Source organism: Phasianus colchicus, chromosome 29, assembly GCF_987193195.1.
Source record: "Phasianus colchicus chromosome 29, bPhaCol1.hap1.1, whole genome shotgun sequence".
NCBI lineage: Eukaryota > Metazoa > Chordata > Aves > Galliformes > Phasianidae > Phasianus > Phasianus colchicus.
The window spans coordinates 941,804-1,082,871 of record NC_143464.1 but is presented as its reverse complement, the minus strand read 5'-3'; the positions used below and the strand labels follow the sequence as shown (position 1 = coordinate 1,082,871).

Here is a 141,068-nt window from a genome sequence, read left to right as displayed (position 1 = left end):
TTAACTCTGCTAGAGGCCAAAGTGAGCCTAACCAAATGAGTGGCAAAAGAATGTTTGTGATTACCATTGTGACTGGCCCAGAGGCTCTGTGCATCCCTGCTACAGGTTGCCTTGGGAAAGAGCACTTCAAGGAGCCAAAAAGGGTACTGGTGGGCTTTCAGTACAGCTGCCTTGGAGATGGAGGACATTAAACAGCTGTATAGCTTGTCTGGTCTCTCAGAGGACGCTTCTGTTGCAGGATTGCTAAGAGCAGAACGGCAGCAGGTGCCGATCGCTACTGAAATGGCATGTTGACGTCAATATTGCATCAACAGGGACTCCCTGTTTCTCATTCATCATCTGATTCACCACCTGCAGAATCAAGGAGTAATCAGCAAGATTCACTCACCCATTTGGTCCTCTAGACTCACTAATGTGCTATTTGGCCCAAAAGTCTAATGGGGAGTAGAGGCTGAGAGGACTGTCATGGCCAGAATGAAGTCACACCACTGCTAAGCACTGCTGCGCCAGGCATGCTAGAACTTCAGTATGAACTGGAGTCAAAGGTAACCAAGTGATATGTCACAACTGACAATGGCAGTGCATTTTTCTCCACCCGTCTGTCAGCAGAGTGCAGGCCATATTTGGCTTTTACTTGGAGGGGCAATATGGGACAGTATTTGGGCATGTGTGTTATACTCAGCCACCCTGAACATGGCTAGGCAATGAAGGGTGTACATGAGACAGAGACCATTTTACCCCCCGGGGAGCTGGGAAGTACAGCTTGGGCTGAAGAGAGAGAGAGACTTAATTCTCCCTATGGCACATGAATCCATTTTCTCAGCTCAGTATTTCTGGATGATGTTTTGCACAAAAATGAGTAGAGAAGAGGTTCAATTGACTCCACATAGGTATCTTTCACTTCACTTAGAGAGATTTCCCACCAGAAGAACATCTCCAGATCCAGAATGAGGTACCTCAATCAACTCATCAGAGTAATTTTCTTCTGCTTGGGCACCTGTGATCCCTGCCTGTCACTGCCCAGGTGTCCTGTCTGTGTTGGGACGAGGGAGGGTGCCTTTTCTACTTCAGTTTGTCTCTGACAGGAGCAATGACACTGCTGGGAAGGAAGGTGTTCTCCCACTCAGAGGAAAGGAACATCAAGGACTCCTTCAGTATTTTTCCACGTATCATCCTGTGGAGCCCTAGGGACATCTGCAGGGAGCCCACAGGGATGGAGAAAGGGATCCCTTGTGCCTCTGCTGCTGAGCTGGGCTGGGCTTCTGGGACACAGGGAGCTCATACAGCTGCTGGTACAGGAGCAGCTTCTCTGCACAGTGCAGGACTCCAAAGACATGGCCTGTAGGTGACAATTAGGAGAGAAGGGAGAGAAATGCAACACACTGTGTAGAAGGGAGAAGGCTGAGTTCATGGAAGGATCAACGCTTGCAGACCTTAACACAGTAAGTCTACATTGGCAGGGCAAAGTACACAAGACCATCCAATCGCTCTTGGTCTTGTTAGACAAATGTATTAGTCAGGAGGCACTCCATGCTTCTTTATTGCAGAGCAGGACCTGCTCCAGCTGAGGGCTTCCGTGCTGCAGCATCAGAGCACAGCCCTGAGGGCTGCGTGTCCCAGGACGGCTGCAGGCTGTGCAGCCGGGGCTGCAGCCGGGTGCCCAGGGCTGTCCTGCAGAGCAGGTCCCTGCTGTGCCCCAGGGGCTGCGTGCAGGCTCAGCACTCAGCACTCAGCACTCAGCACTCAGCACTCAGCACTCAGCACTCAGCACTCAGCACTCAGCACTCAGCACTCAGCACTCAGCACTCAGCCTGCCCGGGGAGCTGCCCAGGGCGCTGCGGGGAGACGTGTGGGTGGAAGGAGCCCCCCAGCAGGGCAAGGCAGGGGCCTTCTGCTGCCACAGCTGTTGCCTAGGATGGGGCATCACTGTTCCATAGCACCCCAGAGTAGTAAAGAGGGTATTTTGCAAGAGGGGAGACAAAGCAGGGATTTTCCTTTTATATTATAGTGCTTTTATATTACTTTTAGATTCATTTTATACAAAAAGGATTGGAGGCTGAAATCTAAAAGGGGTTTTCTACTTTGAACGCAGCTCTGAGACTCCCGAATTCTTATCAATCATTTGTTTTGTGTACAGTCACACTGAATGCCCTTTCAGTCTGTCCTTCTCCAGAGGATGGAACCAGCTGAAATAAATGTCTTTTTCTGCAGACTTGAATAATGCTCTTATCCTGCAAACAGGCAGCTTTCTCAAACAATAATTTTATAATAACAGCACAGAGGCTGGGGTTGGGGGCTCTAAGAGCAGTTGGAGTAAAGATATGAGGCATAGAAAGAGCTCCTACGATGATAATATTCAGGGAATGGGATATGAATAGAAAATGAAAGAAGTAAGAGCTCCTTAAGCCTCTGCTTCTTACAGGATGCGGAAGATCATGAAGTTAAGCTCAAGTTATGGATTTAAATGAGCACTTTCTGCAGGAGAAAGAATAAGCATGGTCTTGACTCGTCATTATCTTCTGTACTCTGCACAGGACTCCATGCCCAGGAACTGCAGATGCCCAACAGCAGCTCCATCAGCGAGTTCCTCCTGCTGGCGTTGGCAGACACGCGGCAGCTGCAGCTCCTGCACTTCTGGCTCTTGCTGGGCATCTACCTGGCTGCCCTCCTGGGCAACGGCCTCATCAGCACAGCCGTAGCCTGCCACCACCGCCTGCACACCCCCATGTACTTCTTCCTCCTCAACCTCGCCCTCCTCGACCTGGGCTGCATCTCCACCACTCTCCCCAAAGCCATGGCCAATGCCCTCTGGGACACCAGGCACATCTCCTATGCTGGATGTGTTGCCCAGACCTTCCTGTTTGTCTTTCTGATATCGGCAGAGTATTCTCTTCTCACCATCATGTCCTATGACCGCTACGTTGCCATCTGCAAGCCCCTGCACTACGGGACCTTGATGGACAGCAGAGCTTGTGCCACCATGGCAGCAGCTGCCTGGGGCACTGGGGTTCTCTATTCCCTGCTGCACACTGCCAACACATTTTCACTGCCTCTTTGTCATGGCAATGCTGTGGATCAGTTCTTCTGTGAAATCCCACAGATCCTCAAGCTCTCCTGTTCAAAACTGGGTCTTGTTAGGGAAATTAGGTTTCTTGTGGCTAGTAGTGTTCTTTGTTTTGGCTGTTTTGCTTTCATTCTGTTCTCCTATGTGCAGATCTTCAGGGCCGTGCTGAGGATGCCCTCTGAGCATGGACGGCATAAAGTCTTCTCCTCGTGCCTCCCTCACCTGGCTGTGGTCTCCCTGTTTCTCAGCACTGCCATGGTTGCCTACCTGAAACCCCATTCCATTTCTTCCTCACCTCTGGATCTGTTGGTGTCACTTCTGTACTCAGTGTTGCCTCCAGTTTTGAACCCCCTCATCTACAGCATGAGGAACACGGAGCTCAAGGATGCTCTGTGGAAACTAATGGTCAAATGTGTTTTGAAAGCAATGAACTGCCCAACTTCTTCTGTACGTGACTTGTAATTCAGATTTTAACATAATCACGCTGTTCTCTTTTGGTTTGAGCATTCATTTCTTAAGTGTTATTTATTGAATGTTTTATTCTGTGTTTTATGTATTCCAAACTTTTTCACTGAAACTTCATTACACCTATCCATTTCTATCCGGCTTGTACCTATGCAGTGTAACCCAGACACACTGTACAAGAGGAACCAGGCTCTCTGTGAATCTTATCAGAGCAAAGGGAATGCAATGACTTTGTCTGTCTTTCTTCCTGTGAGACATTTCTGGAGTTGCTGGGGTCAGCTGTTCTCAGCACCCCATAATCCAGCATGAAGCATTCGGCTGTTAATCCAACTGTGCGGTGACTGCAGCCTGCAATAGCTGACGGGCCATCCCTTGGCGCCTGGCTGGGGTCTGTGCTTCCAGGATCACATCTGTCAGTGCCTGCTGACTGTGGGATCCTCTTTGCCGAAGCACCTGGTAGGGCCTATAGAGGAAGAAGGAGGTTTGTGTAAGAGATTGTGATGGCTCTTCTGCGTGTGTACACACCTCAATAGCAGGAGGGACGTGACTTGGTCGTGTCTACTTGAGAAGCTGGCACGTGCCTTGGAAGATGATGGTGAGGTTCCTTCTTCTCAATGGCTGACCGGCCACAAGAAAGCTGATTTGTGGCATATCCATGAGGAAGTGATTTCCAACATGATGGAGTTGACCTTGGTAGTAGAAATGTGGAAGGGGGGACGGGGGGGAAACTCCCTCAAAGTGCAGCTTGAAAGCTCGAGACTGGGCATGGGGAAGAAGAAATGTCACTGGAAGGGTGATGATGTGGGGCCATGCTGAGGGACCACTCAGCATGGCTTTGTGTTTCAAAGGAAGTTCCGAGAGGCTTGAGATACATCAGTGAAATGATCGCAATGCAGTGAAATGATCTCTCCACCCAGAGCGGGGTGGGAGAAGAGGTGGGCGTCTGCAGATCACAGGGAAATAGGGGCTGGGCTGGAACAGCATTGGAAATCCTGCAGAGGAGAAGGCAGTGGGTGCTGGTGAGGATGGAGGGCTCCAACAGCAATAACGTCTTTGTTCCCTTGGCTATGGTTTGTGAGGAGATTTATTATGCTCGTGGTGATGGGGCCTCACTGCTTCCTTGTATCCCTGTGCAGAGGCTGGTTGGTGTCACACTGTTGTCATTCTCGTGGCGCAGAATTCTGCCCCACCCCAGCCGTTCTACTCACACTTCACTCCGTGTTTGTCTCACACATTTCTTGTGGTTTATTCACACTTCACTCCTGGCTAACTCACAGATTTTTCAAGGAATCACTCGCTCTTTGCACAAGGTTTGCAGACTGTTTACTCTGCATTTGCTCTTACATTACTCCAGGTGTACTCAAACCTTACTTTGGGTTTTACTCACCGTTTACTCCATGTTTACTAACACTGTACTAAGTATTTTCTCACACTTCACTTGGGGCTACCTTGCACTTTACTCCGGGTTTACTCGCACTTTACTCCAGGTTTACTCACACTTCTTTTTTGAGTGTCTTTGACTCATTCTAACTCTGGGATTTACTCACACATTGCACCGGGTTTGCACACTTTGTTTACTCTTACTCTTCTCCAGGTGGACTCACACCTTACTCTGGGTTTTACTCACATTTTACTTCCCATTTACTAACACTTTACTCCTCGTTTTCCCTCACTGATCTTGGGCTTACCTCACACTTTACTCTGGGTTTACTCACTCTTCTATTTTGAGTGTTTGACTCACACTTTACTCAAGGTTTACTCAACCTCTTCTTCAACTTTACTCACACTTTACTCTGGGTTTACTCACACTTTTCAGTGGGTTTCACTGACACCCTACTCCAGGTGTGTACGCTCTCTCTTCCGGGCCTATCCACACTTTACTCTGGGTATTTCTCACACTTGACTTATGGCTTACTCACAGTTTTCTACCTGTTATACTCACACTTTGCACCAGGTTTGCACAGTCTTTATTCTGGTTTTACTGTTATTCTACTCCGGGTGGACTCACACCTTTCTCTGGCATTTACTCACACTTTGTCCCATGTTTGCTAACACTTTATTCAGGGTTTTCTTACACTTGATTTGGGGTAAGCTCACACTTTACTCCAAGCTTTCTCACACTTTACTCCGGGTTTACTCACAGTTCCTTTTTAGTGTGTTTTTGACTCACACTTTTCTCAAGGTTTACTCCAACTTTTCTTCATCTTTACTCACTCTTTACTCTGGCTTTACTCACACTTTGGGTTTTACTGACACCCTACTCTGGGTGTGTACACTCTCTCTTCTGAGCCTACCCACATTTTTCTCCAGGTGTCGCTCACACTTTACTCTGTGTTTACTCACACTTTACTCCTGGTTTACTCCCCGTTTTCTAATGGTTTTACTTAAACTTTGCACAAGGCTTGCACACTCTTTTCTCTGGCTTCACTCTTATTCTAGTCTACCAGAGTCAGGTGTGAGTCAAACACACTGAACAAAGTAGTGTGAGGTAACCCCAAGTAAAGTGTACAAAAACCCAGAGTGAAGAGTCAGTAAACGTGGAGTAAATTGTGGGTAAGACAGAGAGGAAGGTGTGAGTCCATTGGGAGTAGAATCAGAGTAAACCCAGAGTAAAGAGTGTGGAAGTCTGGCGCAAAGTGTGAATAAAACGAGTAGAAAAGTGTGAGCATACTCGGAGTCAAGTGTGAGTGACACCCGGAGTAAAGTGTAGGTAGGCCCAGAAGAGAGAGCGTACACACCCGGAGTAGGGTGTCAGTAAAACCCGGAGGACAGAGTGAGTAACCCAGAGTAAAGAGTGAATGAAGTTGAAGACTAGTTGGAGTAAACTTTGAGTAAAGTGTGAGTCAAACACACTAAAAAAGGAAGTGTGAGTAAACCTGGAGTCAAGTGCGAGTAAACTTGGAGTAAAATGTGAGGTAAGTTCAAGTAAAGAGTGAGAAGACCTGAAGGAAAGTGATGATAAACACGGAGTAATGTGTGAATACAACCCTGGGTAAGGTGTGAGTCCACCCGGAGAAGAGTAAGAGTAATCCCAGAGTAAAGAATGAGCAAGCTTGGTGCAAAGTGTGAGTAAAACAGAAAAATGTGAGTACACCGAGAGTAAAGTATGAGTAAACTCGGAATAAAGTGTGAGGAAAGTTGACTAAAAGTGTGAGTAAAACTTGAGTAAAGTGTGACTCCAACACACTCAAGAAAGAACTGTGAGTAAGCCCAGAGTAAAGTGCAAGTAAACTTGGAGTAAAATTTGAGGTAAGCCCAAGTGAGGATAAACAGAGTAAGGTTTTAGTAAATGTGCAGTAAAGTGTGAGTAAAACCCAGAGTAAGGTGTGAGTCCAACCGAAGTAGAGACAGAGTAATCTCAGAGTACAGAGTGTGCAAGCCCCGTGCAAAGGGTGAGTAAACTCAAAGTAAAGTGAGAGAAACACCCAGAGTAAAGTGTGGGTAGGCCCGGAAGAGGGAGTTTACACAGCCGAAATATTTCACTCTCACAGAGTTAAATAGCTCAATCTATGCCTGAGACAGGGGGTAGTAGGCCCTTGGTCCTCCCCCAGCCCCACAAAATTGGAAGGGAAAGGGAAAAGGGACAGGGAGATGGGAGCTGGGCTCAAGGAAGGAAAAAAACAGTGGCAGTGATCTATGGAGGAAAATTTACCTTACTAACTGTGATATCGGAATGCAAGATAACAATATAATACAATCTAATTGAAGCTGAGACTAATAAATAAGATAGGAGAGAGAGAGTTCCTGAGACCGAGTCAAAGCTGGAAAGCTTGGAACAGCTAGGAAAGCACCCTCCAGCACCCACTGCCAGGCAGTAAGAGACCGCCCCACCCAGAAAGGTCAGATCCCATGACTTCTGTGATGTATAGGGATAGGTACCTGGAATTGGAGCATTAACACTTCCGCTCCCAGTGCACTACATGATGGTATGATATGGAATACTGAAAACCAAAAAACATAAAACTATGACATTCCACCCCTTGCTCTACATCACTATATCATATATATATATATATATATACTACATATATATACATGTATACAAACAAACAAAAATGATTAAAATGCATTACACACACGTCTATATACATACACATAGAATTACTGTCTGTACTCCCCCAGCATCAAGTTTCCTTGTGGTACACATTGAACATCCCCATTTTCCGGCATTACCCACCAAGTGGACCCAGGTCCCTGGGCAAAAACAGTACCGCAGAGAGGTTTGCCCTTTCCAGAAGCTGGAAGAATCCAAACTGCTTTTCCCAACATGCTCTTTACATGTACAACAGGGACTTTATCTCTCTCTACGGTGTGTAGGGAGCTGGATTGGGTAGGACCATCACGATTGATAGATCCTCTGGTATTGACTAACCAGGTGGCTTCTGCTAAATGGTTCTCCCAGTGCTTAAATGTTCTGCCACCCGTTGCTTTCAGCAGAGTTTTTAACAACCCATTGTAGCGTTCAATTTTACCAGAAGCTGCTGCATGATGGGGTTATGATAAATCCACTCAATGCCATGATCTTTGGCCCAAGTACTTACAAGAGAATTTTTGAAATGAGTCCCATTATCTGACTCAATTCTTTCTGGGGTGCCATGTCGCCACAGGACGTGTTTCTCAAGACCCAATAAGGTGTTTCGGGCGGTAGCATGGGGTACTGCATATGTTTCAAGCCACCCAGTGGTCGCCTCCACCATGGTAAGCACATACCACTTACTACTGTGGGATCGTGGCAAGGTGATAGAATCAACCTGCCATGCCTCCCCATCTTTAGTCATTTGCCATCGCCCTTCCCCCCAGAGAGTTTTTATCCTCTTGGCTTGTTTAATTGTGGCACATGTATCACAGTCATGGATAACCTGTGCAATAGCGTCTATTGTTAAGTCCACCCCTCGGTCTCTAGCCCACTTATATGTTGCATCTCACCCGTGATGGCCTGAGGTCTCATGGGCCCACCGAGCTAGAAATAATTCACCCTTGTTTTCTGCCAGTCCAGGTCTATTGGAGCCACCTCAATTTCGGCAGCTCGGTCTAACTGATGGTTATTTTGCTGTTCTTCTGTACCCCGACTCTTGGGCACATGAGCATCCACATGGTGCACCTTTACAACCATAGTCTTTATTTGGGCAGCAATATCTGAGCACATTTCAGCAGGGCAAATAGGTTTACCCCTCCACTGCCAGTTATTGTGCTCCTACTGCTGTAACCACCCCCATGGAGCATTTGCCACCATCCATGAGTCAGTGTGAAGATAAGGCATTGGCCACCTCTCCCATTCAGCAACATCTATGGCCAGCTGCACAGCCTTTACCTCTGCAAATTGGCTTGATTCTCCTTTCCCTTCAGTGGCCTCTGCAACTTGTCGTGTGGGGCTCCACACAGCAGCTTTCCATCTGCGATGCTTTCCCACAATACGACACGATCCATCAGTGAACAGGGCATATTTCTTTTCATTTTCTGGTATTTCATTGTATGGTGATTCCTCTTTAGCACACAATACTTCTTCTGCTCGTGACGTTCCAAACATTTTTATGTTCAGACCAGTCCATGATCATCTCTAGGATTCCTGAATGGCTGAGTTTTCTCATCTGCACTCTGTTTTGCACATCTGCATTGTGTAATCAGCGCAGTCAGCTTACTCCAAGTGGCATCAGTATCATGATGGATGGAGGGAACCTTTCCCTTGAACATCCAGTTCAACACTGGCAGTCGAGGTGCCAGAGGAGCTGTGGTTCAGTACTGATTACTTCAGAAGGAGCCTGAACTCCCTCATACGCAGCTAAGATCTCCTTCTCAGTTGGAGTGTAGCACTTTTCTGACCCCTTGTATGCTTGACTCCAGAATCCCAGGAGTCAGCTTCGGGTCTCTCCTGAGGCTCTTTCCCACAGACTCCAAGTAGAACTTATCTCCTGTTTAATCTGTTCAAAAGCCTGCTGCTGCTCAGGACCCCATGCAAAATTATTCTTCTTCGGAGTCACCTGCTACAGGGGGCTTACAGTGAGGCTACAGTCTGGAACATGCATTCTCCAAAAACCCACTACACCCAGAAAAGTCTGTGTCTCTTTCTTAGACATGGGCGGAATCATGGAGATTTTGTTGATCACATCTGTCGGGATGTGACGATCTCCTTCTTGCCACTTTATATCTAGGAACTGAATTTCCTGGGCAGGTCCTGAAAGGTGAGAAGGGCCCCATAAGTGAACATAAAAATGTAAGAAAGCTTCACAGTGACTGAAAACAAGGGGGGGGGAGGGTGGGGGGGGGAAGGGACAATAGTTAGAGATCATTTATAGAAGTAAGAATGTAGAGCTTGTTAGAAAAATAAGGGATGGCAGACACTGGGTCTGGCATGTGCACCCAGTGTACACGCACCGCTGAATAAACCAGACCTGCTTTGTAATCTTACTTGGGTTATAGAGTTTGATTCCAAACATCACAGTGACCAGTGTCATATTCTCCTCAGTCCTGCTGGTAAGGAGGAGAGCCCTGGGGACTGGACAGGTTCTGGCTGTCAGCAGTTGTTTGTGCAGCGGTTATCAGCAACAGGCTTTTATTTTATGGGAACAGGAGACTCAGTACACAGGGAGAAGAAATGCCCAGCATCAGTGCAGGAGGGGAATTGATTGAATGAGAGTTCCCTGCAGCTTTGTCAGAAGGAACTTGGGCTCCTTGTGGACAACAAGCTCACCATGAGCTAGCAATGTGCTGTTTCTGCAAAGGAGGTTGAAAGCTGCTGGGCAGCAGTAGGACTAGCATAGCCAGCAGATCAAGGGAGGGGATCGTTCCTCTCTGTTCAGCACTGCTAACATCACTCACTCACCAGTACACACGGAGCACTGGCTTAGGGAAGCTGGACCAACAAAGATCTTCAAAAAGTGGACTGGGTTCACCTTCCTAACAGGTGAGGCTATGAGAGCAGGGCATGTCCAGCCTGGAGATGAGAAGCTCCAAGGAGACATACCTTGACAGTGTATATAAACATCTGACGGGAGGCCAGAAGAAGTGGGAGCCAGGCTCTTCTCAGTGATGCCTAGCAAAAGGACAAGGGGCAAATGGATCCAGATGAAACACATAACATTTCATCCAAGTCCAGGGAAGAATTTATTTACTGGGGGCTGCTGATCACTGGAACCGGCTGCCCAGAGAATTTCCTTCCCTGAAATCAAAATCAAAACCAAAAGATGTAACCAAAAGATGTGTAGACACACTCCTGGAAATTCAAGTCAAATCTACAGCCCTATGTCCAGATGGAGGCCTGTGACGAATGTTGTCCTTGGGACAGGTGATCTGTAACATCTTTATGAATGGCATAGACAGTGGGATCAAGTGTTCCCTTAGCAAGTTTGGTGATCACACCAAGCTGAAGGGTGCAATTGACACAGCAGAAGGAAGGGACACCATTCAGAGAGAGCTGGTTGGATTTGAGAAGGTGGCCCACATGAACCTAATAAGATTCAACAAGGTCAAGCACAATGCACTGCACTTGGGTCAGGGCAATCTCAGATATTTCTACAGAGTGGGAGAAGATCTCGTAGAGAGCAGCCCTGCAGAGAAGGTCTTGGGAATCCTGATGAGTGAAAAGCTGGACTTGAGTCAGCAATGTGCAGCCCAGAAGGTCAACTGTGTTCTAGGCTGCATCAGATAGGAGTGCCCAGCAGTGGAGGGAGGGAATTGTCCCCCTCTACTCTGCCCTTGTAATGCCCCAGCTGGAGTAGTGCATCCAGCTCTGAGGTCCCCAGCACAAGAAGGATGTGGAACTGTTGGAGTGAGTCCAGAGCAGCACCACCAGAGAGCTGGAGCACCTCTCATATGAAGAAAGGTTGAGGTCAGTCTGGAGAGAGCTCTAGAGAAGCCTTTTCAATAATTAAAGAGAGCTTATGAACAGGAGAGAGACCGACTTTTTGCCTAGGAAGAACGTGATACAAAATGGGGCAACATTTTAAACCAAGAGACAAGACATTTGGATTACACAATAGCAGGAACGTAGTTACTCAGGGAGTGGGAAGGCACTGGTACAGAGAAAGAGGGCAATCTGGAGGTCCTCAAGGCCAGGCTGGATTCAGCCCTGGGCAACCTGATCTAGTGGGAGGCAACCCTTCTCTTGATGGGTACTTAGGAAGGAATTGTTAAGGCCCCTTTCCACCCAAGACATTCTATGGTTTTATAATACCAGAATAAATGCCACCAAGAAAGGAGCTCTTGGTTCAGCACTCAATCACTTCCAGATCACCTAGGACTCTCAGCCTGTGTCCTTCAGTCTGTGGAGAGCTCCAGCAAATAATAATAAAAAAAGAGCAACTCTGCAACCACAGGACTGCCACTGTGAGATGCAACAGGGCTGCTGTGAAATGACATGAGACCCGAGGGCTACCAGGAGTGTAGAGGTACAGCATGGGTACAGGAGTGTAGGAAAGCATGGGAGTGGAAAGAGCAGCACTCAAAAGACCACCTCCTGCCCTGCCCATCGCCATGGCCCCAGCAAAGAAGCAGCCCCAGCTCAGTGGGCACAGATAGCGGGAGACAACCAGGCAGTGAGGAGCATCGCCCAGGGACACCAGGGCTGCTGCTCCATTTGGCAGCTGGGCTTCTGGTCCCTGAAATCCTCCTGCATAACAACTTTGTTCCACCAGGTCCAGAGCAGAAGGAGAGAAATGGCTGCTGGAAGAAATGAACTTCTTCTGGCTCAGTTATAGTGTTTATCTACAGAGGAACCCTACTTCTGTAGGTACATGAGATGACTGGGTCAAAATAAACAGCTAACAAGTAGGAGGCTTAAATTCAAAATGCAAGTTTTAAGAAATAGCAACAAAGAAAAATAACAAAATATTGTTCTAATAGTTTCTGAGCTACTGTGGGATTCTTCTAAGAGTCCGCAAAGCGTCCTTGAGCTCCTGATTCCTCATGCTGTAGATGAAGGGATTCACAGTGGGAGGTATCACTGAGTACAGAAATGAAACCATCAGGTCAAGGGATTGGGAGGAAATAGAAGAGGGCTTCAGGTAGGCAACCATGCCAGTGCTTACAAACAAGGTGATAACAGCCAGGTGAGGGAGGCACGTGGAGAAGGCTTTGTGCCGTCCCTGCTCAGAGGGCATCCTCAGCACAGCCCTGAAGATCTGTGCATATGACACAACAATAAAAACAAAACATCCAAGGACTACAGAAAAACTAAAAGCAATAATCCCAGTTTCCCTGAGGATGTCTGATTCTGAGCAGGAGAGCTTGAGAATCTGGGCAATTTCACAGAAGAACTGATCCACAGCATTTCCTTGGCAGAGAGGCAGAGAAAATGTATTGGCAGTGTGCAGCAGGGAATAGAGAACCCCAGTGCCCCAGGCAGCTGCTGCCATGGTGGCACAAGCTCTGCTGTCCATCAAGGTCCCGTAGTGCAGGGGCTTGCAGATGGCAACGTAGCGGTCATAGGACATGATGGTGAGAATGCAATACTCTGCTGAAAACAAAAACAAAAAGAAAAAGACCTGTGCAGCACATCCAGCATAGGAGATGTGCCTGGTGCCCCAGAGGGCATTGGCCATGGCTTTGGGGAGAGTGGTGGAGATGCAGCCCAGGTCGAGGAGGGCGAGGTTGAGGAGGAAGAAGTACATGGGGGTGTGCAGGCGGTGGTGGCAGGCTACGGCTGTGCTGATGAGGCCGTTGCCCAGGAGGGCAGCCAGGTAGATGCCCAGCAAGAGCCAGAAGTGCAGGAGCTGCAGCTGCCGCGTGTCTGCCAATGCCAGCAGGAGGAACTCGCTGATGGAGCTGCTGTTGGGCATCTGCAGTTCCTGGGCATGGAGTCCTGTGCACAGTGCAAAAGATAATGAGGATACAAGACCATTCGCAGGGATTCTTCCCTCAACAATCTATAAATGTTTTTCTTTCACTTCGGAAAATGTTTGTTTAACTCCCTAACTTGAATTTATTTTCATGAGCTTCACAATCCATTAGGAAGGAGAAGTTGAAGGAGCTCCTACTTTCCTCTCATTTCCTAATCATATCCCAGCCTCCTGGATATTTTCCTCCTATGAACAATTTACATGACTCATATTTTTACCCTGTTTGCACTCAGAGTCCCCATCCCAACATCTGTGCACAGCAAATTCTGATAAAGATGCCTGTTTACAGGATAAGTGCATTATTCATGTCTACAAGTTCCTTTCCTTCAAGAAAGGTGAAGAAAGGTGAAGCTGAAACTACTTTCCATGTGACAGTTTCCCAAGGGAAAAAAAAAAAAAAAAAAGATAATAGTATGATTCAGGAGTCTAAGAGATGTTTTCAAAGTTGACAGCCCCTTTTAGATTTCAGCCTCCAATTCTTTTCCCTTCCTTAAGAACAAAGAAAAGGAAATGGAAAATCCCTGCCTTGTCGCTCCTCTTGCAAAGAATCTTAGAAAACACTTTGGGGTTCAGTGTAGCTGCAATCCCCCTGCTCAGGCAGCAGCTGTGGCAGCAGAAGGCACATGCCCTGCCCTGCTGTGCAGGGGGGCTCCTTCCCCCCACACGTCTCCCTGCAGTGCCCTGGGCAGCTCCCCGGGCAGGCTGAGTGCTGAGTGCTGAGTGCTGAGTGCTGAGAGCTGAGTGCTGAGTGCTGAGTGCTGAGTGCTGAGCCTGGCAGGCGGCAGAGTCCCTGCCCCGGCACACAGCCCCTGGGGCACAGCAGGGACCTGCTCTGCAGGACAGCCCTGGGCACCCGGCTGCAGCCCCGGCTGCACAGCCTGCAGCCGTCCTGGGACACGCAGCCCTCAGGGCTGTGCTCTGATGCAGCAACAGGAAAGCCCTTGGCTGGAGTAGATCTTTTTCAATGATAAGGAAACAGAGTGTTTTGCAATGCAGCCTGTTTTGCAATGGGATGTCCCAAATTTAGTGATCCCTGCAGTAAAAGCCACTACACTGCCTGCAATGAGAAACTCACCTTGTCAAGGGCTGTGAGAAATGCTCCTCCAGTGAGCTCTCAGACAGCTAAGATGCCACACTGCCTGTAAGCTCTCTTCCTTCTTCTCTCTGTCACTTGCAGATCATGCCTCCAGCCCTGCAGTGTGTTGCACAGGAGCTGCTCCTGGGCACAGCTGCCTCCCTGCTGTGCTGCCCACTTGTAGGAGCTCCCTGTGACCCAGGAGCCCATCCCAGCTCAGCAGCAGAGGATGTCATTTCTATCCTCCCTGCTGATCTCTGCTGAGATGTCCCTGGGTCTCCATGGCCAACTGCTCCTGAAAAACAGCATCATAACTGTACTTTCAAATCTGCTGAATTAACCACCAGATGTCCACTGGACACTAACCAATACCAGACATACGGATAGCCATACAAGAGTGTGTCAGCGGAAATAGAAAGGACACACAGACAACAACAGGGAAGGGTGGACTTCCTCTGGGCAGGGCAGTGGTCCAGCTGAAGCAGTGCAGGCATCTCATCCCTAGATGGAAACCCTGCAGCTGAAATGGGATTCTGCTCCCCACGGACCAACAGGAGCTGGGATACCTCTGGTTGAGTTCAGGCATGCACAAGGAGTTGCCTGCATGTGAGCTCCTGCTCTGAGTCCTTGGTCCTTCAGCAGGGAGTCAGTTGCTCACACACAGACCCTGGGTGATGACCAAGGTGCCTGGGGTGCTCCTGGATGTGTGCTAGTGCTTGGGAAGTGTGTGGGAAATCCCTGAGACAGACACCTCCTTCCTGAGCATCAGCTGAGAGCCAGAGAGGGGATGGAGATATACTTGGCCATCTTGTACGACAACAGACCCCTTTGTTTAGGGCACCTGAGTGTGCCTTTTTTATTTGTCTCCAAACCACATGGAGCATGCAGTTATGCAGCTGGCGAAAGGGATGAGCTCTCAAAAGAAGAGGCAGATCTTCCTCTGTTCTCCATCTGCTGCCTGTTCTGGAGCTCAAGGCACTACAGAGCTGACACACATCTTTGTTCTTCATCTGATGAAACCTCAGTTTTCTATGGGCTCTCATGTGACTGGCCTCAGAAGTCATGGCAGTGTCCTGGGCTGTCCTGCACACTCACATGCAGCTGCAAATGCAGCACAGAGCCTTTAGGAAAGCCATGCCCTCAGAGTGTCTGTGCTGCTTGGACAACTCCAAGCCTCACAATGGGTCCGATGCCTGTGTGCCACCTTCTGAACACAAATACCATAGATGCGCTCCTCAGCCATGCTAAACCTAATGATGTTTCCCAATTGGCATGTGTTTTGCACTGTTGAAAACACCCAAATATGATGAGGCGGAAATTTTTGTGCAGTTTCAGGCTTGAGCTCTTGTTTGGACCACAGAGCCATATAATTATATGGCTTCCACAACTGGACTGCAGCACAAGGGGGATACAGAGTCTTTACAGTGGATGGGTGAGGAGACAAGGAAGGACGACTGCCCTCTGTGAGAGTGCACTGAGCTCTTCCTGGGGATGGCAGAGCAGGTCAGAGCGAATGGAAATGGCAAAGAGAGGAACCACAGAATCACAGAATTACCAAGGTTGGATAAGACCTTCTAGATCATCCAGTCCAACCATCATCTATCACCAACAGTTCTCACCAAACCGTGTCTCTCAACACAACATCCAAACGTTCCTTGAACACCTCCAGGGTTGGTGACTCCACCACCTCCCTGGGCAGCCCATTCCAGTGCCTGACCACTATTTCTGAATAGTACTATTTCCTAACGTCAGGCCTAAATCTCCCCTGGCACTGCTTGAAGCCATTCCCTCTAGTCCTATCACCAGTTACACGAGAGAAGAGGCCTTAGCCGAGCTCACTAGAACTTCCCTTCAGGTAGTTATAGAGAGCAATAATGACTCCCCTGAGCCTCCTCTTCTCCAGACTGAACAATCCCAGCTCCTTCAGCCTCTCCTCATCAGGCCTGTGCTCCAGACCCCTCACCCGCTTTGTCGATGAGGTCATCGAGCCCAACCCAGGACGTGCCGTGCCATGGAAGTCCCTCACCTGCTCCCCAGCAGCACAGGCTCAGGGCCCAGCAGGGTGACACAGCACAGATCTGGTGACAGGTCACAGCTATGGGTTTAGCCGTGGATTTGATGATGCTGAATTAACAGTTGGATGACCTGAGAGGTCATTTCTTACCTCAATGATGCCATGATGCCATGATGGGGAGATCACTGCAGGGGGAGATCACAGCCTGAGAACTCAGACCTCATACATTTTACTTGTTCAGTGTTGTGCTGTTACAAAAGCCTGAGTATTTCTTTGTAGATGTCCTCAAACCAGCCAAGGGGTTTTCCTGAGGAGAACCTTTCACGTGGAATTGCTATCAAGTGTCATCCACCTGCTTTGTGTTTATCACAAAAACAGCCCGTTCCTCAACTCGGTCAATATTCCTCAGTGATGGCAGCACGGGCAGTTCATTGGTTCTTTCCAAAAGAACTCCAGAGCAGGAATAATGCCACGCTGTATTTAAATATAGTGAATAAGGCAGCACTGCTAAGCTCTGACAAAGATTGTGCAGAGCAGAATCAGCCCAAAGGAAGCTCTTCCAGCTGGCTGCTCTCTGGGCAATTTCCAAAGCAAACACTGAACTGCTGTTTTCAGAGAGGACCCACAACAGCTCTCTTATTTATGGGAAATGCCCCGTGAAGCTGTGACCAGCTGGCTGTTCTGTCGGATGGAGCACTTCACATTGGCTTATCATGTTTCCTTGAAGAATCCTTGAGCTGTTTGCAGTTCTAAGCCATTTATCAGTGCTCTATTATTTCCTTCCTTTCATCTGGATAAAACAAGCTTCACTTACAGCCGTGACAGGAGGCTGTATCATGATGACACAAAGCCCATAGGACACCTTTGTTCTGCTGAAGCTGAGGCACACAGCCCAGTGACTTCAGAACTTAATGCCAATTTTCACCCCCAGCCTTGGATTCCCTGCCTGGGTGTCCTCATGACAATCTCTCCTCATGGACAGAGGCAGCACTACTGCCATGTCAGACATGCGGCACAGATTTCTGGATGAAACGTGGGGACTTCTGAGGCTGGCTATTTAAGAGAGCAGAAAATACATGACACATCTCCTGACGTGACCTTAGGGGTCTCGGCCCTCCTAAATGATTCCATGATTCGATAATTCTATGGTACTGTGATTCTGTGGTTCTGTGCTTCCATGACTCATTGATTCTATGAGTCTGTGACTTCTGTGGTTCAGGTATTCCGTGATTCTGAGATTCCATGATTCTAAAAGTCATGGTCTTCAGGTTTGGTAAGGAGGAAACGTGTCTGCCATAGCCTGTTATTCACTCCTGACCTCCTGCATGACCACAAAGGCACTGAGTGGACACTGCCAGCCTCCCTGTGCTTATGTGTCCCCATCACCCACCTGTCCCCACAGACTTCCAGGTCTGTGTCACAACCAGCTCCCATTTGGCCGCATGTCCCCATATCCCCATATCTTCATGATTTCCCCATATTGTCATGATATTCTCATGTTCCAATGATGCCCCCATATCTCCATGATGCTCCCATATCTTCGTGTCCCCATATCCCTATGTCTCCTTGCTTTCCAAATATCTCCCTAATTTCCTCACTGCCCACATCCCAGTTGCCCTCTCACCTTCCCCAAATGCTATATCCCCAGTTCCCCAAACTATCAGCCCAACAACTTGCATCACAGGACTCAAGAGAAGTCAGGGATGAATCCTTGGATAAAGCCTTGATATGGGGACGGTGGTCCTGGGGACAGAAAGGCTGGGGTGTGCTAGGTGCTGGTATCTGGGAGCTTTGGGCTCAATGCCATGGGGATCCCAGCACTCAATGTTCTTCCTCTGATCCCTGGTTGCCTCCTGTGCCCCGGGGCTGGGGCAGGGGATGGCTGCATGCCAGGTCAGTCTGTGCCAACGGAGCCTGCCAAACCCAGGGAACCTTGGGGGTTGTGGGAGGGACAGTGGGAGGATAAATGCAGCCCTTGCCTCCTGCAGCCTCACCCAGCTCCCAGAGCACAGAGGAAGATGAAGGCAGCTGCGCTCAGCCTCGTGATGCTCCTTGCTGCCCTGTGCTGCACAGTGGAAGCTCAGGCGAAGCATCCATGGGGGATGTGGGCTGGGGCTGGAGGGGATTGGCCATGGGAGTCCCTGATGCCAAGGTCTCTCTCACTCCCTCTCCTACTCCTCTCCCCACAGCCACTTGTGCAAGCACCGGAAGTTGTTGTGGTGAGTGCCCGGGCAGCCACACAGATTGTGTCCAAGGGTTGCCCTGCAGGGAGCTCCGCAGGGACAGGTGGAGTCTGCCCCTGCCTGGCAGAGGCCACCCCTCAACTTGGAACATCCAAATTCCTTCCATTTGCACTCTAGTCCCCTTTTCATTGGGTCCCCAAATGCCTTCTCTTGGGGGCTCCAAATGCCCTCTCTTTGGGTCCCCATATCCCATCCTTTTGGCACCAACAAATCTCCTTCCTTTGGCATCCCAATTCTCATCTGTTTAGGTCCCCAGTCCCCTCTCTTTCATTTTCCCCCATTTACCACTCTTTGAGATCCTCATTCCTCTTCATTTGGTACTCCCAAGTCTCATCTCTTTGTCATCCCTATTCCCCTTGCTTTGGGCCCCCCAAGCTCCTGTCCTGTCCCTATGTCCTACCCCAACCCTGGGTTTCTCCATGGGCAGAAGTGCAGGCAGACCTTGACAGCCAGAAGCGTGGGGGCAGCCCTAGGGCCAAACAGGGGGCTTGGGTGGGGACACCCAATCTCACAGTTCCCTCATGGCTGCCCCTTGGCTCTTCTTCCCCAGGAACCACCACCTGTCGTCGTTGACATTCCTGGTCCTGTAAGTTGAGGGGTGACCCTGGGATAAGAACGGGGGTGCGATGTGTTGCTGTCCCCTCTGTTTTCCTGGGACTTGGAGACACCCCTGGGCCCCAAGGCCTCCGTTTGGCTCCCTCCTGCGGTGGGCGATCAATGGGCAGGGGAAGGAGGCAATGGAGGGCAGTTGGGGCTGAGCAGACTACAGGACCTTGCTTTGGACACGGTGTTCTAGAACCCACAATGGGTCCCTGTGCCTTCAGGGCCTCTCACTGTGTCCCATTTTCCTTTGTGTTCCCAGTGTGTTCCAGCATTTCCCATTGTCCCTCGGTGTGTCCCTATACCTCCTTTCTCCCCAGGTCGTGCTCAGCAGAGCAGAGGAGAATCCCCCACGTGAGAAACGTGCGGTCCTGGATCTGCATGTCTAGGTGAGCAGCACGGGGACACCTGCAACCCCACAGGGCACTTGGGGACCTTGGGTGTCCCGTAGCCCTGAGGACCAGGGATCAGGGGCTGGAGATGGATGGTATGGAGGGGACTGTCTCTGGCCTGCTCCAGGGGGACCTGGGCACTGTCACCTCCATACCTTCCCTTGCACTCTATGGGGCAGTGCAGAGGAGGGGATTTGGAAGAGGCAAGCTCAGGCTGCCCTATGGATAGCCAAGGGTCACCGTGCAGGTGGGACAGGAGCTGTGGCTGCTGTCCCAAGGGGCCCTCATCCTGCCCTGGGCCTGTTGGCTGCTGCCAGCCCTTCTTCTCTTGCCCTAAGTTCTTGGGGACAAACCCTGCAGGGACAAGGATTCTCCTCACCTCTGATGCCCTCTGACATCCTCTGATGACCAGCGCTGCCCTCTGATGACCAAGGTTGCCCTCTGATGACCAATGAAGACCCTGATGATTAATGACACCCTCTGATGATCAATAAATCCCTCAGCAAAGCTACACTCTGTGTCTGTGTCCTTGTTCTCATGCTCAGCAGGACCACTCGGATCTGTCCCTGCCTGGCAGTGGCCACCCTGAAGTGCTGGGAGGGGTCCCCAGCTCCATGCCATGCACACAGTGACCTACACCCCTGTGGGCTTCCCCACTCTCTCATCATCTGCTCCAAAGTCCTGAAGGATGGAGCTCCTCATGTTGCCATGCAGCCTCAATACCCTGCCTCTGTTCTCTCCCAGATCCTCCTTCTAGTTTCTCCAAACTCTTCACCCTTTGCTCTACCTCCGCATGGCCACATCACCCTCCTTTAGCCCCCTCGTTTATTGCAGCTACCTGTCCCTCCTTTGGGTCTGCTTCATTCCTCTTCCCTCAGTCCCCCTACCCCCTACCCTGTCACCCAAAACAAGGTCTGCATATCCCCACCCATGGACTCCTCAAATATCCTGATGATCAGTGAAGCCCTCTGATGACCACTGACACCCGCTCTTGATTAATGAGGCCTTTGATGGTTAATGAACACCTCTGACAATCAATGGAACACTCTGACAACCAACAAAGCCTTCAGATGACCACAGTCATCTTCTGATGGCAAAATAAGCCCTCTGACAATCAGCAGATTGCTGCTTCACGCGCAGGGAAGGGAACAGTGGGAAAGAAAGATTCTGACATCATACTGGGAGATAGCATGGTTTGCTCATCATAGCGTAATGGTTTGCTTCTGATTTAATCAGAGAATCTGGAGAGGAGAGTGGGGCTGCATCTGACTTCCCTGAGAGACACGACTGTAGTTGAAGAGATGAGGCAGGTGATAATCTGCAGACAAAGCAGTACTGCCTGATGTTGGTCAGGGTGAGCTCCTTCGACCAGTTTGATGACCAGGGGTCTGGAGATCATAGAATCCTAGAATCACCAAGGTTGGAAAAGACCTTCGAGATCATCCAGTCCAACTGTCCACCCATCACCAACAGTTCTCATTCAACCGCGTCTCTCAACACAACGTCTTCACATTCCTTGCACACCTCCAGGGTTGGTGACTCCACCACCTCCCTGGGCAGCCCATTCCAGGGCCTGACCAGCCTTTTGGTAATGTAGTATTTCCTAAAGTCCAGCCTGAATCTCCCTTGGAGCAACTTGAGGCCATTCCCACTAGTCCTATTACTTGTCGTGTGGGGCTAAACACAGCAGATTTCCATCTGCGATGCTTTCCCACAATACGACACGATCCATCAGTGAACAGGGCATATTTCTTTTCATTTTCTGGTATTTCATTGTATGGTGATTCCTCTTTAGCACACAATACTTCTTCTGCTCGTGACATTCCAAACATTTTTATGTTCAGACCAGTCCATGATCATCTCTAGGATTCCTGAATGGCTGAGTTTTCTCATCTGCACTCTGTTTTGCACATCTGCATTGTGTAATCAGCGCAGTCAGCTTACTCCAAGTGGCATCAGTATCATGGTGGATGGAGGGAACCTTTCCCTTGAACATCCAGTTCAACGCTGGCAGTCGAGGTGCCAGAGGAGCTGTGGTTCAGTACTGATTACTTCAGAAGGAGCCTGAACTCCCTCATACGCAGCTAAGATCTCCTTCTCAGTTGGAGTGTAGCACTTTTCGGACCCCTTGTATGCTTGACTCCAGAATCCCAGGAGTCAGCTTCGGGGCTCTTTCCCACAGACTCCAAGTAGAACTTATCTCCTGTTTAATCTGTTCAAAAGCCTGCTGCTGCTCAGGACCCCATGCAAAATTATTCTTCTTCAGAGTCACCTGCTACAGGGGGCTTACAGTGAGGCTACAGTCTGGAACATGCATTCTCCAAAAACCCACTACACCCAGAAAAGTCTGTGTCTCTTTCTTAGACATGGGCGGAATCATGGAGATTTTGTTGATCACATCTGTCGGGATGTGACGATCTCCTTCTTGCCACTTTCTATCTAGGAACTGAATTTCCTGGGCAGGTCCTGAAAGGTGAGAAGGGCCCCATAAGTGAACATAAAAATGTAAGAAAGCTTCACAGTGACTGAAAACAAGGCGGGGGGGGGGGGGGGGGGGAAGGGACAATAGTTAGAGATCATTTATAGAAGTAAGAATGTAGAGCTTGTTAGAAAAATAAGGGATGGCAGACACTGGGTCTGGCATGTGCACCCAGTGTACACGCACCGCTGAATAAACCAGACCTGCTTTGTAATCTTACTTGGGTTACAGAGTTTGATTCCAAACATCACAGTGACCAGTGTCATATTCTCCTCAGTCCTGCTGGTAAGGAGGAGAGCCCTGGGGACTGGACAGGTTCTGGCTGTCAGCAGTTGTTTGTGCAGCGGTTATCAGCAACAGGCTTTTATTTTATGGGAACAGGAGACTCAGTACACAGGGAGAAGAAATGCCCAGCATCAGTGCAGGAGGGGAATTGATTGAATGAGAGTTCCCTGCAGCTTTGTCAGAAGGAACTTGGGCTCCTTGTGGACAACAAGCTCACCATGAGCTAGCAATGTGCTGTTTCTGCAAAGGAGGTTGAAAGCTGCTGGGCAGCAGTAGGACTAGCATAGCCAGCAGATCAAGGGAGGGGATCGTTCCTCTCTGTTCAGCACTGCTAACATCACTCACTCACCAGTACACACGGAGCACTGGCTTAGGGAAGCAGGACCAACAAAGATCTTCAAAAAGTGGCCTGGGTTCACCATCCTAACAGGTGAGGCTATGAGAGCAGGGCATGTCCAGCCTGGAGATGAGAAGCTCCAAGGAGACGTACCTTGACAGTGTATATAAACATCTGACGGGAGGCCAGAAGAAGTGGGAGCCAGGCTCTTCTCAGTGATGCCTAGCAAAAGGACAAGGGGCAAATGGATCCAGATGAAACACATAACATTTCACCCAAGTCCAGGGAAGAATTTATTTACTGGGGGCTGCTGATCACTGGAACCAGCTACCCAGAGAATTTCCTTCCCTGAAATCAAAATCAAAACCAAAAGATGTAACCAAAAGATGTGTAGACACACTCCTGGAAATTCAAGTCAAATCTACAGCCCTATGTCCAGATGGAGGCCTGTGACGAATGTTGTCCTTGGGACAGGTGATCTGTAACATCTTTATGAATGGCATAGACAGTGGGATCAAGTGTTCCCTTAGCAAGTTTGGTGATCACACCAAGCTGAAGGGTGCAATTGACACAGCAGAAGGAAGGGACACCATTCAGAGAGACCTGGTTGGATTTGAGAAGGTGGCCCACATGAACCTAATAAGATTCAACAAGGTCAAGCACAATGCACTGCACTTGGGTCAGGGCAATCTCAGATATTTCTACAGAGTGGGAGAAGATCTCGTAGAGAGCAGCCCTGCAGAGAAGGTCTTGGGAATCCTGATGAGTGAAAAGCTGGACTTGAGTCAGCAATGTGCAGCCCAGAAGGTCAACTGTGTTCTGGGCTGCATCAGATAGGAGTGCCCAGCAGTGGAGGGAGGGAATTGTCCCCCTCTACTCTGCCCTTGTAATGCCCCAGCTGGAGTAGTGCATCCAGCTCTGAGGTCCCCAGCACAAGAAGGATGTGGAACTGTTGGAGTGAGTCCAAAGCAGCACCACCAGAGAGCTGGAGCACCTCTCATATGAAGAAAGGTTGAGGTCAGTCTGGAGTGAGCTCTAGAGAAGCCTCACTGCAGCTTTTAAATAATTAGAGAGAGCTTATAAACAAGAGAGAGACTGACTTTTTGCTTAGGAAGAACGTGATACAAAATGGGGCAACATTTTAAACCAAGAGACAAGACATTTGGATTACACAATAGCAGGAACGTAGTTACTCAGGGAGTGGGAAGGCACTGGTACAGAGAAAGAGGGCAATCTGGAGGTCCTCAAGGCCAGGCTGGATTCAGCCCTGGGCAACCTGATCTAGTGGGAGGCAACCCTTCTCTTGACAGGTACTTAGGAAGGAATTGTTAAGGCCCCTTTCCACCCAAGACATTCTATGGTTTTATAATACCAGAATAAATGCCACCAAGAAAGGAGCTCTTGGTTCAGCACTCAATCACTTCCAGATCACCTAGGACTCTCAGCCTGTGTCCTTCAGTCTGTGGAGAACTCCAGCAAATAATAATAAAAAAAGAGCAACTCTGCAACCACAGGACTGCCACTGTGAGATGCAACAGGGCTGCTGTGAAATGACATGAGACCCGAGGGCTACCAGGAGTGTAGAGGTACAGCATGGGTACAGGAGTGTAGGAAAGCATGGGAGTGGAAAGAGCAGCACTCAAAAGACCACCTCCTGCCCTGCCCATCGCCATGGCCCCAGCAAAGAAGCAGCCCCGGCTCAATGGGCACAGATAGCGGGAGACAACCAGGCAGTGAGGAGCATCGCCCAGGGACACCAGGGCTGCTGCTCCATTTGGCAGCTGGGCTTCTGGTCCCTGAAATCCTCCTGCATAACAACTTTGTTCCACCAGGTCCAGAGCAGAAGGAGAGAAATGGCTGCTGGAAGAAATGAACTTCTTCTGGCTCAGTTATAGTGTTTATCTACAGAGGAACCCTACTTCTGTAGGTACATGAGATGACTGGGTCAAAATAAACAGCTAACAAGTAGGAGGCTTAAATTCAAAATGCAAGTTTTAAGAAATAGCAACAAAGAAAAATAACAAAATATTGTTCTAATAGTTTCTGAGCTACTGTGGGATTCTTCTAAGAGTCCGCAAAGCGTCCTTGAGCTCCTGATTCCTCATGCTGTAGATGAAGGGATTCAAAGTGGGAGGTATCACTGAGTACAGAAATGAAACCATCAGGTCAAGAGCTTGGGAGGAAATAGAAGAGGGCTTCAGGTAGGCAACCATGCCAGTGCTTACAAACAAGGTGACAACAGCCAGGTGAGGGAGGCACGTGGAGAAGGCTTTGTGCCGTCCCTGCTCAGAGGGCATCCTCAGCACAGCCCTGAAGATCTGTGCATATGACACAACAATAAAAACAAAACATCCAAGGACTACAGAAAAACTAAAAGCAAGAATCCCAGTTTCCCTGAGGATGTCTGATTCTGAGCAGGAGAGCTTGAGAATCTGGGCAATTTCACAGAAGAACTGATCCACAGCATTTCCTTGGCAGAGAGGCAGAGAAAATGTATTGGCAGTGTGCAGCAGGGAATAGAGAACCCCAGTGCCCCAGGCAGCTGCTGCCATGGTGGCACAAGCTCTGCTGTCCATCAAGGTCCCGTAGTGCAGGGGCTTGCAGATGGCAACGTAGCGGTCATAGGACATGATGGTGAGAATGCAATACTCTGCTGAAAACAAAAACAAAAAGAAAAAGACCTGTGCAGCACATCCAGCATAGGAGATGTGCCTGGTGTCCCAGAGGGCATTGGCCATGGCTTTGGGGAGAGTGGTGGAGATGCAGCCCAGGTCGAGGAGGGCGAGGTTGAGGAGGAAGAAGTACATGGGGGTGTGCAGGCGGTGGTGGCAGGCTACGGCTGTGCTGATGAGGCCGTTGCCCAGGAGGGCAGCCAGGTAGATGCCCAGCAAGAGCCAGAAGTGCAGGAGCTGCAGCTGCCGCGTGTCTGCCAACGCCAGCAGGAGGAACTCGCTGATGGAGCTGCTGTTGGGCATCTGCAGTTCCTGGGCATGGAGTCCTGTGCAGAGTGCAAAAGATAATGAGGATACAAGACCATTCGCAGGGATTCTTCCCTCAACAATCTATAAATGTTTTTCTTTCACTTCGGAAAATGTTTGTTTAACTCCCTAACTTGAATTTATTTTCATGAGCTTCACAATCCATTAGGAAGGAGAAGTTGAAGGATCTCCTACTTTCCTCTCATTTCCTAATCATATCCCAGCCTCCTGGATATTTTCCTCCTATGAACAATTTACATGACTCATATTTTTACCCTGTTTGCACTCAGAGTCCCCATCCCAACATCTGTGCACAGCAAATTCTGATAAAGATGCCTGTTTACAGGATAAGTGCATTATTCATGTCTACAAGTTCCTTTCCTTCAAGAAAGGTGAAGAAAGGTGAAGCTGAAACTACTTTCCATGTGACAGTTTCCCAAGGGAAAAAAAAAAAAAAAAGATAATAGTATGATTCAGGAGTCTAAGAGATGTTTTCAAAGTTGACAGCCCCTTTTAGATTTCAGCCTCCAATTCTTTTCCCTTCCTTAAGAACAAAGAAAAGGAAATGGAAAATCCCTGCCTTGTCTCTCCTCTTGCAAAGAATCTTAGAAAACACTTTGGGGTTCAGTGTAGCTGCAATCCCCCTGCTCAGGCAGCAGCTGTGGCAGCATAAGGCACATGCCCTGCCCTGCTGTGCAGGGGGGCTCCTTCCCCCCACACATCTCCCTGCAGTGCCCTGGGCAGCTCCCCGGGCAGGCTGAGTGCTGAGTGCTGAGTGCTGAGCGCTGAGTGCTGAGTGCTGAGCCTGGCAGGCGGCAGAGTCCCTGCCCCGGCACACAGCCCCTGGGGCACAGCAGGGACCTGCTCTGCAGGACAGCCCTGGGCATCCAGGGACGACCTGCAGCCGTCCTGGGACACGCAGCCCTCAGGGCTGTGCTCTGATGCAGCAACAGGAAAGCCCATGGCTGGAGTAGATCTTTTTCAATGATAAGGAAACAGAGTGTTTTGCAATGCAGCCTGTTTTGCAATGGGATGTCCCAAATTTAGTGATCCCTGCAGTAAAAGCCACTACACTGCCTGCAATGAGAAACTCACCTTGTCAAGGGCTGTGAGAAATGCTCCTCCAGTGGACTCTCAGCCTGTTAAGATGCCATGCAGGCTGCAAGCTCTCCTCCTTCTTCTCTCTGTCACCTGCAGATGATGCTCCCAGTCCTGCTGTGTGCTGCACAGGAGCTACTCCTGGGCACAGCTGTTTCACTGCAGCACTGACGACTTGTAGGAGCTCCCTCTGTCCCAGGAGCCCATCCCAGCTCAGCAGCAGAGGATGTCATTTCTATCCTCCCTGCTGATCTCTCCTGAGATGTCCCTGGGTCTCCATGGCCAACAGCTCCTGAAAAACAGCATCATAACTGTACTTTGAAATCTGCTGAATTAACCACCAGATGTCCACTGGACACTAACCAATACCAGACATATGGATAGCCATACAAGAGTGTGTCAGCGGAAATAGAAAGGACACACAGACAACAACAGGGAAGGGTGGACTTCCTCTGGGCAGGGCAGTGGTCCAGCTGAAGCAGTGCATGCATCTCATCCCTAGATGGAAACCCTGCAGCTGAAATGGGATTCTGCTCCCCACGGACCAACAGGAGCTGGGATTCCTCTGGTTGAGTTCAGGCATGCACAAGGAGTTGCCTGCATGTGAGCTCCTGCTCTGAGTCCTTGGTCCTTCAGCAGGGAGTCAGTTGCTCACACACAGACCCTGGGTGATGACCAAGGTGCCTGGGGTGCTCCTGGATGTGTGCTAGTGCTTGGGAAGTGTGTGGGAAATCCCTGAGATAGACACTTCCTTCCTGAGCATCAGCTGAGAGCCAGAGAGGGGATGGAGATATACTTGGCCATCTTGTACGACAACAGACCCCTTTGTTTAGGGCACCTGAGTGTGCCTTTTTCACTTGTCTCCATGGAGCATGCAGTTATGCAGCTGGCAAAAGGGATGAGCTCTCAAAAGAAGAGGCAGATCATCTCTGTTCTCCATCTGCTGCCTGTTCTGGAGCTCAAGGCACTACAGAGCTGACACACATCTTTGTTCCTCATCCGATGAAACCTCAGTTTTCTATGGGCTCTCATGTGACTGGCCTCAGAAGTCATGGCAGTGTCCTGGGCTGTCCTGCACACTCACATGCAGCTGCAAATGCAGCACAGAGCCTTTAGGAAAGCCATGCCCTCAGAGTGTCTGTGCTGCTTGGACAACTCCAAGCCTCACAATGGGTCCGATGTCTGTGTGCCACCTTCTGAACACAAATACCATAGATGCGCTCCTCAGCCGTGCTAAATCTAATGATGTTTCCCAATTGGCATGTGTTTTGCACTGTTGAAAACACCCAAATATGATGAGCCGGAAATTTTTGTGCAGTTTCAGGCTTGAGCTCTTGTTTGGACCACAGAGACACAATTATATGGCTTCCACAACTGGACTGCAGCACAAGGGGGATACAGAGTCTTTACAGTGGATGGGTGAGGAGACAAGGAAGGACGACTGCCCTCTGTGAGAGTGCACTGAGCTCTTCCTGGGGATGGCAGAGCAGGTCAGAGCGAATGGAAATGGCAAAGAGAGGAACCACAGAATCACAGAATTACCAAGGTTGGATAAGACCTTCTAGATCATCCAGTCCAACCGTCATCTATCACCAACAGTTCTCACTAAACCGTGTCTCTCAACACAACATCCAAATGTTTCTTGAACACCTCCAGGGTTGGTGACTCCACCACGTCCCTGGGCAGCCCATTCCAGTGCCTGACCACTATTTCAGAATAGTACTATTTCCTAACGTCAGGCCTAAATCTCCCCTGGCACTGCTTGAAGCCATTCCCTCTAGTCCTACCGCTACTTACATGAGAGAAGAGGCCTTAGCCCAGCTCACTACAACTTCCCTTCAGGTAGTTATAGAGAGCAATAATGTCTCCCCTGAGCCTCCTCTTCTCCAGACTGAACAATCCCAGCTCCTTCAGTCTCTCCTCATCAGGCCTGTGCTCCAGACCCCTCACCAGCTTTGTCGCCCTTCTTTGAACCTGCTCCAGAGCCTCAATGTCTTTCTTGCAGCGAGGGGCCCAAAACTGGACCCAGTACTCAAGGTGCAGCCTCACCAGAGCCCTCCATGAACCCATGCTGACTAACTATGGTTATCTATGGAGACTCGATCTTGCTGTGGTGAGCCTTAAACAATGGGTAAAATTAGATTAGAGCTTATTTTTCCTGTTGTGGTTTGCAAAAGGCTTTAGTGAGCCTTAGGCAGCGGGTAAAATTTAACCCCCTTCCATCAGTGTGTCGTCGTGAGAGCCCATCCTGCAACCCTAGAAAACCAGAATCCTGGAATACTGGAGAAACCTTAGAAAATTACAGTTCTAGAGACCTGAAAGCCTTGAACCTAGAATCCTGTAATCCTATCCAGAATCCTCGCATCATGGAATCTTAGAAACCTACCTAGCATACAAAAAACCTAAATCCTGGAAACATAGAACCCTATAATTCTTTAATCCTGGAAACCTGGAATCCTACTTCATAGAAATCTAGAAATCTAAGAAAGCTATAATCCTACCATCCTGCAAACCTAAGAAAAGTAGAAATTTAGAATCCTACAGACAAGAATCCTACGTGCTCAAATTCCTACACTCCTACAACTCTAGAATTCCAGAAGCGTCGAATCCTAGAAACACAGAATCCTATAAATGTAGAAACCTAGAATCCTAGCATGCTAGAATGTGAATGTCCTAGACTCTCAGAATCATCCAGGTTGGAGAAGACCTCTGAGATCATTGAGCCCAACCCAGGACGTGCCATGCCATGGAAGTCCCTCACCTGCTCCTCAGCAGCACAGGCTCAGGGCCCGGCAGGGTGACACAGCACAGATCTGGTGACAGGTCACAGCTATGGGTTTAGCAGTGGATTTGATGGTGGTGAGTTAACAGTTGGATGACCTGAGAGGTCATTTCTAACCTCAATGATGCCATGATGCCATGATGGGGAGATCACTGCAGGGGGAGATCACAGCCTGAGAACTCAGACCTCATACATTTTACTTGTTCAGTGTTGTGCTGTTACAAAAGCCTGAGTATTTCTTTGTAGATGTCCTCAAACCAGCCAAGGGGTTTTCCTGAGGAGAACCTTTCACGTGGAATTGCTATCAAGTGTCATCCACCTGCTTTGTGTTTATCACAAAAACAGCCCGTTCCTCACCTCGGTCAATACTCCTCAGTGATGCAGCACGGGCAGTTCATTGGTTCTTTCCAAAAGAACTCCAGAGCAGGAATAATGCCACGCTGTATTTAAATATAGTGAATAAGGCAGCACTGCTAAGCTCTGACAAAGATTGTGCAGAGCAGAATCTGCCCAAAGGAAGCTCTTCCAGCTGGCTGCTCTCTGGGCAATTTCCAAAGCAAACACTGAACTGCTGTTTTCAGAGAGGACCCACAACAGCTCTCTTATTTATGGGAAATGCCCCGTGAAGCTGTGACCAGCTGGCTATTCTGTCGGATGGAGCACTTCACATTGGCTTATCATGTTTCCTTGAAGAATCCTTGAGTTGTTAGCAGTTCTAAGCCATTTATCAGTGCTCTATTATTTCCTTCCTTTCATCTGGATAAAACAAGCTTCGCTTACAGCCCTGACAGGAGGCTGTATCATGATGACACAAAGCCCATAGGACACCTTTGTTCTGCTCAAGCTCAGGCACACAGGCCAGTGACTTCAGAACCTAATGCCAATTTTCACCCCCAGCCTTGGATTCCCTGCCTGTGTGTCCTCATGACAATCTGTCCTCATGGACAGAGGCAGCACTACTGCCATGTCAGACACGCGGCACAGATTTCTGGATGAAACGTGGGGACTTCTGAGGCTGGCTATTTAAGAGAGCAGAAAATACATGACACATCTCCTGACGTGACCTTAGGGGTCTCGGCCCTCCTAAATGATTCCATGATTCTGTAATTCTATGGTACTGTGATTCTGTGGTTCTGTGCCTCCACGACTCATTGATTCTATGAGTCTGTGACTTCTGTGGTTCAGGTATTCCGTGATTCTGAGATTCCATGATTCTAAAAGTCATGGTCTTCAGGTTTGGTAAGGAGGAAATGTGTCTGCCATAGCCCAGGCCTGTCATTCACTCCTGACCTCCTGCATGACCACAAAGACACTGAGTGGACACTGCCAGCCTCTCTGTGCTTATGTGTCCCCATCACCCACCTGTCCCCACAGACTTCCAGGTCCCTGTCACCAACCAGCTCCCATTTGGCTGCATGTCCCCATATCTTCATGATTTCCCCATATTGTCATGATATTCTTATGTTCCCATGATGCCCCCATATCTCCATGATGCTCCCATATCTTCGAGTTCCCATATCCCTATGTCTCCTTGCTTTCCAAATATCTCCCTAATTTCCTCACTGCCCACATCCCAGTTGCCCTCTCACCTCCCCCAAATGCTATATCCCCAGTTCCCCAAACTATCAGCCCAACAACTTGCATCACAGGACTCAAGAGAAGTCAGGGATGAATCCTTGGACAAAGCCTTGATATGGGGACGGTGGTCCTGGGGACAGAAAGGCTGGGGTGTGCTAGGTGCTGGTATCTGGGAGCTTTGGGCTCAATGCCATGGGGATCCCAGCACTCAATGTTCTTCCTCTGATCCCTGGTTGCCTCCTGTGCCCCGGGGCTGGGGCAGGGGATGGCTGCATGCCAGGTCAGTCTGTGCCAACGGAGCCTGCCAAACCCAGGGGCACTTGGGGGTTGTGGGAGGGACAGTGAGAGGATAAATGCAGCCCTTGCTTCCTGCAGCCTCACCCAGCTCCCAGAGCACAGAGGAAGATGAAGGCAGCTGCGCTCAGCCTCGTGATGCTCCTCGCTGCCCTGTGCTGCACAGTGGAAGCTCAGGTGAAGCATCCATGGGGGATGTGGGCTGGGGCTGGAGGGGATTGGCCATGGGGGTCCCTGATGCCAAGGTCTCTCTCACTCCCTCTCCTACTCCTCTCCCCACAGCCACTTGTGCAAGCACCGGAAGTTGTTGTGGTGAGTGCCCGGGCAGCCACACAGATTGTGTCCAAGGGTTGCCCTGCAGGGAGCTCCGCAGGGACAGGTGGAGTCTGCCCCTGCCTGGCAGAGGCCACCCCTCAACTTGGAACATCCAAATTCCTTCCATTTGCACTCTAGTCCCCTTTTCTTTGGGTCCCCAAATGCCTTCTCTTTGGAGCTCCAAATGCCCTCACTTTGGGTCCCCATATCCCATCCTTTTGGCACCAACAAATCTCCTTCCTTTGGCATCCCAATTCTCATCTGTTTAGGTCCCCAGTCCCCTCTCTTTCATTTTCCCCCATTCACCTCTCTTTGAGATCCTCATTCCTCTTCATTTGGTACTCCCAAGTCTCATCTCTTTGTCATCCCTATTCCCCTTGCTTTGGGCCCCCCAAGCTCCTGTCCTGTCCCTATGTCCTACCCCAACCCTGGGTTTCTCCATGGGCAGAAGTGCAGACAGAACTTGGCAGCCATGGGGTTGGGGGCAGCCCTAGGGCCAAACTGGGGGCTTGGGTGGGGACACCCAATCTCACAGTTCCCTCATGGCTGCCCCTTGGCTCTTCTTCCCCAGGAACCACCACCTGTCGTCGTTGACATTCCTGGTCCTGTAAGTTGAGGGGTGACCCTGGGATAAGAACGGGGGTGCGATGTGTTGCTGTCTTCTCTGTTTTCCTGGGACTTGGAGACACCCCTGGGCCCCAAGGCCTCTGTTTGGCTCCCTCCCGCGGTGGGCGATCAATGGGCAGGGGAAGGAGGCAATGGAGGGCAGTTGGGGCTGAGCAGACTACAGGACCTTGCTTTGGACACGGTGTTCTAGAACCCACAATGGGTCCCTGCGCCTTCAGGGCCTCTCAGTGTGTCCCTTTTCCCTTGGTGTTCCCAGTGTGTTCCAGCATTTCCCATTGTCCCTCGGTGTGTCCCTACACCTCCTTTCTCCCCAGGTCGTGCTCAGCAGAGCAGAGGAGAATCCCCCACGTGAGAAACGCGCGGTCCTGGATCTGCATGTCTAGGTGAGCAGCACGGGGACACCTGCAACCCCACAGGGCACTTGGGGACCTTGGGTGTCCCGTAGCCCTGAGGACCAGGGATCAGGGGCTGGGGATGGATGGTATGGAGGGGACTGTCTCTGGCCTGCTCCAGGGGGACCTGGGCACTGTCACCTCCATACCTTCCCTTGCACTCTATGGGGCAGTGCAGAGGAGGGGATTTGGAAGGGGCAAGCTCAGGCTGCCCTATGGATAGCCAAGGGTCACCGTGCAGGTGGGACAGGAGCTGTGGCTGCTGTCCCAAGGGGACCCACATCCTGCCCTGGGCCTGTTGGCTGCTGCCAGCCCTTCTTCTCTTGCCCTAAGTTCTTGGGGACAAACCCTGCAGGGACAAGGATTCTCCTCACCTCTGATGCCCTCTGACATCCTCTGATGACCAGCGCTGCCCTCTGATGACCAAGGTTGCCCTCTGATGACCAATGAAGACCCTGATGATTAATGACACCCTCTGATGATCAATAAATCCCTCAGCAAAGCTACACTCTGTGTCTGTGTCCTTGTTCTCATGCTCAGCAAGACCACTCGGATCTGTCCCTGCCTGGCAGTGGCCACCCTGAAGTGCTGGGAGGGGTCCCCAGCTCCATGCCATGCACACAGTGACCTACACCCCTGTGGGCTTCCACACTCTCTCATCATCTGCTCCAAAGTCCTGAAGGATGGAGCTCCTCATGTTGCCATGCAGCCTCAATACCCTGCCTCTGTTCTCTCCCAGATCCTCCTTCTAGTTTCTCCAAACTCTTCACCCTTTGCTCTACCTCTGCATGGCCACATCACCCTCCTTTAGCCCCCTCGTTTATTGCAGCTACCTGTCCCTCCTTTGGGTCTGCTTCATTCCTCTTCCCTCAGTCCCCCTACCCCCTACCCTGTCACCCAAAACAAGGTCTGCATATCCCCACCCATGGACTCCTCAAATATCCTGATGATCAGTGAAGCCCTCTGATGACCAGTGACACCCGCTCTTGATTAATGAGGCCTTCTGATGGTTAATGAACACCTCTGACAATCAATGGAACACTCTGACAACCAACAAAGCCTTCAGATGACCACAGACACCTTCTGATGGCAAAATAAGCCCTCTGACGATCAGCAGATTGCTGCTTCACGCGCAGGGAAGGGAACAGTGGGAAAGAAAGATTCTGACATCATACTGGGAGATAGCATGGTTTGCTCATCATAGCGTAATGGTTTGCTTCTGATTTAATCAGAGAATCTGGAGAGGAGAGTGGGGCTGCATCTGACTTCCCTGAGAGACACGACTGTAGTTGAAGAGATGAGGCAGGTGATAATCTGCAGACAAAGCAGTACTGCCTGATGTTGGTCAGGGTGAGCTCCTTCGACCAGTTTGATGACCAGGGGTCTGGAGATCATAGAATCCTAGAATCACCAAGGTTGGAAAAGACCTTCGAGATCATCCAGTCCAACTGTCCACCCATCACCAACAGTTCTCATTCAACCGCGTCTCTCAACACAACGTCTTCACATTCCTTGCACACCTCCAGGGTTGGTGACTCCACCACCTCCCTGGGCAGCCCATTCCAGGGCCTGACCAGCCTTTTGGTAATGTAGTATTTCCTAAAGTCCAGCCTGAATCTCCCTTGGAGCAACTTGAGGCCATTCCCTCTAGTCCTATTACTTGTCGTGTGGGGCTAAACACAGCAGATTTCCATCTGCGATGCTTTCCCACAATACGACACGATCCATCAGTGAACAGGGCATATTTCTTTTCATTTTCTGGTATTTCATTGTATGGTGATTCCTCTTTAGCACACAATACTTCTTCTGCTCGTGACGTTCCAAACATTTTTATGTTCAGACCAGTCCATGATCATCCCTAGGATTCCTGAACAGCTGAGTTTTCTCATCTGCACTCTGTTTTGCACATCTGCATTGTGTAATCAGCGCAGTCAGCTTACTCCAAGTGGCATCAGTATCATGATGGATGGAGGGAACCTTTCCCTTGAACATCCAGTTCAACGCTGGCAGTCGAGGTGCCAGAGGAGCTGTGGTTCAGTACTGATTACTTCAGAAGGAGCCTGAACTCCCTCATACGCAGCTAAGATCTCCTTCTCAGTTGGAGTGTAGCACTTTTCGGACCCCTTATATGCTTGACTCCAGAATCCCAGGAGTCAGCTTCGGGTCTCTCCTGAGGCTCTTTCCCACAGACTCCAAGTAGAACTTATCTCCTGTTTAATCTGTTCAAAAGCCTGCTGCTGCTCAGGACCCCATGCAAAATTATTCTTCTTCGGAGTCACCTGCTACAGGGGGCTTACAGTGAGGCTACAGTCTGGAACATGCATTCTCCAAAAACCCACTACACCCAGAAAAGTCTGTGTCTCTTTCTTAGACATGGGCGGAATCATGGAGATTTTGTTGATCACATCTGTCGGGATGTGACGATCTCCTTCTTGCCACTTTCTATCTAGGAACTGAATTTCCTGGGCAGGTCCTGAAAGGTGAGAAGGGCCCCATAAGTGAACATAAAAATGTAAGAAAGCTTCACAGTGACTGAAAACAAGGCGGGGGGGGGGGGGGGGGGGGAAAGGGACAATAGTTAGAGATCATTTATAGAAGTAAGAATGTAGAGCTTGTTAGAAAAATAAGGGATGTCAGACACTGGGTCTGGCATGTGCACCCAGTGTACACACACCGCTGAATAAACCAGACCTGCTTTGTAATCTTACTTGGGTTACAGAGTTTGATTCCAAACATCACAGTGACCAGTGTCATATTCTCCTCAGTCCTGCTGGTAAGGAGGAGAGCCCTGGGGACTGGACAGGTTCTGGCTGTCAGCAGTTGTTTGTGCAGCGGTTATCAGCAACAGGCTTTTATTTTATGGGAACAGGAGACTCAGTACACAGGGAGAAGAAATGCCCAGCATCAGTGCAGGAGGGGAATTGATTGAATGAGAGTTCCCTGCAGCTTTGTCAGAAGGAACTTGGGCTCCTTGTGGACAACAAGCTCACCATGAGCTAGCAATGTGCTGTTTCTGCAGAGGAGGTTGAAAGCTGCTGGGCAGCAGTAGGACTAGCATAGCCAGCAGATCAAGGGAGGGGATCGTTCCTCTCTGTTCAGCACTGCTAACATCACTCACTCACCAGTACACACGGAGCACTGGCTTAGGGAAGCAGGACCAACAAAGATCTTCAAAAAGTGGACTGGGTTCACCTTCCTAACAGGTGAGGCTATAAGAGCAGGGCATGTCCAGCCTGGAGATGAGAAGCTCCAAGGAGACGTACCTTGAGTGTATATAAACGTCTGACGGGAGGCCAGAAGAAGTGGGAGCCAGGCTCTTCTCAGTGATGCCTAGTAAAAGGACAAGGGGCAAATGGATCCAGATGAAACACATAACATTTCACCCAAGTCCAGGGAAGAATTTATTTACTGGGGGCTGCTGATCACTGGAACCGGCTGCCCAGAGAATTTCCTTCCCTGAAATCAAAATCAAAACCAAAAGATGTAACCAAAAGATGTGTAGACACACTCCTGGAAATTCAAGTCAAATCTACAGCCCTATGTCCAGATGGAGGCCTGTGACGAATGTTGTCCTTGGGACAGGTGATCTGTAACATCTTTATGAATGGCATAGACAGTGGGATCAAGTGTTCCCTTAGCAAGTTTGGTGATCACACCAAGTTGAAGGGTGCAATTGACACAGCAGAAGGAAGGGACACCATTCAGAGAGACCTGGTTGGATTTGAGAAGGTGGCCCACATGAACCTAATAAGATTCAACAAGGTCAAGCACAATGCACTGCACTTGGGTCAGGGCAATCTCAGATATTTCTACAGAGTGGGAGAAGATCTCGTAGTGAGCAGCCCTGCAGAGAAGGTCTTGGGAATCCTGATGAGTGAAAAGCTGGACTTGAGTCAGCAATGTGCAGCCCAGAAGGTCAACTGTGTTCTGGGCTGCATCAGATAGGAGTGCCCAGCAGTGGAGGGAGGGAATTGTCCCCCTCTACTCTGCCCTTGTAATGCCCCAGCTGGAGTAGTGCATCCAGCTCTGAGGTCGCCAGCACAAGAAGGATGTGGAACTGTTGGAGTGGGTCCAGAGCAGCACCACCAGAGAGCTGGAGCACCTCTCATATGAAGAAAGGTTGAGGTCAGTCTGGAGAGAGCTCTAGAGAAGCCTTTTCAATAATTAAAGAGAGCTTATGAACAGGAGAGAGACCGACTTTTTGCCTAGGAAGAACGTGATACAAAATGGGGCAACATTTTAAACCAAGAGACAAGACATTTGGATTATACAATAGCAGGAACGTAGTTACTCAGGGAGTGGGAAGGCACTGGTACAGAGAAAGAGGGCAATCTGGAGGTCCTCAAGGCCAGGCTGGATTCAGCCCTGGGCAAACTGATCTAGTGGGAGGCAACCCTTCTCTTGACGGGTACTTAGGAAGGAATTGTTAAGGCCCCTTTCCACCCAAGACATTCTATGGTTTTATAATACCAGAATAAATGCCACCAAGAAAGGAGCTCTTGGTTCAGCACTCAATCACTTCCAGATCACCTAGGACTCTCAGCCTGTGTCCTTCAGTCTGTGGAGAATGCCAGCAAATAAAAGGAAAACATAGGAAAGCATAGGAGTGGAAAGAGCAGCACTCAAAAGACCACCTCCTGCCCTGCCCATCGCCATGGCCCCAGCAAAGAAGCAGCCCCGGCTCAATGGGCACAGATAGCGGGAGACAACCAGGCAGTGAGGAGCATCGCCCAGGGACACCAGGGCTGCTGCTCCATTTGGCAGCTGGGCTTCTGGTCCCTGAAATCCTCCTGCATAACAACTTTGTTCCACCAGGTCCAGAGCAGAAGGAGAGAAATGGCTGCTGGAAGAAATGAACTTCTTCTGGCTCAGTTATAGTGTTTATCTACAGAGGAACCCTACTTCTGTAGGTACATGAGATGACTGGGTCAAAATAAGCAGCTAACAAGTAGGAGGCTTAAATTCAAAATGCAAGTTTTAAGAAATAGCAACAAAGAAAAATAACAAAATATTGTTCTAATAGTTTCTGAGCTACTGTGGGATTCTTCTAAGAGTCCGCAAAGCGTCCTTGAGCTCCTGGTTCCTCATGCTGTAGATGAAGGGATTCACAGTGGGAGGTATCACTGAGTACAGAAATGAAACCATCAGGTCAAGGGATTGGGAGGTAATAGAAGAGGGCTTTAGGTAGGCAAAAATCACAGTGCTTAGAAACAAGGTGACAACAGCCAGGTGAGGGAGGCACATGGAGAAGGCTTTGTGCCGTCCCTGCTCAGAGGGCATCCTCAGCACAGCCCTGAAGATCTGTGCATATGACATAACAATAAAAACAAAACATCCAAGGACTACAGAAAAACTAAAAGCAATAATCACAGTTTCCCTGAGAATGTCTGATTCTGAGCAGGAGAGCTTGAGAATCTGGGCAATTTCACAGAAGAACTGATCCACAGCATTTCCTTGGCAGAGAGGCAGGGAAAATGTATTGGCAGTGTGCAGCAGGGAATAGAGAACCCCAGAGCCCCAGGCAGCTGCTGCCATGGTGGCACAAGCTCTGCTGTCCATCAAGGTCCCGTAGTGCAGGGGCTTGCAGATGGCAACGTAGCGGTCATAGGACATGATGGTGAGAATGCAATACTCTGCGGAAAACAAAAACAACAAAAAAAAGACCTGTGCAGCACATCCAGCATAGGAGATGTGCCTGGTGTCCCAGAGGGCATTGGCCATGGCTTTGGGGAGAGTGGTGGAGATGCAGCCCAGGTCGAGGAGGGCGAGGTTGAGGAGGAAGAAGTACATGGGGGTGTGCAGGCGGTGGTGGCAGGCTACGGCTGTGCTGATGAGGCCGTTGCCCAGGAGGGCAGCCAGGTAGATGCCCAGCAAGAGCCAGAAGTGCAGGAGCTGCAGCTGCCGCGTGTCTGCCAACGCCAGCAGGAGGAACTCGCTGATGGAGCTGCTGTTGGGCATCTGCAGTTCCTGGGCATGGAGTCCTGTGCGGAGTGCAGAAAAGTAATGGTGAGTCAAGATCATTCACACAGACACTCCTCTTGCTACGCTATAAAAGTATTTTCTTTCTCTATGGAAAATGTTCATTTAGCTCTTTAACTTGAATTTATTTTCATGGGCTTCACCATCCCTTAAGAAGGAGAAGCTTAAGGAGCTCTAATTTTCCTCTCGTTTCCTAATCCTATTTCAGCCTCCTGGATATTTTCCATCTTTGAGCAATTTCCATGTCTCATATCTTTTTATCCTGTCTGCTCTTGGAGTGCCCATATCTACCTCTGTGCCCTTAAACTTCTGTTAGAGAAAGCTTCCTGTCTGCAGGATAAATGCATTATTCATCTCTGTGGGAAACAATGACAATTTCAGCTGGTGCTGTCCTTTGGAAGACGAGAGTTTGAAAGCACTTTAGGAGATTGTTTGCATAACAGCAGACTGAGAAACGTGCAGTTCAGGATTGTCAGAGATGTGTTCATATTTCACAGTTCCTTTTAGATTTCTGCCTACGACTTTTTCCTCGTCCCTAAGAACAAGAAATGAAAAATCCCTGCCTTGTCACTCCACTCGCAAAGTGCTCTTAGAAACACTCTGGGGTGCAGTGTATCTGCGATCCCCCAGCCCCAGGCAGCAGCTGTGGCAGCAGAAGGCCCCTGCCCTGCCCTGCCATGCTGGGGGCCTCCTTCCCCCCCCACATCTTTCTGCAGCATCCTGGGCAGCTCCCCGGGCAGGCTGAGTGCTGAGTGCTGAGTGCTGAGTGCTGAGTGCTGAGTGCTGAGTGCTGAGTGCTGAGCCTGGCAGGCGGCAGAGTCCCTGCCCCGGCACACAGCCCCTGGGGCTCAGCAGGGACCTGCTCTGCAGGACAGCCCTGGGCACCCGGCTGCAGCCCCGGCTGCACAGCCTGCAGCCGTCCTGGGACACGCAGCCCTCAGGGCTGTGCTCTGATGCTGCAGCACAGAAGCCCTCAGCTGGAGTTGATGGATAAAGAAACACTGAGTGTTTACATCCTGAAATGGGATGCCCCAAATTTAGTGATTCCAGCAATAAAAACTGATACATTGCCTGCAATGAGAAACTTACCTTGTCAATGGCTGTGAGCAATGCTTCTTCTATGAGCTCACAGCCCAACGTGCCACACTGCCTGTTAGTTCTCTTCCTTCTTTCCTCTCCCTGTCTCTTGCAGACCTGCTGCATGGGGCACAGGAGCTGCTCCTGGGCACAGCTCTCTCTGCAGTGCTGCCACTTCTATAAGCTCCCTGTGTCCCAGGAGTCCAGCACAGCTCAGCAGCCGAGGATGTGATTTCATTCTCTCCATGGAGATATCCATGACCCTCCTGAGCTGACAGCTCCTGCAAGGCAGCGGGGTCATCACAGCTGAATGTATTTCAAAGTCAGCTCAGTTAATCAGGATGTCCACTGTTTTCCAGAAGCACCGTTATTTGTACTAAAAGAAGTTTGACCAAGGGAGAAGCAAATGCCAAATCTGGGAATCCTCCATTCATGATCTGTAAGTGCAGATTCTGCAATAACATTACAGAATCACAGAATTGCTTAGGTTGGAGGGGACTTGAAAGATCACCTAGTTCCAAGCCCCCAACCATGGGCAAGGGCTGTCAATCACAAGATCAAGCTGCCCAGGATTGCATCAATCCTGACCTTCAATGCTTCCAGGGATGGAGTACACAAAATTCTATGGGCAACCTGTTCTACATCTTCTGAGTAGAAAATTTCTCCCTAAGAGCTAAACTAAATCTCCCCTTATTAATTTAACGTCATTGCCCTTTGTCCTGTTAATATCAGACCATCACAACCTAAGCCTAAAATTAGGCAACTCATCAGCTGATGGAAACCCTGGGGCTGAAATGGGATCAGTTCCTCACAGAACCATGGGAGCTGCGAGTCCCCTTAGCTGAGTTCAGGTGTGCACAGTGAGGTGTCTGTGTGTGAGCCCCTCATCTGAATCCTTGCTCTTTATTCAACAGGGACTGCACTGCTCACACACACACACTCAGGGATGACCAAGGTGCCTGGGGTGATCCTAGCTGTGTGCTCGTGCTTGAAAACTGTGGTGGTAAATCTGTGAGACAGACAGCTCCTTCCTGAGCATCAGCTGAGGGCCAGAAGGGAGGTATTCTTGGCCATCCTAAATGCCACCACAGCCCTGTGCTTGGGGCACCCACTGTGCCTTTTGCACCTGTCCCCATGGAGCATGTCGTGTTATTCTGCTGCCCAAATGGATGAGCTCAGAACACAAGAGCCAGATCTTCCTCTCTGCTCCATCTGTGGCATACTCTGGAGTTGAAGGCATTACAAAGCTATGACACATCTACATTCTTTCACTGGTGACACCTTATCAGTTTGCTCTGGGCTCTCACTTGAATGGCATCTGTAGAAGTATGGGGTCATGACACTTACCAGTTGACAGGAAACTGGCAAACATTGTACCAGTTTTAAGCAAGAGCAAGAAAGAGGACAAAGGCAATTAGAGAACTGTCTGTTTCACTTGAGTACCTGTTAAAATTATGGAAAAAATGATGCTGGGAGTTCCTGAGAAACACCTGAAGGACAATTCTGTCTTTGGTCACAGCCAACACAAGTTCATGAGAGGAAGTTCTTATTAAACTTAATGTCCTTTTATGACAAGGTCACACATCTAGTTGACCAAGGGAAGCCAGTTGAGGTTATCCTTGAGGATTTCACCGGAGCTATTGATACTGTTACTTAGAAAATTCTTCTGGACCAATTTTCCTGCACTGGGCTAGACAGAAACATAATGTGATGGGTGAGCAGTTGGCCGATGTGCCTGGCTCTAAAGAGTTACATTAAATGGGGTTCCATCAGGCTGGTGGATGTTCACTAGCAGGGTTCCCCAGGGCTCAATTTCAGGGCCACTTCTCTATAAGGTTTGCATCAATTATTTGCATGCAGGACTAGAAGATGTTTTGAGTACATTTGCTGATGATACCAAGATGAGTATCATCTGTTTCCTCTACTGAGGTTAGAGAAGACTTTCAAAGCGATGTGGACAAGTAAGAGAACTGGGCAAACATAAATTGCACATGAAGTATAACAAGAACAAGTGCCTGATTCTGCACCTGGGTGGGGGCAACCCTGGACATACACACTGACAGGATAAGGGACACTGGAGAGCAGTCCCAATGAAAGGGATTGGGGGTCCTGGTCAACATCAACTGGAACGTGAGTCAGCAGTGTGCCCAGGCAGCCAGGAAGGCCAACTGTCCCGTCAGGCATTGCCAGCTGGGTGAAGGGAGGGATTGTCCCACTCTGCTCTGCTGTGCACTGCTGCAGCCTCATTTGGAGCACTGGGTGCACTGCTGGGCACTGCAGAACAAAAAGGACATAAGACTATAGGAGACAGTCCAAAGGAGGGCACCAGAACTAAGAGATCTGAAGTTCAAAGTTTCATTGGGATTGACTACTTGTTCAGACTGGGCCCTTCTCACATGCCTCATCCTCTGCTGAGACACACTGCCCACATGGGACTTGGGCCTCACGGCATCCTTGCACCCCATGCAGAGTCTGGCAGCTGCAGTGCCCTGGTCTTTCATTTGACATCAGACAAACCTCCATCCCACTGCCCCAGGAAGGGCCCTGAGCCAGCACGAGGGACACGATCTCCCTGCCGAGGCTCTGGGGATCAGGGCTTGGCCTTTCTGCTTCAGAAGACAAAGGAGGCTTTGCTCAGCATCACAGCCACCATCCCAGTGCCTTGGTCTGCCTGCAATCATGGCTTCCAATTATCTGCTCTAACAAGTCCCTGGGGAAGCTTGCTTGTCCATGGCCCTCAGTGGGGCCCATTAATACTCCAAGAAACTTCACTGTTCCTTCTGACTTTGTCTTCTTGAGCACTTTGTGCAATCTTCTCTGTGCACTGGAGGTTGATGGACACTGCAGGAAATGCTCCCTGGGGCCCATTACAACCTGAAGAGCCCTCCTGTGCCTTGTGCCTTCCTGTCATCTTCTTCAGGTGTTCAGAACTTGTGCAGCAAACTGGACTGGTGTCTGGATACATCTAAAATTGGAAGAGAACAACAGGCATTAATGAAGTCTATTTATTTATTTATTTATAGTTGAGTTTAAACAAGAAGTTGCAGCAGCACTTGGCAATTGATATTGACACAGGATGTTCCCTAATGAGATTTGTTCTGTCACTGTATGGACAAATGTCCTCCTCTGCTACCCCTCTCCATTTCTATTCACATTGGCTCCGTGGGACTTCCATCACTTTTCCTCCCATCACACTTCTCCTCTGCAGTCCCCAACTCAGTGTTAAAACTCCTTTGCACCAAATCCAACTGGCTTTTTCAAAGAATAAGCTGCACATGGGTAATGAAAGATTTCTCTCTTTTTTTTTTTTTTTCCAACAAACAGTTGTAAACATGATGCAATTGAATGAACAATGGCATGCCTTGTCCAAGCCACATCTAATGAGGTTTGTCTTTCACAGAGAATAGTTGTACAAAAAATGAGTTAGGCAGAGAGAGGAAGGGATAGATATAATCACAGTTAAGGAGCAGATCAAAGAGTCCATCGGAGTTTGGACAGATGGAGCAAGTTCCAGAAATCTTCCTAAAGGTGACAGATCAGCCAGATAGTTCGGAGGTATCAGAGTGAACAAAGATCAAGGGATGGGAAATCTGGAGAGCAATGTCCAGATGGCCTGCTGAAAACATGCCCTGAACCATGGTCATTGATTTAGGAGAGCTGGAGACACCTGGAGAATGAGGGACATCAAATACGCAGCAGGGTAGAGCAGTGGTGGACGCTGGGCATTGGTCACAGGGCATTGGCACTGGCACCACTGTCTGTGTCCCTGTACGTGAAGGCATCTGTGTCCTGCAAACACAGTTCTGGAAAACACTGTATTTAAGAAAAAAGTCCTTGCTGCTGGTGAGTATGAGATCTAGCAAAGCACCTCTGCTCTTCCGATCCTCTATGTCTTGGTCAAGAAGCTGCCGGCTGTGCTCTCCAGAGATTTTCTGGATGGTGCATGCCCTGCTGTGCCGTCCCTGCTGCAGATACTGCAGTGAAAAAGGCCCCCACCGGCGATAAGGGCCTGACAACATGAGGCTCCCATCTGTCTGCAGAGGGCACCTTCCACTTGCTCTTCCTGATCAGGAAGCCAGGAACAGACACTGTTGGTCTCCTCTGTTTGCCGTTTCAATTTGCTCTGTCCTCTCTGCTCTGCCATCCCCAGGAAGAGCTCAGTGCACTCTCACAGAGAGCAGTCGCCCTTCCTTGTCTCCTCATCCATCCATCGTAAAGACTCTGTATCCCCTGGTGCTACAGTCCAGTTGTGGAAGCCATTTAACCATGTCCCTGTGGTCCAAACAAGAGCAACTCTACCAGCATTTCTAGCTCAGCATGTGTTGCTGTTCTCATTAGTGTAAAAACACATAAGACAACAAACCTACCCAGGATGGATCATTGGATTTAGTGCATCTATGTTATTTTTGTTCAGAAGGTGGCACACATGCGTTAGACCCATTGTAAGGCTCAGAGCTGTCCAAGCAGCACGGACTCTGCTAGGGCATGGCTTTCCTGAAGGCCCTGAGTTGCATTTGCAGCTGCATGTGAGTTTGCTGGACAACTAAGGAAATCAGCACAACACTAGGCTGCTTCTGATGCCATTCACATGGGTTTTCATCAGCTGAGGAATAAAGATGCATATTAGCTTTGCAGTGCCTTGTGATACAGAATGTGCAGCAGAAGGAGAACAAAGATCTGGCTCTTCTTTTGGGAGCCCAGCCATTTAGTCACCTGCAAAATTCTCCATGCTCCATGGAGACGGGTGAAAAAGACACTTTGAGATGCCATAAATGCAGGAAGTTTGTTCTCATTCAGGATTGCCACAAGTATTCCTAATCTTTCTCTGGTCTCATCTAGGGATGAGATGCCTGCACTGCCTCAGCTTCATCACTGCTCTGCCCAGGGAAAGTCCACCCCTCCCTGTCCAGGTCTGTGTGCCCTTTTTGTTTTAGCAAACACTCTCTGGCAGGACTAACCACATGTATGCAATTGGTCACTGTCCAGTGGACATTTGGTGGTTAACGCAGCAGATTTCAGAGTACAATCATGATGCTGTTGTTTTTCAGGAGCTGTTGGCCACAGAGACCCAGGATCATCTCCGGGGGGATCAGTGGATAAAAATGAAATCCTCCGCTGCTGAGCTGTTCTGAGCTCCTGGGACACAGGGAGCTCCTACAAGTGGGCAGTGCTGCAGAGACACAGCTCTGACTAAGAGCAGCTCCCGTGTACTGTGCATCAGTACTAGGGGCACATTCTGCAGGTGACATGAAGATGGAAGAGAAAGGAGAGAGGGATTACAGGATATAAGGGGTGTGAGCGGGCTGCGACCTCACTGCAGGAGCATTGCTTTCAGCCACTGACAAGGTAAGTCTCTCACTATAGGTAATGCAAACACTTTTCCAAGAGGGATCACCAAATCTGGCACTTCCCAGTAGAGATCAGGCTGCATACACTCTGTGTTTCTTTATCATGGAATAAGAGCTGTTCCAGCTGAGGGCTTCCCTGCTGCAGCATCAGAGCACAGCTCTGAGGGCACATCAAGAGAGAACCCTTAAGTGCATTTTACCTCTCTGCTTTCCTTCAATGTATATATTCTTTCAATAAAGCCATGGGAGTTCTCTTAAGTTCCCTTTTTCACTTGAAAAAATAAACATGCACTTAGACAGTGCCCTGCAAACAGGGTGGGTTATGGACAGCAAATAGGAATGCAGAACGTTTGGGCTGGTGTCTGCATGCTCAGTCAGGGAAATGACAGGAAAACACCCCTCAGGATGAAAATCTGCAGACCACAGAGATATGATCAGGGAATTACCCCCTTCAGTGCAGGGACCTTCCTCTGAGCAAGCTCCCACCTAGAAAAGCCTCTGCCCACATGACATGGGGTCCGACGCGTGAACCACCTCCTGTGCAGGCAGAGCTCCAGCAGAGCAGAGCAGCATCTCCCCAGGCACGTGTCCATCACCCTCTGCAGTGCACAGGGGCTGAGAGCCACTGCCTGGGGCTGTGGGCAATGCAGTCTGTGAGGCTGGGAAGGAGCTGGCTTTCCCTTAATGAGATGCCATCAGTAGGACACATCTCCCTGAGGTGTCCTTAGGAACCGTGAGCTGACCTTCAGGATGCAAATATTTCCCCTAGTCAGGCGATCAAAGTGCAGGGAAGAAGCAGAGAGATGCAATATGCAAATGCTGTGGGGTTGGTGAAATCAGGGTTAGGGGTCATTTGCAAGATGTGTGGTGATGAGGCACTGCTGAAGTACATTGAGAAGGGGTGAATACAAAGTGATGGGCGGTGGACTCCTGTTTTCTGAGTGGGTCTGACTTCAGAAATTTTATGGGAATGCAATTGTATTGCATCTGCTAAGTAGTCAAGCTCAGAGCAATTGGAAAGAAAGCCAGTCAGCTCCCCTTACTCTGCACTAAGCAGCAGTGAATCCCTTTGCCTCTCAGGTCTTACAGCTGTTCAGACTTCAGCAAACACTCCTTAGGCATACTGAGCAGGGTGAGAATTTGTAGGAAAAAGCAATCCCTATAATTCCAATTTTTGACCCACATATTTTTGGCATTAAGGTTCAGATGCCAACCAGCACTTCTGTACTAGAAGTGATTTTATCTGATACACTCTGAAAAGAAAGCCTGACCCCACACCATCACCACATTCCCATGTACCCATAGGGACAAGTCTGCTTATCTGCACAGAGGTAAGTGCAGAGTCCCTCGTGGCAAACCTGACCCCATGAAATGTAGACCACTTCAGGGAGCTGAATGAACCCTCCCCACATAGAAAGACTTGTCCTTGATTTATTCCTCCTTGAACAGGTACTGATGCCCAGAAGAACCAAATGCCCAACAGCAGCTCCACCAGCGAGTTCCTCCTGCTGGCGTTGGCAGACACGCGGCAGCTGCAGCTCCTGCACTTCTGGCTCTTGCTGGGCATCTACCTGGCTGCCCTCCTGGGCAACGGCCTCATCAGCACAGCCGTAGCCTGCCACCACCGCCTGCACACCCCCATGTACTTCTTCCTCCTCAACCTCGCCCTCCTCGACCTGGGCTGCATCTCCACCACTCTCCCCAAAGCCATGGCCAATGCCCTCTGGGACACCAGGCACATCTCCTACTCAGGATGTGCTGCACAGGTCTTTTTCTTTTTCTTTTTGTTTTCTGCAGAGTATTGCGTTCTCACCATCATGTCCTATGACCGCTATGTTGCCATCTGCAAGCCCCTGCACTACGGGACCTTGATGGACAGCAGAGCTTGTGCCACCATGGCAGCAGCTGCCTGGGGCACTGGGGTTCTCTATTCCCTGCTGCACACTGCCAATACATTTTCCCTGCCTCTCTGCCAAGGCAATGCTGTGGATCAGTTCTTCTGTGAAGTCCCCCAGATCCTCAAGCTCTCATGCTCACACTCCTACCTCAGGGAATTTGGGTTTCTCCTTGTTAGTGTCTGTTTAGCCTTCGGGTGCTTTGTTTTCATTGTGCTGTCCTATGTGCAGATTTTCAGGTCCGTGTTGAGGATGTCCTCTGAGCAGGGACGGCACAAAGCCTTCTCCACGTGCCTCCCTCACCTGGCGGTGGTCTGCCTGTTTCTCAGCACAGGCATGGTTGCCTATTTGAAACCACCCTCCATCTCTTCCCCATCCCTGGACCTGGTGCTGTCATTTCTGTACTCGGTGCTGCCTCCAGCAGTGAACCCCCTCATCTACAGCATGAGGAACCAGGAGCTCAAGGATGCTCTTTGGAAACTGATGACCAAATGCGTTTCGAAAGCAGTGAACTGCCCACATTTTTCTACCTAAGCACTGTAATGCAGATTTTAACGGAATACAACTGCCTTTTTTTTTGGTTTGTATATTCATCTGCTAAGTGTAATTTATTGAAAGTTTTTTTGTGTGTGTTTTATGTATTCTAATGTTTTTTGCTGAAACAAACTATCCACATCCAGTACTACTCAGTTTGTACCTATTCAGTGTTGCCCAGACACGCTGTACATGAGTGACCAGCATTTCTGTGAAGTTTAATAAAACAAAGGACATGTAATGGCTTCATTTGTCTTCCTTCCTATGAAACATTTCTGGAGCTGCTGGCGTAAACTGTTCTCAGAAACCCAAAATCCAGCAGGAAGCATACAACTGTTAATCAAACTGTGCATGAAAATGCACAATGTTGTGCTAAGAGACAGAATTCAGTGGTGTGGTGGTGGTGTGTTGAGCTGAAACTCAATCCCATTGACCCTTAGCATTGCAGCTCCTGTGGCTTGGTGACAGTGCTGCTCTGTGGCTGCAAACACAAGCAAGGACACGCAGTGGGTACTTCTGTCACACAGACTGTTTCCACCACAGCAAGTCTCCTGTTATTGGAGATCTCCTCATGGCAGTGCCTGAAGTCTCCGGGCTTCTTTAAAAGTTGCTGCCAAGAACATTCCCAAGGAACGGACTGCACAGATTCCCACAGTTACTCTCCCACTCATTCTAAAACCAAGCTTTAGTTGCTAGCATTAAAATGTTATATTTAACGCTAGCCCAAACTGCAGCCCAAAACAAAACACCTATCTGTAATGCTTACCTGTACCCTAACACTGTCCTGAAAACCTTAGCAGAACACCAAACTCTCTCACTAAATCTTTGCATAATCTATGCCCCACAAGGTGACTTTTAACCCTTAATCCCTATCCTGAACACCCAACACCCACAGAGCCTGCTCCTGCGCTCTGCCCTCCTCACCTTCAACCCCTCCCCTAACCCTAAACTTTGGGTACTTGGTTATGCAGGGCAGAGCAGGTCATCCTGGATGACATGCTTGATCACATGAGGAAAGGATGTGTGATCCGTGACAGCCAGCACAGCTTCACCAGAGGAAGGTCATGCTTGACCAATCTGGTGGCCTTTTATGATGGAGTGACAGCATCGGTGGACAAGGGAAAGGCGACCGATGTCATTTACCTGGACTTGAGCAAGGCCTTTGACATGGTCCCCCACCACATCCTTATCTCCAAATTGGAGGGATGTGGATTTGATGGGTGGACCACTCGATGGATAAGAAACTGGTTGAAAGGCCACAGACAGAGGGTGGACATCAATGGCTCTATGTCCAGGTGGAGGCTGGTAACAAGTGGCGTCCCCCAGGGGTCTGTCTTGGGACCGGTGCTCTTTAACATCTTTATCAATGACATCGATGATGGAGTTGAGTGCACCCTCAGTAAGTTTGCTGACAACACCAAGCTGAGTGGTGCGGTCGACACGGTTGAAGGAAGGGATGCCATTCAGAGGGACCTCGAGAGGCTAGAAAGGTGGGCCCGGGTGAACCTGATGAGGTTCAACACGGCAAAGTGCAGAGTTTTGCACTCAGGCCGGAGGAATCCCAGGCATCCATACAGACTGGAAGGAGCGGTTCTTGAGAGCAGCCCTGTGGAGAAGGACCTGGGGGTCTTGGTAGACGAAAAACTTAACATGAGCCAGCAGTGTGCCCTTGCGGCTCGGAAGGCAAATGGGATCTGGGGCTCCATCAAAAGAGGGGTGGCCAGCAGGGACAGGGAGGTGATTGTCCCCCTCTACTCTGCTCTTGTGAGGCCCCATCTGGAGTACTGCGTCCAGGTCTGGAGCCCCCAGTACAAGAAAGACAGGGAGCTGTTGGAGAGGGTCCAGAGGAGGGCCACGAAGATGATCAGGGGACTGGAGCACCTCCCCTATGAGGACAGGCTGAAAGAGCTGGGCTTGTTCAGCCTGGAGAAAAGAAGGCTGCGGGGTGACCTCATTGCAGCCTTTCAGTACCTAAAGGGAGCCTACAAACAGGAGGGAAATCAACTCTTTGAAAGGGTGAGTGACAGCAGGACAAGGGGAAATGGTTTCAAGCTGAGGGAAGGGAGATTTAGGTTGGACGTCAGGGGGAAATTCTTTACGGAGAGAGTGGTGAGGTACTGGAACAGGCTGCCCAGGGAGGTTGTGGATGCCCCGTCCCTGGAGGTGTTCAAGGCCAGGTTGGATGGGGCCCTGGGCAGCCTGGTCTAGCATTAGGTAGGATGGTTGGTGGCCCTGCGTGTGGCAGGGGGGTTGGAGATTTATGATCCTTGAGGTCCCTTCCAACCCTGGCGATTCTGTGATTCTGTGAACAGCAGATCATATCTGATGCTTAGATACTGTGAGAAACACTCAAGATCAACAATTTCTAATCAGGCAAAGATCTCTGTGAAGAGCAGTTTGTTCATTACTGCAATAATGGGCGCACACCCCCTACTGACCAGGGAGAAGTTGCACAACTAGTCAGCAAAATCCATCCCGTTATGTACCCTGGGTCTGACGCAGGTAAAGCCTCTCCTGGCACTCACTGGTTGAACATCTCAGGCTCACAATCTTCTAACACTATGGCTACATTACACTTCCATAGCTCCGTTACACTTCCATAGCTACGTTTACACTTCCACACAATGCCTGCTACCAATCCATTGTCTATGGGAATATTCTGGACTTTTTATTGTGATAGGAGGACGATATTTTCACTTGTTCTGTCTCTTCTTTACCTTAGTGCATGTACCAATTCTTCCTAGGTCGAAATGCCCCAGTCTCAACTTGACTTGGTTCAGGAGTTTTCTTTGTAAAAGGTTTCTTATCCTATGCTATATACAGAAAATACTGAAACTTCCACTGCAAAAAAAACCAATCTGCCTCTCACAGGCCCATGGCCATTCTGGGCCCTTCTGGACACAAATGAAAGGGGATTGTATTTGCACCATGGTAAAACATAGTATCATTATTATGATTATTAATATCATTATTCAACCTGCTGGGTCATCCTGAAATCAAGGTCCGTCTGTCCACGTGTGGGTCATTCAAGACTCCTGTAGACACAAAAGGAAACAAAATGCACTCAGTCACATTTGATTGCAAGCATTAAAAATTGACATCTATCAGGTGCTTATTCAGGATACCCTTACCAAACAATTTCTTGCTTTTCACACTTAGGGATTTGGGGGTATAGATAGTACCACTGATATTGCTCCAATCTGAGGCGTTTTCACCAGTACAGGTTGTTGCAGAATCCCATAGGATCTTTTCCTGGCTTGGTATGAACTTCTAGGATGGTTGTATTCACAGATAGACAAATGGCTTTCATGTTGAGGCAGCCATCCCTACTTCATCTATTAGTTAATTGGTAGGCAGCATTATACAATTGCAAACACCACCCAGATTCAAGTATTTCTGAAAGAAACTTAACCAACCAGTTGGTGTGTTCAGAGATGCCCTTAGCCTGAGAATAGGAGGGAGTGTGGCATACCCAACAAACCCCTTCCTACTTGGCCCAGTCTTAGAATCGTAGAATCATAGAATCCTTAGAGTTGGAAGGGACCTCTGAAGGTCATCCAGCCCAACTCCCCTGCAGTGCACAAGGTCACCACAGCTCCATCAGGCTGCCCAAGGCCTGATCCAGCCTCACTTGGAAAATCTCCAGGGACAGGGCATCAACCACATCAGTGGCCCATCTGTGCCTGTGCCTCGCCACCCTCACTGTAAAATACTTCTTCATTATATCTAACTTAAATCTACCCTCTTTGAGCTTGAAGCCATTTCCCTTTGTCCTTGCCACAGACTTTGCTGAAGATTCTGCCCCTTCTTTCCTGTAGCTCCCCTTTAGATACTGACAGGCTGCTCTCAGGTTGCCTTGCAGCCTTCTCTTCTCCGGGCTGCACAGCCCCACCTCTCTGCCTGTCCTCGTAAGAGAGGTGTTCCGTTCTGTGGATCAGTTTTGTGGCCCTTCTTTATCCGTGCTCCAACAGCTCCATGTCTCCCCTGTACTGAGGACTCCACATCTGGACGCAGTACTCCAGGTGAATTCTCACCAGCGCGCAGTAGAGGAGCAGGATCACCTCTCTTACCCTGCTGGCCACACTTCTTCTGAAGCAACCCAGAGTACGGCTGGCTTTCTGAGGTGTGAGGGCACATTGGTAGGTCACGTCCAGCTTCCCATCCATGGGGAAAAAAAAAAAAAAAAAAAAAAAAGGAAAGTACAAATGGTATTGGAACTGTGCAGAGTGTCACTAGTGCCATGCTTCAAGGTAACAGCCATGTACCATCCTGTGGTTTTACCTGCGTGACCATGGAGAGGGTATGAGGATGTGGGATGGCAAAACTCACCTCAGCCCTACAGGCATGGGTACGTGAGGTGCAAGGGAAAATAATCACAAGAAAGGGTCCTTCCAGGAAAATAGTGGCTCCACTTTCCAGTGAGCCTGATGGTCTGATCTTGTCTCTGTGGTTGTCAGTGAGCCTTCTGTATGTTACACACAAAAGATGAGTTATGAATACACAAATCAGAACTCGAGGGGCCCTGCCTGCAGCTAGGTAGAGGAAAGGGGCAATTGGGTTTATTGGACTGCATGGATTCAATGGCCTGGCACATCAGGGCCACAGAAATAGGAGGCTCCAGCTGACACTGGTGCACAATGTACTCCAATGCCATCAAGTTATAAAGGAACAAAACCGATTTGTATTTCAGGAGTGACAGGGGAATCCAAGAGTTAACTCTGCTAGAGGCCAAAGTGAGCCTAACCAAATGAGTGGCAAAAGAACGTTTGTGATTACCATTGTGACTGGCCCAGAGGCTCTGTGCATCCCTGCTACAGGTTGCCTTGGGAAAGAGCACTTCAAGGAGCCAAAAAGGGTACTGGTGGGCTTTCAGTACAGCTGCCTTGGAGATGGAGGACATTAAACAGCTGTATAGCTTGTCTGGTCTCTCAGAGGACGCTTCTGTTGCAGGATTGCTAAGAGCAGAACGGCAGCAGGTGCCGATCGCTACTGAAATGGCATGTTGACGTCAATATTGCATCAACAGGGACTCCCTGTTTCTCATTCATCATCTGATTCACCACCTGCAGAATCAAGGAGTAATCAGCAAGATTCACTCACCCATTTGGTCCTCTAGACTCACTAATGTGCTATTTGGCCCAAAAGTCTAATGGGGAGTAGAGGCTGAGAGGACTGTCATGGCCAGAATGAAGTCACACCACTGCTAAGCACTGCTGCGCCAGGCATGCTAGAACTTCAGTATGAACTGGAGTCAAAGGTAACCAAGTGATATGTCACAACTGACAATGGCAGTGCATTTTTCTCCACCCGTCTGTCAGCAGAGTGCAGGCCATATTTGGCTTTTACTTGGAGGGGCAATATGGGACAGTATTTGGGCATGTGTGTTATACTCAGCCACCCTGAACATGGCTAGGCAATGAAGGGTGTACATGAGACAGAGACCATTTTACCCCCAGGGCAGCTGGGAAGTACAGCTTGGGCTGAAGAGAGAGACTTAGTTCTCCCTATGGCACATGAATCCATTTTCTCAGCTCAGTATTTCTGGATGATGTTTTGCACAAAAATGAGTAGAGAAGAGGTTCAATTGACTCCACATAGGTATCTTTCACTTCACTTAGAGAGATTTCCCACCAGAAGAACATCTCCAGATCCAGAATGAGGTACCTCAATCAACTCATCAGAGTAATTTTCTTCTGCTTGGGCACCTGTGATCCCTGCCTGTCACTGCCCAGGTGTCCTGTCTGTGTTGGGACAAGGGAGGCTGCCTTTTCTACTTCAGTTTGTCTCTGACAGGAGCAATGACACTGCTGGGAAGGAAGGTGTTCTCCCACTCAGAGGAAAGGAACATCAAGGACTCCTTCAGTATTTTTCCACGTATCATCCTGTGGAGCCCTAGGGACATCTGCAGGGAGCCCACAGGGATGGAGAAAGGGATCCCTTGTGCCTCTGCTGCTGAGCTGGGCCGGGCTTCTGGGACACAGGGAGCTCATACAGCTGCTGGTACAGGAGCAGCTTCTCTGCACAGTGCAGGACTCCAAAGACATGGCCTGTAGGTGACAATTAGGAGAGAAGGGAGAGAAATGCAACACACTGTGTAGAAGGGAGAAGGCTGAGTTCATGGAAGGATCAACGCTCGCAGACCTTAACACTGTAAGTCTACATTGACAGGGCAAAGTACACAAGACCATCCAATCGCTCTTGGTCTTGTTAGACAAATGTATTAGTCAGGAGGCACTCCATGCTTCTTTATTGCAGAGCAGGACCTGCTCCAGCTGAGGGCTTCTGTGCTGCAGCATCAGAGCACAGCCCTGAGGGCTGCGTGTCCCAGGACGGCTGCAGGCTGTGCAGCCGGGGCTGCAGCTGGGTGCCCAGGGCTGTCCTGCAGAGCAGGTCCCTGCTGTGCCCCAGGGGCTGCGTGCAGGCTCAGCACTCAGCACTCAGCACTCAGCACTCAGCACTCAGCACTCAGCCTGCCCGGGGAGCTGCCCAGGGCGCTGCGGGGAGACGTGTGGGTGGAAGGAGCCCCCCAGCAGGGCAAGGCAGGGGCCTTCTGCTGCCACAGCTGCTGCGTAGGAAGGGGCATCACAGTTCCATAGCACCCCAGAGTAGTAAAGAGGGGAGACAAAGCAGGGATTTTCCTTTTATATTATAGTGCTTTTATATTACTTTTAGATTCATTTTATACAAAAAGGATTGGAGGCTGAAATCTAAAAGGGGTTTTCTACTTTGAACGCAGCTCTGAGACTCCCGAATTCTTATCAATCATTTGTTTTGTGTACAGTCACACTGAATGCCCTTTCAGTCTGTCCTTCCCCAGAGGATGGAACCAGCTGAAATAAATGTCTTTTTCTGCAGACTTGAATAATGCTCTTATCCTGCAAACAGGCAGCTTTCTTAAACAATAATTTTATAATAACAGCACAGAGGCTGGGGTTAGGGGCTCTAAGAGCAGTTGGAGTAAAGATATGAGGCATAGAAAGAGCTCCTACGATGATAATATTCAGGCAATGGGATATGAATAGAAAATAAAAGAAGTAAGAGCTCCTTAAGCCTCTGCTTCTTACAGGATGCTGAAGATCATGAAGTTAAGCTCAAGTTATGGATTTAAATGAGCACTTTCTGCAGGAGAAAGAATAAGCATGGTCTTGACTCGTCATTATCTTCTGTACTCTGCACAGGACTCCATGCCCAGGAACTGCAGATGCCCAACAGCAGCTCCATCAGCGAGTTCCTCCTGCTGGCGTTGGCAGACACGCGGCAGCTGCAGCTCCTGCACTTCTGGCTCTTGCTGGGCATCTACCTGGCTGCCCTCCTGGGCAACGGCCTCATCAGCACAGCCGTAGCCTGCCACCACCGCCTGCACACCCCCATGTACTTCTTCCTCCTCAACCTCGCCCTCCTCGACCTGGGCTGCATCTCCACCACTCTCCCCAAAGCCATGGCCAATGCCCTCTGGGGCACCAGGACCATCTCCTACTCAGGATGTGCTGCACAGGTCTTTTTTTTGTTGTTTTTGTTTTCCGCAGAGTATTGCATTCTCACCATCATGTCCTATGACCGCTACGTTGCCATCTGCAAGCCCCTGCACTACGGGACCTTGATGGACAGCAGAGCTTGTGCCACCATGGCAGCAGCTGCCTGGGGCACTGGGATTCTCCATGCTCTGCTCCACACTGCTAATACGTTTTCCCTGCCTCTCTGCCAAGGCAATGCTGTGGATCAGTTCTTCTGTGAAATCCCCCAGATTCTCAAGCTCTCCTGCTCACACTCCTATCTCAAAGAAATTTGGCTTCTTGTGGTCAGTGCCGCTTTAGCATTTGGGTGCTTTGCTTTCATTCTTTTCTCCTATATGCAGATCTTCAGGGCTGTGCTGAAGATGCCCTCTGAGCAGGGACGGCACAAAGCCTTCTCCACGTGCCTCCCTCACCTGGTCGTGGTCTCCCTGTCTCTCAGCACTGGCATGGTTGCCTACCTGAAGTCCCCCTCCATCTCATCTCCATCCCTGGACCTGGTGCTGTCATTTCTATACTCGGTGTTGCCTCCAGCAGTGAACCCCCTCATTTACAGCTTGAGGAACCTGGAGCTCAAGGATGCCCTCAGGAAAACACTCCAATATACTTTGTTTCTCCATCAAAACTATGTTCATCACTCTCTCAAGACTACAAAAACTTAGGAGAAGCCAGATTGACTTAATTGATGTTTCCACTTTTTCTTTGTGTTTGTTCGTCATACCTATGTTAATTTTAATTCCAATTAAATAGTGTCCATTATCAGTCTTGATCTTTTACTTTTTATTTCTATGCGATTAACATATTACACTGAAGGAACCGGGCTCTTTGAATAGATAAAGAAATCAGCACAAGATCATTTGCTTTGCCTTCCATCCAGTCTGGATCATCAGAAGAGGCTCAGGATCTAATCAACAAATGCACACAGAGCAGCAGTGTCCCTGAGTTACACCTGCCACTGCCTGGTGGGGACTCTCTGCTGCCTTGGAGTTGTGCTGCTGCTTCCCTGGAGCCACGGCCATGGGCCGCAGCAGGACGTGCTCTTTTCAGTGCTGCTCTCTTTGCACCACCTTTGCACGCTGTTCTCCTTTCTCCTTGCACTTGTGTCAGCCCGCAGGTCCTGCATTACGTAGCAGATGAACAAAAAACACTTTGCCTGCTGCGTGCCTGGAGTTGTCTCAAAGGCTTGGAAGAACACGGCCACGTTAACAGACTGAAGGCTTGACACTTGGGGAGGAGGGAATCCTATGAAAAATGAGACAGCCTTCCTCTGTCCAAAACGTTCCCATTGTGCTGTATGAAGTTCTGACTGCAAACTTGTTTTTGATGGGCTTGTTTATTGCCAGCTCACTCACAGCCTTGGATGGCACACCTGTAAACCTAGGAGCCACTGAAGGATGCCAGAGAGATCCTAGAGGTCCAGTTTGGAGACTTTCATGCTTCAAAACTATGGGACAAGCACGCTTGTAAGTCAAGAACCCCCACCTCAGTTTGCTGGATCAAAGCTGGAACCCAGACCTGTGATCTCTTTCTCTGTCCCTCTCTCCTCCCCACCCCCAACTCTGTCTTTCTCTTTTCTTTCTTTTCCTCTCATAGAGTTGTTAAGTAACACAAGGCTTATTTTGGTTTCTTATAACATCACAAGGTGTAGCTGCACATGGAAATAAGTGCAGAAGTGCCAGTACCTTACAGATAACTGTAGTGCAAAGATTCGCATTAAAACTGATGCCTGTGTCTGGACACTGAGTGCCAGTTTCACTGTTATCCAACCAGGAGCTGCAAATCTGGCACCCCTTCCTCCCTTTGTGTGTTGGGTGTGACATGGTTCCTACTGACAGTCCTCAGGGCAGGGGCGTTATGGGTCTCTGTGGGTCTCTATGGGTCGATACGAGTCAATATGGGTCTCTATGAGTCTGTGTGGGTCTCTATGAGTCCCTATGGGTCTCTATCAGTCCCTATGGGTCTCTATGGGATTTCTATGGGTCTCATTTGGTCCCTATGGCTCTCTATGGGTCTCGATAGATCTCAATGGGTCCCTAGGGGTCCTTATGGGTCTCTATGTGTCTCAATGGGTCTCTATGGGATTTCTATGGGTTCCTATGGATCTCTATGTGTCTCTGTGGGTTCCTGTGAGTCTCTATGGGTCTCTATGGGTCCGTAGGGATGTCTATGGGTCTGTGTGGGTCTGTAAGGCTCTCTATGGTTGCTTCTCCCAAAGCTGGTCTCAGCAATTCACTCACAGGGCTGCTCACTGTAAAGACCCATTGCTTTGATGGGATTCTCCGTGGATTGAGGGGACAGTTTCACAGTTCCAGGGTAACCTGAGTGGCGTGAACTTCTGACCTTTTGGCTAGCAGGGTGTCATAGAGCTGCCTAGATCAATCTGTGACTGTGACAGGGGGCAGAAGGCCTGTAGGCCACCCGGACCCAAAATGGGAAGGGAAAAGAAGAAGGGTAGGGATGTGGGAGCTGGGCCCAAAAACAGAACAGCTGCAACAATCTAAGGAGGAAGATTTTTACTTTCACTAAATATGATATCAGAATGGAAGGTAACACAATATATAATACAATCTAATTGAAATTGAGTGGGATAAATCAAATAAAATAAGAGAGTCTCTGAAATTGAACATTCCACTTTGAACTGAAGGCGCAAGGCTGGGGAGCACCACAACACTGCCAGGCAGCAGGAGAGGGAGAGATCCCGTGACTTCCTCCCATGACTTCTCTTCCTCTCTGAATGCACAGTCCCCTGGGAAATGCAGTTCTTCTTCTCTTCTGAGAACCAAATATCCAGAATGTTGTCAGTCCTCGGAACTGGAGCATTAACTCTTTAATTTCCTGTGCTTTACATGATGTTATGATGTGGAATACTGATAGCATGAATCATAAAAGCATGACATTCCACCTCTTACTCTACATCACTACATCATGCTTAATATATCTACATATATACAAAAAGAATAATTAAAATGCATTACACACATGTCTATATACATATATACACATGGAATTACTGACTGCATTCCCCAACATGAAATTCCCTTCTGGTACACATTGAACATCCCCATTTTCCTGCATTACCCACCAAGTGGACCCAGTACCGCGGAGAGGTTTGCCCTTTCCAGAAGCTGGAAGAACCCAAACTGCTTTTCCCAACATGCTCTTTACTGGTACAACAGGGACGTTATCTCCCTCTACGGTGTGTAGGGAGCTGGATTGGGTAGGACCATCACGATTGATAGATCCTCTGGTATTGACTAACCAGGGGGCTTCTGCCAAATGCTTCTCCCAGTGCTTAAATGTTCCGCCACCCATTGCTTTCAGCATAGTTTTTAACAACCCATTGTAGCATTCAATTTTACCAGAGGCTGGTGCATGGTAGGGAATATGGTAAATCCACTCCATGCCATGATCTTTGGCCCACGTGTTTACAAGAGAATTTTTGAAATGAGTCCCATTATCAGACTCAATACTTTCTGGGGTGCCATGTCGCCACAGGACTTGTTTCTCAAGACCAATATGGTGTTTCGGGCGGTAGCATGGGGTACTGCATATGTTTCAAGCCACCCAGTGGTTGCCTCCACCATGGTGAGCACATAACACTTACCATTGCGAATCAACCTTGCCACAGCTCCCCATATTTATTCTTTTGCCATTGCTCTTCCTCCCAGAGAGTTTTTATCCTCTTGGATTGTTTAATTGTGGCACATGTTTCACAGCCATGAATAACCTGTGCAATAGCATCCATAGTTAAGTCCACCCCTCGGACTCCAGCCCTCTCATATGTTGGATCTCTTCCTTGGTGGCCCGAGGTCTCACGGGCTTTCCGAGCTAGAAATAATTCACCCTTGTTTTCTGCCAATCCAGGTCTTTTTGAGCCATCTCAATTTTGGCAGCTCGATCTACCTGATGTTTTTTTTGTTGTTCTTCAAGTAGCCCAACTCTTGGGCACATGAGCATCTACATGGTGCACCTTCACGACCACATCCTTTATTTGGGCAATATGTCTTTGCCCAAGCAATGTCTTTGCACACTTCAGCAGCCCAAGTAGGTTTAGCCCTCTGTTGCCAGTTACGTAGGAATGGAATGTTGTTTCTGCATTAGATATTTAAAAGGGGAAATCGATCTGAAGAAGTAGAGCACAGTGTATTTGTATTTTGTAACTTGTCCTTAGAAATAGCTGAGGTGAAAAAGTAGAAATACCATCTATGTATTTAGAAATATAGTTGCTGAATTGTGTGATTAATTCTTGCTTGCAAAACTGCCATAGTTTTTAAATGTTCCAAATAGAGTAGGTACAGTATTATGGACTAGAAAGCATATAGTAGGGCTATTCTGTTTGGATAAGAGACCCTCAGCAAAAGAAAAACAGTCTTAACAAACATCAAAAAAGCCAGGGCCTCCATGCAAGGCTGGATTGCCTTGCTCGGTGGGTAGGTTGAGATGCACCAGCAGGCATCGAGATACTCCCCCTTATCCTCTTTCCAAGCTTATCTCTATGCAAGGACGAGCAGATGTCCAGAAACAATGACCGAGTGTTGAATGAGCAAATGTGAGAAGTTAATTAATTAGCAATATATGCTTAGTTGGCAACAATTGATGTTTAGCCAGTATCCGTATGTTTACTTGAGCATTGGGAAGATTGTGAAGCCGAAGTACTCAGCCAATTTGCAACCAGGGGAGAAAGAGGTAAGCGTCAAGTAATATAAGGCATAAAAGATGTAACGCTGTTTTCCGTGTGCTCTCATGGTTGCAGAAGATCTATGGGGCAGGATAGAGATCTCTGCTTTATCGGAGATACTGTCCTGATAAATTATTCGGGTATTTCCAGCAGTTATTTTGTTCCCATCGCTGTAACCACCCCCACAAGGCATTTGTCATCATCACAGAATCACAGAATCACCGAGGTTGGAAAAGACCTGCAAGATCATCCAGTCCAAGAATCCACCCATCACCAATAGTTCTCACTAGACCATTTCCCTCAACACAAAATCCAAACGTTCCTTGAACATCCATGGCTTGCAGATGACACCAAGTTGGCAGGAAGCGTCGATCTGCCTGGTGGTTGCATGGCCCTACAGAGGGATCTGACAGGCTGAAGCCAATGGGATGAGGTTCAACAAGACCAAATGCTGGATCCTGGGCTTTGGCCACAGCAACGCCAGGCAATGCTTCAGGTGTGGGGCAGAGGGGCTGGAAGACTGTAGAGGAAATGGACCTGGGGGTATTGATTGATGCTCATAGGACCTGGGGGTATTCATTGATGCTCAGAGGAACGAGCCAGCAGTGTGACCAGATGGCCAAGAAGGTCAATGGCATCTTGGCTTGCATCAGAAAAAGCATTGCTAGCAGGAGTAGGGAAGTCACTGTTCCTCTGTACTCAGCATTGGTGAGGCTGTAACTTCAGTGCTGCATTCACTTTTAGGCGTCTCACTACAAGGAGGACATTGAGGCTCTGGAGCATGTCCACAGAAGGTAACAAGGCTGGTAAGGGGTCTGGAGCACAAGTCTTATGAGGAGCAGCTGAGGGAGCTGGGATTGTTTGCATGGAGACGAGGAGGCTCAGGGGAGACCTTATTGCTCACTGTAACTACCTGAAGGGAGGTTGTAGTGAGCTGGGGGTCAGCCTCTTCTCTCATGTAACTGGTGATAGGAGTAGAGGGAATGGCTTCAAGCTGAGGCAGGTGAAATTCAGGCTGGACTTCAGGAAATACTACTTCTCTGAAATAGTGGTCAGGCACTGGAATGGGCTGCCCAGGGAGGTGGTGGAGTCACCAACCCTGGAGGTGTGTAAGGAATGTGAAAACGTGGTGTTGAGGGACATGGATGAGTGAGAACTGTTGGTGATGGGTGGACAGTTGGACTGGATGATCTCAAAGGTCTTTTCCAACCTTGGTGATTCTAGGATTCTATGATCTCCAGACCCCTGGTCATCAAACTGGTCGAAGGAGCTCACCCTGACCAACATCAGGCAGTACTGCTTTGTCTGCAGATTATCACCTGCCTCATCTCTTCAGCTACAGTCGTGTCTCTCAGGGAAGTCAGATGGAGCCCCACACTCCTCTCCAGATTCTCTGATTAAATCAGAAGCAAACCATTATGCTACGATGAGCAAACCATGCTATCTCCCAGTATGATGTCAGAATCTTTCTTTCCCACTTTTCCCTTCCCTGCGCGTGAAGCAACAATCTGCTGATCGTCAGAGGGCTTATTTTGCCATCAGAAGATGACTGTGGTCATCTGAAGGCTTTGTTGGTTGTCAGAGTGTTCCATTGATTGTCAGAGGTGTTCATTAACCATCAGAAGGCCTCATTAATCAAGAGCAGGTGTCACTGGTCATCAGAGGGCTTCACTGATCATCAGGATATTTGAGGAGTCCATGGGTGGGGATATGCAGACCTTGTTTTAGGTGGCAGGGTAGGGGAGAGGGGGACTGAAGGAAGATGAATGAAGCAGACCCAAAGGAGGGACAGGTAGCTGCAATAAACGAGGGGGCTAAAGGAGAGTGATGTGATCGCACTGTGGCCATACAGAGGTAGAGCAAAGGGTGAAGAGTTTGGAGAAACTGGAAGGAGGATCTGGGAGAAAACAGAGGCAGGGTATTGAGGCTGCATGGCAGCATGAGGAGCTCCAACCTTCAGGACTTTGGAGCAGATGATGAGAGAGTGGGGAAGCCCAAAGGGGTGTAGGTCACTGTGTGCATGGCATGGAGCTGGGGACCCCTCCCAGCACTTCAGGGTGGCCACTGCCGGGCAGGAACAGGTCCAAGCAGTCCCTGCTGAGCATGAGAACAAGGACACAGACACAGAGTGTAGCTTTGCTGAGGGATTTATTGATCATCAGAGGGTGTCAATAATCATCTGGGTCTTCATTGGTCATCAGAGGGCAGCGCAGGTCATCAGAGGATGTCAGAGGGCATCAGAGGTGAGGAGAATCCTTGTCCCTGCAGGGTTTGTCCCCAAGGTCTTAGGGCAAGAGAAGAAGGGCTGGCAGCAGCCAACAGGCCCAGGGCAGGATGTGGGTCCCCTTGGGACAGCAGCCACAGCTCCTGTCCCACCTGCACGGTGACCCTTGGCTATCCATAGGGCAGCCTGAGCTTGCCCCTTCCAAATCCCCTCCTCTGCACTGCCCCATAGAGTGCAAGGGAAGGTATGGAGGTGACAGTGCCCAGGTCCCCCTGGAGCAGGCCAGGGACAGTCCCCTCCATACCATCCATCCCCAGCCCCTGATCCCTGGTCCTCAGGGCTACGGGACACCCAAGGTCCCCAAGTGCCCTGTCGGGTTGCAGGTGTCCCCGTGCTGCTCACCTAGACACGCAGATCCAGGACCGCGCGTTTCTCACGTGGGGGATTCTCCTCTGCTCTGCTGAGCACGACCTGGGGAGAAAGGAGGTGTAGGGACACACTGAGGGACAATTGGAAATGCTGGAACACACTGGGAACACCAAGGGAAAAGGGACACACTGAGAGGCCCTGAAGGCGCAGGGACCCATTGTGGGCACTAGAACACCGTGTCCAAAGCAAGGTCCTGTAGTCTGCTTAGCCCCAACTACCCTCCATTGCCTCCTTCCCCTGCCCATTGATCGCCCACCGCGGGAGGGAGCCAAACAGAGGCCTTGGGGCCCAGGGGTGTCTCCAAGTCCCAGGAAAACAGAGAGGACAGCAACACATCGCACCCCTGTTCTTATCCCAGGGTCACCCCTCAACTTACAGGACCAGGAATGTCAACGAGGACAGGTGGTGGTTCCTGGGGAAGAAGAGCCAAGGGGCAGCCATGAGGGAACTGTGAGATTGGGTGTCCCCACCCAAGCCCCCTGTTTGGACCTAGGGCTGCCCCCAACCCCATGGCTGCCAAGTTCTGTCTGCACTTCTGCCCATGGAGAAACCCAGGGTTGGGGTAGGACATAGGGACAGGACAGGAGCTTGGGGGGCCCAAAGCAAGGGGAATAGGGATGACAAAGAGATGAGACTTGGGAGTACCAAATGAAGAGGAAAGAGGATCTCAAAGAGAGGTGAATGGGGGAAAATGAAAGAGAGGGGACTGGGGACCTAAACAGATGAGAATTGGGATGCCAAAGGAAGGAGATTTGTTGGTGCCAAAAGGATGGGATATGGGGACCCAAAGTGAGGGCATTTGGAGCTCCAAAGAGAAGGCATTTGGGGACCCAATGAAAAGGGGACTAGAGTGCAAATGGAAGGAATTTGGATGTTCCAAGTTGAGGGGTGGCCTCTGCCAGGCAGGGGCAGACTCCACCTGTCCCTGCGGAGCTCCCTGCAGGGCAACCCTTGGACACAATCTGTGTGGCTGCCCGGGCACTCACCACAACAACTTCCGGTGCTTGCACAAGTGGCTGTGGGGAGAGGAGTAGGAGAGGGAGTGAGAGAGACCTTGGCATCAGGGACCCCCATGGCCAATCCCCTCCAGCCCCAGCCCACATCCCCCATGGATGCTTCACCTGAGCTTCCACTGTGCAGCACAGGGCAGCGAGGAGCATCACGAGGCTGAGCGCAGCTGCCTTCATCTTCCTCTGTGCTCTGGGAGCTGGGTGAGGCTGCAGGAAGCAAGGGCTGCATTTATCCTCCCACTGTCCCTCCCACAACCCCCAAGGGCCCCTGGGTTTGGCAGGCTCCGTTGGCACAGACTGACCTGGCATGCAGCCATCCCCTGCCCCAGCCCCGGGGCACAGGAGGCAACCAGGGATCAGAGGAAGAATATTGAGTGCTGGGATCCCCATGGCATTGAGCCCAAAGCTCCCAGATACCAGCACCTAGCACACCCCAGCCTTTCTGTCCCCAGGACCACCATCCCCATATCAAGGCTTTGTCCAAGGATTCATCCCTGACTTCTCTTGAGTCCTGTGATGCAAGTTGTTGGGCTGATAGTTTGGGGAACTGGGGATATAGCATTTGGGGGAGGTGAGAGGGCAACTGGGATGTGGGCAGTGAGGAAATTAGGGAGATATTTGGAAAGCAAGGAGACATAGGGATATGGGGACACGAAGATATGGGAGCATCATGGAGATATGGGGGCATCATGGGAACATAAGAATATCATGACAATATGGGGAAATCATGAAGATATGGGGATATGGGGACATGCAGCCAAATGGGAGCTGGTTGGTGACAGGGACCTAGAAGTCTGTGGGGACAGGTGGGTGATGGGGACACATAAGCACAGGGAGGCTGGCAGTGTCCACTCAGTGCCTTTGTGGTCATGCAGGAGGTCAGGAGTGAATAACAGGCCTGGGCTATGGCAGACACGTTTCCTCCTTACCAAACCTGAAGACCATGACTTTTAGAATCATGGAATCTCAGAATCACGGAATACCTGAACCACAGAAGTCACAGACTCATAGAATCAATGAGTCATGGAGGCACAGAACCACAGAATCACAGTACCATAGAATTATCGAATCATGGAATCATTTAGTAGGGCCGAGACCCCTAAGGTCTCAACAACTCAAGGATTCTTCAAGGAAAGATGATAAGCCAATGTGAAGTGCTCCATCCGACAGAATAGCCAGCTGGTCACAGCTTCACGGGGCATTTCCCATAAATAAGAGAGCTGTTGTGGGTCCTCTCTGAAAACAGCAGTTCAGTGTTTGCTTTGGAAATTGCCCAGAGAGCAGCCAGCTGGAAGAGCTTCCTTTGGGCAGATTCTGCTCTGCACAATCTTTGTCAGAGCTTAGCAGTGCTGCCTTATTCACTATATTTAAATACAGCGTGGCATTATTCCTGCTCTGGAGTTCTTTTGGAAGAACCAATGAACTGCCCGTGCTGCCATCACTGAGGAGTATTGACTGAGGTGAGGAACAGGCTGTTTTTGTGATAAACACAAAGCAGGTGGATGACACTTGATCGCAATTTCACGTGAAAGGTTCTCCTCAGGAAAACCCCTTGGCTGGTTTGAGGACATCTACAAAGAAATACTCAGGCTTTTGTAACAGCACAACACTGAACAAGTAAAATGTATGAGGTCTGAGTTCTCAGGCTGTGATCTCCCCCTGCAGTGATCTCCCCATCATGGCATCATGGCATCATTGAGGTTAGAAATGACCTCTCAGGTCATCCAACTGTTAACTCAGCACCATCAAGTCCACCGCTAAACCCATAGCTGTGACCTGTCACCAGATCTGTGCTGTGTCACCCTGCTGGGCCCTGAGCCTGTGCTGCTGGGGAGCAGGTGAGGGACTTCCATGGCACGGCACGTCCTGGGTTGGGCTCAATGACCTCATCTTCTCCAACCTCGATGATTCTGAGAGTCTAGGACATTCACATTCTAGCATCCTAGGATTCTAGGTTTCTACATTTATAGGATTCTGTGTTTCTAGGATTCGACGCTTCTGGAATTCTAGAGTTGTAGGAGTGTAGGAATTTGAGCACGTAGGATTCTTGTCTGTAGGATTCTAAATTTCTACTTTTCTTAGGTTTGCAGGATGGTAGGATTATAGCTTTCTTAGATTTCTAGATTGCTATGAAGTAGGATTCCAGGTTTCCAGGATTAAAGAATTATAGGGTTCTATGTTTCCAGGATTTAGGTTTTTTGAATGCTAGGTAGGTTTCTAAGATTCCATGATGCGAGGATTCTAGATTTCTTCAGTTTATAGAATTCTAGGTTTCTATGATTTATAGGATTACAGGATTCTAGGTTCAAGGCTTTCAGGTCTCTAGAACTGTAATTTTCTAAGGTTTCTCTAGTATTCCAGCATTCTGGTTTTCTAGGGTTGCAGGATGGGCTCTCACTACGACACACTGATGGAAGGGGGTTAAATTTTACCCGCTGCCTAAGGCTCACTAAAGCCTTTTGCAAACCACAACAGGAAAAATAAGCTCTAATCTAATTTTACCCATTGTTTAAGGCTCACCACAGCAAGATCGAGTCTCCATAGATAACCATAGTTAGTCAGCATGGGTTCATGGAGGGCTCTGGTGAGGCTGCACCTTGAGTACTGGGTCCAGTTTTGGGCCCCTCGCTGCAAGAAAGACATTGAGGCTCTGGAGCAGGTTCAAAGAAGGGCAACAAAGCTGGTGAGGGGTCTGGAGCACAGGCCTGATGAGGAGAGGCTGAAGGAGCTGGGATTGTTCAGTCTGGAGAAGAGGAGGCTCAGGGGAGACATTATTGCTCTCTATAACTACCTGAAGGGAAGTTGTAGTGAGCTGGGCTAAGGCCTCTTCTCTCGTGTAACTGGTGATAGGACTAGAGGGAATGGCTTCAAGCAGTGCCAGGGGAGATTTAGGCCTGACGTTAGGAAATAGTACTATTCTGAAATAGTCGTCAGGCACTGGAATGGGCTGCCCAGGGAGGTGGTGGAGTCACCAACCCTGGAGGTGTTCAAGGAACGTTTGGATGTTGTGTTGAGGGACACGGTTTGGTGAGAACTGTTGGTGATAGATGATGGTTGGACTGGATGATCTTGAAGGTCTTATCTGACCTTGGTAATTCTGTGATTCTGTGGTTCCTCTCTTTGCCATTTCCATTTGCTCTGACCTGCTCTGCCATCCCCAGGAAGAGCTCAGTGCACTCTCACAGAGGGCAGTCGTCCTTCCTTGTCTCCTCACCCATCCACTGTAAAGACTCTGTATCCCCCTTGTGCTGCAGTCCAGTTGTGGAAGCCATATAATTGTGTCTCTGTGGTCCAAACAAGAGCTCAAGCCTGAAACTGCACAAAAATTTCCGGCTCATCATATTTGGGTGTTTTCAACAGTGCAAAACACATGCCAATTGGGAAACATCAGTAGATTTAGCATGGCTGAGGAGCGCATCTATGGTATTTGTGTTCAGAAGGTGGCACACAGGCATCGGACCCATTGTGAGGCTTGGAGTTGTCCAAGCAGCACAGACACTCTGAGGGCATGGCTTTCCGAAGGGCTCTGTGCTGCATTTGCAGCTGCATGTGAGTGTGCAGGACAGCCCAGGACACTGCCATGACTTCTGAGGCCAGTCACATGAGAGCCCATAGAAAACTGAGGTTTTATCAGATGAAGAACAAAGATGTGTGTCAGCTCTGTAGTGCCTTGAGCTCCAGAACAGGCAGCAGATGGAGAACAGAAATGATCTGCCTCTTCTTTTGAGAGCTCATCCCTTTCGCCAGCTGCATAACTGCATGCTCCATGGAGACAAGTAAAAAAGGCACACTGAGGTGCCCTAAACAAAGGGGTCTGTTGTCGTACAAGATGGCCAAGTATATCTCCATCCCCTCTCTGCCCCTCAGCTGATGCTCAGGAAGGAGGTGTCTGTCTCAGGGATTTCCCACACACTTCCCAAGCACTAGCACACATCCAGGAGCACCCCAGGCACCTTGGTCATCACCCAGGGTCTGTGTGTGAGCAACTGACTCCCCGCTGAAGGACCAAGGACTCGGAGCAGGAGCTCACATGCAGGCAACTCCTTGTGCATGCCTGAACTCAACCAGAGGAATCCCAGCTCCTGTTGGTCCGTGGGGAGCAGAATCCCATTTCCATTGCTGGGTTTCCATGTAGGGATGAGGTGCTTGCACTGCCTCAGCTGTATCACTGCCCTGCCCAGGTTTAGTCCACCCCTCCCTGTCCTGCTCTGTGTGCCCTTTTTGTTTTAGCAATCACACTCTGGTAGGACTAAGTATGTCTGGAGTTAGTCACTGTCCACTGGACGTCTGGTGGTTAATTTAGAGTACAGTACAAAGATTTCAAAGTACAGTCATGGTGCTGTTGTCTTTCAGGAGCTGTTGGCCATGGAGACCCAGGGACATCTCAGGGGAGATCAGTGGGTTGGATAGAAATGGCATCCTCTGCTGCTGAGCTGTGCTGGGCTCCTGGGACAGAGGGAGCTCCTACAAGTCGTCAGTGCTGCAGTGAAAGAGCTGTGCCCAGGAGTAGCTCCTGTGCAGCACACAGCAGGACTGGGAGCATGATCTGCAGGTGACAGAGAGAAGAAGGAGGAGAGCTTGCAGCCTGCATGGCATCTGAACAGGCTGAGAGTCCACTGGAGGAGCATTTCTCACAGCCCTTGACAAGGTAAGTCTCTCATTACAGGCAGTGCAGTGGCTTTTATTGCAAGGATCACTACATTTGGGACATTCCATTGCAGATGAGGCAGCTGAGACTGTTTCTTTATCAGTGAAAAAGACCCACTCTAGTTGAGGGCTTCCGTGCTGCAGCATCAGAGCACAGCCCTGAGGGCTGCGTGTCCCAGGACGGCTGCAGGCTGTGCAGCCGGGGCTGCAGCCGGGTGCCCAGGGCTGTCCTGCAGAGCAGGTCCCTGCTGTGCCCCAGGGGCTGTGTGCCAGGGCAGGGACTCTGCTGCCTGCCAGGCTCAGCACTCAGCACTCAGCACTCAGCACTCAGCACTCAGCACTCAGCACTCAGCCTGCCCGGGGAGCTGCCCAGGACGCTGCAGGGAGACGTGTGGGGGGAAGCAGGGCAGGGCAGGGCATGTGCCTTCTGCTGCCACAGCTGCTCCCTGTTGCAGGGGCTTAGAACTCCAGGGCACTTCTGAGGGCACTTTGCAAGAGGGAGAATAAGGCAGTTGTTATGCTTCAGGGTGGGCTTTCCTGAGCCTGTTTTCTGTTTTCTCTTCACTTGGCTTTGTGGGAATGGAGTTTGTGATTTCAGAGAAGAGACTGAGACTCCAATACTATCACACAGAGAGTTACCAGGCCTCGCAGCAAATTTCTTTATTGCCCCTGCATCCATACAAATCACCATTGCCCTGTGTCCAGTGTCACCAGGATGTGTGTGACCTGACCCTTGGCACCTGCAAACACTGAGATTCCCGTGGGCCAAGAGGGGTTGGCAGGGCAGAGCTGTGCACACAGCGTCTGTAATGTACCTGTGAGCCCCAGGTAGGGTACGTGGGGACAGAGAAGCAGCTGCAGGCAGGGACAGCTGCAGGCGGCAGAGACATAGACAGGGAGGGAGAGAAGAGTGCTGACTGCAAGGGCTGGGAGAGGAAAATGGGCACCTCACTGCCATCCCTGCAGTGCACATACCTTCCCTACAGCCTGTTTTCACAATCAGCCTGTGCATCCATTCCTAGTGCATGAGAACTTGATTAAGAGTTGCATTAAGGGCTCAACTCTCTGATAAATGCTGACTTTAGGGCGAGGAATGAGCTGACTCTCTTTCTAGGACACCCCACGTTCTGGGCTTTTGACTCTGCTCCTGTGGTTCCTCCTGGGCTGAAGTCAGCCCTGCAAAATATTGCAGCTCTGCCACGGCAGCTCTGTGTTATCCAGCAGCACCATGGAGAAGATGCCTCAGTGCTAAGGCCATGGAAATGCTGCTGGACGGCAGTGTCCCAGGAGAGAAAGGGAGAGCTGAGATCTTCCTCTGGTACAGTAAGGAAGACGAGAGACTTGGAGTTCTGCACAACTAACCTTTGCTCTTACTGGCAACCAGAGTCTTGTCAGGTTAACTCCTAGAGTGTGACCATCCTCCAGTGGTGCAAACACAGAGCAGATCAGGTGGACCAATCATTTGGAAGTGCAGGGTATGCTCTTTGCCTCTCTGACATCAAAAGTGACACTGACACCTGAAGTGTCTCACAGTGATCAAGGATTTCTACCTTAAAAACACTTTTCATGAATGCTGGGGCAACTGAAGAAAATATATTGACAGAGCTCTGCTGTCCAGTTTTGAGAAATTTGTGGAAAGCTCCTTGATACCTCAGGTTTTTAATCTGAGATTACTCTATTTTTCAATTGTTTTATTGCTGTAGAACAGAGCTGACTCATCCACAGCCTGCAGCTCTCCAAGTTCAAAGATCTTGTAGAAAGGACGGAGGCAATCTGGAAGTTATCAGAAAACATGGAGACGGCTTTTTTTGGAGAGGTCTGAAGTAAAATTTTACTGTTTTTCCCTCCTCAGACAGGTCTCCATGCCCAGGAAATGCAGATGCCCAACAGCAGCTCCATCAGCGAGTTCCTCCTGCTGGCGTTGGCAGACACGTGGCAGCTGCAGCTCCTGCACTTCTGGCTAAAGATATGAGGGATGGAAATTGATTGTAAGAGGAAATTATCTAGGAAGCTGAGATATGATTAGGAAATGAGAGGAAAGTAAGTGCTCTTTCAGCTTCTACTTCTTATGGTACACTAAAGCTCATGCAAGTAAATTGAAGTTATGGAGTTAAATGAACATTTTTCAAAGACAAAGAAACATTTCTATAGAATATCAGGAGGAGAGTGTCTGCAAGTTGTCTTGACTTCTGTCATTATTTTCTGCACTCTGCACAGGACTCCATGCCCAGGAACTGCAGATGCCCAACAGCAGCTCCATCAGCGAGTTCCTCCTGCTGGCGTTGGCAGACACGCGGCAGCTGCAGCTCCTGCACTTCTGGCTCTTGCTGGGCATCTACCTGGCTGCCCTCCTGGGCAACGGCCTCATCAGCACAGCCGTAGCCTGCCACCACCGCCTGCACACCCCCATGTACTTCTTCCTCCTCAACCTCGCCCTCCTCGACCTGGGCTGCATCTCCACCACTCTCCCCAAAGCCATGGCCAATGCCCTCTGGGGCACCAGGCACATCTCCTACGCTGGATGTGCTGCACAGGTCTTTTTCTTTTTCTTTTTCTTTTTCTTTTTCTTTTTCTTTTTCTTTTTCTTTTTCTTTTTCTTTTTCTTTTCAGCAGAGTATTGCATTCTCACCATCATGTCCTATGACCGCTACGTTGCCATCTGCAAGCCCCTGCACTACGGGACCTTGATGGACAGCAGAGCTTGTGCCACCATGGCAGCAGCTGCCTGGGGCACTGGGCTTCTCAATGCTTTGCTGCACACTGCCAACACATTTTCCCTGCCTCTCTGCCAAGGCAATGCCATCAATCAGTTCTTCTGTGAAGTCCCCCAGATCCTTAAGCTCTCCTGCCCTGGTTCTTACCTCAGAGAAGTTGGGCTTATCATATTTAGTGCCTTAATCTTTCTTGCTTGTTTTGTTTTCGTTGTGCTGTCCTATGTGCAGATCTTCAGGGCCGTGCTGAGGATGCCCTCTGAGCAGGGACGGCACAAAGCCTTCTCCACGTGCCTCCCTCACCTGGCCGTGGTCTCCCTGTTTCTCAGCACTGGTATATCTGCCAATCTGAAGTCCCCATCACTTTCCTCCCCATCCCTGGACCTGGTGGTGTCATTTCTGTACTCGGTGGTGCCTCCAACACTGAACCCCCTCATCTACAGCATGAGGAGCCGGGACCTCAAGGATGCCCTCAGGAATCTATTTATATATATTTTTCTTCAGCTTTAATTATGTCTTCATTATGTTCACATGATTACCACAACCTCAAGAAAAACTGGGAATGGCATCATGTAGTATTTCAACTTTTTCCTCATTTATTTTTTTTAATTCTTACAATAGTTTTTACTCTACATAAATAATATTATTAATTGATATTTCCCACCTACATTTTTTTTCTTATTTCTGAACACTTTATTGTTCTTCAAGCACTAGGCTTGAATGATATCATATGTGTATACATTAGTCTATCATCTGTATTTCAGAGAGCAGCCCTGCACACAGGAGGGCTGCAGGAACCAAGAGCCCAATGCCACACGTTGCAGCAGCCCTGGTGTCTGTGGGGCTGCCCCTCACCGCCCGCTGGGCGCTCCCTCTCTGCTGCCTTGGAGTTGTGCTGCTGCTTCCCTGGAGCCACGGCCATGGGCAGCAGCAGGACGTGCTCTTTTCAGTGCTGCTCTCTTTGCACCACCTTTGCACGCTGTTCTCCTTTCTCCTTGCACTTGTGTCAGCCCTCAGGTCCTGCATTACGTAGCAGACCAACAAAAAAAGGACACTTTACCTGCGGTGTGCCTGGAGTTGTTTTAACAGCTTGGAAGAGCATTGCCATGTCAACAGACTGAAGGCTGGACACTTGGGGAGGAGGGAATCCTATGAAAAATGAGACAGCCTTGCTCTGCCCAAAACGTTCCCATTGTGCTGTATGAAGTTGTGACTGCAAACTTGTTTTTGATGGACTTGTTTATTGCCAGCTCACTCACAGCCCTGGATGGCTCACCTGTAAACCTAGGAGCCACAGAAGGACGCCAGAGAGATCCTTGAGGTCCTGTTTGGAGACTTTCATGCTTCAAAACTATGAGACAAGCACGCTTACAAGTCAAGGACCCCCCACCTCTCTCTGGATCAAAGCTGGAACCAGGACCTGTGATGTCTTTCTCTTTCTTTCCCCCCCCCCCCCCACCCCCAACTCTGTCACTCCCTTTTCTTTCTTCTCCTCTCACAAAGTTGTCAAGTAACACAAGGCTTACTTTGGTTTCTTAAAACATCACAAGGTGTAGCTGCACATGGAAATAACTGTAGAAGTGCCAGTACCTTACAGATAACTGTAGTGCACAGATTCACATTAAACTGATGCCTGTGTCTGGACACTGAGTGTCAGTTTCACTGTTATCCAACCAGGGGTTGCAAATCAGCTGAGGTTCCCCATCCGCGCTCGTTGTGTAATCAGTGCAACCCACTTACTCCAAGTGGCATCAGTTGCATGATGGGTGGAGGGAACCTTTCGTTTAAACATGCAGTTCAGCACTGGCAGTCGAGGTGCCAGAGGAGCTGTGTTTCAGTACCGACCACTTCAGAAGCAGCCCGAATCCCCTCATATGCAGCTAAGATCTCCTTCTCAGTTGCAGTGTAGCACTCTTTGGACCCTCTTTATACTCGCCTCCAAAATCCCAGGCATCATCCTCGGGTCTCTCCTGAGGATCTTTACCACAAACTCCAAGTGGGACCTTTCTCTCCAGCAGCAGTGTACAGGATGTTCTTTACATCCTGTCCCAGCCATACTGGCCCTAGGGCCATGGCACGGGCTATGTCCTCTTTAATCTGTTCAAAAGCCTGCTGCTTTTGAAATGTGAAGTCATTTTTCATCCGCGTCACCTGATGAAGGAAGTGCACAATAAGGCTATAGTTTGGAACATGCAGTCTCCAAAAGCCCACTACACCCAGAAAAGACTGTGTCTCTCTCTTGCTAGTGGGTGGAGACATAGCAGTGATGTTGTTGGTCACATCTGCTGGAATGTGATGACGCCCATCTTGCCACTTTATACCTAGGAACTGAATCTCCTGGGCAGGTCCATTCACTTTGCCTCGCTTAATAGCAAAACCAGCTTGCAGAAGAAGTTGGATTATTCGCTCTCCTTTTGTGAAGATGACTTCTGCTGCACCTCCCCACACAACAGTATCACAAATGTAATGCAGGGATCCTTGAAATGCCCACCTCACTCTTTACTCCAAGTTCTCTCACACATTACTCTGAGTTTATTCACATTTTGTGTGTGTGTATGTTTTACTCACACTTTCCTCAGCGTTTACTGAAACATTTCTTCAAGTTTACTCACACTTCACTCTGGGTTTACTCAAACTTTTCTCCGATTTTTACTGACACCCTGCTCCGGGTGTACTCACGCTCTACTCCTGGTCTACCCACACTTTGCTCCTGGTCTTTCTCACACTTCAAGTTTATTCACACTTTAGTCCAGCTTTATTCACACTTCTCTACGTGCTTTACCCATACTTCACTCTGGTTTTTACACACACATTTCTTTAGATTTGCTCTCAATTCACATCCACTTTTCTCTTCCGTCCTCCCCATGGTCAAAGAACCCATAGTTCTGTGGAGGCACCAACCTTTCTGCCACTTATTCAAAGCCTGCCATTTCCTAGACTGCTCTGCATCCCTCACCACCCCAGAAGAAGGAGAGAGAAAAATACCACTTGTGAAGCCACTCCTTCAGCCATTCACCCTAGCCCCTGAAATCCTTTTGCATAGGTTGCAGGCTTCCCTGAACAATTTCATCACTGCTTACCTGAACTATCAAGAATGGGTAGTAATCAGAGGAGCGAACCAGACCTGGGACTTTTCTGGTGATGCTGGTGGTGCAGGGAGGCCCCAGGGAGGCCACGCACTCTGGGAGAGGTGGAAGGGCCGAGAGCTAGTAGATGGGTTTAACAAATGGATCACAACAGCAACCATCTGAGGAGGAATGGTAATTTACTAAATCCTACTGAACCAAAGCGTGCCCAAAGTGTGAGTCCCCACGATAGTACAAGGGAAGCACATGCCCATCTCTGCTGCAAACTGAGTGGGGCCTGAGGGAGAGCCACTGTGGTGCAGTCTGGATCTCCACCTATCTTCCTCTTCACACCATGTGCTCCAGGGAATTCTGCCCCTCCCCTCCCATCAGAATGCTCAAAATGCCCATAAAAGGCAGCAAGTGGAACCAGAACGCTAACTCTTTAACTCCCACTGCTTCACATGATGTTTTGGTGTGGAATACTGACATAAAAAAAAATCACAACACCACAACAGCCAGGACCTCACCACCCTCTCTCTGAAAAGATCCTCCCAGTCTCTAATCTAAATCTCAACTCTTGTAATTTAAAACATTTGTACCTTGTGATATCTGCCCATGTTAAAAGTTGATTTCCATCTTGTTTCTGAGCTCTCGGTGAGTACTGGAAGGCTGCAATGTGTTCTCCTCCAGGCTGTTTCTTCTCCCATCTCCCTCAGCCTGTCTTTCCAGGAGAGGTCCTCCAGCCCTCTGATCACCCTCGTGGCTTTCCTCTGGACCTTCTCTAAAAGCTTTACATCATGCTCCAGATGGGGCCTTCTGAGGGCTGAGTAGAGAAGGACAGTGCCCTCCCTTGCTCTGATGACCACCTCTCTGTTGATGCAGCCCAGGGTGCAGTTGGCCTCTCAGGCTGCAAGCACACATTACTGGCTCCTGTTCAGGTTTTCATCTACCATCTTGAAGTCCTTCCCCTCAGGGCTGCTCTCTAGGAATTCAACCCTCATGCCTGGGATTGTCCCGACACAAGTGCAAAAACTGGCATTTGATCTTGTTGAACCTCATGCTGTTTCTTTGGGCCCACTTTTCAAGCCTGGCCAGGTCCCTCTGGATGGCACCCCTTCATTCTGTCATGCCAACTGCACCACACAGCTTGGTGACATCAGCACACTTGCTGAGGGTGCTCTCTGTCTCATCATCCATGCCACTGATAGACGTTGAACAGCTCTGGTCCCAAGGCTGACCCCTGTGGACATAACTTGTGATCAGCCTCCACCTGGTGGAGCCGATTTCCCAGAGAGCCATTTACCACAGTCCTTTGGCTGCGACCTTCCAACCAATTTCTTATCCAATGAACACTCTGCCCTTCAAATCCATCTCAGACATCTCTCCACAGAGATAAGGAAGTGATGTGGGACCATGCCAAAGGACTTCCAAAAGTCCAGGGAGATTTCTGTACCACTCTGTGTAACTGATGTACTGACAAAGCATCCACATTATCATTCTGACCATAAAGAACCAGGACATGTATTGAACTGTGGGGAAAATACTGATTTCTCATTTAGATCCTTGTAATGTTGAGCTAAAGAAAGCATTGTAGATCCTAGGACTAAGGCTGTGTTATAGTAAAACACATCTTTTTACAGCACACACGAAGAAATTGTTTATTAGATTGATTCTTTGCTTACAAGTGGCACCTGGTAGATAAGTGTGTTTCTGTAACTTAGCAACCTTCCCTTCAGTACCCAGAGAGCTGTTATTGGAATGGTCTGGAGTTCAGCAAAGGAATCATTACCAGAGCTGCAGTGACACAATGACTGGGTCTGACAACAAGAACAGAAATAACAACTTGTACACAGGGGTAATTTGGGAAGTTATTATTAAATATTAGGGAAAAAAAGTCAGGACATGAGACAATAAAGATTAAATAGAAACATGGCATATCACTTTGATTAGAGTAAATAGGTAAGGAAGAAGAGGATGTGAAATCCTAACTAACAGTGAGCAGATGTATGTGTTGGAAATAATTTATATTATATAGCATAACAGAAACATGTGTTGTGGGTTAGGTGCAGTTTCAAACAATATATTAACGTGAAAGGGACGCAGAATGCAATAGCTGATCCCAAGTGTGCAGAAAAAAACAAACAAACAACAACAACAAAAAACCCTGCATTGATATGTAGCCATTGACACACACAGTTTGTTGTCTTTGGGTTTTAAGCAAAGAAAGAATAAAACGCTTTGTGCCTCAACCCAGGAATTGCTGAGATGTGTTCTCTCCCCTGTCCTGTAGAGGGGCAGTGACAGAGCAGCACAGGGGGCACCTGGGAGCCAGGCAAGGTGAGCACAGCGCAGCTGGGCGCTGAGTTCCAGGCTGATTTTGGGGTCCCAGCCCCGCAGCATGAGGCTCCGTGTGCCTTCCCCTCTGCAGGACAGCCCGGCCCCACCGCCCCACAGGCAGCCCCTGGCAGCTCAGTGCAGGCACTGTGTGGGGCAGCATGCGTGCAGTGGTACAGAGATGGGCCCCCAGCACAGCCCCTGACACCACATGTCCTCCTTCTCACAGCACCTACTTCCTCCCCTTTAGTTCATCTTCCTCTTCATCACGGTGCACCCTGGCTCACCTTTTAGCTCTTTCCCCCCAATTTGGCAAACTTCCATTGCTTGTCTTGCCACAATCAACAACTTTCTATCTTGGTCTGGTGTAAGTGCAAACAGTTATATCAAACCCAAGAACAAGTCCTTGCACCTGGTGGAGGCAAAAAAGTGATTTCAGAGCTTCTGTGAAACAGGATCATTGATAAAAACAGGGCTGTTCACACACCAGTCAAAGCTAAACACAGAAGTTTTATGACGAGCACACACTGATTCCTTCTGCTAAAGTAATATATTGTTCAACCGGCTAATACATTGATCCCATTTGCTAATCAAGCCTATATCAGCTCCACGGTGCCTGCTGGCATCTCATTTGCCTGCAGACACAGAGGTGCAACATGGAGGCTGTGAGAAAGTCAGCACTGAGCCAGAGTTCCTATGGGCTCCAGGAGAAAGAGAGCAGGGTGATGCCTCAGTACAAGTAGAAGGAAGCCAAACATATGTGTAGGACCGTGATAACCACTAATGATAATTACACACACACACATATATATGAACAGCAAAGAAAAATGAAGTGATAAACATAAATAAATATTATAATCAGTAAGGAACGTAAGTTTGTTATTGTACAGACTGAGTCACTTGTTGAGACATGTGAAGTTTATGCCTGCTGAAATGTGACCAGGGCATCATTTTCCTCACTGCATCCTTGAGCTCCTGGTTCCTCATGCTGTAAATGAGGGGGTTCACTGCTGGAGGCACCACCGAGTACAGAAATGACACCACCAGGTCCAGGGATGGGGAGGAGATGGAGGGGAGCTTCAGGTAGGCAACCATGCCTGTGCTGAGAAACAGGGAGACCACGGCCAGGTGAGGGAGGCACGTGGAGAAGGCTTTGTGCCGTCCCTGCTCAGTGGGCATCCTCAGCACGGCCCTGAAGATCTGCACATAGGAGAAAAGAATGAAAACAAAGCACCCAGATACTAAAGAGGCACTGATCACAAGAATCCAAATCTCTTTGAAGTAGGAGTGTAAGCAGGAGAGCTTGAGTATCTGGGGGATTTCACAGAAGAACTGGTCCACTGCATTGCCTTGGCAGAGAGGCAGTGAAAATGTATTGGCAGTGTGCAGCAGGGAATAGAGAACCCCAGTGCCCCAGGCAGCTGCTGCCATGGTGGCACAAGCTCTGCTGTCCATCAAGGTCCCGTAGTGCAGGGGCTTGCAGATGGCAACGTAGCGGTCATAGGACATGATGATGAGAATGCAATACTCTGCTGATAAGAAAAAGAAAACGAAAAAGACCTGTGCAGCACATCCTGTGTAAGAGATGTGCCTGGTGTCCCAGAGGGCATTGGCCATGGCTTTGGGGAGAGTGGTGGAGATGCAGCCCAGGTCGAGGAGGGCGAGGTTGAGGAGGAAGAAGTACATGGGGGTGTGCAGGCGGTGGTGGCAGGCTACGGCTGTGCTGATGAGGCCGTTGCCCAGGAGGGCAGCCAGGTAGATGCCCAGCAAGAGCCAGAAGTGCAGGAGCTGCAGCTGCCGCATGTCTGCCAATGCCAGCAGGAGGGACTCGCGGATGGAGCTGCTGTTGGGCATCTGCAGTTCCTGGGCAGGGAGTCCTGTGCAGAGTGCAGAAGATAATGTCAAGATCATTCTCAGAGGCACTCCTTCTGCTATAATTTTTTTTTTTTTTTTCTTTCTCTCTGCACAATGTTCATTTAGCTCCATAACTTCAATTTAATTTCATGAAGTTTAGCATTCCATAAGCAGAAGACGAGTATGCAGCTTATATATTTTTCTCATTTTTTAATCTTATCCCATCTCCCTGGATATTTTCATCTCTTTCCCTGTCTTTAACCCAACTGCTTTTAAAGCACCCAGTCCCATCCTACGTGCCATTACATTTCTGTTAGAGAAAGCTGCCCGACTGCAGGTTAATTTCATTATTCATGTCTGGAGAATACGACAGTATTGTAATTTTGTTCTATCCTTCAAGAGAGGAGAGGCTGAATGCACATTGTGTGACTGTTCACAGAACGAGTGAGAATAGTGTGAATCAGGAGTCTCAGAGATATGTTCTAAGTGAACAGCCCCATCTAGATTTCTGCCTCCAGTCCTTTCCCTTCCCCTGCCTTGTCTCTCCTCTTGCACAGTGTCCTTAGAAACATGCTGGCATGCAGTGAATCTGTGAGTCCCCTGCCCCAGGCAGAAGCTGTGGCAGCTGAAGGCCCCTGCCCTGAGGGGGGAAGCCCTCATATGGAACAAGTCATTTTCATAATAAAGAAACACAGACTCCCTGCATCCTGATCTGCAATGGGAAGTCCCTGATTTAGTGATCCCTCCAGTAAAAGCAGCAGCACTGCCTGCAGCCAGAGACTTACCGTGTCTATGGCTGTGAGCAGTGTTCCTTCAGTGAGCTCACAGCCTGCTCACACTCCACATAGACTGTAACTCTCCTTCCTCTCTCTTCTATCCTCATGTCACCTGCGGATCATGCCCCCAGCCCTGCTGTGCTGTGCAGAAGAGCTGCTCCTGGGCACAGCTGTCTCTCTGCAGCACTGCCCCCTTGTAGGAGCTTCCTGTGTCCCAGGAGCCTGGCCCAACTCAGCAACAGAGGATGTGATTTTTTTTTCCCCAGGTAATCTCCCTTGAGATGTCCCTGCATCTCCATGGCCAACAGCTCCTGAAAAACAACCGTGTCATGACTTTACTTTGAAATCTGCTTAGTTAACCACCAGACGTCCAGTGGACAGTGACTAATTCCAGACATATGATTAGAGAGTGTTTGCTGAAACAAAAAGGACACACTGAGAAGGTCAGGAAGGGTGGACTTCCCCTGGGCAGGGCACTGATCCAGCTGAGGTAGTGCAGGCATTTCATCGCTAGTTGGAAACTCTGGGGCTGAAATCAGATTCTGCTCCCCACGGACCAACAGGAGTTTCAGGGATTCCTCTGGTTCAGTTCAGATGTGCACAAGGAGTTGCCTGCATGTGAGCTCCTGCTCTGAGTCCTTGGTCCTTCAGCGGGGAGTCAGTTGCCCACACACAGGCCCTGGGTGATGACCAAGGTGCCTGCGGTGCTCCTGGATGTGTGCTAGTGCTTGGGAAGTGCGTGGGAAATCCCTGAGACAGACACCTCCTTCCTGAGCATCAGCTGAAGGCAAGAGAGGGGATGGAGATATTCTTGGCCATCCTAAATGACAACAGACCACTACGTTTAGGGCACTTGTATGTCTTTTTCACTTTTCTCCATGGAGCATGCAGAGGTATGCAGCTGACTAAATGGATGAGCTCTCAAAAGAAGAGGCAGATCCTTCTCTGTTCTACATCTGCTGAATATTCTGGAGCTCAAGGCATGACAGAGCTAACACATCTGTATTGTTTAACAGAAAACACTTCAGTTTTCTATGGGCTCTCAAGCAAACGGTGTCAGAAGCAGCCACGTCATGTCATGTCATGCCAGTTCTCCAGGCTGTCCAGCACACTCACATGCAGCTGCAAATGCAGCACAGGGCCTTCAGGAAAGACATATCCAGGAGTGTCTGTGCTGCTTAGTCAACTTGACGCCCCACAGTGGATCCAATGCCTTTGTGCCATCTTCATAAATACCATGGATGCACTGAATCCAATGACCCATCCTGAATAGGTTGTTTTCTTCTGTGCTTTTTCACTATTGTGAACACCAGCACATGCTGGGCTAGAAAGCTTTGAAGAGTTGCAGACCTGAGGTCTTGTTTGGATCTCAGGGATGTGGTGAAATGGCTTCCAAAAGAGACAAGGAAGGGCAACTGCCCTTTCAGAGAGTGCACTGAGCTCATCTTGGGGGAGGCAGAGCAGCCAGGTCAGAGTGAATGGCAATGGCAATGGCAAACAGAGGAGACCAACGGTGTCTGTTCCTGGCTTCCTGATCAGGAAGAGCAAGTGGAAGGTGCCCTTTACATGCAGATGGGAGCCTCGTGTTGTCAGGCCCTTGTCCCATTTGGGGGCTTTTACCACTGCATGGGACAGCAGAGCAGGGCATGCACCATCCAGAAGAACCCTGGAGAGCACAGCTGGCAGCTTCTTGACCAAGCCATAGAGGAACCAAAGAGCAGAGGTGCTCTGCTGCATCTCATACTGCCAAGGAAGGGTTGATGGGGAATGTGAATGTGAACGAGAACCTGGTCTGCAGTGGCCATGGGATGGTGGAGCTGAGGAATCTGAAGGGAGGGCAAATGAGAAGCTCACACCTTTGGGCTTCAGGAGAGCACACCTTGGCTTCTTCAAGTGTCTGTGGTGTACAGAACAGCAGGGAAAGGCAGCGAGGGAATAGGGTCAAAAAATGTGGCAACTATCTAAGCAACTTGGCTTCCAAGCAGAATATTTCCATTCCGAGGAAGAGGAAGGCAAGTTAAGATGTCAGAAATCCTGCATTATTGTGAATTGATTGTGTTGCTCTAACCCAAACACAGAAAGGAAGCGTACAGGAAATGGAAACAAGAAGTGAGCACCTGGCAGCAATGCAGAGACTTTGTCCAGTGTTCCTGAGATGAGTATAGGAAAGTCAGAGTTCAACTGCAATTGAATGTGCCCAGGCATATCACAGACAAGAAGGGCTTGTAGAAATATGTAGTCTACAAAAGAAAGGCTAACGAGAATGTGGGCCCACAGTAGAATGGTGTAGGGAACATGGTGAGACAGGACATGGAAAAGTCTCTGATACTCATTTCCTTCCTGACCTCACGGTTTATTAGTTTGTCTGGTCTTCTTGGAATCCTAGGAGGCAGAGACAGGTGGGAATTGTTGGTGCATGGCAGATGTGTCCTTGGTGAAAAAAGAGGTGATCAGGGAATACCTAAGCAAACAGGATTCTGAGTTGGAGGAGACTGAAAGGAACCACAGAATGCTTGAATGGCTTGGATCGGAAGGACCTAAAAGACCATCCAGTTTCAGCTCCCTTGCTGTGGGCAGCGCAGTCATCCAGTACATGAGGATGCTTGGGGCCCTTGACATCTTGAACTTTGCCAGGGATGGGGCATCCACCACTTCTCTGGGCTACCTGTTCCACAGCTGTTCCATGCCTCACAATCATGATCTTAGAAATGTTAAGAATTCCTTCCAAATGTTTAATGTTAGTATCTCCTGTAATTAATAACTATTCTTCCTTGTTTCAGAATTTGGAAATCTGGTAAGAAATCAAGTTTCCAGTTTTTTAATATGAAGAAGATAATGGGTGGAAGATGGAGGGAAGGCATTATCCAGAGCATTGCCTCTACAGTTCAGATCCCCAACACAAAGCTGATGAGAGCAAGACAGAGTTTGGGAAGGTTCACTCAAGGTGACTGGGGATGGAGCACTTCACATGTGAGGAGAGACTGATGGAGCTGGGCTTGTCCAGCAAGGAAAACGGAAGCCTGATGGGGATCTGTCCACACAGTGACAGAGCAGAGCTCATTAGGAGACATCCTGGGTCAATATCAGTTGCAAAGTGCTGCTTTAAATTCTTGTTTAAACTGAACAATAACTAACTAAATAAATAGACTTCATTAATGCCTGTAGTTCTCTTCCTCTTTTAGATGTCTCCAGATACCTGTCCAGTTTGCTGTACAAGTTCTGAACAGCTGAAGAAGATGACAGGAAGGCACAAGGCACAGGAGGGCTCTTCAGGTTGTAATGGGCCCCAGGGGGCATTTGCTGCTGAGTCCATCACCTCCAGTGCAGAAAGAAGATTGCACGAAGTGCTCAGGAGTACAAAGTCAGATGGAACAGTGAAGTTTCTTGGAGTATTAATGGGCCCCACTGAGGGCCATGGACAAGCCAGCTTCCCCAGGGACTTGTTAGAGCAGATAATTGGAAGCCATGATTGCAGGCAGACCAAGGCACAGGGATGGTGGCTGTGATGCTGAGCAAAGCCTCCTTTGTCTTCTGAAGCAGAAAGGCCAAGGCCTGATCCGCAGAGCCTTGGCAGGGAGATCGTGTCCCTCCCTCCTGCTGGCTCAGGGCCCTTCCTGGGGCAGTGGGATGGAGGTTTGTCTGATGTCAAATGAAAGACCAGGGCACAGCAGCTGCCAGACTCTGCATGGGGTGCAAGGATGCCGTGAGGCCCAAGTCCCATGTGGGCAGTGTGTCTCATGCCAGGATGTGGGATGTGAGAGGGGCTCAGTCTGAACAAGCAGTCAATCCCAACAGAACTTTGAACTCCCAGGCCCAAGGTGGAGGCACCATTTCCTCACTGGTAGCATTTGGTTCTGGGGATGCCGTGTTTGATGCTCACCCACATGCAGAGCTCCTGTCTCACTGCAACACCACTGTGCTCATATCAGCTGTGACGACACAGTGGAGCTGAAATCACTGAGCTTGTCTCCCCTTTACAGCACAGTGACTCTGACATCACTGTAATAATGATCACTGCCATAGCTCAGTAATTCTGACATCACTGCTCTCCACACTTTTGAGAGAACATCGTGACTGTGTTACTGAACTCCTACCCACAGTGACACCACAGTCATTCCAACCCACCGTGCTTGTATCCAGCTTGTCATGGAATCCTAGGACAACCCACAATGGGAAGGACCCATAGTGATCATCAGGTCCAACGTTTGGCTCCACACACCCGTCCTAAAAGCAGAGCATATGACTGAGTGTGTTGTCTTGTTACGGAGTTATCTGGATCAATGTGTGTCCGTGACAGAGGGCTGAAGGCTTGGCAGTCCCACTGGCCAAAAAATAAAATAAAATAAAAATAAATAAATAAATAAATAAATTTATAATAATAAAAATAATAAAAAACAGCATCAATGATTGAAGAAGGAAACTTATTTTTACTAAACATGATACTGGAATGTAAGATAACACAATGTTATAAAATAAAATTGGAATTTAGGGTAATAACTCAAATATAAAGAGAGCAAGTGTCTGAAACCAAAAGCCTTACTTTGAACTGAAGGCGCACGGCTGGGGCGCGCAGCCACACACTGCCAGGCAGCGAGCAAGTGAGAGATCCCAGGTCTTCCTCCCACGGCTTATCTTCCCCTCTGAACTCAGAGTCCCCTGGGATATGCGGTTCTTCTTCTCTTCTGAGAACCAGGTATCCAGAAAGTTGTCCGTCCACAGAACTGGAGTATTAACTCTTTAATTCCCGGTGCTTTACATGATGTTATGATGTGGAATACTGATAACAAGAATCATAAAACCATGATACCAGATGGGGCATTGGCAGCTTTGCTCGGCACACACAATTTTTTAGGACAAACAATGCTTCCGAAATCAGCTTGGCTACTGGTGATTAATTCATCTGACTTCAAAGTACGTTTTGCAGAGATGACCCTGTTGTCTATCAGGAGCTGCCAGCCCTGCAGCCCCCAAGTCATCTCCAGGGAGAGCAGTGAGGAAGAGAAAATGACATCCTCTGCTGGGCTGGGCTGGGCTGGGCTGGGCTGAGCTCCTGGGACTCAGGGAGCTCCTACAAGTGGGCAGCGCTGCAGAGAGACAGCTGTGCCCAGGAGCAGCTCTTCTGCACAGCACAGCCTGCAGGTGACAGGAGGAGAGGAGAGAAAGGGCAGAGAGCTTATAGGATGTGTATGGTTTGAGCAGGTGTTGAGTTCACTGCAGGAGCACTGCTCACAGCCTTTGACAAGGTAAGTCTCACTGCAGGCTTTGACTCTGCCGCCTGCAGGAACCAAGAGCCCAATGCCACACGTTGCAGCAGCCCTGGTGTCTGTGGGGCTGCCCCTCACCGCCCGCTGGGCGCTCCCTCTCTGCTGCCTTGGAGTTGTGCTTGCTGGAGCCACGGCCATGGGCAGCAGCAGGACGTGCTCTTTTCAGTGCTGCTCTCTTTGCACCACCTTTGCACGCTGTTCTCCTTTCTCCTTGCACTTGTGTCAGCCCTCAGGTCCTGCATTACGTAGCAGACCAACAAAAAAAGGACACTTTACCTGCGGTGTGCCTGGAGTTGTTTTAACAGCTTGGAAGAGCATTGCCATGTCAACAGACTGAAGGCTGGACACTTGGGGAGGAGGGAATCCTATGAAAAATGAGACAGCCTTGCTCTGCCCAAAACGTTCCCATTGTGCTGTATGAAGTTGTGACTGCAAACTTGTTTTTGATGGACTTGTTTATTGCCAGCTCACTCACAGCCCTGGATGGCTCACCTGTAAACCTAGGAGCCACAGAAGGATGCCAGAGAGATCCTTGAGGTCCTGTTTGGAGACTTTCATGCTTCAAAACTATGAGACAAGCACGCTTACAAGTCAAGGACCCCCCACCTCTCTCTGGATCAAAGCTGGAACCAGGACCTGTGATGTCTTTCTCTTTCTTTCCCCCCCCCACCCCCCCCCACCCCCAACTCTGTCACTCCCTTTTCTTTCTTCTCCTCTCACAAAGTTGTCAAGTAACACAAGGCTTACTTTGGTTTCTTAAAACATCACAAGGTGTAGCTGCACATGGAAATAACTGTAGAAGTGCCAGTACCTTACAGATAACTGTAGTGCACAGATTCACATTAAACTGATGCCTGTGTCTGGACACTGAGTGTCATTTTCACTGTTATCCAACCAGGGGTTGCAAATCAGCTGAGGTTCCCCATCCGCGCTCGTTGTGTAATCAGTGCAACCCACTTACTCCAAGTGGCATCAGTTGCATGATGGGTGGAGGGAACCTTTCGTTTAAACATGCAGTTCAGCACTGGCAGTCGAGGTGCCAGAGGAGCTGTGTTTCAGTACCGACCACTTCAGAAGCAGCCCGAATCCCCTCATATGCAGCTAAGATCTCCTTCTCAGTTGCAGTGTAGCACTCTTTGGACCCTCTTTATACTCGCCTCCAAAATCCCAGGCATCATCCTCGGGTCTCTCCTGAGGATCTTTACCACAAACTCCAAGTGGGACCTTTCTCTCCAGCAGCAGTGTACAGGATGTTCTTTACATCCTGTCCCAGCCATACTGGCCCTAGGGCCATGGCACGGGCTATGTCCTCTTTAATCTGTTCAAAAGCCTGCTGCTTTTGAAATGTGAAGTCATTTTTCATCCGCGTCACCTGATGAAGGAAGTGCACAATAAGGCTATAGTTTGGAACATGCAGTCTCCAAAAGCCCACTACACCCAGAAAAGACTGTGTCTCTCTCTTGCTAGTGGGTGGAGACATAGCAGTGATGTTGTTGGTCACATCTGCTGGAATGTGATGACGCCCATCTTGCCACTTTATACCTAGGAACTGAATCTCCTGGGCAGGTCCATTCACTTTGCCTCGCTTAATAGCAAAACCAGCTTGCAGAAGAAGTTGCATTATTCGCTCTCCTTTTGTGAAGATGACTTCTGCTGCACCTCCCCACACAACAGTATCACAAATGTAATGCAGGGATCCTTGAAATGCCCACCTCACTCTTTACTCCAAGTTCTCTCACACATTACTCTGAGTTTATTCACATTTTGTGTGTGTGTATGTTTTACTCACACTTTCCTCAGCGTTTACTGAAACATTTCTTCAAGTTTACTCACACTTCACTCTGGGTTTACTCAAACTTTTCTCCGATTTTTACTGACACCCTGCTCCGGGTGTACTCACGCTCTACTCCTGGTCTACCCACACTTTGCTCCTGGTCTTTCTCACACTTCAAGTTTATTCACACTTTAGTCCAGCTTTATTCACACTTCTCTACGTGCTTTACCCATACTTCACTCTGGTTTTTACACACACATTTCTTTAGATTTGCTCTCAATTCACATCCACTTTTCTCTTCCGTCCTCCCCATGGTCAAAGAACCCATAGTTCTGTGGAGGCACCAACCTTTCTGCCACTTATTCAAAGCCTGCCATTTCCTAGACTGCTCTGCATCCCTCACCACCCCAGAAGAAGGAGAGAGAAAAATACCACTTGTGAAGCCACTCCTTCAGCCATTCGCCCTAGCCCCTGAAATCCTTTTGCATAGGTTGCAGGCTTCCCTGAACAATTTCATCACTGCTTACCTGAACTATCAAGAATGGGTAGTAATCAGAGGAGCGAACCAGACCTGGGACTTTTCTGGTGATGCTGGTGGTGCAGGGAGGCCCCAGGGAGGCCACGCACTCTGGGAGAGGTGGAAGGGCCGAGAGCTAGTAGATGGGTTTAACAAATGGATCACAACAGCAACCATCTGAGGAGGAATGGTAATTTACTAAATCCTACTGAACCAAAGCGTGCCCAAAGTGTGAGTCCCCACGATAGTACAAGGGAAGCACATGCCCATCTCTGCTGCAAACTGAGTGGGGCCTGAGGGAGAGCCACTGTGGTGCAGTCTGGATCTCCACCTATCTTCCTCTTCACACCATGTGCTCCAGGGAATTCTGCCCCTCCCCTCCCATCAGAATGCTCAAAATGCCCATAAAAGGCAGCAAGTGGAACCAGAACGCTAACTCTTTAACTCCCACTGCTTCACATGATGTTTTGGTGTGGAATACTGACATAAAAAAAAATCACAACACCACAACAGCCAGGACCTCACCACCCTCTCTCTGAAAAGATCCTCCCAGTCTCTAATCTAAATCTCAACTCTTGTAATTTAAAACATTTGTACCTTGTGATATCTGCCCATGTTAAAAGTTGATTTCCATCTTGTTTCTGAGCTCTCGGTGAGTACTGGAAGGCTGCAATGTGTTCTCCTCCAGGCTGTTTCTTCTCCCATCTCCCTCAGCCTGTCTTTCCAGGAGAGGTCCTCCAGCCCTCTGATCACCCTCGTGGCTTTCCTCTGGACCTTCTCTAAAAGCTTTACATCATGCTCCAGATGGGGCCTTCTGAGGGCTGAGTAGAGAAGGACAGTGCCCTCCCTTGCTCTGATGACCACCTCTCTGTTGATGCAGCCCAGGGTGCAGTTGGCCTCTCAGGCTGCAAGCACACATTACTGGCTCCTGTTCAGGTTTTCATCTACCATCTTGAAGTCCTTCCCCTCAGGGCTGCTCTCTAGGAATTCAACCCTCATGCCTGGGATTGTCCCGACACAAGTGCAAAAACTGGCATTTGATCTTGTTGAACCTCATGCTGTTTCTTTGGGCCCACTTTTCAAGCCTGGCCAGGTCCCTCTGGATGGCACCCCTTCATTCTGTCATGCCAACTGCACCACACAGCTTGGTGACATCAGCACACTTGCTGAGGGTGCTCTCTGTCTCATCATCCATGCCACTGATAGACGTTGAACAGCTCTGGTCCCAAGGCTGACCCCTGTGGACATAACTTGTGATCAGCCTCCACCTGGTGGAGCCGATTTCCCAGAGAGCCATTTACCACAGTCCTTTGGCTGCGACCTTCCAACCAATTTCTTATCCAATGAACACTCTGCCCTTCAAATCCATCTCACACATCTCTCCACAGAGATAAGGAAGTGATGTGGGACCATGCCAAAGGACTTCCAAAAGTCCAGGGAGATTTCTGTACCACTCTGTGTAACTGATGTACTGACAAAGCATCCACATTATCATTCTGACCATAAAGAACCAGGACATGTATTGAACTGTGGGGAAAATACTGATTTCTCATTTAGATCCTTGTAATGTTGAGCTAAAGAAAGCATTGTAGATCCTAGGACTAAGGCTGTGTTATAGTAAAACACATCTTTTTACAGCACACACGAAGAAATTGTTTATTAGATTGATTCTTTGCTTACAAGTGGCACCTGGTAGATAAGTGTGTTTCTGTAACTTAGCAACCTTCCCTTCAGTACCCAGAGAGCTGTTATTGGAATGGTCTGGAGTTCAGCAAAGGAATCATTACCAGAGCTGCAGTGACACAATGACTGGGTCTGACAACAAGAACAGAAATAACAACTTGTACACAGGGGTAATTTGGGAAGTTATTATTAAATATTAGGGAAAAAAAGTCAGGACATGAGACAATAAAGATTAAATAGAAACATGGCATATCACTTTGATTAGAGTAAATAGGTAAGGAAGAAGAGGATGTGAAATCCTAACTAACAGTGAGCAGATGTATGTGTTGGAAATAATTTATATTATATAGCATAACAGAAACATGTGTTGTGGGTTAGGTGCAGTTTCAAACAATATATTAACGTGAAAGGGACGCAGAATGCAATAGCTGATCCCAAGTGTGCAGAAAAAAACAAACAAACAACAACAACAAAAAACCCTGCATTGATATGTAGCCATTGACACACACAGTTAGTTGTCTTTGGGTTTTAAGCAAAGAAAGAATAAAACACTTTGTGCCTCAACCCAGGAATTGCTGAGATGTGTTCTCTCCCCTGTCCTGTAGAGGGGCAGTGACAGAGCAGCACAGGGGGCACCTGGGAGCCAGGCAAGGTGAGCACAGCGCAGCTGGGCGCTGAGTTCCAGGCTGATTTTGGGGTCCCAGCCCCGCAGCATGAGGCTCCGTGTGCCTTCCCCTCTGCAGGACAGCCCGGCCCCACCGCCCCACAGGCAGCCCCTGGCAGCTCAGTGCAGGCACTGTGTGGGGCAGCATGCGTGCAGTGGTACAGAGATGGGCCCCCAGCACAGCCCCTGACACCACATGTCCTCCTTCTCACAGCACCTACTTCCTCCCCTTTAGTTCATCTTCCTCTTCATCACGGTGCACCCTGGCTCACCTTTTAGCTCTTTCCCCCCAATTTGGCAAACTTCCATTGCTTGTCTTGCCACAATCAACAACTTTCTATCTTGGTCTGGTGTAAGTGCAAACAGTTATATCAAACCCAAGAACAAGTCCTTGCACCTGGTGGAGGCAAAAAAGTGATTTCAGAGCTTCTGTGAAACAGGATCATTGATAAAAACAGGGCTGTTCACACACCAGTCAAAGCTAAACACAGAAGTTTTATGACGAGCACACACTGATTCCTTCTGCTAAAGTAATATATTGTTCAACCGGCTAATACATTGATCCCATTTGCTAATCAAGCCTATATCAGCTCCACGGTGCCTGCTGGCATCTCATTTGCCTGCAGACACAGAGGTGCAACATGGAGGCTGTGAGAAAGTCAGCACTGAGCCAGAGTTCCTATGGGCTCCAGGAGAAAGAGAGCAGGGTGATGCCTCAGTACAAGTAGAAGGAAGCCAAACATATGTGTAGGACCGTGATAACCACTAATGATAATTACACACACACACATATATATGAACAGCAAAGAAAAATGAAGTGATAAACATAAATAAATATTATAATCAGTAAGGAACGTAAGTTTGTTATTGTACAGACTGAGTCACTTGTTGAGACATGTGAAGTTTATGCCTGCTGAAATGTGACCAGGGCATCATTTTCCTCACTGCATCCTTGAGCTCCTGGTTCCTCATGCTGTAAATGAGGGGGTTCACTGCTGGAGGCACCACCGAGTACAGAAATGACACCACCAGGTCCAGGGATGGGGAGGAGATGGAGGGGAGCTTCAGGTAGGCAACCATGCCTGTGCTGAGAAACAGGGAGACCACGGCCAGGTGAGGGAGGCACGTGGAGAAGGCTTTGTGCCGTCCCTGCTCAGTGGGCATCCTCAGCACGGCCCTGAAGATCTGCACATAGGAGAAAAGAATGAAAACAAAGCACCCAGATACTAAAGAGGCACTGATCACAAGAATCCAAATCTCTTTGAAGTAGGAGTGTAAGCAGGAGAGCTTGAGTATCTGGGGGATTTCACAGAAGAACTGGTCCACTGCATTGCCTTGGCAGAGAGGCAGTGAAAATGTATTGGCAGTGTGCAGCAGGGAATAGAGAACCCCAGTGCCCCAGGCAGCTGCTGCCATGGTGGCACAAGCTCTGCTGTCCATCAAGGTCCCGTAGTGCAGGGGCTTGCAGATGGCAACGTAGCGGTCATAGGACATGATGATGAGAATGCAATACTCTGCTGATAAGAAAAAGAAAACGAAAAAGACCTGTGCAGCACATCCTGTGTAAGAGATGTGCCTGGTGTCCCAGAGGGCATTGGCCATGGCTTTGGGGAGAGTGGTGGAGATGCAGCCCAGGTCGAGGAGGGCGAGGTTGAGGAGGAAGAAGTACATGGGGGTGTGCAGGCGGTGGTGGCAGGCTACGGCTGTGCTGATGAGGCCGTTGCCCAGGAGGGCAGCCAGGTAGATGCCCAGCAAGAGCCAGAAGTGCAGGAGCTGCAGCTGCCGCATGTCTGCCAATGCCAGCAGGAGGAACTCGCGGATGGAGCTGCTGTTGGGCATCTGCAGTTCCTGGGCAGGGAGTCCTGTGCAGAGTGCAGAAGATAATGTCAAGATCATTCTCAGAGGCACTCCTTCTGCTATAATTTTTTTTTTTTTTTCTTTCTCTCTGCACAATGTTCATTTAGCTCCATAACTTCAATTTAATTTCATGAAGTTTAGCATTCCATAAGCAGAAGACGAGTATGCAGCTTATATATTTTTCTCATTTTTTAATCTTATCCCATCTCCCTGGATATTTTCATCTCTTTCCCTGTCTTTAACCCAACTGCTTTTAAAGCACCCAGTCCCATCCTACGTGCCATTACATTTCTGTTAGAGAAAGCTGCCCGACTGCAGGTTAATTTCATTATTCATGTCTGGAGAATACGACAGTATTGTAATTTTGTTCTATCCTTCAAGAGAGGAGAGGCTGAATGCACATTGTGTGACTGTTCACAGAACGAGTGAGAATAGTGTGAATCAGGAGTCTCAGAGATGTGTTCTAAGTGAACAGCCCCATCTAGATTTCTGCCTCCAGTCCTTTCCCTTCCCCTGCCTTGTCTCTCCTCTTGCACAGTGTCCTTAGAAACATGCTGGCATGCAGTGAATCTGTGAGTCCCCTGCCCCAGGCAGAAGCTGTGGCAGCTGAAGGCCCCTGCCCTGAGGGGGGAAGCCCTCATATGGAACAAGTCATTTTCATAATAAAGAAACACAGACTCCCTGCATCCTGATCTGCAATGGGAAGTCCCTGATTTAGTGATCCCTCCAGTAAAAGCAGCAGCACTGCCTGCAGCCAGAGACTTACCGTGTCTATGGCTGTGAGCAGTGTTCCTTCAGTGAGCTCACAGCCTGCTCACACTCCACATAGACTGTAACTCTCCTTCCTCTCTCTTCTATCCTCATGTCACCTGCGGATCATGCCCCCAGCCCTGCTGTGCTGTGCAGAAGAGCTGCTCCTGGGCACAGCTGTCTCTCTGCAGCACTGCCCCCTTGTAGGAGCTTCCTGTGTCCCAGGAGCCTGGCCCAACTCAGCAACAGAGGATGTGATTTTTTTTTCCCCAGGTAATCTCCCTTGAGATGTCCCTGCATCTCCATGGCCAACAGCTCCTGAAAAACAACCGTGTCATGACTTTACTTTGAAATCTGCTTAGTTAACCACCAGACGTCCAGTGGACAGTGACTAATTCCAGACATATGATTAGAGAGTGTTTGCTGAAACAAAAAGGACACACTGAGAAGGTCAGGAAGGGTGGACTTCCCCTGGGCAGGGCACTGATCCAGCTGAGGTAGTGCAGGCATTTCATCGCTAGTTGGAAACTCTGGGGCTGAAATCAGATTCTGCTCCCCACGGACCAACAGGAGTTTCAGGGATTCCTCTGGTTCAGTTCAGATGTGCACAAGGAGTTGCCTGCATGTGAGCTCCTGCTCTGAGTCCTTGGTCCTTCAGCGGGGAGTCAGTTGCCCACACACAGGCCCTGGGTGATGACCAAGGTGCCTGCGGTGCTCCTGGATGTGTGCTAGTGCTTGGGAAGTGCGTGGGAAATCCCTGAGACAGACACCTCCTTCCTGAGCATCAGCTGAAGGCAAGAGAGGGGATGGAGATATTCTTGGCCATCCTAAATGACAACAGACCACTACGTTTAGGGCACTTGTATGTCTTTTTCACTTTTCTCCATGGAGCATGCAGAGGTATGCAGCTGACTAAATGGATGAGCTCTCAAAAGAAGAGGCAGATCCTTCTCTGTTCTACATCTGCTGAATATTCTGGAGCTCAAGGCATGACAGAGCTAACACATCTGTATTGTTTAACAGAAAACACTTCAGTTTTCTATGGGCTCTCAAGCAAACGGTGTCAGAAGCAGCCACGTCATGTCATGTCATGCCAGTTCTCCAGGCTGTCCAGCACACTCACATGCAGCTGCAAATGCAGCACAGGGCCTTCAGGAAAGACATATCCAGGAGTGTCTGTGCTGCTTAGTCAACTTGACGCCCCACAGTGGATCCAATGCCTTTGTGCCATCTTCATAAATACCATGGATGCACTGAATCCAATGACCCATCCTGAATAGGTTGTTTTCTTCTGTGCTTTTTCACTATTGTGAACACCAGCACATGCTGGGCTAGAAAGCTTTGAAGAGTTGCAGACCTGAGGTCTTGTTTGGATCTCAGGGATGTGGTGAAATGGCTTCCAAAAGAGACAAGGAAGGGCAACTGCCCTTTCAGAGAGTGCACTGAGCTCATCTTGGGGGAGGCAGAGCAGCCAGGTCAGAGTGAATGGCAATGGCAATGGCAAACAGAGGAGACCAACGGTGTCTGTTCCTGGCTTCCTGATCAGGAAGAGCAAGTGGAAGGTGCCCTTTACATGCAGATGGGAGCCTCGTGTTGTCAGGCCCTTGTCCCATTTGGGGGCTTTTACCACTGCATGGGACAGCAGAGCAGGGCATGCACCATCCAGAAGAACCCTGGAGAGCACAGCTGGCAGCTTCTTGACCAAGCCATAGAGGAACCAAAGAGCAGAGGTGCTCTGCTGCATCTCATACTGCCAAGGAAGGGTTGATGGGGAATGTGAATGTGAACGAGAACCTGGTCTGCAGTGGCCATGGGATGGTGGAGCTGAGGAATCTGAAGGGAGGGCAAATGAGAAGCTCACACCTTTGGGCTTCAGGAGAGCACACCTTGGCTTCTTCAAGTGTCTGTGGTGTACAGAACAGCAGGGAAAGGCAGCGAGGGAATAGGGTCAAAAAATGTGGCAACTATCTAAGCAACTTGGCTTCCAAGCAGAATATTTCCATTCCGAGGAAGAGGAAGGCAAGTTAAGATGTCAGAAATCCTGCATTATTGTGAATTGATTGTGTTGCTCTAACCCAAACACAGAAAGGAAGCGTACAGGAAATGGAAACAAGAAGTGAGCACCTGGCAGCAATGCAGAGACTTTGTCCAGTGTTCCTGAGATGAGTATAGGAAAGTCAGAGTTCAACTGCAATTGAATGTGCCCAGGCATATCACAGACAAGAAGGGCTTGTAGAAATATGTAGTCTACAAAAGAAAGGCTAACGAGAATGTGGGCCCACAGTAGAATGGTGTAGGGAACATGGTGAGACAGGACATGGAAAAGTCTCTGATACTCATTTCCTTCCTGACCTCACGGTTTATTAGTTTGTCTGGTCTTCTTGGAATCCTAGGAGGCAGAGACAGGTGGGAATTGTTGGTGCATGGCAGATGTGTCCTTGGTGAAAAAAGAGGTGATCAGGGAATACCTAAGCAAACAGGATTCTGAGTTGGAGGAGACTGAAAGGAACCACAGAATGCTTGAATGGCTTGGATCGGAAGGACCTAAAAGACCATCCAGTTTCAGCTCCCTTGCTGTGGGCAGCGCAGTCATCCAGTACATGAGGATGCTTGGGGCCCTTGACATCTTGAACTTTGCCAGGGATGGGGCATCCACCACTTCTCTGGGCTACCTGTTCCACAGCTGTTCCATGCCTCACAATCATGATCTTAGAAATGTTAAGAATTCCTTCCAAATGTTTAATGTTAGTATCTCCTGTAATTAATAACTATTCTTCCTTGTTTCAGAATTTGGAAATCTGGTAAGAAATCAAGTTTCCAGTTTTTTAATATGAAGAAGATAATGGGTGGAAGATGGAGGGAAGGCATTATCCAGAGCATTGCCTCTACAGTTCAGATCCCCAACACAAAGCTGATGAGAGCAAGACAGAGTTTGGGAAGGTTCACTCAAGGTGACTGGGGATGGAGCACTTCACATGTGAGGAGAGACTGATGGAGCTGGGCTTGTCCAGCAAGGAAAACGGAAGCCTGATGGGGATCTGTCCACACAGTGACAGAGCAGAGCTCATTAGGAGACATCCTGGGTCAATATCAGTTGCAAAGTGCTGCTTTAAATTCTTGTTTAAACTGAACAATAACTAACTAAATAAATAGACTTCATTAATGCCTGTAGTTCTCTTCCTCTTTTAGATGTCTCCAGATACCTGTCCAGTTTGCTGTACAAGTTCTGAACAGCTGAAGAAGATGACAGGAAGGCACAAGGCACAGGAGGGCTCTTCAGGTTGTAATGGGCCCCAGGGGGCATTTGCTGCTGAGTCCATCACCTCCAGTGCAGAAAGAAGATTGCACGAAGTGCTCAGGAGTACAAAGTCAGATGGAACAGTGAAGTTTCTTGGAGTATTAATGGGCCCCACTGAGGGCCATGGACAAGCCAGCTTCCCCAGGGACTTGTTAGAGCAGATAATTGGAAGCCATGATTGCAGGCAGACCAAGGCACAGGGATGGTGGCTGTGATGCTGAGCAAAGCCTCCTTTGTCTTCTGAAGCAGAAAGGCCAAGGCCTGATCCGCAGAGCCTTGGCAGGGAGATCGTGTCCCTCGTGCTGGCTCAGGGCCCTTCCTGGGGCAGTGGGATGGAGGTTTGTCTGATGTCAAATGAAAGACCAGGGCACAGCAGCTGCCAGACTCTGCATGGGGTGCAAGGATGCCGTGAGGCCCAAGTCCCATGTGGGCAGTGTGTCTCAGCAGAGGATGAGGCATGTGAGAAGGGCCCAGTCTGAACAAGCAGTCAGTCACAATGAAACCTTGAACTCCCAGGCCCAAGGTGGAGGCACCATTTCCTCACTGGTAGCATTTGGTTCTGGGGATGCCGTGTTTGATGCTCACCCACATGCAGAGCTCCTGTCTGACTGCAACACCACTGTGCTCATATCAGCTGTGACGACACAGTGGAGCTGAAATCACTGAGCTTGTCTCCCCTTTCCAGCACAGTGACTCTGACATCACTGTAATAATGATCACTGCCATAACTCAGTAATTCTGACATCACTGCTCTCCACACTTTTGAGAGAACATCGTGACTGTGTTACTGAACTCCTACCCACAGTGACACCACAGTCATTCCAACCCACCGTGCTTGTATCCAGCTTGTCATGGAATCCTAAGACAACCCACAATGGGAAGGACCCATAGTGATCATCAGGTCCAACGTTTGGCTCCACACACCCGTCCTAAAAGCAGAGCATATGACTGAGTGTGTTGTCTAGTTACGGAGTTATCTGGATCAATGTGTGTCTGTGACAGAGGGCTGAAGGCTTGGCAGTCCCACTGGCCAAAAAATAAAATAAAATAAAATAAAATAAAATAAAATAAAATAAAATAAAATAAAATAATAAAATAAAATTATAATAATAAATAAAGAAATAAAATAATAATAAAAATAATAAAGAACAGCATCAATGATTGAAGAAGGAAACTTATTTTTACTAAACATGATACTGGAATGTAAGATAACACAATGTTATAAAATAAAATTGGAATTTAGGGTAATAACTCAAATATAATGAGAGAGCAAGTGTCTGAAACCAAAAGCCTTACTTTGAACTGAAGGCGCACGGCTGGGGCGCGCAGCCACACACTGCCAGGCAGCGAGCAAGTGAGAGATCCCAGGTCTTCCTCCCACGGCTTATCTTCCCCTCTGAACTCAGAGTCCCCTGGGATATGCGGTTCTTCTTCTCTTCTGAGAACCAGGTATCCAGAAAGTTGTCCGCCCACAGAACTGGAGTATTAACTCTTTAATTCCCGGTGCTTTACATGATGTTATGATGTGGAATACTGATAACAAGAATCATAAAACCATGACACCAGATGGGGCATTGGCAGCTTTGCTCGGCACACACAATCTGTTAGGACAAACAATGCTTCCGAAATCAGCTTGGCTACTGGTGATTAATTCATCTGACTTCAAAGTACGTTTTGCAGAGATGACCCTGTTGTCTATCGGGAGCTGCCAGCCCTGCAGCCCCCAAGTCATCTCCAGGGAGAGCAGTGAGGAAGAGAAAATGACATCCTCTGCTGGGCTGGGCTGGGCTCCTGGGACTCAGGGAGCTCCTACAAGTGGGCAGCGCTGCAGAGAGACAGCTGTGCCCAGGAGCAGCTCTTCTGCACAGCACAGCCTGCAGGTGACAGGAGGAGAGGAGAGAAAGGGCAGAGAGCTTATAGGATGTGTATGGTTTGAGCAGGTGTTGAGCTCACTGCAGGAGCACTGCTCACAGCCTTTGACAAGGTAAGTCTCACTGCAGGCTTTGACTCTGCCGCCTGCCAGGCTCAGCACTCAGCACTCAGCACTCAGCACTCAGCACTCAGCACTCAGCACTCAGCCTGCCCGGGGAGCTGCCCAGGGCGCTGCGGGGAGATGTGTGGGGGGAAGGAGTCCCACGGCAGGGCAGAGCAGAGGTCTTCTGCTGCCACAGCTGCTGCCTGGGGCATGGGGATAACAGCTACACTCACCACTGGGTGTTTTTTTCCAAGGGTGCTTTGCAGGAGGAGAGACAAGGCAGGGATTTTCCAACACCTGTTCTTAGGGAAGGAGAATGAGTTGGAGGCGGAATTCTGAAAGGAGATGTGAAATATGAACACATCTCTGAGAATCCTGAATTGTACCATTCACAATTTGCCCTTATATGAACATTCTCCTAAAGTGCTTTCAGCTGAAATTGCTATCGTTTTCTGCTGACATGAAAAATGCTCTTATCCTGAAAACAAACAGCTTTCTCTAACAGAAATTTAAGTGCGGAAAAGAGGTAGGGATGGGCACTGTGAGTGCAGACAGCATAAAGATATGAGGGATGGAAATTGATTGTAAGAGGAAATTATCTAGGAAGCTGAGATATGATTAGGAAATGAGAGGAAAGTAAGAGCTCTTTCAGCTTCTACTTCTTAAGGTACACTAAAGCTCATGCAAGGAAATTGAAGTTATGGAGTTAAATGAACATTTTTCAAAGAGAAAGAAACATTTCTATAGTATAGCAGGAGGAGAGTGTCTGCAAGTTATCTTGACTTCTGTCATTATTTTCTGCACTCCGCACAGGACTCCATGCCCAGGAACTGCAGATGCCCAACAGCAGCTCCATCAGCGAGTTCCTCCTGCTGGCGTTGGCAGACACGCGGCAGCTGCAGCTCCTGCACTTCTGGCTCTTGCTGGGCATCTACCTGGCTGCCCTCCTGGGCAACAGCCTCATCAGCACAGCCGTAGCCTGCCACCACCGCCTGCACACCCCCATGTACTTCTTCCTGCTCAACCTCGCCCTCCTCGACCTGGGCTGCATCTCCACCACTCTCCCCAAAGCCATGGCCAATGCCCTCTGCGACACCAGGCACATCTCCTATGCAGGATGTGTTGCCCAGACATTCCTGTTTGTCTTTCTGCTATCAGCAGAGTATTGCATTCTCACCATCATGTCCTATGACCGCTACGTTGCCATCTGCAAGCCCCTGCACTACGGGACCCTGATGGACAGCAGAGCTTGTGCCACCATGGCAGCAGCTGCCTGGGGCACTGCGGTTCTCCATGCTCTGCTGCACACTGCCAATACATTTTCCCTGCCTCTCTGCCAAGGCAATGCTGTGGATCAGTTCTTCTGTGAAATTCCCCAGATCCTCAAGCTCTCCTGCTCAGATGCCTACCTCAGGGAAGTTGGGCTTATTGTGGTTGGTATCCTTGTGTTTTTTGGGTGCTTTGTATTCATTGTTGTGTCCTATGTGCAGATCTTCAGGGCTGTGCTGAGGATGCCCTCTGAGCAGGGACAGCACAAAGCCTTCTCCACGTGCCTCCCTCACCTGGTCGTGGTCTCCCTCTTTGTCAGCACTGCCATGGTTGCCTACCTGAAGCTCCCCTCCATCTCCTCCCCATCCCTGGACCTGGTGGTGTCATTTCTGTACTCGGTGTTGCCTCCAGCAGTGAACCCCCTCATCTACAGCATGAGGAACCAGGAGCTCAAGAACACGGTGAGGAAAATGATGCCCTGGTCACATTTCAGCAGGGATAAACTTCACATCTGTCTCAACAAGTGACTCAGTCTGTGCAATAACAAACTTATGTTCCTTACTGATTATAATATTTATTTATGTTTATCACTTCATTTTTCTTTGCTGTTCATATATATATGCGTGTGTGTAATTATCATTAGTGGTTATCATGGTCCTACACATATGTTTGGCTTCCTTCTACTTGTACTGAGGCATCACCGTGCTCTCTTTCTCCTGGAGCCCACAGGAACTCTGGCTCAGTGCTGACTTTCTCACAGCCTCCATGTTCCACCTCTGTGTCTGCAGGCAAATGAGATGCCAGCAGGCACCGTGGAGCTGATATAGGCTTGATTAGCAAATGGGATCAATGTATTAGCCGGTTGAACAATATATTACTTTAGCAGAAGGAATCAGTGTGTGCTCGTCGTAAAACTTCTGTGTTTAGCTTTGACTGGTGTGTGAACAGCCCTGTTTTTATCAATGATCCTGTTTCACAGAAGCTCTGAAATCACTTTTTTGCCTCCACCAGGTGCAAGGACTTGTTCTTGGGTTTGATATAACTGTTTGCACTTACACCGGACCAAGATAGAAAGTTGTTGATTGTGGCAAAACAAGCAATGGAAGTTTGTCAAACTGGGGGGAAAGAGCTAAAAGGTGAGCCAGGGTGCACCATGATGAAGAGGAAGATGAACTAAAGGGGAGGAAGTAGGTGCTGTGAGAAGGAGGACATGTGGTGTCAGGGGCTGTGCTGGGGGCCCATCTCTGTACCACTGCACGCATGCTGCCCCACACAGTGCCTGCACTGAGCTGCCAGGGGCTGCCTGTGGGGCGGTGGGGCCGGGCTGTCCTGCAGAGGGGAAGGCACACGGAGCCTCATGCTGCGGGGCTGGGACCCCAAAATCAGCCTGGAACTCAGCGCCCAGCTGCGCTGTGCTCACCTTGCCTGGCTCCCAGGTGCCCCCTGTGCTGCTCTGTCACTGCCCCTCTACAGGACAGGGGAGAGAACACATCTCATCAATTCCTGGGTTGAGGCACAAAGCGTTTTATTCTTTCTTTGCTTAAAACCCAAAGACAACAAACTGTGTGTGTCAATGGCTACATATCAATGAAGGGGTTTTTGTTGTTGTTGTTTGTTTGTTTTTTTCTGCACACTTGGGATCAGCTATTGAATTCTGCGTCCCTTTCACGTTAATATATTATTTGAAACTGCACCTAACCCACAACACATTTTACTGATATTCTATATAATATAAATTATTTCCAACACATAAGTCTGCTCACTGTTAGTTAGGATTTCACATCCTCTTCTTCCTTACCTATTTACTCTAATCCAAGTGATATGCCATGTTTCTATTTAATCTTTATTGTCTCATGTCCTGACTTTTTTTCCCTAATATTTAATAATAACTTCCCAAATTACCCCTGTGTACAAGTTGTTATTTCTGTTCTTGTTGTCAGACCCAGTCTGTTGTGTCACTGCAGCTCTGGTAATGATTCCTTTGCTGAACTCCAGACCATTCCAATAACAGCTCTCTGGGTACTGAAGGGAAGGTTGCTAAGTTACAGAAACACACTTATCTACCAGGTGCCACCTGTAAGCAAAGAATCAATCTAATAAACAATTTCTTCGTGTGTGCTGTAAAAAGATGTGTTTTACTATAACACAGCCTTAGTCCTAGGATCTACAATGCTTTCTTTAGCTCAATATTACAAGGATCTAAATGAGAAATCAGTATTTTCCCCACAGTTCAATACATGTCCTGGTTCTTTATGGTCAGAATGATAATGTGGATGCTTTGTCAGTACATCAGTTACACAGAGTGGTACAGAAATCTCCCTGGACTTTTGGAAGTCCTTTGGCATGGTCCCACATCACTTCCTTATCTCTGTGGAGAGATGTCTGAGATGGATTTGAAGGGCAGAGTGTTCACTGGATAAGAAATTGGTTGGAAGGTGGCAGCCAAAGGACTGTGGTAAATGGCTCTCTGGGAAATCGGCTCCACCAGGTGGAGGCTGATCACAAGTTATGTCCACAGGGGTCAGCCTTGGGACCAGAGCTGTTCAACGTCTATCAGAGGCATGGATGATGAGACAGAGAGCACCCTCAGCAAGTGTGCTGATGTCACCAAGCTGTGTGGTGCAGTTGGCATGACAGAATGAAGGGGTGCCATCCAGAGGGACCTGGCCAGGCTTGAAAAGTGGGCCCAAAGAAACAGCATGAGGTTCAACAAGATCAAATGCCAGTTTTTGCACTTGTGTCGGGACAATCCCAGGCATGAGGGTTGAATTCCTAGAGAGCAGCCCTGAGGGGAAGGACTTCAAGATGGTGGATGAAAACCTTAACAGGAGCCAGCAGTGTGTGCTTGCAGCCTGAGAGGCCAACTGCACCCTGGGCTGCATCAACAGAGAGGTGGTCATCAGAGCAAGGGAGGGCACTGTCCTTCTCTACTCAGCCCTCAGAAGGCCCCATCTGGAGCATGATGTAAAGCTTTTAGCGAAGGTCCAGAGGAAAGCCACGAGGGTGATCAGAGGGCTGGAGGACCTCTCCTGGAAAGACAGGCTGAGGGAGATGGGAGAAGAAACAGCCTGGAGGAGAACACATTGCAGCCTTCCAGTACTCACCGAGAGCTCAGAAACAAGATGGAAATCAACTTTTAACATGGGCAGATATCACAAGGTACAAATGTTTCAAATTACAAGAGTTGAGATTTAGATTAGAGACTGGGAGGATCTTTTCAGAGAGAGGGTGGTGAGGTCCTGGCTGTTGTGGTGTTTTTTTTTTTGTTGTGTGATTTTTTTTTATGTCAGTATTCCACACCAAAACATCATGTGAAGCAGTGGGAGTTAAAGAGTTAGCGTTCTGGTTCCACTTGCTGCCTTTTATGGGCATTTTGAGCATTCTGATGGGAGGGGAGGGGCAGAATTCCCTGGAGCACATGGTGTGAAGAGGAAGATAGGTGGAGATCCAGACTGCACCACAGTGGCTCTCCCTCAGGCCCCACTCAGTTTGCAGCAGAGAAGGGCATGTGCTTCCCTTGTACTATCGTGGGGACTCACACTTTGGGCACACTTTGGTTCAGTAGGATTTAGTAAATTACCATTCCTCCTCAGATCGTTGCTGCTGTGATCCATTTGTTAAACCCATCTACTAGCTCTCGGCCCTTCCACCTCTCCCAGAGTGCGTGGCCTCCCTGGGGCCTCCCTGCACCACCAGCATCACCAGAAAAGTCCCAGCTCTGGTTCGCTCCTCTGATTACTACCCATTCTTGATAGTTCAGGTAAGCAGTGAAGAAATTGTTCAGGGAAGCCTGCAACCTATGCAAAAGGATTTCAGGGGTTAGGGTGAATGGCTGAAGGAGTGGCTTCACAAGTGGTATTTTTCTCTCTCCTTCTTCTGGGGTGGTGAGGGATGCAGAGCAGTCTAGGAAATGGCAGGCTTTGAATAAGTGGCAGAAAGGTTGGTGCCACCACAGAACTCTGGGTTCTTTGCCCATGGGGAGGACGGAAGAGAAAACTGGATGTGAATTGAGAGCAAATCTAAAGAAATGTGTGTGTAAAAACCAGAGTGAAGTATGGGTAAAGCACGTAGAGAAGTGTGAATAAAGCTGGACTAAAGTGTGAATAAACTTGAAGTGTGAGAAAGACCAGGAGCAAAGTGTGGGTAGACCAGGAGTAGAGCGTGAGTACACCCGGAGCAGGGTGTCAGTAAAAATCGGAGAAAAGTTTGAGTAAACCCAGAGTGAAGTGTGAGTAAACTTGAAGAAATGTTTCAGTAAACGCTGAGGAAAGTGTGAGTAAAACACACACACACACAAAATGTGAATAAACTCAGAGTAATGTGTGAGAGAACTTGGAGTAAAGAGTGAGGTGGGCATTTCAAGGATCCCTGCATTACATTTGTGATACTGTTGTGTGGGGAGGTGCAGCAGAAGCCACCTTCACAAAAGGAGAGCGAGTAATGCAACTTCTTCTGCAAGCTGGTTTTGCTATAAGCGAGGCAAAGTGAATGGACCTGCCCAGGAGATTCAGTTCCTAGGTATAAAGTGGCAAGATGGGCGTCATCACATTCCAGCAGATGTGACCAACAACATCACTGCTATGTCTCCACCCACTAGCAAGAGAGAGACACAGTCTTTTCTGGGTGTAGTGGGCTTTTGGAGACTGCATGTTCCAAACTATAGCCTTATTGTGCACTTCCTTCATCAGGTGACGCAGATGAAAAATGACTTCACATTTCAGAAGCAGCAGGCTTCTGAACAGATTAAAGAGGACATAGCCCGTGCCATGGCCCTAGGGCCAGTATGGCTGGGACAGGATGTAAAGAACATCCTGTACACTGCTGCTGGAGAGAAAGGTCCCACTTGGAGTTTGTGGTAAAGATCCTCAGGAGAGACCCGAGGATGATGCCTGGGATTTTGGAGGCGAGTATAAAGAGGGTCCAAAGAGTGCTACACTGCAACTGAGAAGGAGATCTTAGCTGCATATGAGGGGATTCGGGCTGCTTCTGAAGTGGTCGGTACTGAAACACAGCTCCTCTGGCACCTCGACTGCCAGTGCTGAACTGGATGTTTAAACGAAAGGTTCCCTCCACCCATCATGCAACTGATGCCACTTGGAGTAAGTGGGTTGCACTGATTACACAACGAGCGCGGATGGGGAACCTCAGCTGATTTGCAACCCCTGGTTGGATAACAGTGAAACTGACACTCAGTGTCCAGACACAGGCATCAGTTTAATGTGAATCTGTGCACTGCAGTTATCTGTAAGGTACTGGCACTTCTACAGTTATTTCCATGTGCAGCTACACTTCGTGATGTTATAAGAAATCAAACTAAGCCTTGTGTTACTTAACAATTCTATGAGAGGAAGAGAAAGAATAGAGAGAGACAGAGTAGGGGGGTAGGGAGGAAAGAGGGACAGAGAAAGACATCACAGGTCTGGGTTCCAGCTTTGATCCAGCAGAGAGAAGTGGGGGGTCCTTGACTTGTAAGCGTGCTTGTCTCATAGTTTTGAAGCATGAAAGTCTCCAAACAGGACCTCAAGGATCTCTCTGGCATCCTTCTGTGGCTCCTAGGTTTACAGGTGTGCCATCCAGGGCTGTGAGTGAGCCGGCAATAAACAAGCCCATCAAAAACAAGTTTGCAGTCACAACTTCATACAGCACAATGGGAACGTTTGGACAGAGCAAGGCTGTCTCATTTTTCACAGGATTCCCTCCTCCCCAAGTGTCCAGCCTTCAGTCTGTTGACATGGCAATGCTCTTCCAAGCTGTTAAAACAACTCCAGGCACACCGCAGGCAAAGCGTCCTTTTTTTGTTGGTCTGCTACGTAATGCAGGACCTGAGGGCTGACACAAGTGCAAGGAGAAAGGAGAACAGCGTGCAAAGGTGGTGCAAAGAGAGCAGCACTGAAAAGAGCACGTCCTGCTCTGCCCATGGCCGTGGCTCCAGGGAAGCAGCAGCACAACTCCAAGGCAGCAGAGAGGGAGCGCCCAGCGGGCGGTGAGGGGCAGCCCCACAGACACCAGGGCTGCTGCAACGTGTGGCATTGGGCTCTTGGTTCCTGCAGCCCTCCTGTGTGCAGGGCTGCTCTCTGAGATACAGATGATAGTCTCATTTCATTATTATTATTTTTTTTAATCTACTCAAACAGCCAAGTGCTTGAAGAATAGTAAAGATTTCAGGAGTAAGAAAAAGAAATGTACATGGGAAATACCAATTAATAATATTATTTAAGTGGAGTAAAAACTATTGCAAGAATTAAAAAAATTAACAGCGAAAAAAAAAAATAAAAAAGAAATATTACATGATGCCATTCCCAGCTTTTCTTGAGTTTGTGGTAATCATGTGAAGATGATGAAGATATAATTAATGCTGAAAAAACATACATAGAAATAGTTTCTTGAGGACATCCTTGAGCTCCCGGTTCCTCATGCTGTAGATGAGGGGGTTGACTACAGGAGGTACCACTGTGTATAACAGTGCCAGCACCAGGTCCAGAAATGGGGAAGAAAGTGATGGGGGTTTCAGGTAGGCAAATGTGGCAGTGCTGAGAAACAGGGAGACCACGGCCAGGTGAGGGAGGCACGTGGAGAAGGCTTTGTGCCGTCCCTGCTCAGAGGGCATCCTCAGCACGGCCCTGAAGATCTGCACATAGGACAGCACAACGAAAACAAAACAAGCAAGAAAGATTAAGGCACTAAATATGATAAGCCCAACTTCTCTGAGGTAAGAACCAGGGCAGGAGAGCTTGAGGATCTGGGGGACTTCACAGAAGAACTGATTGATGGCATTGCCTTGGCAGAGAGGCAGGGAAAATGTATTGGCAGTGTGCAGCAGGGAATAGAGAACCCCAGTGCCCCAGGCAGCTGCTGCCATGGTGGCACAAGCTCTGCTGTCCATCAAGGTCCCGTAGTGCAGGGGCTTGCAGATGGCAACGTAGCGGTCATAGGACATGATGGTGAGAATGAAATACTCTGCCGATATCAGAAAGACAAACAGGAAGGTCTGGGCAACACATCCAGCATAGGAGATGTGCCTGGTGTCCCAGAGGGCATTGGCCATGGCTTTGGGGAGAGTGGTGGAGATGCAGCCCAGGTCGAGGAGGGCGAGGTTGAGGAGGAAGAAGTACATGGGGGTGTGCAGGCGGTGGTGGCAGGCTACGGCTGTGCTGATGAGGCCGTTGCCCAGGAGGGCAGCCAGGTAGATGCCCAGCAAGAGCCAGAAGTGCAGGAGCTGCAGCTGCCGCGTGTCTGCCAACGCCAGCAGGAGGAACTCGCTGATGGAGCTGCTGTTGGGCATCTGCTGCCTCAAGGCATAGTCACCTGTTTGAGGAGGGAAAAAAGGGAAAATGTTACTCCAGATTTCTCCAAGCAAACCGTACTCAGTGACTTCTGAAACCTCCTACACTGCCTCCGTCCTTTCTGCAAGACCTCTCAACTCTGGCTGCTGCTGGCTGACGGTGCCACAGAGTACAAGGAACTCTGCTGCAGGCTGTGGATGAGTCAGCTCTGTTCTACAGCAATAAAACAATTTAAAAACAGAGTAATCTCAGATTAAAAACCTGAGGTATCAAGGAGCTTTCCACAATTTTCTCAAAACTGGACAGCAGAGCTCTGTCAATATATTTTCTTCAGTTGCCCCAGCATTCATGAAAAGTGTTTTTAAGGTAGAAATCCTTGATCACTGTGAGACACTTCAGGTGTCAGTGTCACTTTTGATGTCAGAGAGGCAAAGAGCATACCCTGCACTTCCAAATGATTGGTCCACCTGATCTGCTCTGTGTTTGCACCACTGGAGGATGGTCACACTCTAGGAGTTAACCTGACAAGACTCTGGTTGCCAGTAAGAGCAAAGGTTAGCTGTGCAGAACTCCAAGTCTCTCGTCTTCCTTACTGTACCAGAGGAAGATCTCAGCTCTCCCTTTCTCTCCTGGGACACTGCCATCCAGCAGCATTTCCATGGCCTTAGCACTGAGGCATCTTCTCCATGGTGCTGCTGGAGAACACAGAGCTGCCGTGGCAGAGCTGCAATATTTTGCAGGGCTGACTTCAGCCCAGGAGGAACCACAGGAGCAGAGTCAAAAGCCCAGAACGTGGGGTGTCCTAGAAAGAGAGTCAGCTCATTCTTCGCCCTAAAGACAGCATTTATCAGAGAGTTGAGCCCTTAATGCAACTCTTAATCAAGTTCTCATGCACTAGGAATGGATGCACAGGCTGATTGTGAAAACAGGCCAGGGGGTTGCTGTAGGGAAGGTATGTGCACTGCAGGGATGGCAGTGAGGTGCCCATTTTCCTCTCCCAGCCCTTGCAGTCAGCACTCTTCTCTCCCTCCCTGTCCATGTCTCTGCTGCCTGCAGCTGTCCCTGCCTGCAGCTGCTTCTCTGTCCCCACGTACCCTACCTGGGGCTCACAGGTACTTTACAGACGCTGTGTGCACAGCTCTGCCCTGCCAACCCCTCTTGGCCCACGGGAATCTCAGTGTTTGCAGGTGCCAAGGGTCAGGTCACACACATCCTGGTGACACTGGACACAGGGCAATGGTGATTTGTATGGATGCAGGGGCAATAAAGAAATTTGCTGCGAGGCCTGGTAACTCTCAGTGTGATAGTATTGGAGTCTCAGTCTCTTCTCTGAAATCACAAACTCCATTCCCACAAGGCCAAGTGAAGAGAAAACAGAAAGCACAGGCTCAGGAAAGCCCACCCTGAAGCGTAACAACTGCCTTATTCTCCCTCTTGCAAAGTGTCCTCAGAAGTGCCCTGGAGTTCTAAGCCTCTGCAACAGGGAGCAGCTGTGGCAGCAGAAGGCCCCTGCCCTGCCCTGCTTTCCCCCACACATCTCCCCGCAGCTCCCTGGGCAGCTCCCCGGGCAGGCTGAGTGCTGAGTGCTGAGTGCTGAGTGCTGAGTGCTGAGTGCTGAGTGCTGAGCCTGGCAGGCGGCAGAGTCCCTGCCCCAGCACACAGCCCCTGGGGCACAGCAGGGACCTGCTCTGCAGGACAGCCCTGGGCACCCGGCTGCAGCCCCGGCTGCACAGCCTGCAGCCGTCCTGGGACACGCAGCCCTCAGGGCTGTGCTCTGATGCTGCAGCACAGAAGCCCTCAGCTGGAGTTGATGGATAAAGAAACACTGAGTGTTTACATCCTGAAATGGGATGTCCCAAATTTAGTGATTCCAGCAATAAAAACTGATACATTGCCTGCAATGAGAAATTACCTTGTCAATGGCTATGAGCAATGCTTCTTCCATGAGCTCACAGCCCAACGTGCCACACTGCCTGTTAGTTCTCTTCCTTCTTTCCTCTCCCTGTCTCTTGCAGATCATGCCCACAGACCTGCTGCATGGGGCACAGGAGCTGCTCCTGGGCACAGCTCTCTCTGCAGTGCTGCCACTTCTATAAGCTCCCTGTGTCCCAGGAGTCCAGCACAGCTCAGCAGCCGAGGATGTGATTTCATTCTCTCCATGGAGATATCCATGTTTCTCCTGAGCTGACAGCTCCTGCAAGGCAGCAGGGTCATCACTGCAGAACGTATTTCAAAGTCAGCTCAGTTAATCAGGATGTCCACTGTTTTCCAGAAGCACCGTTATTTGTACTAAAAGAAGTTTGACCAAGGGAGAAGCAAATGCCAAATCTGGAAATCCTCCATTCATGATCTGTAAGTGCAGATTCTGCAATAACATTACAGAATCACAGAATTGCTTAGGTTGGAGGGGACTTGAAAGATCACCTAGTTCCAAGCCCCCATCTGTGGGCAAGGGCTGTCAATCACAAGATCAGGCTGCCCAGGACTGCATCAATCCTGACCTTGAATGCTTCCAGGGATGGAGTACAGAAAATTCTATGGGCAACCTGTGCCATATCTTCTGAGTAGAAAATTTCTCCCTAACAGATAAACTAAATCTCCACTTTTTTATTTAATGTCCTTGCCCTTTGTCCTGTTAATATCAGACCATCACAACCTAAGCCTAAAATTAGGCAACTCATCAGCTGATAGAAAACCTGGGGCTGAAATGGGATTGGTTCCTCACAGAACCATGGGGGCTGGGAGTCCCCTTAGCTGAGTTCAGATCTGCACAGTGAGGTGTCTGTGTGTGAGCCCCTCATCTGAATCCTTCCTCTGTATTCAACAGGGACTGCACTGCTCACACACACACACTCAGGGATGACCAAGGTGCCTGGGGTGATCCTAGCTGTGTGCTCGTGCTTGTAAACTGTGGTGGAAAATCTGTGAGACAGACAGCTCCTTCCTGAGCATCAGCTGAGGGCCAGAAGGGAGGTATTCTTGGCCATCCTAAATGCCACCACAGCCCTGTGCTTGGGGCACCCACTGTGCCTTTTGCACCTGTCCCCATGGAGCATGTTGTGTCATTCTGCTGCCCAAATGGATGAGCTCAGAACACAAGAGCCAGATCTTCCTCTCTGCTCCATCTGTGGCATACTCTGGAGTTCAAGGCATTACAAAGCTATGACACATCTTCAGTCTTTCACTCATGACACCTTATTAGTTTGCTCTGGGCTCTCACTTGAATGGCATCAGAAGAAGTCTGGGGTTATGCCAGTTCCCAGTTGACAGGAAGCTGGCAAACATTGTTCCAGTTTTAAAGAAAAGTAAGAAAGAAGACCCCAGCAATTATGGACCTGTCTGTCTCACTGTCTCTCAGTGTGTTAAAGTGATGGAGAAAATAATGCTGGGAGTTATTGAAAAACACCTGAAGAGGATGAATTAAGAAGAATTCTGTCATTGGTCACAGGCAATGCTTGCTAGTGAGGGGAAGGTCCTGTTTAACTTAACGTCCTTTTGTGAAGTGCTCACCCATCTGGTTGACCAAGGGAAGCCAGCTGCTTTCAGTGGAGCTTTTGATACTCTTTCTCATAGAATTTGTGGCATCCTCTGGAGTTCAAGGTGTTACAAAGCTATATGACACATCTACATTCTTTCACTGACGACACCTTATTAGTTTGCTCTGGGCTCTCATTTGAGAGGCATCAGATGAAGTCTAGGGTCATGCAAGTACCCAGTTGACAGGAAGATGTCAATCTTTGTTCCAGTTTTAAATAAGAACAAGAAAGATTATCTAGGCCATTACAGAGCTGTCGGTCTCATTTCTATGCCTGGTATAATTATGCAAAAAAAGATGCTGGTATTTACTGAGAAACACCTCAGTAGAATAATCCTGTCACTGGTCACAGCCCACACAATTTCGTGAGTGGAAGTTCCCGTTAAACTTAGTGTCCTTTTATGACAAAATCACACATCTGGTTGACCAAGGTAAAACAGCTGATGTTATCCTTGACGATTTCAGTGGAGCTTTTGATATTCTTTCTTAGATAATTCTTCTGGACAAAATTTCCTGCATAGGTCTAGACAGAAAAAACTGCTGGGTGAGCAGTGAGCAGTTGGCCAATGGATCCTGCCCAAATGATCACATTAAGTGGAGTTCGATCAGGCTGGTGGATGGTCACTAGGTTTCCCAGGGTTTCCCAGGGCTCCATTTGAAGGCCGCTTTTCTTCAATGTTTTTGTGAATGACTTGCATGTAGGACTAGAAGATGTTTGAGCCAGTTTGCTGATGACACCAAATTCGGTGGAAATGTTTCCTCCATTGAGGGTGGAGAGGACTTACAGAGAGCTGTGCTGAAGTTAGAGAACTGGATAGGCACAACCACATGAAGTGTAACAAGAACAAATGCCTGATTCTGAACCTGAGTGTGGGCAACCCTGGACATACACACTGACTGGGAAATGGGATACTGGAGAGCAGTCCCAATGAAAGGGACTGGGGGTCCTGGTCATCATCAAATCAAACATGAGTCAGCAGTGTGCCCAGGCAGCCAGGAAGGCCAGCTGTCCTCTGGGTGCATTGAGCATGGCAGTGCCAGCTGGGTGAGGGAGGGGTTTGTCCCACTCTGCTCTGCACTGCTGCAGCCTCAGCTGGAGCACTGGGTGCACTTCTGGGCACCAAAGAACATAAAGGACATAAAACAATTGGGGACTGTCCAAAGGAGGGCTCCAGAACTGTGAGATCTGAAGCTCAAAGTGTCATTGCGATTGACTGCTTGTTCAGACTGAGCCCCTCTCACATCCCACATCCTGGCATGAGACACACTGCCCACATGGGACTTGGGCCTCACGGCATCCTTGCACCCCATGCAGAGTCTGGCAGCTGCTGTGCCCTGGTCTTCCATGTGACATCAGACAAACCTCCATCCCACTGCCCCAGGAAGGGCCCTGAGCCAGCAGGAGGGAGGGACACGATCTCCCTGCCAAGGCTCTGGGGATCAGGGCTTGGCCTTTCTGCTTCAGAAGACAAAGGAGGCTTTGCTCAGCATCACAGCCACCATCCCAGTGCCTTGGTCTGCCTGCAATCATGGCTTCCAATTATCTGCTCTAACAAGTCCCTGGGGAAGCTTGCTTGTCCATGGCCCTCAGTGGGGCCCATTAATACTGCAGGAAACTTTACTGTTCCTTCTGACTTTGTACACTTGAGTATTTATTTATAGTTGGGCTTAAACAAGATGTTTAAGCAGTACTTTGTGAGTTATATTGATCCAGGATGCCCCCTAATAAGTTCTCTTCTGTCACTGTGTGGACAAACATTCTTCTCAACCTCCCCACCCCATTTCTACTCTCATTGGCCCCATGGGACTTGCATTACTTTTCCTCACTTCACTCTTCTCCTCTGGAGTCACTCGCTCAGTGTTAAATCTCCTTTGCACCAACTCCCCCCCGCTTTCCTCAGAGAATAAGCTGCACATGGGCAAAAAAAAAAAAAAAAAAGTGATGCAATTGATCAGTAATGAATGACACAGTGGTTAACTGCAAGCCTTATCCTTATCCATGCTGCATGTAATGAGGTTTGTCTTACACTGGGAATATTTGTACAGGACATGAGTTAGGCAGAGATAGGAAGGGATTGATAGAATCACAGTTAAGGAGTTGAGAAAAGAGTCCATCGGACTTTGGAGAGATGGAACAAATTCCAATAATCTCCCTGAAGATGATAGATCAATGAGCAACAGATGGGGAAATCTGGAGAGCAGTAGGAAGACATGTGTCCAGACGGCCTGCTGAAAACACACCCTTAAGCATGGCCATTTATTTAGGAGAGCTGGAGACATCTGGAAAGTGAGGGACATCAAATACACAGCAGGGTAGAGCAACAGTGGACGCTGGGCATTGGTCACAGGGCATTGGCACTGGCACCACTGTCTGTGTCCCTGTGCCTGAAGGCATTTGTGTACTGAAAACACAGTTCTGGAAAACATTGTCCTTTTAGGAAAAATAAATAAATAAATAAATAAATAAAAGACACAATATTCCCTCAAATGTGAGTGTTTTCAGCTTAAAAAGAGAGAGAGAGATGTGAGAATATTTGAAGTTGAGAAGCGTTAATGCATTTATATCAACTCCCACTTGCAGACATCTTTGTTTTGTTGGGGATCTGAAATATGGATGTACTACTCTGGATAATGCCTTCCCTTCATCTTCTAGTCACTGTCTTGTTCAAATAAAAAAGGTGGAGACTGAATTCTTACATCATTTCTGAATAATAGAACAAGGATGAATGATAATAAACTAAAGAGAGTTTTACATTAGACATTTGGAGGGAATTTCGAACATTCCATAGATCACGATGTGAGGCATGGAGCTGGTAGAGAACAGGCAGCCCAGAGAAGATGTTGCTGCTCCATCCCTGGAGATGTTCAAGATGTCAAGGGTCCAAGCATCCTGATCTACTGGTTGACAGCTCTGCCCACAGCAAGGGAGGTGGAACTGGATGGTCTTTAGGGTCCTTCCAACCCAAACCATTCCAAAATCCTACGATATTTGTCAGCCTCTTCCAACACGGGATCCAGTTTGCTTAGGTATTCCCTGATCACCTCTTCTTTCACCAACAGTACATCTGCCTTACACTAACAGTTCCCACCTGTCTCTGGCACCTAGGATTCCAAGAAGACCAGACCAACTAATACACCGTGAGATCAGGAAGGAGATGAGTATCAGAGGCTTTTCCATGTCCTGTCTCACCAGGTTCCCTGCCCCATTCTACACTGGGCCCACATTCTCTCTAGCCTTCCTTTCGTAGACTACATTGTATTTCTACCACCCCCTCTTGTCTGTGGTATGCCTGGGCACATTCAATTGTGGTTGAACTCTGACTTACCTATACTCATCTCAGCATATGCGCTGGACAAAGTCTCTGCATTGCTGCCAGGTGATCTCTCCTTGTTTCCACTTCTTCTATGCTTCTTTTCTGTGTTTGGATTTGAACAGGTCAATCCATTATGATTCCTGCTGTAGTTTTGCAATTTTTTTCCTGACTTCCTCCTCCTTGGAATGGACTTATTCTGCTTGGAAGCAGTGATCCTCAGATAGTTTGGAGATTTTTTTGACCTTATGCGCCTCAGAGCCTTACCCTGCTGGACTGTAGCCCACAGACACTTGGAGAAGCCCAGGTGTGCTCTACTGAAGCCCAAAGGATTGAGCTTGTCATTTGCCCTCCCTTCAGACTCCTCAGCTCCACCATCCCATGGCCACTGCAGCCAAGGCTCTCTTCCATCTTCACATTCCCCACCTGCCTTTCCGTGCCGGTGAGTATGAGATCCAGTAGAGCACCTCTTCTCTTTGGTTCCTCCAGGGCTTGGTCAAGAAGCTGCCATCTGTGCTCTCCAGGGATCTTCTGGATGGTGCATGCCTTGCTGTTCTGTCCCTGCAGCAGATACTGCAATGAAAAATACTCCCAAAGTGGACAAGGGCCTGACAACATGAGGCTCCCATCTGTGTGTACAGGGCACTTTCCACTTGCTTTTCCTGATCAGGAAGGCAGGAACAGACACCATAGGTCTCCTCTGTTTGCTATTTCCATTCTCTCTGACCTGGCTGTTCAGCCATCCCCATCAAGAGCTCAGTGCACTCTCACACTTCCTTGTCTCCTCGCCCATCCATCGTTAAGACTCTGTATCCCCCCTGTGCTGCAGTCAGTTGTGGAAGCCATTGAACCGTGTCCCTGTGGTCCAAACATGACCTGAGGCCTATGGTATTTGTGTCCAGAAGGAAAAACACAGGCCTTAGACCCATTGTGGGGCTCAGAATTGTCCAAGCAGCACGGACACTCCTAGGTCACGGTTTTCCTGAAGGCCTCGAGCTGCACCTGCAGCTGCAAGAGAGTGTGCTGGACACCTACGGAAGTCAGTATGACATTAGGCTGCTTCTGACGCCATTCACATGAGAACACATAGAAAACTGACGTTTTGTCAGTTGAAGAATGAAGATGTGTGTTAGCTTTGCAGTGCCTGGAGCACCAGAATATGCATCAGATGGAGAACAGAGAAAGATCTGGCTCATTTTGTGAGCTCAGCCATTTAGTCAGCTGCATAACTCTGCATGCTCCATGGAGAAGGGCGGAAAAAGGGTCTTAGAGGAGAACTCAATGCAGGGTTCTCTTGTTGTTTAGGATAGCCAAGAAATGCTTTATCCCCTCTCTAGCACTCAGCTGATTCTCAGGAAGGAGGTGTCTGTCTCAGGGATTTCCCACACACTTCCCAAGCACTAGCACACATCCAGGGGCACCCCAGGCACCTTGGTCATCACCCAGAGTCTGTGTGTGAGCAACTGACTCCCTGCTGCTGAAGGACCAAGGACTCAGAGCAAGAGCTCACATGCAGGCAACTCCTTGTGCACATCTGAACTGAACCAGAGGAATCCCAGCTTCTCTGGGTCTGTGGGGATCTGAATCCCATTTCGGTCATAGGGTTTCCATCTAGGGATGAGATGCCTGCACTGCCTCAGCTTCATCACTGCTCTGCCCAGGAGAAGTCCACCTCTCTCTGTCCAGGTCTTTGTGCCCTTTTTGTTACAGCAAACACTCTCTGGTAGGACTAACCACATGTATGCAACTGGTCACTGTCCAGTGGACATTTGGTGGTTAATTCAGCAGATTTCAGAGTACAATCATGATGCTGTTGTCTTTCAGGAGCTGTTGGCCACAGAGACCCAGGGTCATCTCAGGGAAGATCAGTTGGGAAAAATAAAGTCACACCCTCTTCTGCTGAGCTGTTCTGAGCTCCTGGGACACAGGGAGCTCCTACAAGTGGGCAGTGCTGCAGAGACACAGCTCTGACAAAGAGCAGCTCCCATGTACTCTGCCTCAGCACAAGGGGCGCATTCGGCAGGTGACATGAAGATGGAAGAGAAAGGAGAGAGGGATTACAGGATGTGTGGGGTGTGAATAGGCTGCGACCTCACTGCAGGAGCATTGCTTTCAGCCACTGACAAGGTAAGTCTCTCACTATAGGTAATGCAAACACTTTTCCAAGAGGGATCACCAAATGTGGCACATCCCAGTGCAGATCAGGCTGCATACACTCTGTGTTTCTTTATCATGGAATAAGAGATGTTCCAGCTGAGGGCTTCCCTGCTGCAGTGCCAGAGCTCAGCCCTGAGGGCACATCAAGAGAGAACCCTAAAGTGCGTTTTACCTCTCTGCTTTCCTCTAACGTATATATTCTTTCAGAAAAACCAATAGGCGTTCTCTTAGGTTCCCTTTTTCACTTGAAGAAATGAACATGCACTTAGATAGTGCTCTGCAGATGGGGTGGGTTCTGGACAGCAAATAGGAATGCAGAGATTTGGGCTGGTGTCTGTATGCTCAGTCAGGGAAATGGCAGGAAAACAGCCCCCAGGGTGAAAAGCTGCAGACCACAGAGATATGATCAGGGAATTACACCCTTCAGTGCAGGGACCTTCTTCTGGGCAAGCTCCCACCAGAAAAGCCTCTGCCCACATGACATGGGGTCCGATGCGTGAACCACCTCCTGTGCAGGCAGAGCTCCAGCAGAGCAGAGCAGCATCTCCCCAGGCACGTGTCCATCACCCTCTGCAGTGCACAGGGGCTGAGAGCCACTGCCTGGGGCTGTGGGCAATGCAGTCTGTGAGGCTGGGAAGGAGCTGGCTTTCCCTTAATGAGATGCCATCATTAGGACACATCTCCCTGAGGTGTCCTTCAGAGCCATGAGCTGACCTTCAGGATGCAAATATTTCCCCTAGTCATGCGATCAAAGTGCAGGGAAGAAGCAGAGAGATGCAATATGCAAATGCTGTGGGTTTGTGAAATCAGTGTTAGGGGTCATTTGCAAGATGTGTGGTGATGAGGCACTGCTGAAGTACATTGAGAAAGGGTGAATACACAGTGATGGGCAGAGGACTCCTGTTTTCTGAGCTGGGTCTGACTTCAGAACTTTATGGGAATGCAATCGTCTTGCGTCTGCTAAGTAGTCAAGCTCAGAGCAATTGGAAAGAAAGCCAGTCAGCTCCCCTTACCCTGCACTAAGCAGCAGTGAATCCCTTTGCCTCTCAGGTCTTACAGCTGTTCAGACTTCAGCAAACACTCCTTCGGCATGGTGAGCAGGATGAGAATTTGTAGGAAAAAGTGATCCCTAGAACTTCTATTTCTTATCCACATATTTTTGGCATTAACATTCAGATGCAGACCAGCACTTCTGCATTAGAAGTGATTTTATCTGATACATTCTGAAAGTAAAGTTTGACTCCACACCACCACCACATTCCCATGTACCCATAGGGACAAGTCTGCTTATCTGCACAGAGATTAGTGCAGAGTCCCTCGTGGCAAACCTGACCTCATGAAATGTAGATCACATCAGGGAGCTGAATGAACCCTCCCCACATAGAAAGACTTGTCCTTGATTTATTCCTCCTTGAACAGGTACTGATGCCCAGAAGAACCAAATGCCCAACAGCAGCTCCATCAGCGAGTTCCTCCTGCTGGCGTTGGCAGACACGCGGCAGCTGCAGCTCCTGCACTTCTGGCTCTTGCTGGGCATCTACCTGGCTGCCCTCCTGGGCAACGGCCTCATCAGCACAGCCGTAGCCTGCCACCACCGCCTGCACACCCCCATGTACTTCTTCCTCCTCAACCTCGCCCTCCTCGACCTGGGCTGCATCTCCACCACTCTCCCCAAAGCCATGGCCAATGCCCTCTGGGACACCAGGACCATCTCCTGCGCAGGATGTGCTGCACAGCTCTTTTTCTTTCTCTTCTTCAGCAGAGTATTTCATTCTCACCATCATGTCCTATGACCGCTACGTTGCCATCTGCAAACCCCTGCACTACGGGACCTTGATGGACAGCAGAGCTTGTGCCACCATGGCAGCAGCTGCCTGGGGCACTGGGGTTCTCTATTCCCTGCTGCACACTGCCAATACATTTTCCCTGCCTCTCTGCCAAGGCAATGCCATCAATCAGGCTCTCCTGCCCTGGTTCTTACCTCAGGGAAGTTGGGCTTATCATATTTAGTGCCTTAATCTTTCTTGCTTGTTTTGTTTTCGTTGTGCTGTCCTATGTGCAGATCTTCAGGGCCGTGCTGAGGATGCCCTCTGAGCAGGGACGGCACAAAGCCTTCTCCACGTGCCTCCCTCACCTGGCCGTGGTCTCCCTCTTTGTCAGCACTGCCACATTCGCCTACCTGAAACCCCCATCACTTTCTTCCCCATTTCTGGACCTGGTGCTGGCACTGTTATACACAGTGGTACCTCCTGTAGTGAACCCCCTCATCTACAGCATGAGGAACCGGGAGCTCAACGATTGCCCTCAAGAAACAATTTCTATGTATGTTTTTTCAGCATTAATTATATCTTCATCATCTTCACATGATTACCACAAACTCAAGAAAAGCTGGGAATGGCATCATGTAATATTTCTTTTTTCTTTTTTTTTTTCGATGTTTATTTTGTTAATTCTTGCAATAGTTTTTACTCCACTTAAATAATATTATTAATTGGTATTTCCCATGTACATTTTTTTTTTTCTTACTCCTGAAATCTTTACTATTCTTCAAGCACTTGGCTGTTTGAGTAGATTTAAAAAAATAATAATTATAATAATGAAATTAGACTATCATCTGTATCTCAGAGATCAGCCCTGCACACAGGAGGGCTGCAGGAACCAAGAGCCCAATGCCACACGTTGCAGCAGCCCTGGTGTCTGTGGGGCTGCCCCTCACCGCCCGCTGGGCGCTCCCTCTCTGCTGCCTTGGAGTTGTGCTGCTGCTTCCCTGGAGCCACGGCCATGGGCAGCAGCAGGATGTGCTCTTTTCCGTGCTGCTCTCTTTGCACCACCTTTGCACGCTGTTCTCCTTTCTCCTGGCACTTGTGTCAGCCCTCAGGTCCTGCATTACATAGCAGACCAACAAAAAAAGGACACTTTGCCTGCGGTGTGCCTGGAGTTGTTTTAACAGCTTGGAAGAGCATTGCCATGTCAACAGACTGAAGGCGGGAGAGTTGGGGAGGAGGGAATCCTGTGAAAAATGAGACAGCCTTGCTCTGCCCAAAACGTTCCCATCATGCTGTAGGAAGTTGTGACTGCAAACTTGTTTTTGATGGACTTGTTTATTGCCACCTCACTCACAGCCCTGGATGGCGCACCTGTAAACCTAGGAGCCACAGAAAGACACCAGAGAGATCCTTGAGGTCCTGTTTGGAGACTTTCCTGCTTCAAAACTATGAGACAAGCACGCTTACAAGTCAAGGACCCCCACCTCTCTCTGCTGGATCAAAGCTGGAACCCAGACCTGTGATCTCTTTCTCTGTCCTCCCCCCCCCCCCCACCACCACCCCCAACTCTGTCACTCCCTTTTCTTTCTTTTCCTCTCACAAAGTTGTCAAGTAACACAAGGCTTACTTTGATTTCTTGAAACATCACAAAGTGTAGCTGCACATGGAAATAAGTGTAGAAGTGCCAGTACCTTACAGATAACTGTAGTGCACAGATTCGCATTAAACTGATGCCTGTGTCTGGACACTGAGTGTCAGTTTCACTGTTATCCAACCAGGGGTTGCAAATCAGCTGAGGTTCCCCATCCGCGCTCGTTGTGTAATCAGTGCAACCCACTTACTCCAAGTGGCATCAGTTGCATGATGGGTGGAGGGAACCTTTCGTTTAAACATCCAGTTCAGCACTGGCAGTCGAGGTGCCAGAGGAGCTGTGTTTCAGTACCGACCACTTCAGAAGCAGCCCGAATCCCCTCATATGCAGCTAAGATCTCCTTCTCAGTTGCAGTGTAGCACTCTTTGGACCCTCTTTATACTCGCCTCCAAAATCCCAGGCATCATCCTCGGGTCTCTCCTGAGGATCTTTACCACAAACTCCAAGTGGGACCTTTCTCTCCAGCAGCAGTGTACAGGATGTTCTTTACATCCTGTCCCAGCCATACTGGCCCTAGGGCCATGGCACGGGCTATGTCCTCTTCAGTCTGTTCAAAAGCCTGCTGCTTTTGAAATGTAAAGTCATTTTTCATCCGCGTCACCTGATGAAGGAAGTGCACAATAAGGCCATAGTTTGGAACATGCAGTCTCCAAAAGCCCACTACACCCAGAAAAGACTGTGTCTCTCTCTTGCTAGTGGGTGGAGACATAGCAGTGATGTTGTTGGTCACATCTGCTGGAATGTGATGACGCCCATCTTGCCACTTTATACCTAGGAACTGAATCTCCTGGGCAGGTCCATTCACTTTGCCTCGCTTAATAGCAAAACCAGCTTGCAGAAGAAGTTGCATTATTCGCTCTCCTTTTGTGAAGATGACTTCTGCTGCACCTCCCCACACAACAGTATCACAAATGTAATGCAGGGATCCTTGAAATGCCCACCTCACTCTTTACTCCAAGTTCTCTCACACATTACTCTGGGTTTATTCACATTTTGTGTGTGTGTGTGTTTTACTCACACTTTCCTCAGCGTTTACGGAAACATTTCTTCAAGTTTACTCACACTTCACTCTGGGTTTACTCAAACTTTTCTCCGATTTTTACTGACACCCTGCTCCGGGTGTACTCACGCTCTACTCCTGGTCTACCCACACTTTGCTCCTGGTCTTTCTCACACTTCAATTTTATTCACACTTTGGTCCAGCTTTATTCACACTTCTCTACGTGCTTTACCCATACTTCACTCTGGTTTTTACACACACATTTCTTTAGATTTGCTCTCAATTCACATCCAGTTTTCTCTTCCGTCCTCCCCATGGTCAAAGAACCCATATGTAGTAGGCGTGGCGAGGAGACGGTATGTGACGGAGTCAGGTTCCCTATGCTCTGGGCTTGCCAGGTGCTGCCCCATAATAGGACAGCGTGTATTCAAGGGGTGTAGACAAAGCGGGACAAGAATATTTAAGTGCCTGCTACATTTTAATAAACGCCATTTTGCTTCACCTATTCCTGGGGTCTGTGTGAGCATTTGGCCCCGACCTGGTTAGGGTCGGTTTCGCTGGCTATGCAGCATCTTACGGGGTAGAAAACGAATGATACAGAGAGAGAGACAACAAGTGGTGACCCCGACGTGATCTGCACTGTGAGTAGTAGCTGCCCGGCGTGCCCGTAAGGGGGTGGAACCTTTGAGGTGGCGGCAGGTCGCCTACGCAAGACACACTGCGGTGGAACCTGTGAGGTGGCGGCAGGTCTCGTGTGTAACTAAAATTAAGGTATTTTTACATTTCTGTAAAAGTTATTGCGGCAGGACCGTTCCTTCTAAGAAGGAGATCGCGGCCGTGTTATCGCGGTTAGAAAAGGAGGGTGAGCTGGACTCCCCTCAACAGGTGCTCGATTCAAATAAGTGGGACTCACTTACTTCGGCGCTGTGCCAGCGCACCATGTCCGACCAAAAAGCCTCAGAGCTTACAACATGGGGCTTGATACTTGGGGCTCTCAAAGCGGCAAAGGTGGAAGGAGGGTTCGGGGAGGACCGGAGCGTGACGGGGGTTGCCGGGAGCGGGACTTTACTTTCTCATAGATCTGGCGAGGCCAAGATGGCGGCGACGGCGGAGAGCGGAGGCGGAGAGACGCAGAAGGAGGAGTCGCCGAGTCAGTCATGTGAGCCAACAGCTCCGCCCCCGCCTTACCCTGCCCCGTCTTTATGCCCTTCTTTGGACAAAACGTCTCAGCCAGAACCGCCCCTTGAAGAACGCGATAGGGCGGTGGGCGGAGCAGGGTGGGGGAGCCCGCGGCCGGGGGGGGGCCCGGTTACTGACTGGGCTAAAGTTAAAGAGGAAGCAGAAGAAAAGGGCCTAGCGAATCCAGCCGCGTTTATAGTTAGCCCTACAAACACGGGCGCTTTCTCTATCACATCAGGTTATTGCGGAATCCGATTGGCCCTCTACATGGCCTACAGGGGCGGCACAGATGATAGCGGGAGTGGGAGGAACAACGCCCACCCGGAGGTCCGCCCAGAAGATTGAGATTATCGTAATCAACAGGGATGGTTCCCTGGAAAGGCCTGTTCTGCTTACCCCGTTGGTGGCGCAGGTGCCGGGAACCCTCTTGGGGAGGGACTTTCTGCGGGGTGTGGCAGCACGCATAACAAATTTACAGTGGGGGCCACGATCTGTCAATTGTCAGCGCAGTATGCTATCCCACTGCGCTGGAGACAGGAAGTGCGACCTGTCTGGGTGGATCAGTGGTCCTTACCGACAGAATAGCTTGTAGCGCTTCACGCATTAGTACAGCAAGAGCTTCGCTTAGGTCATATAGAACCCTCTCTTAGTCAATGGAACACTCCTGTATTTGTAATAAAGAAGCGGTCAGGATCCTATCGCTTGCTGCACGACTTGCGCGCAGTTAACGCTCAGTTAGTGCCTTTTGGTGTAGTTCAGCAGGGTGCGCCCGTACTATCCGCCGTGCCCGCAGGCTGGGGGGTTGTTGTTATCGATTTGAAGGATTGCTTTTTCTCCATCCCCTGGCTGAGCAAGATAGGGAGGCTTTTGCCTTTACGGTTCCTGTCCGTAATAACCAAGGCCCGGCTCGTCGGTATCACTGGCGAATGCTCCCACAAGGGATGGCGTGCTCTCCCACGATCTGTCAGATAGTGGTTGACAGAGTCCTGAGTCCGGTCCGGCAGTCCCCTAGGCAGTTCCTCCTGCTGCACTATATGGATGATCTGCTGCTATCATCCCCGACCCCATCGAGGCTCCAGTCATTAGAAGCCCAAGTGGTGACGCTCCTGACATCAGCCGGCTTCACTATTTCTGCTGAAAAGATCCAGAGAGGATCGGGGGTCCAGTTTTTAGGATATCGGCTGGGAGACAAAACTGTCCACCCAGTCGGGGTTGACATTGAACCCCGGATACGCACGCTATGGGATGTGCAGAAGCTAGTGGGAGCCCTACAATGGGTTCGAGGGGCACTGGGGATCCCTCCTCGCCTCATACAGCCATTTTATGAGCAGCTTAGGGGCTCGGATCCGAACGAGGCGCGTTCCATCACGCCCGAAATGGCAGAGGCATGGAAGGAAATAGCAGAATCCTGTTGGCATTCGGCTCTGTCTCGATATGATCCTGGAAGGGAGTTCACCTCTTGTCACTGCCAGGGAATTTATGGGTTACTTGGGCAAATAAGACGGGCCAAAACGACTTTTGCTTTAGCTTGCAATCGGCAACCTCACTCTTTCGCAGTTGCCTAGTGGGCATCTCTCAATACACGTTAGAGGCCTTTGCGAGGTACACCACAAACCATTCCAGCTGCCGTAACAACACCGATCTAGCTAGCCAAACGGCATGTTTGATAAAATCTCTGAACGACCCTGGGGTTGCTGCAGCACAGAGCTTGGCTCAGATAGAACGCCTAGCATGTTGGTCAGTTAAGCAGGCGAACTTAACAACATTAGTATTGAATGCGATGTTAAAAGACACAAACAGCATTCGGCATGCGGTGCGGCAAAACAAAGCAGCCATCGACTTCTTGCTCCTGGCACAGGGGCATGAATGTGAAGACCTAGAAGGAATGTGTTGCTTCAATCTTAGCGACCACAGTGTATCCATCCATAAAGCGCTGAAAGCCCTGCGAGACCATACGGAGAGGATCCAGGTGGACGACGACCCCATCAGAGACTGGTTCAAGAAGACGTTTGGCAACTTCGGGAGTTGGATCGTGAAGATCGTTAAGGGCATAGTATTAGCACTCTTAGTAATTGTGTGTATTGCCGCTATTCTGCCGTGTGTGATTATGTGCTTTCAGAATTGCTTGCTAAGGATCATGTAGCAGCTTATGGACCAATGCATAGAGTATCACAGGTATCGGGAACAATTGTAGCGTTTGCGTTCGCGCTGTTACGGGATATTACTGAGCATAGGGAGGGGGAGATGTAGTAGGCGTGGCGAGGAGACGGTATGTGACGGGGTCAGGTTCCCTATGCTCAGGGCTTGCCAGGTGCTGTCCCATAATAGGACAGCGTGTATGCAAGGGGTGTAGACAAAGCGGGACAAGAATATTTAAGTGCCTGCTACATTTTAATAAACGCCATTTTGCTTCACCTATACCTGGGGTCTGTGTGAGCACTTGGCCCCGACCTGGTTAGGGTCGGTTTCGCTGGCAATGCAGCATCTTACGGGGTAGAAAACGAATGATACAGAGAGAGAGACAACAGGAAGAAAGTCCCTACTTGGTGTCACAGGAGACACCCCCGCCTGCCTAGCCCGTTTCCCCAGCTCCCTCTAAGCAGCAGGTTCCAGTTGCTGGAGGTAGAAGGGGAGGTGAGTGGAGAGGCAAAGGAGGATCTGCCTAGAAGAGAGCCTAGGGCGAGGCGGTCACCCCCACGCCTTGATACCGCCTCCGACAGAAAAGAAAGAAGGGTGGTTGTGGTGGGTGACTCCCTCCTCAGAGGAACGGAGGGCCCCATATGTAGACCTAACCCGATCTGTCAGGAAGTGTGCTGCCTTCCTGGGGCTCGGGTCAGGGACATAACCAGGAAACTCCCTAAGCTGGTTAGGTCATCAGACTACTTCCCATTGCTCGTAGTTCAGGTGGGCAGTGATGAAATCGCTCAGACAAGTCTATGAACTATGAAAAAAGATTTCAGGGATTTAGGGCGTTTAGTTCAAGGAGCGGGAGCTCAAGTGATCTTCTGCTCTATACTTTCAGGGGGGGCAGTAAGGGACACCGAGCAGGATTGGAAAATATGAGCAATGAATAATTGGCTCGGAGGCTGGTGTCGAGCCAGAAACCTTGGATTCTTTGATCATGGGGCGTTTACTCGGCCCCTGGCCTGTTGTCTGTCCTTGGAACCCGCCTATCTCTAAGGGGGCAACGAATACTAGCGCAAGAGCTAGCGGGGCTTATAGAAAGAGCTTTAAACTAGCTATGAAGGGGGAAGGGGACAAACCAGGCCCCACAAGAGATGAGCCTAAGAGAACGATGATTAAGCTGGGGGGGAGGCAGACGACTTGACTGAAGTCTATCTATACCAATGCACGCAGCATGAGCAACAAGAAGGATGAGTTGGAAGTGATTGTGAATCAGGCGAATTATGACCTTGTTGCTATTACTGAAACATGGTGGGACCACTCCCATGACTGGAGTGCTGTGATAGATGGTTACAAGCTCTTCAGAAGGGATAGACGAGGAAAGAAGGGTGGTGGTGTGGCCCTTTATATCAAAGACTGTTTTGATGTTGAAGAGCTTGGAGTTCGTAATGACAGAGTTGAGTGTCTATGGGTAAGGATCAGGGGGAAGGCCTGTAGTGGTGACATCTTGGTGGGGGTCTGCTATAGACCACCTAACCAGGATGAAGAGTTGGATGAAGCGTTCTATGAGCAGCTCGCGGAAGTCACGCGATCGCCAGCACTTGTTCTCATGGGAGACTTCACCTTCCCTGACATATGTTGGAAATATAATACAGCACAGAGGAAGCAGTCCAGGAGGTTTTTAGAGTGCGTGGAGGATAGCTTCCTTATGCAACTGGTAGGAGAGCCTACCACTCTACCAGGAGTGCCCTGCTAGACCTGATCTTTGCTAACAGAGAAGGACTGGTGGGAGATGTGAAGGTTGGGGACTGTCTTGGGCAGAGCGACCATAGAACTGTAGAATTCTCTATTCTTGGAGGTGTCAAGAGAGTGACCAGCAGAACTACTTTCTTGAACTTCCAGAGGGCGGACTTTGATCTGTTCAGGGCGCTTGTAGCACGGGTCCCTTGGGAGTCATTTCTTAAGTGTAAAGGAGTCCAGGAAGCTTGGACACTCCTCAAGATGGAAATCTTAAAGGCGCAAGAACAGGCTGTCCCTGAGTGCCGTAAGGCAAGCCGCAGGGGTAGGTGACTGGTGTGGATGAGCCGGGAACTACTGTTGAGACTCAGGGAGAAAAAGAGAGTCTACGTCCTCTGAAAGAAGGGACAGGCTAGCTGGGGAGATTACAAGGAAGTTGCTAAGGTATGCAGGGAGGAAGTTAGGAAGGCAAAAGCCCATCTTGAACTCAGATTGGCCACTGCAGTAAAAGACAATAAGAAATCCTTTTATAAATATATCAACAGCAAAAGAAGAACCAAGGACAATTCTCATCCTTTACTTGATGCAGCAGGGAATGTGGCCACTGAGGACAAGGAGAAGGCTGAGGTCCTCAATGCCTTCTTTACATCTGCCTTTAGCCAGACCAGTTATCCTCTGGGCATTTTATGCCCTGATCTGGAAGTCTGGGACGCTACTCAGAAAGCACCCCCAGCGATTCAGGTGGAGACAGTCAGAGAACTCCTCCTCCATCTGGACTGTCACAAGTCCATGGCCTACACCGGATGGCTGCACCCTCAGGTGCTGAGGGAGCTGACAGGGGTGATTGCTGAGCCGCTCTCGGCCATCTGTCAGTGCTCCTGGTTAACTGGAGAGGTCCCAGAGGATTGGAGGCTTGCTGATGTGACTCCCATCTTCAAGAAGGGCTGTAAGGAGGATCCAGGGAACTATAGGCCTGTCAGCCTGACCTCGGTACCGGGGAAAGTAATGGAGCAAATCATCTTGGGGGAGATCGCACGGCATGTGTGTGGTGTCCAGGGGATCAGGCCCAGCCAGCACGGGTTCATGAAAGGCAGGTCGTGCTTGACCAACCTCATCTCCTTCTACGACTGGGTGACCAGACTGGTAGATGAGGGAAAGGCTGTTGATGTAGTCTACCTAGACTTCAGCAAAGCCTTTGACATGGTCTCTCACAGGCTTCTTCTGGGGAAACTGGCTGCCTGTGGCCTGGACAGGTACACACTCCTTTGGGTAAGAAACTGGCTGGAGATCCGTGCTCAGCGGGTGGTGGTTAATGGAGCGAAGTCCAGCTGGCGACCTGTTTCAAGTGGTGTCCCCCAGGGGTTGGTACTGGGGCCTATCTTGTTTAATATCTTTATTGATGACCTAGACGAGGGGATTGAGTGTACCCTCAGTAAGTTTGCAGATGACACCAAGCTGGGAGGTGGTGTGGATCTGCCTGAGGGTAGGGAGGCCCTTCAGAGGGACTTCGATAAGCTGGATTGCTGGGCTGAAGTGAAAGGAATGAGGTTCAACAAGGCCAAGTGCCAGGTCCTGCATTTTGGCCGCAACAAACCCATGCAGCGCTATAGGCTTGGGGACGAGTGGCTGGATGATTGTGAAGAGGAACTGGACCTGGGGGTGTTGGTTGATGCTCGGCTGAACATGAGCCAGCAGTGTGCCAAGGTGGCCAAGAGGGCCAGCACCATCCTGGCCTGCATTAGAAATAGTGTGGCCAGCAGGAGCAGGGAGGGAATCATCCCCCTGTACTCAGCACTGGTGAGGCAGTACCTTGAGTACTGTGTTCAGTTTTGGGCCCCTCACTACAGGAAAGACATTGAGGCCCTGGAGCGTGTCCAGAGAAGGGCAACGAAACTGGTGAGGGGTCTGGAGCACAAGTCTTATGAGGAGTGGCTGAGGGAGCTGGGATTGTTTAGTTTGGAGAAGAGGAGGCTCAGGGGAGACCTCATTGCACTCTACAACTTCCTGAAGGGAGGTTGTGGTGAAGAGGGGTTTGGCCTCTTCTCCCAGGCAACGAACAGGACCCGGGGAAATGGCTGCAAGTTGTATCAGAAGAGGTTTAGGTTAGACTTAAGGAAGAACTTCTTCTCTCAGAGAGTGGTCAGGCACTGGAATGGCCTGCCAAGGGAGGTGGTGGAGTTACCATCTCTGGCAGTGTTCAAGAGGCGTGTGGATGAGGAGCTGCGAGATATGGTTTAGTAGCTTGTGGTAGCAATGGCAGTGTGAAGATGGTTGGACTAGATGATCTGATAGGTTGTTTCCAATCTTGTGATTCTATGATTCTATGATCATGTACTGGAATTAAAGTGTTAATTCTCCAATTCCAGGTACCTATCCCTATACATCACTGACGTCATGGGATCTGACCCTTCTGGGTGGGGCGGTCTCTTACTGCCTGGCAGTGGGTGCTGGAGGTGCTTTCCTAGCCGTTCCAAGCTTTTCAGGTTCGACTCAGTCTCAGGAACTCTCCTATCTTATTTGATTTATTAGTCTCAATTTCAATTAGATTGTATTATATTGTGTTATCTTGCATTCCGATATCATAGTTAGTAAAATAAGTCTACCTCCATAGATTGTTACTGCTGTTTTTTTTTCCTCCCTTCCTTCCTTCCCATTTTGTGGGGCCAGGGGGACTGGGGGAGCAGGGGCCTACTGCTCCCTGTCATGGGCATAAATTGATCTAGCTAACTCCATGACGGGGACACACTCCTGGGGCTGGCCTGTCAACTCCACACACAGAAGTGACTTCACAGCCACCTTCACAGCCTTGTGCCACCTGCAGGCCCATGAGGTCCTGAGGTAGAGCTGAGCTCATGGCAGCATTCCTACCCACCTCCTCCTTATGGCCTCAAGCTGATCAGTCACACGTCATGTCCTGTGCATAAATCGCCTCACATTCATCACTGCATTAAATGGATTTCACAGAATCACAGAATTGCCAGGGTTGGAAGGGACCTCAAGGATCATAAATCTCCAACCCCCTGCCACATGCAGGGCCACCAACCTCCTCATTTAATGCTAGACCAGGCTGCCCAGGGCCCCATCCAATCTGGCCTTGAACACCTCCAGGGATGGGGCATCCACAGCCTCTTTGGGCAGCCTGTTCCAGTACCTCACCACTCTCTCTGTAAAGAATTTCCCCCTGACGTCCAACCTAAATCTCCCCTCCCTCAACATAAAACCATTTCCCCTCGTCCTGCAGTTATCAGTCCTTTCAAAGAGTTGATTTCCCTCCTGTTTGTAGGCTCCCTTTAGGTACTGAAAGGCTGCAATGAGGTCACCCCGCAGCCTTCTTTTCTCCAGGCTGAACAAGCCCAGCTCTTTCAGCCTGTCCTCATAGGGGAGGTGCTCCAGTCCCCTGATCATCTTTGTGGCCCTCCTCTGGACCCTCTCCAACAGTTCCCTGTCTTTCTTGTACTGGAGGCTCCAGACCTGGACGCAGTACTCCAGATGGGGCCTCACAAGAGCAGTGTAGAGGGGGACAATCACCTCCCTGTCCCTGCTGACCACCCCTCTTTTGATGGAGCCCAGGATCCCATTTGCCTTCCGAGCCGCAAGGGCACACTGCTGGCTCATGTTAAGTTTTTCGTCTACCAAGACCCCCAGGTCCTTCTCCACAGGGCTGCTCTCAAGAACCGCTCCTTCCAGTCTGTAGGGATGCCTGGGATTCCTCCGGCCCGAGTGCAAAACTCTGCACTTTGCCGTGTTGAACCTCATCAGGTTCACCCAGGCCCACCTTTCTAGCCTCTCGAGGTCCCTCTGAATGGCATCCCGTCCTTCAACTGTGTCAACCACACCACTCAGCTTGGTGTCGTCAGCAAACTTACTGAGGGTGCACTCAACGCCGTCATCGATGTCATTGATAAAGATGTTAAAGAGCACCGGTCCCAAGACAGACCCCTGGGGGACGCCACTCGTTACCGGCCTCCACCTGGACATAGAGCCATTGATGTCCACCCTCTGTCTGTGGCCTTTCAACCAGTTTCTTATCCATCGAGTGGTCCACCCATCAAATCCACATCCCTCCAATTTGGAGATAAGGATGTGGTGGGGGACCATGTCAAAGGCCTTGCTCAAGTCCAGGTAAATGACATCGGTCGCCTTTCCCTTGTCCACCGATGCTGTCACTCCATCATAAAAGGCCACCAGATTGGTCAAGCATGACCTTCCTCTGGTGAAGCTGTGCTGGCTGTCATGGATCACACACCCTTTCCTCATGTGATCAAGCATGTCATCCAGGATGACCTGCTCTGCCCTGCATAACCAAGTACCCAAAGTTTAGGGTTAGGCGAAGGGTTGAAGGTGAGGAGGGCAGAGCGCAGGAGCAGGGTCTGTGGGTGTTGGGTGTTCAGGATAGGGATTAAGGGTTAAAAGTCACCTTGTGGGGCATAGATTATGCAAAGATTTAGTGAGAGAGTTTGGTGTTCTGCTAAGGTTTTCAGGACAGTGTTAGGGTACAGGTAAGCATTACAGATAGGTGTTTTGTTTTGGGCTGCAGTTTGGGCTAGCGTTAAATATAACATTTTAATGCTAGCAACTAAAGCTTGGTTTTAGAATGAGTGGGAGAGTAAGTGTGGGAATCTGTGCAGTCCGTTCCTTGGGAATGTTCTTGGCAGCAACTTTTAAAGAAGCCCGGAGCCTTCAGGCACTGCCATGAGGAGATCTCCATTAACAGGAGACTTGCTGTGGTGGAAACAGTCTGTGTGACAGAAGTGCCCACTGCGTGTCCTTGCTTGTGTTTGCAGCCACAGAGCAGCACTGTCACCAAGCCACAGGAGCTGCAAGGCTAAGGGTCAATGGGATTGAGTTTCAGCTCAACACACCACCACCACACCACTGAATTCTGTCTCTTAGCACAACATTGTGCATTTTCATGCACAGTTTGATTAACAGTTGTATGCTTCCTGCTGGATTTTGGGTTTCTGAGAACAGTTTACGCCAGCAGCTCCAGAAATGTTTCATAGGAAGGAAGACAAATGAAGCCATTACATGTCCTTTGTTTTGTTAAACTTCACAGAAATGCTGGTCACTCATGTACAGCGTGTCTGGGCAACACTGAATAGGTACAAACTGAGTACTACTTGATGTGGATAGTGATGTTTCAGCAAAAAACAATAGAGTACATAAAACACACACACAAAAAAAAAATTCAATAAATTACACTTAGCAGATGAATATACAAACCAAAAAAAAAGGCAGTTGTATTCCGTTAAAATCTGCATTACAATGCTTAGGTAGAAAAATGTGGGTAGTTCACTGCTTTCGAAAAGCAATTGGTCATCAGTTTCCACAGAGCATCCTTGATCTCCTGGTTCCTCATGCTATAGATGAGGGGGTTCACTGCTGGAGGCACCACCGAGTACAGAAATGACACCACCAGGTCCAGGGATGGGAAGGAAATGGAGGGTGGCTTCAGGTAGGCAACCATGGCAGTGCTGAGAAACAGGGAGAGAACGGCCAGGTGAGGGAGGCATGTGGAGAAGGCTTTGTGCCGTCCCTGCTCAGAGGGCATCCTCAGCACGGCCCTGAAGATCTGCACATAGGACAGCACAACGAAAACAAAACAAGCAAGAAAGATTAAGGCACTAAATATGATAAGCCCAACTTCTCTGAGGTAAGAACCAGGGCAGGAGAGCTTGAGGATCTGGGGAATTTCACAGAAGAACTGATCCACAGCATTGCCTTGGCAGAGAGGCAGTGAAAATGTATTGGCAGTGTGCAGCAAAGCATTGAGAACCCCAGAGCCCCAGGCAGCTGCTGCCATGCTGGCACAAGCTCTGCTGTCCATCAAGGTCCCGTAGTGCAGGGGCTTGCAGATGGCAACGTAGCGGTCATAGGACATGATGGTGAGAATGAAATACTCTGCTGAAAAGAAAAAAAAAAAGAAAAAGACCTGTGCAGCACATCCTGAGTAGGAGATGTGCCTGGTGTCCCAGAGGGCATTGGCCATGGCTTTGGGGAGAGTGGTGGAGATGCAGCCCAGGTCGGGGAGGGCGAGGTTGAGGAGGAAGAAGTACATGGGGGTGTGCAGGCGGTGGTGGCAGGCTACGGCTGTGCTGATGAGGCCGTTGCCCAGGAGGGCAGCCAGGTAGATGCCCAGCAAGAGCCAGAAGTGCAGGAGCTGCAGCTGCCGCGTGTCTGCCAACGCCAGCAGGAGGAACTCGCTGATGGAGCTGCTGTTGGGCATCTGCAGTTCCTGGGCATGGAGTCCTGTGCAGAGTGCAGAAAATAATGACAGAAGTCAAGATAACTTGCAGACACTCTCCTCCTGCTATACTATAGAACTGTTTCTTTCTCTTTGAAAAATGTTCATTTAACTCCATAACTTCAATTTCCTTGCATGAGCTTTAGTGTACCTTAAGAAGTAGAAGCTGAAAGAGCTCTTACTTTCCTCTCATTTCCTAATCATATCTCAGCTTCCTAGATAATTTCCTCTTACAATCAATTTCCATCCCTCATATCTTTATGCTGTCTGCACTCACAGTGCCCATCCTTACCTTTTTTTCTGCCCTTAAATTTCTGTTAGAGAAAGCTGTCTGTTTTCAAGATAAGAGCATTATTCATGTCAGCAGAAAACGATAGCAGTTTCAGCTGACAGCTCTTTAGGAGAATGTTCATATAAGGGCAAATTGTGAATGGTACAACTCAGGATTCTCAGAGATGTGTTCATATTTCACATCTCCTTTCAGAATTCTGCCTCCAACTCATTCTCCTTCCCTAAGAACAGGTGTTGGAAAATCCCTGCCTTGTCTCTCCTCCTGCAAAGCACCCTTGGAAAAAAAAACACCAGTGGTGAGTGTAGCTGTTATCCCCCTGCCCCAGGCAGCAGCTGTAGCAGCAGAAGACCTCTGCCCTGCCCTGCCGTGGGACTCCTTCCCCCCGCACGTCTCCCCGCAGCGCCCTGGGCAGCTCCCCGGGCAGGCTGAGTGCTGAGTGCTGAGTGCTGAGTGCTGAGTGCTGAGTGCTGAGTGCTGAGTGCTGAGCCTGGCAGGCGGCAGAGTCAAAGCCTGCAGTGAGACTTACCTTGTCAAAGGCTGTGAGCAGTGCTCCTGCAGTGAACTCAACACCTGCTCAAACCATACATATCCTATAAGCTCTCTGCCCTTTCTCTCCTCTCCTCCTGTCACCTGCAGGCTGTGCTGTGCAGAAGAGCTGCTCCTGGGCACAGCTGTCTCTCTGCAGCGCTGCCCACTTGTAGGAGCTCCCTGAGTCCCAGGAGCCCAGCCCAGCCCAGCCCAGCAGAGGATGTCATTTTCTCTTCCTCACTGCTCTCCCTGGAGATGACTTGGGGGCTGCAGGGCTGGCAGCTCCCGATAGACAACAGGGTCATCTCTGCAAAACGTACTTTGAAGTCAGATGAATTAATCACCAGTAGCCAAGCTGATTTCGGAAGCATTGTTTGTCCTAACAGACTGTGTGTGCCGAGCAAAGCTGCCAATGCCCCATCTGGTGTCATGGTTTTATGATTCTTGTTATCAGTATTCCACATCATAACATCATGTAAAGCACCGGGAATTAAAGAGTTAATACTCCAGTTCTGTGGACGGACAACTTTCTGGATACCTGGTTCTCAGAAGAGAAGAAGAACCGCATATCCCAGGGGACTCTGAGTTCAGAGGGGAAGATAAGCCGTGGGAGGAAGACCTGGGATCTCTCACTTGCTCGCTGCCTGGCAGTGTGTGGCTGCGCGCCCCAGCCGTGCGCCTTCAGTTCAAAGTAAGGCTTTTGGTTTCAGACACTTGCTCTCTCATTATATTTGAGTTATTACCCTAAATTCCAATTTTATTTTATAACATTGTGTTATCTTACATTACAGTATCATGTTTAGTAAAAATAAGTTTCCTTCTTCAATCATTGATGCTGTTTTTTATTATTTTTATTATTATTTTATTTCTTTATTTATTATTATAATTTTTTTATATTTTATTTTATTTTATTTTATTTTATTTTATTTTTTGGCCAGTGGGACTGCCAAGCCTTCAGCCCTCTGTCACGGACACACATTGATCCAGATAACTCCGTAGCAAGACAACACACTCAGTCATATGCTCTGCTTTTAGGACGGGTGTGTGGAGCCAAACGTTGGACCTGATGATCACTATTGGTCCTTCCCATTGTGGGTTGTCCTAGGATTCCATGACAAGCTGGATACAAGCACGGTGGGTTGGAATGACTGTGGTGTCACTGTGGGTAGGAGTTCAGTAACACAGTCACGATGTTCTCTCAAAAGTGTGGAGAGCAGTGCTGTCAGAATTACTGAGTTATGGCAGTGATCATTATTACAGTGATGTCAGAGTCACTGTGCTGTAAAGGGGAGACAAGCTCAGTGATTTCAGCTCCACTGTGTCGTCACAGCTGATATGAGCACAGTGGTGTTGCAGTCAGACAGGAGCTCTGCATGTGGGTGAGCATCAAACACGGCATCCCCAGAACCAAATGCTACCAGTGAGGAAATGGTGCCTCCACCTTGGGCCTGGGAGTTCAAAGTTCTGTTGTGATTGACTGCTTGTTCAGACTGAGCCCCTCTCACATGCCTCATCCTGGCATGAGACACACTGCCCACATGGGACTTGGGCCTCACGGCATCCTTGCACCCCATGCAGAGTCTGGCAGCTGCTGTGCCCTGGTCTTTCATTTGACATCAGACAAACCTCCATCCCACTGCCCCAGGAAGGGCCCTGAGCCAGCAGGAGGGAGGGACACGATCTCCCTGCCAAGGCTCTGGGGATCAGGCCTTGGCCTTTCTGCTTCAGAAGACAAAGGAGGCTTTGCTCAGCATCACAGCCACCATCCCAGTGCCTTGGTCTGCCTGCAATCATGGCTTCCAATTAGCAGCTCTAACAAGTCCCTGGGGAAGCTTGCTTGTGAATGGCCCTCAGTGGGGCCCATTAATACTCCAGGAAACTTCACTGTTCCTTCTGACTTTGTACTCTTGAGCACTTTGTGCAATCTTCTCTGTGCACTGGAGGTTGATGGACACTGCAGGAAATGCCCCCTGGGGCCCATTACAACCTGAAGAGCCCTCCTGTGCCTTGTGCCTTCCTGTCATCTTCTTCAGCTGTTCAGAACTTGTGCAGGAAACTGGACTGGTGTCTGGATACATCTAAAATTGGAAGAGAACAACAGGCATTAATGAAGATCATTTATTTATTTATTTATAGTTGAGTTTAAACAAGAAGTTGCAGCAGCACTTGGCAATTGATATTGACACAGGATGTTCCCTAATGAGATTTGTTCTGTCACTGTATGGACAAATGTCCTCCTCTGCTACCCCACTCCATTTGGATTCACATTGGCTCCGTGGGACTTCCATCACTTTTCCTCCCATCACACTTCTCCTCTGCAGTCCCCAACTCAGTGTTAAAACTCCTTTGCACCAAATCCAACTGGCTTTTTCAAAGAATAAGCTGCACATGGGTAATGAAAGATTTCTCTCTTTTTTTTTTTTTTCCAACGAACAGTTGTAAACATGATGCAATTGAATGAACAATGGCATGCCTTGTCCAAGCCACATCTAATGAGGTTTGTCTTTCACAGAGAATAGTTGTACAAAAAATGAGTTAGGCAGAGAGAGGAAGGGATAGACATAATCACAGTTAAGGAGCAGATCAAAGAGTCCATCGGAGTTTGGACAGATGGAGCAAGTTCCAGAAATCTTCCTAAAGGTGACAGATCAGCCAGATAGTTCGGAGGTATCAGAGTGAACAAAGATCAAGGGATGGGAAATCTGGAGAGCAATGTCCAGATGGCCTGCTGAAAACATGCCCTGAACCATGGTCATTGATTTAGGAGAGCTGGAGACACCTGGAGAATGAGGGACATCAAATACGCAGCAGGGTAGAGCAGTGGTGGACGCTGGGCATTGGTCACAGGGCATTGGCACTGGCACCACTGTCTGTGTCCCTGTACGTGAAGGCATCTGTGTCCTGCAAACACAGTTCTGGAAAACACTGTATTTAAGAAAAAAGTCCTTGCTGCTGGTGAGTATGAGATCTAGCAAAGCACCTCTGCTCTTCCGATCCTCTATGTCTTGGTCAAGAAGCTGCCGGCTGTGCTCTCCAGAGATTTTCTGGATGGTGCATGCCCTGCTGTGTTGTCCCTGCTGCAGATACTGCAGTGAAAAAGGCCCCCACCGGCGATAAGGGCCTGACAACATGAGGCTCCCATCTGTCTGCAGAGGGCACCTTCCACTTGCTCTTCCTGATCAGGAAGCCAGGAACAGACACTGTTGGTCTCCTCTGTTTGCCATTTCAATTTGCTCTGTCCTCTCTGCTCTGCCATCCCCAGGAAGAGCTCAGTGCACTCTCACAGAGAGCAGTCGCCCTTCCTTGTCTCCTCATCCATCCATCATAAAGACTCTGTATCCCCTGGTGCTACAGTCCAGTTGTGGAAGCCATTTAACCATGTCCCTGTGGTCCAAACAAGAGCAACTCTACCAGCATTTCTAGCTCAGCATGTGTTGCTGTTCTCATTAGTGTAAAAACACATAAGACAACAAACCTACCCAGGATGGATCATTGGATTTAGTGCATCTATGTTATTTTTGTTCAGAAGGTGGCACACATGCGTTAGACCCATTGTAAGGCTCAGAGCTGTCCAAGCAGCACGGACTCTGCTAGGGCATGGCTTTCCTGAAGGCCCTGAGTTGCATTTGCAGCTGCATGTGAGTTTGCTGGACAACTAAGGAAATCAGCACAACACTAGGCTGCTTCTGATGCCATTCACATGGGTTTTCATCAGTTGAGGAATAAAGATGCGTATTAGCTTTGCAGTGCCTTGTGATACAGAATGTGCAGCAGAAGGAGAACAAAGATCTGGCTCTTCTTTTGGGAGCCCAGCCATTTAGTCAGCTGCAAAATTCTCCATGCTCCATGGAGACGGGTGAAAAAGACATTTTGAGATGCCATACATACAGGAAGTTTGTTCTCATTCAGGATTGCCACTAGTATTCCTAACCTTTCTCTGGTCTCATCTAGGGATGAGATGCCTGCACTGCTTCAGCTGGATCGCTGCCCTGCCCAGGAGAAGTCCACCCCTCCCTGTCCAGGTCTGTGTGCCCTTTTTGTTTTAGCAAACACTCTCTGGCAGGACTAACCATATGTATGCAATTGGTCACTGTCCAGTGGACATTTGGTGGTTAATGCAGCAGATTTCAGAGTACAATCATGATGCTGTTGTTTTTCAGGAGCTGTTGGCCACAGAGACCCAGGGTCATCTCAGGGAAGATCAGTGGGGAAAAATAAAGTCACACCCTCTTCTGCTGAGCTGTTCTGAGCTCCTGGGACACAGGGAGCTCCTACAAGTGGGCAGTGCTGCAGAGACACAGCTCTGACTAAGAGCAGCTCCCGTGTACTCTGCCTCAGCACAAGGGGCGCATTCGGCAGGTGACATGAAGATGGAAGAGAAAGGAGAGAGGGATTACAGGATGTGTGGGGTGTGAGCAGGCTGCGACCTCACTGCAGGAGCATTGCTTTCAGCCACTGACATGGTAAGTCTCTCACTATAGGTAATGCAAACACTTTTCCAAGAGGGATCACCAAATCTGGCACATCCCAGTAGAGATCAGGCTGCATACACTCTGTGTTTCTTTATCATGGAATAAGAGCTGTTACAGCAGAGGGCTTCCCTGCTGCAGCATCAGAGCACAGCTCTGAGGGCACATCAAGAGAGAACCCTTAAGTGCATTTTACCTCTCTGCTTTCCTCTAACATATATATTCTTTCAGTAAAGCCATGGGAGCTCTCTTAGGTTCCCTTTTTCACTTGAAAAAATAAACATGCACTTAGATAGTGCCCTGCAGACAGAGTGGGTTCTGGACAGCAAATAGGAATGCAGAGATTTGGGCTGGTGTCTGCATGCTCAGTCGGGGAAATGGCAGGAAAACAGCCCCCAGGATAAAAATCTGCAGACCACAGAGATATGATCAGGGAATTACCCCCTTCAGTGCAGGGACCTTCCTCTGAGCAAGCTCCCACCTAGAAACGTTTCTGCCCACATGACCATGGGGTCCGATGCGTGAACCAGCTCCTGTGCAGGCAGAGCTCCAGCAGAGCAGAGCAGCATCTCCCCAGGCACGTGTCCATCACCCTCTGCAGTGCACAGGGGCTGGGAGCCACTGCCTGGGGCTGCGGGCAATGCAGTCTGTGAGGCTGGGAAGGAGCTGGCTTTCCCTTAATGAGATGCCATCAGTAGGACACATCTCCCTGAGGTGTCCTTCAGAGCCGTGAGCTGACCTTCAGGATGCAAATATTTCCCCTAGTCAGGCGATCAAAGTGCAGGGAAGAAGCAGAGAGATGCAATATGCAAATGCTGTGGGGTTGGTGAAATCAGTGTTAGGGGTCATTTGCAAGATGTGTGGTGATGAGGCACTGCTGAAGTACATTGAGAAAGGGCGAATACACACTGATGGGCAGTGGACTCCTGTTTTCTGAGTGCGTCTGACTTCATAATTTTATGGTAATGCAATTGTCTTGCATCTGCTAAGTAGTCAAGCTCAGAGCAGTTGGAAAGAAACCCAGTCAGCTCCCCTTGCCCTGCACTAAGCAGCAGTGAATCCCTTTGCCTCTCAGGTCTTACAGCTGTTCAGACTTCAGCAAACACTCCTTAGGCACGGTGAGCAGGATGAGAATTTGTAGGAAAAAGTGATCCCTAGAACTTCTAATTTATCCACATATTTTTGGCATTAACATTCAGATGCAGACCAGCACTTCTGCATTAGAAGTGATTTTATCTGATACATTCTGAAAGTAAAGTTTGACTCCACACCATCACCATGGTTCCATGTAACCATAGGGACAAGTCTGATTCATTGAGATTAAAAGTGCAGAGACCCTCATGGCAAATTTGACCTCATGAAATGTAGATCACATCATGGAGATGAATGAACACAGCCCACATGGAAAGACTTGTCCTTGACTTTTATCCTCCTTGAACAGGTCCTGGTGCCCAGAAGTACTGCAGATGCCCAACAGCAGCTCCATCAGCGAGTTCCTCCTGCTGGCGTTGGCAGACACGCGGCAGCTGCAGCTCCTGCACTTCTGGCTCTTGCTGGGCATCTACCTGGCTGCCCTCCTGGGCAACGGCCTCATCAGCACAGCCGTAGCCTGCCACCACCGCCTGCACACCCCCATGTACTTCTTCCTCCTCAACCTCGCCCTCCTCGACCTGGGCTGCATCTCCACCACTCTGCCCAAAGCCATGGCCAATGCCCTCTGGGACACCAGGATCATCTCCTATGCAGGATGTGCTGCACAGGTCTTTTTCTTTCTCTTCTTCATCTCAGCAGAGTATTGCATTCTCACCATCATGTCCTATGACCGCTACGTTGCCATCTGCAAGCCCCTGCACTACGGGACCTTGATGGACAGCAGAGCTTGTGCCACCATGGCAGCAGCTGCCTGGGGCACTGGGGTTCTCTATTCCCTGCTGCACACTGCCAATACATTTTTACTGCCTCTCTGCCAAGGCAATGCCATCAACCAGTTTTTTTGTGAAATCCCCCACATCCTTAAGCTCTGCTGCTCACACTCCTACCTCAGGGAAGTTGGGCTTATTGTATTTTGTGTCCCTTTGGAGTTTGGGTGCTTTGTATTCATTGCTGGGTCATATATGCAGATCTTCAGGGCCGTGCTGAGGATGCCCTCTGAGCAGGGACGGCACAAAGCCTTCTCCACGTGCCTCCCTCACCTGGCCGTGGTCTCCCTGTTTCTCAGCACAGGCATGGTTGCTTATTTGAAGCCACCCTCCATCTCCTCCCCATCCCTGGACCTGGTGGTGTCATTTCTGTACTCGGTGCTGCCTCCAGCAGTGAACCCCCTCATTTACAGCATGAGGAACCAGGAGCTCAAAGATGCTCTGCGGAAACTGATGACCAAATGTGTTTCGAAAGCAGTGAACTGCCCACCTTTTTCTATCTAAGAGTTGTAATACAGATTTTAACGGAATCAAACTGTCTTACATGGTTTATGTATTAGTTTCCTAAGTGTAATTTATTGAATGTTTTATTCTGTGTTTTGTATATTGTAATGTTTTTCACTTAAATGTCATTATCCACATCGATTACTACTCAGGTTGTTCCTATGCATTTTAGCCCAGACACTCTGTACATAAGGAAGCAAGCTCTCTGTGAATCTTGACAAAACAAAGGCCATGCAATGACTTTTTCTGTCTTACTTCCTGTGAGACATTTACAGAGCTGCCAGGGTCAGCTATTCTCAGCACCCCATAATCCAGCACGAAGCGTACAGCTGTTAATCAAACTGTGCGGTGACTGCAGCCTGCAATAGCTGACGGGCCATCCCTTGGTGCCTGTCTGGGGTCTGTGCTTTCAGGCTCACATCTGTCAGTGCCTCTGACAGGCCAGCAGCAGCACCTGGTTTGCACACTGGTTGTCAGATCCCATCTTCATCAGTTCCTTGGAGACCATGCATAGTAAAATATCTTGGATTTGGGTTTTCATCTCAGAGGCTTAGACTTTTCCCTAAAGTCTCCCTTCTGTGCTTCTTTCCATTTGCAACACAGAGGTGGGCACTGCCTCCACGATGACCAAGGGTAGCTGAAGCACACATGAGAGCCAGGGAAAGATTGCCCAGGACTCTCAGGAGACATTCTGGAGCATGAATTTGTAGGTAGGAAGTGCAACTGTGGGGTAGCACAGAGCTGCTGGGCAGGTGGTGCAGGTCCTCCTGCAGAGCTCTGTGTCCTTCTCCTTCCTGAGTCAGGTGCCACTTCCATCTCAGGAATGGAACAGCCAACAGAGGTGAGACAGAAACTTTTCAAGAAAAGGCTCAGGGTTGCTCTAAGAGACAGAATTCAGTGATGTGTTGGCGGTGTGTTGAGCTGAAACTCAACCCCACAGACCGTTAGCCTTGCAGCTCCTGTGGCTTGGTGACAGTGCTGCTGTGTGGCTGCAAACACAAGCAAGGACACGCAGTGGGCACTTCTGTCACACAGTTTCCACCACAGCAAGTCTATTGCTAATGGAGATCTCCTCATGGCAGTGCCTGAAGGCTCTGGGCTTTTTTAAAAGTTGCTGCCAAGAACATTCCCAAGGAATGGACTGCACAGATTCCCACACTTACTCTCCCACTCATGCTAAAACCAAGCTTTAATTGCTAGCATTAAAATATTGAATTTAACAATTGTTAAATACCCTCACTGCAGCCCAAAACAGAACGCTAATCCGTAATGCTTACCTGTACCCTAACACTGTCCTGAAAACCTTAGCAAAACACCAAGCCCTTTCACTAAACCTTTGCTTACTTGCTGCCCCAAAAGGTGACGTCTAACCCTTAATCCCTATCCTGAACACCCAACACCCACAGACCCTGCTCCTGCGCTCTGCCCTCTTGAACATCAACCCCTCCCCTAACCCTAAACTTTGGGTACTTGGCCCTTCAGGGAAGAGCAGGACTGGTGGAGTCTTAGAGCAAATCCATGTAATGCAGTGATGAATGTGAGGCGATGTCTGTACAGGAGGTGACGTGTGACTGATCAGCTTGAGGCCATAAGGAGGAGGTGGGTAGGAATGCTGCCATGAACTCAGCTCTACCTCAGGACCTCATGGGCCTGCAGGTGGCACGAGGCTGTGAAGGTGGCTGTGAGGTCACTTCTGTGTGTGCAGTTGACAGGCCAGCCCCAGGAGCGTGTCCCAGAAAGGAATGGTGTGCTGCCTTCTGCCTGAAGCAGCTGGTGGTCAGCCCTTGACTTCTGGCTGGGTTCTGTGCACACAGGATCACATCTGCAGTGTCCCTGAGAGGCCGACAGAAAGTGCCAGGTTGCCGTGTTGCCTGTGGGATCCTCTCTGCCTGAGCACCTGGCAGGGCCCATGGAGGAAGAAGGAGGTTTGTGTAAGGGATTGTGATGGCTCTTCTGTGTGTGTACATACCTCAATAGCAGGAAGGACGTGACTTGGTTGTGTCTGTCCATGAAGCTGGCACGTGCCTTGGAAGATGATGGTGAGGTTCCTTCTTCTCAATGGCTGACAGGCCACAAGAAAGCTGATGGGTGGCGTTTCCATGAGGAAGTGATTTCCAACATGATGGAGTTGACCTTGGTAGTGGAAATGAGCAAAGGGGGGAAAAAACTCCCTCAAAGTGCAGCTTGAAAGCTCGAGACTGGGCATGAGGAGGAGGAAATGTCACTGGAAGGGTTATGATGTGGGGCCATGATGAGGGATCACTCCATGGCTTTGTGTTTCAATGGGCTTTCAGAGGGGCTTGAGAGACACCAGTGACATGACTGCAGTGCCAGGGTCAGAGCTGGGCAGAGAGGAGAGGTGGGTGTCTGCAGACCGCAGGGAAATAGGGGCTGGGATGGAACAGCATTGGAAATCCTGCAGAGAAGGCAGTGGGTGCTGGTGAGGATGGAAGGCCCAAAAGCAGTGAAATCTTTGTCCCCTTGGCCATGGTTTGTGAGGAGATTTATTATGGTTATGGTAATGGGTCCTCAATGCCTCCTTGCATCCCTGTGCAGAGGCTGGGAGGTGTCACACTGCTGTCCTTCACATGGAGTACAATCTGCCCCACCACACCAACCCCAGGATGAGCCCTGAGCTCATTCCCTCACATACGATGGATCTCCTCTCCGGGGTCTGGATGTCAGGCCTTGTCTTTCTTCATCAAACAAACCAGAAGATTTCTCAGCACAGTGCTTTACCTAACTATAATCATTGCCTCCAATTCCCTGCTCTAACAAGTCCAAGGGAGGCTGTGTTGGTAATGTCCCTCAGTGAACCCCATTAGTACGCCAAGATCCCTCCTCTTTTTCTTCCAACTTTACTTTCTCAAGTGCTTACAGCATTCTCCTCTCAGTACCTGAAGTTGATAGACCTGGCATCAAATGTACCACGCGTCTCTCTGAAGTGCAGAAAGTTGCAGTGAGCCATGTCTGTTTCATAATATGCTTAAAGTCAAGATTTATACAGCTAGGTGGAGAGGTTTCATAATGTAGTAAAGGAAGAAGATTTCAAAGGGCACCCAATAATTTATTTTTTTTCTGATTTAAAGTAGTGCATCTTGTTGCTTTTGGAGCATCATTCACCAACTGATGTTGATCCAGAGAGTCTCCTAAGGAGAGCTGCATAGGCAGGAAAAGCAATTGCTTGAGGTCTGACACAGTACGGACAACCTGACTGCTCACCTCCCCAGGCCTGACGTGTCTGCTGTATGCCACCTGGCACTTGCATCACTTTTCCCGACAGCAGAATTCTCCACTGAAGTCTGCAGCTGGATGTTACAGTTCCTTCAGACCATTCCTTTACCTGCTTTCCTTAGAGAACTCTCTGCGCATGGGCACAGGACAGGTTTCCA

The 141,068-nt window shown here is 49.2% G+C and overlaps 12 protein-coding genes across 12 annotated transcripts; 5 read left to right on the top strand and 7 right to left on the bottom strand.

Annotated features, from left to right (window-relative positions):
- The first annotated feature begins 2,557 nt into the window (after positions 1-2,557).
- Positions 2,558-11,174, top strand: LOC149914458 (olfactory receptor 14J1-like). The gene is made up of 3 exons (XM_090126354.1): positions 2,558-2,999; positions 3,405-3,511; positions 10,812-11,174. The coding sequence occupies exons 1-3, from the start codon at positions 2,558-2,560 to the stop codon at positions 11,172-11,174; spliced, it is 912 nt and encodes a 303-aa protein (XP_089982480.1).
- Positions 11,175-12,375: 1,201 nt separating this feature from the next.
- Positions 12,376-13,314, bottom strand: LOC149914457 (olfactory receptor 14J1-like). The gene has a single exon (XM_090126353.1). The coding sequence runs from the start codon at positions 13,300-13,302 to the stop codon at positions 12,376-12,378; it is 927 nt and encodes a 308-aa protein (XP_089982479.1). The 5' UTR covers positions 13,303-13,314.
- An 11,521-nt stretch (positions 13,315-24,835) lies between these two features.
- On the bottom strand, positions 24,836-25,762 carry LOC149914456 (olfactory receptor 14J1-like). Its single transcript, XM_090126352.1, has one exon. The coding sequence runs from the start codon at positions 25,760-25,762 to the stop codon at positions 24,836-24,838; it is 927 nt and encodes a 308-aa protein (XP_089982478.1).
- Positions 25,763-37,882: 12,120 nt separating this feature from the next.
- On the bottom strand, positions 37,883-38,809 carry LOC149914455 (olfactory receptor 14J1-like). Its single transcript, XM_090126351.1, has one exon. It carries the CDS (start codon positions 38,807-38,809, stop codon positions 37,883-37,885), a length of 927 nt encoding a protein of 308 aa, XP_089982477.1.
- Positions 38,810-46,697: 7,888 nt separating this feature from the next.
- On the top strand, positions 46,698-47,684 carry LOC149914454 (olfactory receptor 14A16-like). Its single transcript, XM_090126350.1, has one exon. The coding sequence runs from the start codon at positions 46,728-46,730 to the stop codon at positions 47,682-47,684; it is 957 nt and encodes a 318-aa protein (XP_089982476.1). The 5' UTR covers positions 46,698-46,727.
- Positions 47,685-54,885: 7,201 nt separating this feature from the next.
- Positions 54,886-55,857, top strand: LOC149914453 (olfactory receptor 14J1-like). The gene has a single exon (XM_090126349.1). It carries the CDS (start codon positions 54,886-54,888, stop codon positions 55,855-55,857), a length of 972 nt encoding a protein of 323 aa, XP_089982475.1.
- A 21,318-nt stretch (positions 55,858-77,175) lies between these two features.
- Positions 77,176-78,150, bottom strand: LOC149914452 (olfactory receptor 14C36-like). The gene has a single exon (XM_090126348.1). It carries the CDS (start codon positions 78,148-78,150, stop codon positions 77,176-77,178), a length of 975 nt encoding a protein of 324 aa, XP_089982474.1.
- Positions 78,151-89,692: 11,542 nt separating this feature from the next.
- Positions 89,693-90,667, bottom strand: LOC116241677 (olfactory receptor 14C36-like). Its single transcript, XM_031612225.2, has one exon. It carries the CDS (start codon positions 90,665-90,667, stop codon positions 89,693-89,695), a length of 975 nt encoding a protein of 324 aa, XP_031468085.2.
- Positions 90,668-97,544: 6,877 nt separating this feature from the next.
- On the top strand, positions 97,545-98,504 carry LOC149914451 (olfactory receptor 14C36-like). Its single transcript, XM_090126636.1, has one exon. The coding sequence runs from the start codon at positions 97,545-97,547 to the stop codon at positions 98,502-98,504; it is 960 nt and encodes a 319-aa protein (XP_089982762.1).
- Positions 98,505-104,326: 5,822 nt separating this feature from the next.
- Positions 104,327-105,259, bottom strand: LOC149914450 (olfactory receptor 14J1-like). The gene has a single exon (XM_090126654.1). The coding sequence runs from the start codon at positions 105,257-105,259 to the stop codon at positions 104,327-104,329; it is 933 nt and encodes a 310-aa protein (XP_089982780.1).
- A 23,730-nt stretch (positions 105,260-128,989) lies between these two features.
- Positions 128,990-129,946, bottom strand: LOC149914449 (olfactory receptor 14J1-like). The gene has a single exon (XM_090126347.1). The coding sequence runs from the start codon at positions 129,944-129,946 to the stop codon at positions 128,990-128,992; it is 957 nt and encodes a 318-aa protein (XP_089982473.1).
- Positions 129,947-136,719: 6,773 nt separating this feature from the next.
- LOC149914448 (olfactory receptor 14C36-like) lies at positions 136,720-137,676 on the top strand. The gene has a single exon (XM_090126639.1). It carries the CDS (start codon positions 136,720-136,722, stop codon positions 137,674-137,676), a length of 957 nt encoding a protein of 318 aa, XP_089982765.1.
- The last annotated feature ends 3,392 nt before the right edge of the window (positions 137,677-141,068 follow it).

What these genes read in the sequence shown, in the direction of transcription:
- LOC149914458 (XM_090126354.1), top strand. Translation starts at nt 2,558, where the DNA reads ATGCCCAACAGCAGCTCCATCAGCGAGTTCCTCCTGCTGGCGTTGGCA. An exon ending in CATGGCAGCAGCTGCCTGGG is followed by an intron (nt 3,000 to 3,404) that starts GCACTGGGGTTC and finishes TGTTGCCTCCAG; the next exon opens with TTTTGAACCCCCTCATCTAC. An exon ending in TGAACTGCCCAACTTCTTCT is followed by an intron (nt 3,512 to 10,811) that starts GTACGTGACTTG and finishes TCCTTGGGACAG; the next exon opens with GTGATCTGTAACATCTTTAT.
- LOC149914457 (XM_090126353.1), bottom strand. Translation starts at nt 13,302, where the DNA reads ATGCCCAACAGCAGCTCCATCAGCGAGTTCCTCCTGCTGGCATTGGCA.
- LOC149914456 (XM_090126352.1), bottom strand. Translation starts at nt 25,762, where the DNA reads ATGCCCAACAGCAGCTCCATCAGCGAGTTCCTCCTGCTGGCGTTGGCA.
- LOC149914455 (XM_090126351.1), bottom strand. Translation starts at nt 38,809, where the DNA reads ATGCCCAACAGCAGCTCCATCAGCGAGTTCCTCCTGCTGGCGTTGGCA.
- LOC149914454 (XM_090126350.1), top strand. Translation starts at nt 46,728, where the DNA reads ATGCCCAACAGCAGCTCCACCAGCGAGTTCCTCCTGCTGGCGTTGGCA.
- LOC149914453 (XM_090126349.1), top strand. Translation starts at nt 54,886, where the DNA reads ATGCCCAACAGCAGCTCCATCAGCGAGTTCCTCCTGCTGGCGTTGGCA.
- LOC149914452 (XM_090126348.1), bottom strand. Translation starts at nt 78,150, where the DNA reads ATGCCCAACAGCAGCTCCATCCGCGAGTCCCTCCTGCTGGCATTGGCA.
- LOC116241677 (XM_031612225.2), bottom strand. Translation starts at nt 90,667, where the DNA reads ATGCCCAACAGCAGCTCCATCCGCGAGTTCCTCCTGCTGGCATTGGCA.
- LOC149914451 (XM_090126636.1), top strand. Translation starts at nt 97,545, where the DNA reads ATGCCCAACAGCAGCTCCATCAGCGAGTTCCTCCTGCTGGCGTTGGCA.
- LOC149914450 (XM_090126654.1), bottom strand. Translation starts at nt 105,259, where the DNA reads ATGCCCAACAGCAGCTCCATCAGCGAGTTCCTCCTGCTGGCGTTGGCA.
- LOC149914449 (XM_090126347.1), bottom strand. Translation starts at nt 129,946, where the DNA reads ATGCCCAACAGCAGCTCCATCAGCGAGTTCCTCCTGCTGGCGTTGGCA.
- LOC149914448 (XM_090126639.1), top strand. Translation starts at nt 136,720, where the DNA reads ATGCCCAACAGCAGCTCCATCAGCGAGTTCCTCCTGCTGGCGTTGGCA.